This window comes from Candoia aspera, chromosome 2 (assembly GCF_035149785.1).
Source record: "Candoia aspera isolate rCanAsp1 chromosome 2, rCanAsp1.hap2, whole genome shotgun sequence".
Taxonomy (NCBI): domain Eukaryota; kingdom Metazoa; phylum Chordata; class Lepidosauria; order Squamata; family Boidae; genus Candoia; species Candoia aspera.
The window spans coordinates 201,894,979-202,021,230 of record NC_086154.1 but is presented as its reverse complement, the minus strand read 5'-3'; the positions used below and the strand labels follow the sequence as shown (position 1 = coordinate 202,021,230).

The 126,252-nt window shown below is 37.3% G+C and overlaps 1 protein-coding gene across 2 annotated transcripts; it reads left to right on the top strand.

Moving 5' to 3' along the window:
* The first annotated feature begins 5,083 nt into the window (after positions 1-5,083).
* On the top strand, positions 5,084-68,956 carry AGTPBP1 (ATP/GTP binding carboxypeptidase 1). Of its 2 annotated transcripts, XM_063295187.1 has the most exons (26): positions 5,084-5,170; positions 17,606-17,733; positions 19,714-19,781; positions 20,413-20,480; positions 20,718-20,860; positions 22,061-22,192; positions 23,933-24,026; positions 27,351-27,388; positions 28,102-28,310; positions 30,717-30,894; positions 33,160-33,257; positions 41,164-41,280; positions 46,243-46,949; positions 47,740-47,778; positions 50,233-50,316; positions 51,683-51,769; positions 51,853-52,001; positions 52,893-52,980; positions 53,545-53,689; positions 55,666-55,819; positions 56,691-56,871; positions 60,030-60,159; positions 61,322-61,453; positions 62,653-62,829; positions 64,536-64,696; positions 66,123-68,956. In XM_063295187.1, the coding sequence occupies exons 1-26, from the start codon at positions 5,139-5,141 to the stop codon at positions 66,298-66,300; spliced, it is 3,717 nt and encodes a 1,238-aa protein (XP_063151257.1). In that variant the 5' UTR covers positions 5,084-5,138; the 3' UTR covers positions 66,301-68,956. The 2 variants fall into 2 exon arrangements, with proteins under 2 accessions (XP_063151257.1, XP_063151258.1); XM_063295188.1 differs by lacking the exon at positions 47,740-47,778.
* The last annotated feature ends 57,296 nt before the right edge of the window (positions 68,957-126,252 follow it).

The window sequence follows — 126,252 nt, the reverse complement described above, 5'->3', positions numbered from 1 at the left end:
GCATTTATTTACTAATAAAGTGTTTGCATTTAAGATTTATATTGCTTGATAATCACAATGAGGAGGGGTGCAGATCAGAGATCTAGGGAAGCTTTGGTGAACCAATGGTTTACATAGGGTCTTTATCTTCTATTTGACTAATTGACTATTATCTCCAGCAGCTGCATGCTTAAATGTTTATGGAAGGCAAATATTCCTTGTAATAAATCATATGCAGCCTATGAACGTTGTGACTTCAACATATTTAGAATATATTTGATTTCAAAATGTTATTCTCATGAATGTAAATTTATATAATAAAACTCTATAACCATCGGTGCTCTTGGCTATACTTGGGAGAGGGGGAACTCTTGGGAACTGCAGGAGGAAGAAGTAATCAACTAAAATCATTTTTGTTCCCTCCATTTATGGAAGTCTTAGTTGGATCAGAAAGCCTTCCATGAGTGAGAAGACAAATTGATATAACCCATAAGATTAATTGGTAAAGTTCATCTTTTGGATCACATGAACTCCCCTGCAATTCTTTGCATGTGTAACATTAAGAAAAACAGAGAATTACATTACGAAATATACATTTATGAGCACTGCAAAGATGGCATAATCGATATAATATGTCTGAAGTAGAGATTTGTGTCTGAATTTGAGTCAGTGTTCACTCCTGATGATTTCCTGGACATGTCCCTGCTGTTTTCTTGGCAACCTTTTTAAAAGTGGTTTGCCATGGTCTTCTTCCTGTAGCTGAGAGAGAGTGACTGACCCAAAGTCACCCAGCTGGCTTCATGCCTAAGTTAGGACTAGAACTCACAGTCTCCCAGTGTCTAGCCTGGTTCCTTTTAACTACTACACTGAAATGGCTCTCAAGGAACTAATGTACAAATGAAATATTTAAAATTCTATCCACAGTCTATTTTATCCTTGAGAAAAATAAACCCATGATAACGAGTGAATGCCTGTTACAAGTTGTAGATCATCTCTTCCCTCTGTTGGACAAAGGGATGAGCTTATACAATAGCTTTAGAACTATTTTAGCAGTGAAGTTTGTCTGGAGTAATTGTTGAAGAATATATTAATCTTTATTCTTCAAATAGTTTTCAATTCTTTAAAAGAGTAGGAGAGAAAATGCAGAGTCTGAGGCTGTAATCCAATATCCAGATGTACATCTTGCTCTCCTTAGTGGGGCTCACTTCTGAAGAGACACATACACAATTCTGCTGTATGAATTTGATCATAATGCTGACAGCTTGCTGGCTTTACCCTAGTATAGGAATGTTTGGCTGAGATTTTAATAATGCTTTCTAGGAAATATTTACAGCCTTCATTTTTTTCGTCGTCTGTGAGCTAACTAGAAATAGAAAATCACTTTTCCAGGTCGATACTGATTTTCTATGGCTTAATTCATTTATGCTGCTGAAACTTCATCCCTAGTCATATAATTAAAGACTTTAATTTCATGAGTTTTCTCATGCAGTAATTACACTGAGGGCCATGGCATGGGGATGCACATCTGGTTCTATACATTCAAGTATAGCAATATTTATAAAGTTGTGGGAAAGCATTTCCCATAGAACAAAACAGGATTGACTTTTCTAACAATATATTGTTAGTAAAAGGATAGCCGTCTGTACTGACATCTGTATTAGGTATATGGAGAGCCAGTTTGGTATAGTGGTTAAAGCATCAGGCTAGAAAACAGGAGACCCTGAATTTTAGTTCTGCTTTAGGCTCAAAGCCAGTTGGGTAACTTTGGACTAGTCACTCTTTCTCAATCCTAAGAAGAAGGCAGTGGCAAACCACTTCCAAAAACGTTGCCAAGAAAACTGAATGGACTTGTCCAGGCAGTCTCCAGGAGTAGAGACTGAATCAAGGTGCAAAAACAAATAGGTGTGTGATTATGGAAGGGATACACTTTTCAAAAGTAGCAGAGAAATCTCTTGGACATAAGAAGTTGCAGTATTATCAAAACTGTATTTTCAGTAATTCTGTCAAGTATAACATCTGTGGTATTATAGTGCAAGAAGAATATGGAGCATTGTAAGATGCTTCTAGAGGGGAGTGGCTATTATAAGAATTTTTGAAAAGATACAGGATGGTTGTAAGAAGAAAATCCTTTTGTCTGGACTACCTCACTTCCTAAATATGTGATCAGAACTGGGTAATTGCACAATAAAAGTTTTGTCCAGAAGTACTCTTAAGGCAGAAAAGTCTGAATAGATGGACTGGTATCTGTTGAAATATTCATTCATATGTTTTGAACTAGAAATGCCTAAGAAGAGAAGGAATGAGAATAACTGGATGTCTAACAAAGGAGAACATTCCCATTGTACTGTTCAAAAAAGTAGGGGTTGAAGGTATTTAGGAGTGCCATAGTAGGGCATAGTTGCATTTCATATACTGATGTCATCTAAAATCACAAGACCCTGGTGCTTTGTGAGCATGCAAGATTTTCATCCTGGTAGGAAATGATTAGGCCACATATTGAAGTGGGAAAAAAATTAGGCTAATTGTTCTTACTGAACAAAAACTTAAAAGTACCATTTTTATTACTATGAACATGTTTATCCAAAATTCTAATTCTAATTCTTAGAATAATCTTTTATTAGTTAATAGATACAACTTTTTAAGGAAAATCCCTAGCTGAAAATAACATCTTAGCATTTTGATTTTGAGTCAGTATGGTAATATTGAGTGAGACGGGCTGTGAAAAAATTTGAAGTATAAATAAAATAAATAGTTTTAATATTTGAGCCTGAAATTTCTGTGCATTAAAAAACTGTATTGAAGTTATATAGTGGTAATAGTGAATTGCCATGTTCTTAGGAGTATATCAGTGGTCCATGTTGTATGTATGATCCTGGTTACATTGGTCACTTTTGTCCTGTAAGATATTTCCACAAAGGCTGTTTAGGTAGTCCTCACTTACTGACCACTTGTTCAGAGATTGTTTGAAGTTATGACAGTACTGAAAAATGAGTCTTAAACTGGTTCTCAAAGTTGTGGCCATCACAGCATTCCGAAGTCACATGATTGCCAATTGCAACCTTCACAGCTGGCTTCTGACAAGCAAAGCCAATGCGGAAGCCAGCAGGATGTCGCAAGTCACCATCATGTGACATTGTGCTTAATGACTGCACCGCTTAGCAATGGAGTTGCTGGTCCCTATTGCCGGTAAGTAAGGAGTACCTGTCATGAGTAAGGATGGTGAGCAGGGGGCTCCCATCCAGGCTGTAAAGCGCAAGCGTAGTACTGAGGAATTAGGTATCCATTCAAAGAGACACAGATTGGGCCCACCTTAGCCTTTGGGGTTTATATGTCTGGGTTTTTCCCACGCTTCTTCTGTTTGTTAGGATTTTCTGTTATGTAGCAGTTATAAAACACTAGAGACCTATTCCTTGTCTCAGCGTGGTTCCTGGCGGTTAGGACAGTACCTGTAATGGAAACAAGAAGCTGATGTGCCTGGAAAAATTCTAGTGTATTGAAAATAGCCCCCATTAGGGCAATTTTATTTTAATGAGATGGAATATTTAAAAAGATTGCTGCCTGTATGCTTTACTGTTCCTAAACTCTTTACCAGCAGAACAGCCTGATCCTGAACCACTCAGACCATCAATACAACTAGTGTAGTGTTATGTATTGGCAATAAATCTTGAAAGTCTATTCTACTCCAAGTAAATTTACTATAAGTAGAGATGCCAATATTTCAGTATCCTCTTCAGCAGATAAATATGTTTGGTAGTTGGCAGAACCATTTTACTTTTAGCTTCTACACTCCAGTTTTATTGACAGAAGGAAGCTGTCTAGAATAGCTAAAAAAGATTATTATTATTATCATTATTATTATTAAACTTGTATGCCACCCAACTCTCAATGTCTCTGGATGGCTTACAACAATCAAAGAAATTATAATAAAATCAATAATAGCGAATTGAAAAAATCATTTCAATTATTCTGTTCCAAGAAGTCATTTTCAGTCAGCCATTTCTCCAGTCACATGATAACATGGTACATAAGGAAGACAGTTCCTTGATTGTTCTAATTTGTTATGGAAACCCTAGTGAAATTTCAGAAATGGCATATGTACAGTTTGATCTTTGACCTGAAATAATTTTCAAAATATTTTTGAATCAGAGTTACAAGCAAATATTTTGTTGAGTAAAAATACAGAGGTGATTGTGAAAGGAAAGCATAATGTTCTTGTAAAACTAACTTTTTAAGATTATACTGGCATCTTTTAGCATATGAAGAAAATACGCATGATTACAAAGATTTAGTCTCCTTCAGAAATGTTCTGAAGACATAGAATTTGGCAGTTCTAGAACTGTAACTTTTTATATACAGAACTATTGGTACTTTATTTTGATTGGGTTAAGTTAGCATCCAGTAATTTCTTTAAGGCTAGCCGGGTTCATGTGACATTTTCCTAATGAAAAGTTTTTGTCAGTTACGAAATTCTGTTTAAAAATAAGTTTTGTGAAATTTTAAAGCTAAACCAAATTTTTTCTTAGGGATTTTGTATGTATTTACAGGCTGCTCAAACTTTTATATTTGCAAGAGAGCCAGTAATCTTTTTTCATTTATTTATTTTACATTGTGCTTTGGTGACTATTTCTGCACAAGTCACGGATAAGCAATCTGTGGCTTTGAGCTACAAACAGCTCTTGGCTGCAAAGGATACAAACCACAGAGTAGAAAGGAGCGTAATCAGCCAACTAGTGAGGCCAGATTGCTAGTTTCCTGCCAATAGAGAATGGATGTATGTGCGTGTTATATGAAGAAATGAGTGCTCATATGCAGTTCCCAGTTTGGGAACTTTTTGCATCCTTTCTGCTTTTTTCCTAACCAGCTATAATAATTGTAGCCAAACTACTAACTAAGCATATTTGAAATTACAACCCTAATCTGTATTTTTTGAGCCATTTAACCCAGTTGACAATTTTTAGAGATTTGTCTGCAAATTATGTGACATCTACCATATTTCCTTAGCCCAATTTTCACATTACTTATTAATAAGTTATACTTATTACATCAATTTCATATGCCAAATAGTCTTTGTGAATATGCTTGTATTCTCTTCCTTCTTTTTCAGATATGTTGATATGAGCAACTGATCTTTTTTGAGATAAAGCAAAAACCTCTTCAGAATGAATAAATTAAAAATGGCATCAGAAAAAAGGTAATCCGTCAGAAAACAATTTCAGTGATTATTCTGATTTGTAAGAATTGGATTTCACTTTCATTTTCATTTTCTTTCTTTTTTTTATATACTTTGATTTTAGTCCTTGAAGTTTATGTGTGAAGTGTACTCAGAAGGATAATGTTCCATATTATGAAAACTGAAATATGTGTATTTGAAAAACTGGTATTCATAAATCATGACTTTCCCTCGAAGATTTAACCTAGAGGGCTTTCTTGCAAAAAAAAAAAAAAAAAGCTAATCTTTTGACATGAAATTCCAATATCTTCTAACAAAAAGAATCACAGACTCAAAATTACAATATCTTCTAACAATAAGAATCACAGACAAGCCAATAAAAATTATCCTTAATTTGTATTTGTTTCTTTTTGAAGTTACTTTTGTTTATGACAATGATATATATATTCATAACCCCAAATCTGATTCATAAAATTTAACATATTACCTTTCTCTTTAGGTGCAACTGATAGTTTTTATGTATTACTTTTAATTTATTTTAATATTCTTTTTATGTAGTAATCTTCAAAATCATTAGCATTTTTAATTTATAAATTTAAGTTTAATTGGAAAATAAACATTGAGAAGAATTCTCTGATAGAGGGACCTATGTTCAGTAGGTTTCCTGTGAAATTAAAGTTATCCCTAGCTTTTATATATAATTTTGAGAATATTTTTTATTCACAGTATGTAAACATACTGTTTGGATTAAATAACTGAAGTAAAAGAAATTTGATAATACTGTATAATGTATGTGGAATCTCTGATGCATTTGAACTTGTTAGATGTGCAAGCTATTAGAAGAATGTAAGTCATGAAGCAAAATGTTACTGTGTTGAGGGCTTACCTTTAGGGTATCAGCCAAGCAGCCATGAATCTTTCCAGGTCATATTATTGCATGCCTGTCCATTTTAGATTTTCTTCCTATTTGTTTTTGTTGAGATTTTTTTGTGCTTCTGCATATGTTTGAGTTTTCTTAGGATTATTCATCCTTTCATCTTCTGGGTCGGTATTTGCACTATACAAATAATGGTATAAATAATGAATTTGCTCAGGTTCTATGCAATATGTATTCCAAAATAATGTAGATGTATTTCTATTTTATATTATTTTTTACACTTCTGGTCTGAGAATCTCTTTCAGTTATGCCAGTGATAAAGGTACTGTGTCAGTAATTATCACTTTTGAACAAGGCCTGACTTTTGCTAGCATAGATATTTTTGAGAAATAGCGTGGAATAGGATACATATACTTAACGGAGTTTCACAATAGGGAAATATTCAGTAAATTTTATATAATACTAATGTTTGCAAAATAAGGAAGTTAGTTTAAATGTTCCCATTCTCGGAATCAAATATGCTCCAGAAGTGATTGTACCACTTTTTTCCTTGCATTTGATTAATCTGCAACATACTCAGTTCAAAATATTTTCCCTCTTATTTTCCTCCACCTCATATGAATTAGTTATGTCTGCATGTTTGCCAGATTTTAATTTTTGTGTTAAGCTATCTACAAACCTTTTACACTAAACATTTTTGTAATTTTATCATCTTGTGGAGATACTATGTGGGACATAGTAAGTGTCAGTAAGAGTACTATAGTATTTGTGCATATTTTGTGACAAACCCTCAATATAGCGTCTGTAAATTTAAGAAAGATCATTTTAAAATAAAACACTTGAATTAAAACAAACTAGACTTGCACAAATTGTTTGAAATAGAAAAGCTAGTTAATGAAATACTAACAGAGGTCCCAAAAATGGAAATGGAATTCTCCTGCAAATTACCCATACAATTACAGAAATATTTCACGAACTCTGAAAAATAATTTATTTTTGTCCTTGCTGAGCTCACTGGATTGGATCCATAGGCTGTGCTAGTTGAAAACTGCTCTTTTTATTTGTTCCTTTTCCCAGCTGGTTTATGTACTATGGAAGTTATAAGTACCAGGAAATATTGGGTGGAAATAATTATAGTTGAATGTGTAACTTGCATACAAAATAATTACATTTATGTAAAGATAAATATGGGCTGGAAATTTTGTCTAATCATGGCTTTCTGGTAATGTAAAATATGTATGCTTACATGAAGGTATGCTGTATTTGTGAAATAACCCTTTTATTGTTTTGAAGGAAACTTACTTCTAGATAAGTATTATTATTACATTCGTTCCAGAATCATTCCTCTGAACTTTGTAAAACAATCTCAAGGCTTCTGGGTTTAGTCTTGAAGGAACTGTGGCCTTATGACATGAAGTGGTTGCCCTGGTAACATACAAGATAGCAGTTGTGTCTAGATCTGGCTCTAGAATTAGATCACTGTGTAAGGAATGATTAAGCTATAGGTTACACTTAGTTTTCAGCTTCAATGAAGGCGTTTTTAGAAGAAATAATGCAGAAATGAGGCGTGGTCATCGATTCCATATCACAGTCAGGATGTTTAAGCCACTTGGAAAGTGGGTAGGTCTGGACAATTCCACTCACTCTTGGCAAGAGGGAAACATTTCTCGGTAAGTTGAAAAGCCTGGGAAAGGATGATAGTATTGAAAGAAAGAAATGTTACTCAAATACTCAAGCAGGATTTATTCAAATTATCAAATGCTCAATTAATTCACATCAACACTGATAATAATGGCCAGGATTTTCCTAATATTGTTTTTAAACCATGGAAGAGAAACATGCTTATATTTTATTGACATTTTAAATCATTAAAGCAAATTTTCTGAATTGAAATGTTTTTATTTGTTAAATGGCCAGTCTCACAATGTAGTTTCACAGGGAAAATATACAATGAAAAATATTTCTGAAATATACTTTCAAAATTTTCCAATTAAATGAAATTAAATTTGTTAGATTTGTAAGGCTGTACAACTCAAAATGATTCTGGGTGGTGTAATGAATTGTTTTACTTAAATAAGTAAAAAACAAAAATAGTTATCAACAGATGAAGCAACACAGAGGAATTTATATACAACTCAAGCATCCTCAGGACCGCATTGTTCAAATTAGCTCAGGGCCTGGGAGGAAAAAATAGGTTTTAAGCATTTTTTAAAAAGGGTGGTAGCCATACAAATCTCAGGAGGAATGCTGTTCTAGAGGGCAGAAGCAGTGGCAGAGAAGGCATATTTCCTGTCTTGTCTTATCAGGTGACATTGTTTTGTTGATGGGGCCCAGAGCATACCAACTGTGTCCAAACAAACAGGACAAGCAGACACTATGAGAGATAGCTAGCCCTCCAGGTAGCTAGGCCCTGTGCCATTCAGGGCTTTAAGGGTGATATCCAGCACCTCACTTAGCAACTTCATGTAGGGTTAACCCTAACCCTAAACAAAAGGAGTAAGAGTGTCAAACGTTGTAGCTCCCTATGTCAGAGGCACCTGGCTCAATCTCATCCCCTCATCAATACTGACTAGAACTGACCATAGAGAGCCAGTTTGGTCTAGTGGTTAAGGCTCCAGGCTAGAAACCCAGAGACTGAGAGTTCTAGTCCCACCTTAAGCATGGAAGCCAGCTGGGAGACCTTGGTCCAGTCACTCTCTCTCAGCCCTACTCACCTCACAGGGTTGTTGTGGGGAAAATAGGAGGAGGAAGGAGTTACGTTCGCCACCTTGAGTTATTTATAAAAAAAATAAAGGTGGGATAGAAAATAAATAAATAAATATCACAGAAGTACCATGTTCCCTAAATCTAATCATAGGTGTTCTAGAAGGATACCATGGTTGATGATATCAAGGGATGCTAAGAGATCAAGAAGAACCAGGATAGTTGCATCACCCCTATTCGGGCTCTGCCAGAGGTCATTGAAAAGTGACCAAGGCCATCTCAGTGCTATGTCTATCTGACTGAAAGGGATCTAGAAAATGTGTTTTCTCCAGGACCCTTTGAAGCTGCAGCCTGACCACTTTCTCAGCAATTTTTCCTAAAAAGGGAAGGTTGGAGATACAGTAACAGCTTCCATGTATTTATTTATTTGAAGATTTTAATTACAATAATAAAAACTAGCACAAACTAAACTTAGAGAAAGGAAAAAGAGAGTAAAAAGTGCAAAGGAAAAGGTAAAAAGAAAAAAGAAAGGACAGAGTAAAGTAAGGAAAAAGAAAAGAAAAATAAGGAAGTGACTTCCAATCTTTATCACAAGTATAAAGAAATTTGATAGCTCTTCACCCCCTATAAGTTTACAAACAGATATCTCGTCTTTCCATAACCCATCCCTTATCTATAAGCAAATCCATAAGACATCAAGTTTTCAATCCTGGTGTCAGCAAAAGGAACATTAAAAAACATGTATTATTTTAACCTTGATCAAATAAATCAACTTTGTATTCCTTCCTGTTACTTCTGAAAATCTTTTTAATTGATTCAAATATTGTCGTAAGACTTGATCTCTCTTCAGTTCTTCTTTGTCCTATTGCCAAGGCTTCTTCAAGGCTTTAACAAGCCTCTTTTGTAAATCCAATAAAAAGATATTGTCCAGCTTATTCTCTTGGTTTATCATTTGTATTTCCCCTTTAATTTTTAAAACTTCAGCCAGCTTCTTTTGTATATCCAGTAAAGATTCCTTATGCGGGTGATTCTCTTGGCCTGTCACTTGTGTTATCATTTTAAATGCCTTCTCTGTCACACTTCTTTTTAATCCAATATTTCTGATTCTCTAGTATTTCTGCATCAAGCAAATTTGTTTCATGTCCGTCATTCCTTCATTAACATCTTTTGAACATAGTCTTTCCATAGAAGCAGACATTGTTACAGATATTGTTGATACTGTGGCTACTAATTTCTGGACCCATTTTTGAAAATCTCCTTTAGTGTTTCAAATGTTATAACATTTTGTGTCATTTTGTAAATCCCAATACTGATCAAAACCAAAAGCAGGTTTACACTTCTTTTTCTTTTTGCCTGGAATCTTTAGTCCCCTCTAGTGTCCAATTTAAATCATAAATTCTCTAATCTCTGTTATGACCTACAGTAGATAAAATAATTTTGGTTCCCATGAAAAGTTGTTTATTTTATATGGTTAGTTCCAAAACCTTATAGTGCAAGTTTCAATATTCCAGATTTGTCTGGACCCTTAATTCATTTATAACTTCCTTCATTCAAAATCTTATTTAGCTTTTTGCCATTTATTTCAAATTCTTTTAAGTTCTTAAATTTATAGTTAAATTTTCTTTTGTTCAGAAATGAAGATAGACACACCAGGTAGCTTTTCAAACTTGTCATTCTGAAGATCTCTAATAGCTTTAAGATGGTTAAATAAGCAATTTCTGAAAGTGATTAGAAACAAGGTTAGCAAACTTAGTTCCTCTAAAAGGTTGTGAGCTTGGTGTCTGATCCCTTCATCCCCCAGTGCTCAAACTCACTGGAGACCACTGTCCTGCAGTCTCCTCGTGAGGAGCAGCCATCCAGAGCACATGTGGGCAATCTCCTGGTCTATTCACCAGTTCTTCAGTCTTTGCCATGCTTGTCATCTCCGCTCTCTCTGAGATGTGTTTAGCTCGCCATGCCTTCCCTGGAAGTTGGCATCTTCAGGTCCAGTAACAGCTTCTTGAGGAGGAGGCATAACACCATCTTCAATCCAGTGGGACTACCCTCCCCCACTCAGCAAAGTCAAAAATACAGCATGGACCTAACTATATATCCCTTCCTGGGAGGGGCATGGATCTAATAGACAAGTGATTAGATTAGCAGTCCTGGGAATCTGTCCAAGTTAAAGGCAAAACCTTTTGCCAGTTAACCAAGCCAGACTGTTTTTGTCATCAGACTAGCCCAGTCAGAATCCATCTCTGAGTGAATCCAAGCCACTTCATCTGCCAGATTCTTTGCTTTCTATAATATATTTTTTTTAAAACTTTTACTACATGACCTGTATGGTAGGCAGAGAGACCTAGGTTGGTATAGTGGTTAAAGGCATCAGGCTAGAAATAGGAGACTGTTGAGTTCTAGTCCACTTTAGGCACAAAGCCAGCTGGGTGACCTTGGGCCAGTCACACACTCTCAGCCCTAGGAAGCAGGCAGTGGCAAACCACTTTTGAAATCTTGCCAAGAAAATCGGTGCCTGGAGTAAACACTGACTCAAAGTCACAATTAAAAAAAGGTAGGTAGATACAGGTAAATGCTGTGCTCTGTTACAGTATGTTAGTAATCATGCTTCAAATTTTTAAGTATGTATCAGGTTTCCCTCCCTGTTTTTAGACTAGGTGATATATCAAAGTACTTAAACTCAGTAAGATATACATTTTTTAGACAATTGCATTTTCAAAGCAAATCTAGGCTTAATTTTCAACATAGTATTGCCATTTTAAGATTACAGCCATTCTTAGTGAATATGTGTAGATCTCTTCAATACCACAGAAATTATCCATTCTGGAATGTAGTCTATTCAAGCCCAATGTGCATCTGAAATGGTATTTTCAGATTATTTGCATTCTATTTACACTGCTGTAGGAATAACTTGCGCTTTTTGGGATCTGGCGTATAAAATCATGTGTAATTCCAATGACCTGTTTTTCTTTTTTTAGAATTATTGTTTAGATTAGGAATTGGATGTGGGGAAAGATACTAAAAAGTCACATCTCACAAGAAGTTCGTATTGGTGATTTTTAGTATAAAAACAATTTCTCATAGGGCAGTTTAAAAGAAGGATGTGCTAGGTTAAATTTTCTGTTAGTATTTCAGTTACTTTCTGAGCAAGAAGACATATTATTTTACTGTGCTGGTTCAGGCAGTAAAAGTCAAGTGTACAAACGATGAGTGTATAGTTTCATGTAGTCCCATTGTTTCTGCTTGGCTCCTCTATTTGCATGAATAAGGAAACAAGTCAAGATATGATACTTAATCATCACATTCCTTTATCTGGAAATGGCTCATGACTTTTGATAATAAAGACTTGGATTAAAGATTATTTATACATTCTTACTTATTGAGAAGCCATTGGCTAGATTCAATCATTTTGATAAGCCATGCTTTATTTTAATCCAGGACTGTTGAAAAAAGCATAGTAACTTGCTTTATACAATACTGAGTCAAAGTGTTACAAAGCACGTTAAGGTTTAATATGACACAGTATGTGAGTCTGTAGTTCAGGCGTGTACAACTTCTATATATTTGAGAGTTACAGTGAATTTTGAATGGCATGCCAAGGGCCAACCCCAGAAGTTTAATTTTAAAATGCTCTATTGTATCATTTCATTTTTAAATACTATTTTCTTATTTTTATGGGGAGGGGGTGTAATAGCAAAAACCCCTTCTCCCCAAGGGTCATTGACACAGAGGTACTTTTCAGTGTTATAGTTCTTTCTGCTGGTAAAAAGAAAAAAACAAACCCCGCAGCCTTATTTTAACAGAAGGAACAGCAAGTAAATAATTGGTCAGTAAAACGGATAAGGCTGAAAGCCTTTGTGCCTTTGTTTGTGTGTTTATGTTTTGGGACATTTTGGAGTTTAAATAGCAATGTGTGTACCTTAAGCCTAGGTTGTTGTTTTGGCCTTTAAAATACAGGGGTGGGGGGAAAACCGGATTTTTCCTATTTTGGGGGAAATCTGGTTTTTCAAATGGTACAGTGGATGTCCTAAACTTTTGAAAGGTACAAGGAACCTGCCTGATTTAGATGTGATGGGAAGTAGGAGTGTATAAAATACTTAATTTCAAACTATATCAACTCAAAATTTCACAAAACACCAAAGTTCAGGTGGCACTGTGTTTTGAATTTAAGACCTCCCTTGGTCCTTGACTACATCCTTTGCAGCCAAAGGTGGGGGACATCTGTACAGTCAGTAAGAACAAGACCTGGAGCTGACTGTAGTTCAGATCATGAACTTCTTATTGCACAATTTAGGATCAGACTAAAGAAATTAGGGAAGACCCACAGATTAAATATGAGCTCACTAATATTCCTAAGGAATATGCAGTGGAGGTGAAGAATAGATTTAAGGGACTGGACTTAGTAGATAGGGTCCCAGAAGAACTATGGACAGAAGTTTGCAACATTGTTCAGGAGGCGGCAACAAAATACATCCCAAAGAAAGAGAAAACCAAGAAGGCAAAATGGCTGCCTGCTTAGACACTAGAAGTAGCCCAAGAAAGAAGGAAAGCAAAAGGCAACAGTGATAGGGGGAGATATGCCCAATTAAATGCAAAATTCCAGAGGTTAGCCAGAAGAGATAAGGAATTATTTTTAAACAAGCAATGTGCAGAAGTGGAAGAAGACAATAGAATAGGAAGGACAAGAAACCTCTTCCAGAAAATTAGAACCATCAGAGGTAAATTCCAGGCAAAAATGAGTATGATCAAAAACAAAGATGGCAAGGACCTAACAGAAGAAGAAGAGATCAAGAAAAGGTGGCAAGAATATACAGAAGACCTGTATAGGAAGGATAACAATATCGGGGATAGCTTTGACGGTGTGGTCAGTGAGCTAGAGCCAGACATCCTGAAGAGTGAGGTTGAATGGGCCTTGAGAAGCTTTGCTAATAACAAGGCAGCAGGAGACGATGGTATCCCAGCTGAATTGTTCAAAATCTTGCGAGATGATGCTGTCAAGGTAATACATGCTATATGCCAGCAAATTTGGAAAACACAAGAATGGCCATCAGATTGGAAAAAATCAGCTTATATCCCCATACAAAAAAAGGGAAACACTAAAGAATGTTCAAACTATCGAACAGTGGCACTCATTTCACATGCCAGTAAGGTAATGCTCAAGATCCTGCAAGGTAGACTTCAGCAATTCATGGAGTGAGAATTGCCATATGTACAGGCTGGGTTTAGAAAAGGCAGAGGAACTAGGGACTGAATTGCTGATATCCGCTGGATAATGGAAAAAGCCAGGGAGTTTCAGAAAAACATCTATTTCTGTTTTATTGACTATTCTAACGCCTTTGACTGTGTGGAGCATAACAAATTGTGGCAAGTTCTTAGTGGTATGGGGATACCAAGTCATCTTGTCTGCCTCCTGAAGAATCTGTATAACGACCAAGTAGCAACAGTAAGAACAGACCACGGAACAACGGACTGGTTTAAGATTGGGAAAGGAGTACGGCGGGGCTGTATACTCTCACCCTACCTATTCAACTTGTACGCAGAACACATCATGCGACATGCTGGGCTTGAGGAATCCAAGGCTGGAGTTAAAATTGCTGGAAGAAACATTAACAATCTTAGATATGCAAATGATACCACTTTGATGGCTGAAAGCGAAGAGGAACTGAGGAGCCTTATGATGAAGGTGAAAGAAGAAAGTGCAAAAGCTGACTTGCAGCTAAACCTCAAAAAAACCAAGATTGTGGCAACCAGCTTGATTGATAACTGACAAATAGAGGGAGAAAACATAGAAGCAGTGAAAGACTTTGTATGTTTAGGTGCAAAGATTACTGCAGATGCTGACTGCAGTCAGGAAATCAAGATGTTTAATACTTGGGAGAAGAGCAATGACAAATCTCAATAAAATAGCAGAGATATCACGCTGACAACAAAGGTCCGCATAGTTAAAGCAATGGTATTCCCCGTAGTAACATATTGCTGCAAGAGCTGGACCATAAGGCTGAGAGAAGGAAGATAGATGCCTTGGAACTGTGGTGTTGGAGGAAAATTCTGAGAGTGCCTTGGACTGCCAGAAGATCAAACCAGTCCATACTCCAGGAAATAAAGCCAGACTGCTCACTTGAGGGAAGGATATTAAAAGCAAAACTGAAATAATTTGGCCACATAATGAGAAGACAGGACACCCTGGAGAAGATGCTGATGCTAGGGAGAGTGGAAGGCAAAAGGAAGAGGGGCTGACCAAGGGCAAGATGGATAGATGATATTCTGGAGGTGGTGGACTCGTCCCTGGGGGAGCTGGGGGTGTGGACGACCAACAGGAAGCTCTGGCGTGGGCTGGTCTATGAAGTCACGAAGGGTCGGAAGCGACTGAACGAATAAACAACAACAACTTAGTCCTTGTGGAATCTGGAGCTTGAAATATTTCAGAACTTACCATTTTGCATATCGCTAATTGGAAACTCATTAACCATTGGCTTTTACCTGCTTAGAGCAAAGGAGCTGCTTACTCACAAAGTTTATGCATATGCTGGTTTATCAAAGTAACATCATATAATTGCAACTAAGTATGGAAATTAGAATCTACATGGCATTTGCCTATATTCCTTTTAAATTTTGTGTTTTGTTTTGATGTGAGATTCTGATACTAATCAATATCTCTTTGTCTCTTTCTGTAAGTGTATAAAAGTGATGTACATAAATTAACCAAGGAATTAATAGTGAGTTAAACAAGAGATATGTATGTGATAGATACTATAATAACTGTAAAATAAATTATTTTAAATATAGTTAGATTCTAATATGTTCATTTTAACCCACTGTGTTCCTGAATTGAGAGTGATGATTGTGTAACAAGTTACAAATTTAGGCCATTTTCTAATGTGCAGTAGAACTGGTTTGTAATAATTGGCCAATGAATAGTAACTCATCACAGCTTTAATAAATGAACACTGACAGTATTAAACAATTCATTCAGGCTAGCCATATTTCAGTATATGTATATGTACAATAAATTATCATGTGCTGTATATATGCGGTACATTACAAGATGACAAGCAGAATGTCTTACAGTGCCAGTTCTTAAGAAGAAGTAGCTGTTTCTTTGTACTTCTACACATTGTACAACTCACTCCCCAACTTTATTTAAATGTATTTTATGTTCTCGGTGGTTCTCCAGGCTGCTGCTTATAAAGTGATACATAACAATTGGCTATCATCAACTTTGGGGAAATCCACATTTGTACAAGTAAAAAAAAATTACTAAGAAAAAACTTGGATGGCTAATAACGAGTAGATGAGATATAAGTACTGGTCGAAAGTTCAGTGAAAAGAGACTTACTGGATAGAGAGAAGAGTTGTAATAGAATATGGGCAGGGCTGGCTGACATCCTGAAGATGTATATTCCATACTGCATCATTTTGGATCCAGCTTTGATAGTTATCTCCAAAAATAGTGGCTGGCCTTTTATTAGTCATCTTGCATTTTGGATTTTATTACAGAAATTTAAGCCTAAACCAAGACAACTGATAACAGTAAAAAATAGTTAATGCCACAATATATGTTAACATATGCTGTGATTTGTGTAAACGCTGATGATACCCAACTGACTTATTACAAAGTATAAAGAACAACTTGGATTAATTTTGAAAATGTTAATATAGAGGCGTCATATTCTTTTCATTAGAATATATATTCATAGTATTAATTATCCTGAATGTCCTGTATCCAGAGGACATTCAGGGTACCCTAGTCATTTTTACCTTCATTCTGAATGGACATAAAATACAGGTGGTCCTTGCTTAGTGACCACTCATTCAGTGACCATTTGAACTTACACTGAACAAGTGTTACTTACAACCGGTCCTCAAAGTTCCAGCCTTCTTTGCCAGCTTCTTACAAGCAAAGTCAATGGGGAAGCCAGCAGGAGATCACAAATGGTGACCATGTGATATCCTCACTTAACAATGGCAAAGGGAGTACCGGAATTTCTGTTGCTAAGTGGCATGGCATGTGACATTGCATTTTACAACCGTGTTGTTTAGTGATGGAAATTCCAGTTCCAATTGCCATTGTTAACCAAGGACTAGATTTCACAGTCTCATTCTCAAGTAGTCATTATTACTTTACCGCTTTCTTTCCCCTGAATTTAATAACAGTTTGGACAAGCAGAATCTGCAGCAAAATGTTGAAGTACCTTCTGTTCATTATTCTAGTCTATTCTAGTTCATTATTCTTCTTTGTATATTTTCTTGCTATTTCTGCACTTAATTAGTTTGTTTTTTTCTTTAACTTGGTATTCAAGCTTTTCTATACTCTGTATTTTGTATTTTAACTTTATTTTGAAATTCTAATGAAGTTCTTATTAAAAAAAATAGAGGGAGAAACACTGCCTTAATATGTAAAGTTCCTGCAGGGAAGAATGTATGTGTGGAAATTGATGTTAATCTTTTTCTTACCAGTTGTCCGTGCTTTTAGTTAATTTTTAATCTTCCTGAAAAGTGAAGAGGAAGTAAGCACATCTGTATTCTGTACAGGTATAGAAGAATTTGAAAGCATAGGAGGGGGTTTGGGAAAAGGGGTCATTTAGATTCACCAGTTCTCCTCTCTAGTTTCCTATATGCATTCTTCTGAATATCTGCTGAGAAACTGCCAAGATTGATTTTATATATTCTGTTCAATGTTAAACGTGTTCATTTCTCTTTCTTTTTTCCTGCTCCCTTTTTTCTCGTTACTACTGAAAAGCAAAGACCTGTCAACTGCATGTTATTTTTCTCTATATGACATTTAGGGTCATAGTCCTAATTTTAAATTTGCTTAACATTTCTTTCCATACTCTGAAAAATACCTGTCCATATCACAGCATAAATACATTTCTTTTCCCCAGTGTAACTAACAACTCTCGGATTTTGAGTCTGCTGGCACAACTGGAGAAGATCAATGCAGAATGTTTGGTAGAAGCAGACACTGCCAGATATGTTACAGCAAAAATTCTTCACCTGGCTCAAAGTCAAGGTAAATAAATATACATTATAAATGCCCATTAACTTAGGTGTGTGCATGCATGTGTGTTATAAGTTCTCATATACATTATGTATGACATTTAAGCAGTTATATTTTTACAATGTTGATATAGATAGGTGGGAAATGTAATATAGTTAAGGGAATCCATTTTCATGGGCTAGGACAAGCATCTGGCAGTTTTGCAGCATGGCTGATTAAATCTCAAAGAAGGAACATCATTAAAAACAAATTCTTAAATTACACTTATTATTTTAAGCAAGTGAGAGCTAGCCTAGCCTGCCTTGTTTAGTATTTCTTTTGCTTTTCTCCTGTTTTGTGATCTGTTTTGACTAGTACATTTATTCCATTATTTTCTACCCCTATAGTTTCTAGGTCAAAACCAAAAGTGAATTCTAGGCTTTCATTTTTCAGCTTCCAGTATTTTTTTTTAACATCTCAGCTCTTTTCCTGTCCATATTTTATTCTGGGCAGAAGTGACAGATGATCCTTGTCCTTATTCCACCCTAGTATGTCCTGAAACCTATTCATCATGATTTCAGATCCCTGGCTTTTAACTTGCTCATAATCATTAGTGATTTTTATTAGTTCACTCTTTATCCTCTTTTCATCTCCCCCTCAAAGATCTATTGAAAAAAAAATCAGGTTTTAATTGCATGCAGTTTTATGTATTATCAAGAATAGAAAAAATCCTTTAAAAATTCATTTTAATACTAATTCTGTATTGTGCATGTGTATTAAGAAGAAACCTCAAGGCAATAGCCAGAGAAGTGTATTTTTTGCTTTTGTTGCATTGATCATACAGTATGTTTAAGGGAAAGCATTGCTGTCACTTGGGATCAATCACTAGCTGCCAAAGGTATGCTTAATTATTACTACCACTTTTTACATGTTTAAACTTTTTTTAAAAAATCATCCCCTTGGACACTTTTTACTGTTAGTATCCTGGTACTAACAGCCTCATGTGGCACAGAGTGGTAGGTGGCAGTATTGCAACCGAAACTCTCCCCACGACCCGAGTTCGATCCCAGTGGAAGCTGGATTCTCGGGTAGCCGGCTCAGGTCGACTCAGCCTTCCATCCTTCTGAGATCAGTAAATGAGTACCCAGCTTGCTGCGGAAGGTGACGACTGGGGAAGGCAATGGCAAACCACCCCGCCCTAGTCTGCCAAGAAAACTTCGGGAAAGCAGCGTCCGCCCAAAGGGTCAGTCATGACTCGGTACTTGCACAGGGGACCTTTCACCTTTCACACAACCTGGTACTTAGCAATCACCCCAGTCCTTCTTATTGCCTTAGGATGAAAAACAAAAGAGCGAGGATTTTGTTTCAAATCCCCACTGCTCTCTGTAGTGGAATATTCAAACCATTTCAGGTTTTGTTCTCTTTGAATCATGACATGAATCAAGTAGGGATGTTTTATATCTAGCCTAGAACAAATCCTTTTTGTTTCTTCCTTTGGTGCGTACTATTAATCTTGAGCAAACCAAATGTTTTTCTTACGGGATATAAGCAGGAATCTGTAACAAACTGTTATGATCTGTAAATGTTCTTGTTACTGCCCTTTCCAGCTTATTCCATTCTCCGTTCTATTCCTGATTTTTCCTTTTTTTCCCTTTTTTCCTTTTTTCTCCCTCCTTTTCGATGGTCAGCCAGCATTCTGCAGTCTTTAAGCATTCAGGATTGACTCTGGGCTGTTTTACTCTTTGTAGGATTTTTTCTTGTTGTAGATGGAACTTTTCCGGTTACAAAAAGACTGATACCTAGAGAATGCTATACAAGATTGGCTAGTGTAGTATTTTATATTTAAGAAGCTCAGACGTAAAACTTTCTAGAACATGATCTCTGACCTCTAATATTAACTTGTATGTTTTGCTTTTGTGTGGTTATCTTTTCTACACCTTGTTAAAGTAATCTACATTTAAATATCAATTTACTCATTTATTTAATAGAAGAGTATACAACTTTTAATTTCAGAAAAAATCAGGAAAGAAATGACTTCCAAAGGTTCAACAGGGATAGAAGTTATTCTCTCGACTTTAGAGGTAACAGTATAAAAATTTCACATTTTCTTGCAGAGTTGGGTCAAAGTAGTAATTTTATTTATTTGATTTTTTTATGGGGTTGCTACTGTATGGTATGAAAGATTAGAGTTTTACCATACTAATATAAAAGCTAATAGTGTATTAGATGCAATTAAAACAAATGATAGCTTTTGTTGTTTGGCCAGTGCTGTTTAACATGGGAAAGTCAAGGGCATGTCACAGCAGGAATTAATAGGGGTGTGCCACACTTCAGATTCAGGTGCAAAAAAGTATTCATACCACCTGTCTGTAGTTGTTTAAAAATCCTCTGCCATCCTGGGAAAAGGCCCTGGTGCTTTAAAGACTTGTAGATAGGTAAAATGTGATCAGCCCCACATGCTCCAAAGCACATTTGCACATTGCAGAACCCTAAAAGTATGATATGAGACTTACTGCATATAACACATGTATTTATTTAATTGATTTTTTATAGCCACACATCTTGCATGCCTTAAGATTCTGTATGATAAAGAGAGGAAACTTTTGCAGACTGTAATTCTTATTTAAGAATGTAGAATGATCATTTTTGAGTTTATATAAATTATGGAGGATATGACATAAATACTCTTGACATTCTTCCTGTTCATTTCAGAACACAAGAGATTTTCAGACTACATTAAATATCTTAAACATCTTAATTGAATTGGTGGCAGCAGGCAAGTTTTTATTTCAAATGATAATTTGTAGTGTCTTTCTCACACCTCAGAACTTTTTGCCTAATATATATGAATTATTACATTCCTAGATAATTTTAAAATACATAGTTTAGTATTTTAATGTCAAGAGAGTAAATAATTCCAAAGCAATTTGCAGTGATAATGTAAAGCAGTTGTGCCCTTAATAAAATCGGTTTATTTTAAGATTGCAGCTAATGGCTTATATATTATTTCTAGGCAGCAGCCGAAGAGCAAGTTTTCTTGTTTCTCGAGGAGGGACACAGATTTTGTTGCAATTACTTGTGAATGCGAGCAAAGAATCCCCACCAAATGAAGAATTAATGGTGCTATTACATTCTCTTCTTGCTAAAATTGGCCCAAAAGGTAGGTTGAGCCCAAGTGAATTCCCATCACAGTTTTTTAGTGTGATGAGTATTGCTGGAATAAAAGGATGACTTTGCACAAGTGTGGTCCTTCCTTGAATTGTGGCAACTGAGAAGAATAGGATCTCCGCTAAATATTACTAGCAAAAGGTATGGAATGAACAAGTTTGGAATGGTAATGTGGGCCTTTATTAGAATTATGAAGGTTAGACTCCCACTGTTGCTGACATAACCTTATGTCTTTGGAAGAGGTGTTTTTATTTAAAATGCTTATGTTGAATTAAAAGAATAACAGGTTATTTAAGGACACCTTAAAATTATTTTCCCCCACACTAGCAAGCCCAAATGTTCTGCTCTATGTCCTGTTAGAGGGGATGTGTGTGAAAATGGGAGATGACTTAATATGATTGTAATGCCAAGTTCTAGGATTTTTTTCCTGGAAAGTATTGCCTGACACTATGGTTTTTTTCCCCTTTCTGTTTCTCTCCTAGACTTTTTTCTTTATTTTTCTCATTTAATTCAATAGATATTTTATTCTGCTTTGACTCTTACTTTATGTTGTCCTGCTGAGCATTTTTTATTGTTTCATTGTTTACAAGCTTTCTATTCTTCGCAAGATGCTTTGAGAAAAGTGAAATGGAAGAATAGAAAAACAGATTATGGGAATAAGTTTCCTGCAGCATTAAAATTAACCGGGGGACACTTTTTCTATTTCGTTGTGGGTTTGTATGTACCTCTAACTGCTTGTATCCAACATCAAAAAATAGACATTTGGAGAAGCAGTGGAAACCATTACAAACTTAGAATAAATTCTAAGAAAACTAAAAGTGCTTTCTCCAATGGAATAACAAAGAAGCATGTATCACACAGAGAACAATTGCTTATTACAATTTCTACTATTAAAGTGAGCAGGAAGGTACCATTTCTTTTTCAGTAAATACTAAACATAGCCTGAGGATGGCTTGGTATTTAAGACACATGGATATTTAGAGTTATTTGTAGCTGTGAAATAGTTGTGTATATAGTATAGTCAGTAGTAAATAGTAACAGTTATTTAAGGTCCTGATCTAAAGACTTCTATTTCATTACAATGGAGTCACTGAAACATACTGTAGTAATTTAAATTAGTTTCTATATTGCCGTATCTCAGTAAATTTGAATTTGATAGGTGCTCATTTTTCTGTCCCTTTTGGATTTTCAGATAGAAAATTTGGAATAAAAGCCAGAATTAGTGGTGCTTTAAATATAACTCTGAACATAGTGAAACAGAACTTGCAGCATCAGAGGTTAATACTGCCTTGTCTTCAAGTGTTAAGAGTATACTCAACTAATTGTGAGTATTGTTGCATTTTTCCAACAACATATCTCCATTTATATAGATATTTACATACAAGATATATATTTCATTAGTGCTGAAAACCAATAAAAATGTGTAAATGTGTATGTAGTAGGAAGTCATACTTCGTTGCTTTTTTAAGCAAGAGTGTTTGAAATTACAGTTTCCTAAAATTATTCATGTGAAGTCTCTGTTCTTATTTTTCATTGCCAGTACATGGCACTTAGGTTCGCAGGAATCCATTAGATTTTTGTCCATTGTAATTCAGTATGTCCTTGAGCATTGTACAGCTGCATGCAGATATTTAAGTACCTTTGGTCAATTTGCCAAATTGCTTTAATGAATCCTGAAGTAACAGAAGCTGACAATCTCTATGAAGTAGAAAATTAAATGTGGCATTTTTATGCAAATTCGAATGCATGCTTACTAATTTTTGTGCAGTTGTTTACAGATTCAAAATATGGCAAGTATAGAGATTTGGATATCCTATCAGTTGGATATCCTATTTGTAACATGTCCTTGGCAGAAATAATAGCTTCTGAATATTCCCTGTAGCCATCTAGGAATCTTCCTATACTTGTCTTTAAATATTTCAGAAATATTCTTAGGTTTCCTTGCATGCACTGCATTTTTGAGATCTCTCCACAGATTTTCAGTAATATTCACATCTGGGGACTGTAAAGGCCATTCCAATACCTTTTTCTTTCTTTTCTGTAAGTACTTCATGGTTATTTGACAGGTATCTTCAGACTGTTGTCTTGCTGAAATATCCAACCTCTTTTCATCTTCAGTTTCTTTACTGATGGAAGAATATTAACTTCTGTGATAAGTTGATATTTAGTTTAATCCATCGTTCTTTCCACCTGCACATTATGTTCTGGGCCACATAATCCCAAAGCATAACAGAGCCACCCCCATACTTAATGGTTGTCATGGTTTTCTTTTCTTCAAGTGCTTCACCCTTTTTTCTTTTTTCTCTGAATGTTTCTTGTAATCAAACAGTACAATTTTTGTTTCATCAGTCAAAAACACTTCATTCCAAAATGTTTTGGACTTCCCAAGGCTTTTTTTTGCATATTTTAGAAGTTTACTTTTATCATACAATTTGATTATGTTTTCATGCAACTATATGTTAAGCCATAGTTGAACTGGTAGTATGAATAGATAGAGGAAAAAGTTTTCTTAAGTGTTGCATTACCAACTTAATTCCACAGAAGATGGTTACCAAAATCTTTAGTATTTATCACTGTTAACATACTGCTAATATAATGTCTATTAGTTGGGATTCATTCATCAGAGATAAAGGAGCTTGGAACGAAGACGCTTAAATTTGGTTATGAGAGTGTTAGAATTACCTTTGCAAAATAAGTATTACTAAATATTGACTGTGTAATAAAACTTACTTGGCATTTGATTGGTTTATCAATTCTAAAAATCATACAAATATGCTATATGAAAGTATGAGAGAAATACTGAGGTTAACTAGTGAACAAATGCAGTAATGTAGAATTTTTCCAAAACTCTTCATATATGATAATTTACCCAATATATATGTATAATATCTTCAATTGAAAATTACTATATATAGTAATATATCAAGTAATTATATTTGATATCTGAAATCACATTATTCATTTAAATAGAGTAATTGAAGAAGAAAATATTTTGGGGGTTTTGTGAATAGTGACCGCAGTATTTTTATACACTGATGTAAAATGTTGTGGTTTTTATTTTTAGCTGTAAATGCTGTTTCCTTGGGTAAGAATGGAGTTGTGGAATTGATATTTAAGATAATTGGTCCTTACAGTAAGAAAAATACTGGTCTTATGAAGTAAGTAGAACACCTGGATATATTGCATAGCTTTTATAATGTTGAAAATAATATTTAAAATATAATCATATCTAGCAGTTAAAATGGGAAATGAGCTGAAATTATTTTAATACCTCTTTGAGAATTCCTCTTTTAAAAAGTTATATTTGAGCTTAAATGTTTAAAATCATATATGTACTTTTTTTCTAAATAAGCCACAATTGTTATGCTCAAAGTGGCTTTTGATTTCTTTGATCCCATAGCAATAGTCACATTTATACTACACTACATTTATAATACTACATTTATAATACCTCGATTTGAAATAAATTAATTAATATGTTGTCTTCTGCAGCTCATAGCTGAATCTACTCAAACATATTACCAGTGGTCCTGGATATTGACACTTCCCTTTCAAAGGTGTTGAGCCACCTAAAAATCGGCAATGACACACCACCGCACAAAGATACAGACACAAGAACTATACCCTGTGGCAGATCAAGATGCCAACATGGTCCTTATATCTATTCTGACAACAAGATCAAAGGATTTAACAACACCCTGCATAAGATCCATGGGAATATTCTCTTGCTCATTCTCTAATTCGATATTTGTCAGCAATGCCCCAACACATTTTATATTGGACAAACCAGGCAGTCTGCCACAGAGGATGAATGGATACACTATATACAGGTATACTTGCAGATAAGCCGAGAATTTTAGTTTCCAAAATAACCCCCAAAATTGGGTTCAGCTTATCTGTGGATGGGCTTATCTGCAAGCATATATGGAGTGCTTTTTTAAAGTACTTGTACACACTCGTGGATAAGCTGACCCTCGACTTTTTAACCAACTACCATGAAAAATGTGCTACCCATGGATATGCCAATTGTGCAGATTTAAAACAGAAGCTGTCCTGGAAAACAATGTTTATTGATACAAAATATGAGAACAAATGAAATCCTTCAGAATATATTGAAAAAACATACCAAAGTTTCAAGAGTAGGTTTATCTGAGGGTAGCGCATTTTTCATGGTATTTTGGTTAAAAATTTGAAGGTCGATAGAAGAGAAACAGCAGATAGAGAGAAATGGCTAACATAATTGATACAGGAGGATGGAGAATTTAAGATGAAGTCAAAACAATTTACTGTGGAAGGATACAGTTTTCAACTGTCTTCATATGGTCAAAAGAAAGGTTTAATATGGATAAAAAGATAATTGGAATAGAAAAACAGAATTTGAAATTGAACTATATACAAATGAACATGTAATAGCAAAAACGTATAAACTTTTGTTAAGATTTGAAAGAGAGGAAGAACAAGTTAAAGACTGCATGACAAAATGGGCTATTAATTTTGGATATAATATACAGATGGACACTTGGGAAAGAATGTGGGTACTGGTATTAAATGTATATTGTGTCATAGCTTAAGAGAAAACTTTTATAAAATGATGTATCATTGGTATATGACACCAGAGAAATTATCAAAAATGTAGAAAGGTATTTCAAACCAGTGTTGGAGATGTGAAAAACATGAGGGGACATTTTATCATTCATGGTGGACTTGTGAGAAAGCTAAGAAATTTTGGATACAATTTCATTCTTTATGCAAAGGATTTTAAAGATAAATATTGTGAAGAAACCAGAGCTTTTTTTATTCGGACTTAGAGATAATGAATTAGAAAAGACTCATGGCAGATTGATTTTGTATATGGTAATTACAGCAAGATTATTGTATGCTCAATGATAAAAGAATAATGAAATTCCCACAGTGGAGAAATGGATTGTGAACATGTCAGAATTTGTGGAGAGGCAAAGCTGAACTGTTTGGTCAGAGGAAAACAACAACTTTTCTGAAAGACTAAAAACCTTATATGGAGTTTCTGCTGCAAGAAGAAAAAATATGATTTACGGGTTTGAGGACTAAAAAAATATGGATTAAGTGAGGTGCTGAAGGGACTTGCATAACATCTAAGAGGGAGGGGGAATTATTTAAGATTGTAACAGTATCTATTGAAAAGAAGGTCAGAAGTCATATTTCATAAATTTAGTTTTTTTCTTTCTTTTCTTTTCTTTTCTTTTCTTGCACTTTTTTCTTTTTTCTTTAGATTTGTCTTTTACTTTATGTAAAATTCTCAATAAGTATGAATTTTTTTAAAAATTGAGGATCATCTTATCCATGGATGGGCTTATCTGCGAGTATATACAGTATAGCTATCATCAGAAAAAAATGTGGAGGAGCATTTCATTTTCCCAGGGCATACTATTTTTCACCTCAAGCTAGTAGTACTTAAGAAAGGAATGTTTTAGGCAGGAGCTTCTTGTCACATTAAATTGTGAAATAATTATCCAGTGGAAAAATTCTGTGTTATGTAAGACCTTTACATTATGCATCTCATTTGTCCTCCCTCATTGGCCACACCTTTCTAAAACCAGCTTTATTTATTTATTTATTTGAATTTGTTAGCTGCCCAACTCCAAGGGACTTCATCTGTATTTAAACACATTTCTTTATTAGGACAGAAAACTCACATGATAAAACATTGACTGCTCTTGGAAATAATACTGGATTCAGTAGTCTATTTAAATCACCAACCAGTAGTTCTGGCCATCTCCTGACCCCAATAGGAATCCTGTCTATTCCCTTCCACTTTTGCACATCCTACTACAATGTATGCAGTTTAAAATCTCTTACACAGGACTCTGCTCATTTATCAGATAAAGAGGCCCCAATCCATTACAGGTAGTCCTCATTTAAGCAACCACAATTGGGACTGGCAACTTGCTCATTAAGCGAAGTGGTCGCTAAGTGAAATCAGGACTATGCTTTTGATCTTAGTTCAGCTTTCCTTTGCTTTACAGACCTGAGAAGGCAGTAAATGCAAGGACTGGTCATAAAGTTACTTTTTCATCACAATTGTAATTGTGAATAGTCACTAATTGAGGCAGTCGCTAAATGAGGACTACCTGTAATGCTTATGTTACAATAAGTTGTAATTGTTAAAGTTTAGAGTACCTTATGATTTTGTTGTTGTAGCAAAGGATTAGCATAGTTAACCTCTGGAAATATGTAATTATGTTGAAAATGTACTGTTTATCAATCTGGAGAAATAATATTTTTAAAGATTCATACAAAGCTAATATTTCTTTTTTCTTTATATCTGCTAAAGTAGTATGAGGAATATTACGGTACATGAAACAGAAAATGTTCTTAAATAAATGAATGCTGATATTTATTTTTCAAGGACTTAACAGGAGTCCTGTTTATAATTAGGCACCTTTACTATAAGCAAGAATATCCCCTAAACATTTAACTCACATTTTTCTTTGTTCTATGTATAGGGTTGCTTTAGATACCCTCAGTGCACTTCTAAAATCGAGTAAGTATATTAATAAAATTATATATTTTAATAAAATTATATATAGAACATACATGTGACCTGATTAATATTTGATTCTGCAGACAAAGTAACTGAAAATTAGTATTCTATAAAATATAAATTGATTCATCTTATATATTGAAATCATGAAAATAAGGGGAGGTTTGAGACTTCAGAAGTATTGGTGGTAGTACAAATCTATTATCCATGTTTTGAAAGAGTAACTTGGGGGGGGGCTTGTTTGTTGGGATTGCTTCTAGTATCTTAATTGGATATCCCCCCCCCCAAATCCTTTTCCTGAAATCTCAGATTTTAATTTATCCCACAACAAATCTGTAGGATATATTAAGATGAAATGGTGTGTGATTAACCCATAGATATACCCTACATATTTGATTTTGAATGGGATTTGAGATATGTCACTCTTATAAGTCTTGGATTTTTGCACTGTGTTGAGTGTATATACATTAGTGATTATTCATAATGGTTATTTTGTACTAGTCTGTCAGCTGATCCTTAAAGCTATTTCACATGTTTCTTTCTTAATATTTTACCAAAAACGTAATAAAAGAACAAGAGAAGAAATTTCCATTTGCTTTCATAGTTGCCAGAAGAAAGATCAGGTTTATTACAATTATTATTACTATTATTATTATTATTATTATTATTATTATTATTATTATTATTGAACTCTAAATTTTTCTTTCTTCAAGAAACAAATGCACGGAGAGCTGTGGATAGAGGCTGTGTTCAAATGCTTTTAACAATTTATGTAGATTGGCACCGTCATGATAGTCGGCATAGGCATATGTTAATCCGCAAGGGAATCTTGCAATCTATTAAAAGTATTACAAATATCAAGCTGGGAAGAAAAGCATTTCTAGATGTTGACGGGATGAAAATTCTGTACAACACTTCACAGGTAAATTTTAAGGTTTTATGCTATTATGAATGCTAAGTGAACCCTCTTTATATACAGTTAAAATGGCAATATAAATAGGCTTTGTAGATAAAAATGTGGAATCTACTGTATATACATTTTAATTCTTCATTAGCTGAAAAATCGTTATGGGTCACAGGAAAATATATTCAGTGTGGGCTAGTATATTTGATATTCAGAAGTTATACAGGTAGTCCTTGTTTAGCAACTGTCTCAGATAGCTACTATTTGCAAATAAGACTGTAAAAATGGTAATTAAAAATCCATTTTCCAACCAACAGAAGCCTTCACTGTGAAACTGATTAAGGTTTGATCAGTTTCAGGCTTGTTTAAGCAGTCTCTCAGCCCTGCCAGGAAGAAGAAAAAAAAAGGGGGGGGTCAGGCACAGGTCACTATATGAGAGAACTTTTTCTGTATGAGACAGCAGCAAGCAGTGATCTTTGCAGCATCTCTTTTTCTCCCTCTCTCTCTGTCACATGTTTACTTAGCAGCCATTTTGCTTAACAACCGAGTCGTTGGAACTAATTGCAGTCACTAAACAAGGACTACCTGTATGGCTAATCAGTAGTATCTTTTATTACCCATAGCTCTTTCTGACCAAAGAATGTTTCATTTCTGTCAAAAAGGCACTCTGAATGGTTTGTTTACTTATTTATTCAACAATACTATACTGACACGTCTGATAGGATTTCCAGCAGTTAACAATGCTGCATACATAAATTATCCATAATAAACAGTATAACATCCCTAATAAAGATTTATACATCCATAAAACATCCATGGTAATGTAAAACAACCAGAGTAAGAAATGTATAAAAAAAAAATTAAATAACAAACAGTCCAAACAAAAACTGCATCCCACAAATACATGCAAACTCAGCGGTATTTGGTCACTCAACAGATGCTGTATGGGTTATCTCAATTTTGAACATTTTCTCAAATTAGAACAACGTGGGGATAAGTCTGATTACAATCCAGACTCTATTCCAAAGGATAGATACAACTGCTGACAAGGAGTATCTTCTTGCCTCTGCCCCCCTCACTTCATGGAAATGGAATACTCCAGCAGCTTTTCCCAGGTTAATTGTAGTTAGAGAATGTGATCCTGTAGGTGTCTATGCAAGATCAAAACCACTGCTTTAGAATTGCACCCAGAAGCCTTTTGGACATATTGAAGGGCCTGAAGCATAAATGTAATGTCAACTGAGTGTGGCCTGTTAGCAAATTGGACATTGTAGTTTTCACCAACTGCAACGTCCTGGTGGTAATCAGACACTGACTTGAAAGAGCAAAAAAAGGCAGGAAAAGAGTCAACCAATCAGGACTGGACAAACAAAGAGGGAAAAAGGAGAAATTGTCCTTTTTGCATTGTCTCCTATAAAGGCTGCTGAAGCTGTTCCTTATCACAAGATCGAACTCTGCTCCCTTGTTGATGCTGACTTGTTTCTTATTTCTTAATTCACTGTGTTTTAAATTGATACAAACCCCTGCCTCTTGGTCAAGGTGGAGCTGAGAGGAAAGAGAAGCCCTCCTTCTTTTCTAGAAAGCATGACTGATTGGAAAGGGCTTCCTCCTCAGGATGCAGAGATCTTAGCACTGCCTTCTGATCCAAGGAAGTGGAGTTAACCCTTTAATGTCACCTCCATCTTCTGATGACCAGAATGGCGCTTCACAGTAAATCCAACTGCTGCTCATATCATATGGGCCTAACTTTGTTCCAGTGTGAGGACATTAATTTCTCTGCTTGTTTGATTATTCCCTCTAGAAGACCCTGAGAATTAATGAGAGCTGCTTGATGAAAGAAGGATATTAGTGCATAAGAACGAAAGCTGTTTGAAGTTGTTTTCATGTTTGTTGCATCTGTGCCATGAAATCTGTTACTCTGTTTATTTACTCTGAAACAAATACCACCAAATACCTATTTTCAGTCAGTTGCACAGAAAGTGCTCCAGTGTGACGCTTGTTTTGTTTGTGGCTTATCTGTTCTTAGGACTTCTAAACAATGAGATGGTGTTGGACTGCAATAGATAATCAGGCTGCTACTATAGGTTGTCTTCAGAAGAGACAAGCTCTATGTTATCATTCAACATTTTAGATTTTCTAGTGTAGAAACTATGCATGAGAGTTTCTGCACTTTGAAATAATTGCAAGATTTTTGTTGCTGTTCCTTGTTTACTGTTGCAGCATCTTAATGTGCATGTTAGGAGAGAGAGAGAGAGAGAGAGAGAGAGAGAGAGATTTGAAAAGTATGCGTAAGTACATAAATGAGATAAGAATTCTATTCTAAGTGAATGAAGGTATACTTCCTTTGTAATCTCAACAGAACAGTGGTAGTCCATAAAATACTTTGTTCTGTAATTTAATATATAAGTTTATTTTCTGTGACAGGAATGCCTTGCAGTAAGAACCCTTGATCCACTTGTCAACACTTCCAGTCTGATAATGAGGAAATGCTATCCTAAAAATCGGCTTCCACTACCAACCATTAAAAGTGCTTTCCATTTCCAATTACCTGTTATTCCTGTTAATGGACCAGTGTATCAGCTGTATAGTTTGCCTCCTGAAGGTACGAGCAATTTTGAAACATTGTGGTCCTGTCTAAATTTGTCCTAATTGGGTATTTTATGTTTGTTTCTGAAATCCTGATACCTCAATAAAAGTTCTCTCTTCTAAAATAATAGTTCACTGTAAGAAACAAATATGCAGTCCTGCACTGTATGATTGCTACATGACTAAAATTTATATCTGTATGTAGAATAGATTAAAATGACACCTCAATTTTAATATTGTCCTACTGAGCAAAATCAAATTATTAAACTCAAATCATTTTCAGTGATTTTGTCTTCTGTCAGCATGTTTTATCTATTGGTTTTGTCAACTGAAATAGCTCACACAAATTTCCCCTCCTTGTCGCAGCCCCATTTATCACCCCACCCCCTGATCTTTTCTTGATAGTGGGATGAGGATACTCCTCAACCGTGAGAGCCATGCCATATGGCATTGCAGTGGGAGACGCAAAATTACCCAAAATTAGTTAAAGAGATTGGTTAGTGAATATCTCTCACTTATGCAACCATTAGAGCAGTGTTTCTCAACCTTGGCAAATTTAAGATCTGTAGACTTCAATTCCCAGAATTCCCCAGCCAGTTATAAAACATTATTTTAATATATTTGTCAGACCTAAAGAATCAGATAAAATAGTTGTATGACAAATTTAAAAATGGAAGCACCACCATCTTTGATGATCTGTGCAGTTGTTTTGAAAGCATATAGTCCCATCATATTTTTGCCCTCCATTCATAGAGGGCAGCTGTCTGCAATGAGGAGAAAGATGTCTTGCTCCTCAGATATAGAGACTACATGCTTTTGGAATCATTCTATAACTCTTCAAGCTTGAAGTTAACCATAGATAGGTGTGTAAATTGGAAGGCAACATGCGTGCTGTCTTAACTAAAAAAAATGAGCTATGTTTCTATTCCTCTTTTATAGAAAATATGCTTTTTCTGTGGAATAAAATGATACTGAGAAAACAATCATTCATAAGCGTGTATTGTGGGTGTATTGTGGGTAGATTAGATACCAGACAACACAATTGGTAGGTATCAAACAACAAAAGACAATAATTAGCAGAGGATAGAGACCTACATATAGTAAACTAAATTATTACTATGCCTGGTTGAAGAGGAATGTCTGCCTGGTTCTAAAACGTTAAGGGTGTTGGCCGTAGGTGAGCCTCTTTGCAGAAAGCCTCTGACAGTATTGTGGAGACTACAGGCATGTTTGTCTCTTTCCTGCTTGTAGCAGCCTATTGTCACTGGAAAAACTTGACACTTGGTATGGGACAAATGGCCACGTAGATTGGAGCTGAAAATCATCCTCTTGAAGAGAGGCCTCCTAGAGGGGAAGTACTCCCATCCCCATCCTTAAAATCACCAACCTTGGCCTGAATGAGCTGCTTTTTGTCCTTTTGGGGGAGTGCTAAATATGGGAATGTAGCAAAAGGTCCCAGAGGGAAATTGCTCCTTCCATAGAATCACACTTTCCACAACAGAATGGGCTGAAATGGTATAGCCAACATTTGGCCATTTTGCTGCCAACATTTAGCCCATAAAATATTGGGTGTTGTAGGGCTGCTGTTTACCCATTTATACTACTATCATGTGGTATAAATGCTCACATTCAAGAATTTTTTTAAAGGGAAGGTCTGTAGTAAAATACTGTTAAGTGTCAAGATATGTAGACAAAGAATTTTTAATAGCTGAATTCTATACATTCTGCTAATTTTGGCTTAGATTGAGAGAAGCACCAGTTGTGGGGGGGACAGGGTCAGCCCAGTATTACTTTCCCACCCATAAAAATGTTTCCTGAGAATTGTGGGACCCTCCTGAACGTGGCAGGGCATAGTGCAGGGAGATCGAGTAGAACTGCTGGATGTTAACTATGTGTCTTTAGTGAGCAGGACACGAAAGGCACTGCAACCCAGTTTTTCTCAACTTCTGTCTCAAGCTCATCCAGTTTAGGACTCCTCCCAGACCCTCCAAAAAAGTTTTCCAAAGAGTGAACTACTAACGAAGAATTTAATATAAATGCTGTCATTCTGTAGCCTACCTAATGAACTTTCTGGGAAAATATTTAATAAACTTGTTTCTGTTACATGGAGAATCTAGGTAATTAAATATACAGCACATGGTGTCATGGAAAGTTAAGTTTTTATGTAGTATTAGGTTCCAGTTGATGAGTGAAAAGTTTCACATGCATCATTTCTTTTCTGGGATATACATATTGTAGAAAACGTACATCTGCCCTACTGATAGAGCATTTTATATCACAGTGGATGACGTAGTAGATGAAAGTGATGACAATGATGACACCGAAACAGAATCTGAGGTTGAAAATGATAATGAAGATGACATAGATCAACATTTTAAGGTTAGTAATAGTACTGAGGAAATAGCATATATTTGTAATTCTAAAAATATTATTTTTACCTTTCTGAAAAGTTGCTTATTTGGACACCATGTTTTCCAAATAATGAATAAAATATATTACACTGCTGGAAAACGTATGGTCAGAACATTTAAAGGAAATGGTGCTGAAACTTACATTGATTTTTAACAAATACATTTGAGATTACAGTGTTTCTGAATTCATTTGTGCCACAGATTATTATGTAGCTCTATCCAAATTTCCCTTAAGGTTTAACTAGAAACATCAATCTCTCAAATCTACATCCCCTTAGAAGCAATTTTGTATACCTAGTTCCTTGCTTCTCATCTTGAAAATATTTCAGCAAACTCTCATGCCAGGTATCTATGCAGTATTTCAAGCAGTTCATCTGTAGAAAAGCCGGTCATGTGGCTGCTAAAGAGGTCACCCAGAACTGAAATAATTGAATTTTCCTTGCTCATAATCAGTTGCCTAGGAAGGATCTATTGAGGGTATTTCCTTTATTCTCCCCTGACTATTCCCTGGACTAGGTGGTCCTCTTGGGGAAGTGGTTTGGACACTTGCTGAATTATACAATCCTACAAAATTTCTCAGCTTCTGTATCAGCATGTGTTAATTTCTTACTCTATTTTATCAAAATCTGTAAATTATTTCAAAACAAAAGAATCTGCATGAATAGTCACATGAAATAAGCCAGACTTTTGTTCATAGTTGCCCTAAATAAATAACAGCTTTTGATCAAAGACAAATAGAGATATTGTCAGGCTGCATTTAAAAGTGCTGTCCATGTTATGAAGGGATCTGTTCTGATGAATCATGCTTTATCTCTAAAAGCAAATGGATCACACAATCTCAAAAAATCAGTATTAACCATCTCTGTAGAGGGGAATATCTTGATAAACAAACTTGATGGGCAGTCTGTTATATACAGGTAGTCCTTGAGTTACAATGGCAATTGGGACCAGAATTTCTATCCCTATGCGACATCGTGTGACCATATCAGTTAGCGACAGCAGTCCTGGCATTCCTTGTTGCTGTCATTATCCCCCCTGAAATTAGATTTGCCCCATCCCTTTTGGCCTTTCATAAGGCCTTAAAAACTTGGCCTTATGCCCAAGCCTGGTGTGGAATACAGCCCGTCTTCTGGCTGTGTGGATGATTGGTTAAATTATACCCAGTTGCTATGTGTTTTATTTTTATTTTCTATGTTTCTATTGTGTATTTTATGTGCTTTATTGTAAGCCACCTAGAGTCATGTAGAAGTGGGATGGGCAGATAAATAAATAAATAAAATCAGTAATTTGAGAAAATAAAACTGTATACTGATTTGGAACGTAAAAATAGTCCAAGGGCAAACTTAATCCAATATTCTGTTCCAATAATTGCTAATTCAGTGCCTCTAGGAAACCCATAGGATGTTCCCATTATATTCCCCAGCAAGCCCATATTGTGTGACCAGTGTTAAAGATCGCATGATAGGCTATCTTTAATATTGGGGGGGGGTGCAAATTGGAGGAGAGAGTGCTACAAGAAACATACATAACTGCCCATGCCGCCGCATTCTTCACCAGCTGAAATTTCCGGATACTCTTTAAGGGCAGCCCCATGTAGAGCCCATTGCAGTAGTCTGACTGGCAGATGACCAGGTCATGAGTTACCATGAGTAAGGTCTCCGGTCCAGGAATGGGCTCAACTGGCACACAATATCAGGTTGTGCAAAGGCCCTCCTAGCCATGACTGCCACCTGCTCATCAAGTAGGAGTCATAAGTCCAGGAGGACCCCCAGATTACACACAGGGTCTGTTTGGAGCAGTGCAACCCCATCCAGCATCAACAATGGTATTGTCCCAGAGCTGGAGGGCCTCAAAACCCAAAGCCACTCAGTCTTTCCAGGATTCAGTTGAAGCCTGTTGTTCCCCATCCAAACCTTCATAGCCTCCAGACACCGGGATAAAACATCCACAGCATTGTTTAATTTGCCAGGAGCAAAGATGTACAATTGGATATTGTACATGGTGATAGATGAGCTCACCCAGTGGTCTCATGCAGATGTTGAATAGGAGAGGAGAGAGCACCAACCCCTGCGGCACCCCACACAGTAGGGGCGGAGGGTGGGATCTCTCCTCCCTGACCACCACCAACTGGAATCAACCCTGAAGAAAGGACGTGAACCAGCACAACACTGTGCTGCCCACCCCCAATCTGCTGAGCCAGTCCAGAAGGATAACATCGATGTTATTCAAAGCCGCTAAGAGGTCAAGTAAGGCAAGGATGGATGCACTGCCACCAGCCTGCCTGTGCCAGAGATCACTCAAAAACACAATCAATGCCATTTCCATTCTATACCCAGGTCTGAATCCTACTAAAAAGGATCCAGATAATCCGCTTCATCCAAGGTCCTCTGAAGCTCTTGCACAACCACCTTCTCAATCACCTTCCCTAAAAAGGGGGGGTTAGATACTGGGTGAAAATTGTCCAGCATGGTGGGGTCCAGCGATGGCTTCTTGAGGAGGGGGTGAACCAAAGCCTCCTTAGGAGGTGAAGGAACAACCCCCTCACTCAAAGAAGAATTAACCATCACTAGAACCCACTCATAGGACACCCCCCGGGCCACTTTAACCAGCCAGGAGGGGCATGGATCTAAAAGCAGGTGGCTGAGCTCACAGTCCTAAGGACCCTGTCCACTTCCTCAGGTCCAACAGGTTCAAACCGTTTCCAGATAACCGGCAAGACTCCACCCTAGGCATCTCCTTCAGACCTGCAGCAAGGCTAGCATCCAATTGTGAGCGAATCCGAGTGATTTTGTTAGACAGATGCTGAGCAGATTCCTCCTCACATCCCTACAAAAGGTCTCCCGGGCCCCCTTTATCCAAGAGGGCTCGTGTCACCTGAAACAGGACTGCAGGGCAGCAACCTGCAGACACAATAAGGGTGGAGTAGTACTGACGCTTCACCACCCTTACCGCCACAAGGTAGGCCTTAATAGTGGCTCTGACACGTGTTTGGTCAAGTTTGTACTTAGTTGAGCACCAACGGCACTCTAGATTCTCTTCTCTCATTTCATCTCCCTCAGCTCCTCTGTAAACCATAGGGAGTGGAAGGATCCCTGGGAGGGGAGAGGTCGCACAGGCACAATCCAATCCAATGCCTCAGTCACCCCTTTATTCCAAGCAGCAACCAAGGCTTTGGATGGACCATGCAGTAGACCAACAGGAACACGCCCCAGCTCCCTCTGAAACCCCTCCAGGTCCATCAGTCACTGTGGGTGGAACAATTTAATAGGTCCAGCCTCCTTGCAGTGGATAGCAGTGCCAGAGAATCCCATGGTAATCAGGGCGTGATCTGACCCTGATAAGGAGGACACCAGAAGCTCCCCCAATTTCAGATCACATAGCCACTGCACCGACAGGGACATCAGATTTGGTGTGTGACCACTGTCCCGTGTTGGGCTCTGAATGACCTTGGATAGGCCCATGGCCATCATGGTAGCCATGAACTCCTGACCCTCTTCAGATCCCATTCCCAAGGAAGGCAGATTAAAGTCTCCCAAGACCATAAGTCTGGAGAACTCTACTGCCAACCCGGAGATGGAGTCAAGGGCTCAGGCAGGGAGTTTGCTATGCAGCAGGGAGGCAGATACAACAGCAACACGGTAGTGCCCCTGAAAGCCGTAAGCAGCCTTTCTCAACATTTTCATCCTGGAGGAACCACTGAAATATTTTTCAGGTCTCGGGGAACCCTTGCACATTCAGGCTCAAATATAGGCCAGAAGTTACAAAATTAGTATATTCGTTTCATGTGTAGGTCTGTATATACAGTATGTATTAACAGTGTTCTTAAACTAAAAATAAAGAATGAAACATTTCTTTAATGTGAAGTAGCCCAAATTTGAAATAATTTTTTAAAGAAATCATGATCTCCCAGGGAACCCCTAGTGACCTCTTGTGGAATCCTAGGGTTCCACTGAACCCTGTTTGAGAAACCCTGGCTGTAAGTGATTCTTGGATGACAATTACCACCCTACCATCCCTGCCCCAGATTCATGGCTGGTGCCACACCCGAAACCCGGCTGGGCATATCTCCAAAAGGGCCACCTTCCCTTTCGGACCCAGCTAGATCTCGATAATACATGCTAGGTAGACCCTCTCATCCATGATCAAATCACAGATGAGGGGGGCCTTATTACATACCGACCTGGCATTTAAGAGCAGTAGTTGGAAGCCAGGGCCTCTGAAGATCTGTCTGGGTACAGGGGCTGAGACCAAAGAGCTGGGAAGTGAGACCAATATAAAACATTTGTCCCATCTTCTCTGGGAATGGCCCGCTCCTTGTCTCCTACCATATCTCCCCATGCCCATCACTACCCTAATACTGTGGCTCGCCCCCTTCCCCCCCTGGCTGCATCATCTTCCCCTCCAGACCCCCTAATTCCCAAGGCCCAGGACTTCCCATAGCAATCAATTACATCCTTTCCAGGGAGGGGAAGCCAGGCATCCCAAGGCAATTCAGCTCCATTGGCCATCAGTGCCATCAGGGTATCCAGCATCCCACCTCCCTCCCTCACCCCACAAACATACACTCACACTAGCACCCATAGGGAGCCCCTCGCAGCTGCTCTCACCCACTGGTTAGGGTTTCCTTCACATTCACCCAACCCATCCAACCTTTTCAGGTTCTTACCCTGAGAACAAACAAACAAAGGCATCTAATTGACATCCAGAATTGGGAAGCCAGAAATGACAAAGGGATAGTCCCAGCAGGGGGAAGAGTCCACAGCAGATTGTGACTGCTGCTACCCCCACTTCCAGCCACCACCAATACCCCAGATGGCTTCTTCATCTGGAAAATCCCATGTAAGCAACAGTCTGCAGAGTGAAGGAAATGCAGCAAAATAAGGAAATGTGGCATTTAATTTAATTTAATTTAATTTAATTTAATTTAATTTAATTTAACTTAACTTGTTTTGGTCCTTTCATTCCTCTTCTGAAGCCAGTCCAGAAGAATAACATGGTCAGTGGTATCAAAAGCCACCAAGAGATCCAGTATGGATACTCCATGAGCTCTCCAGAGGTCATCTGCAGGAGCAACCAATTCACCACCACCACCACCCCCATATTAGAGAGAAAGCCATTGAGAGATTCAGTATGGATATACCCCGAGCCCTCCAGAAATCACCTACAAGTGCAACCAGTGCCATCTCAGTACTGTAACCTGGCTTGAACCCTGACTGGAAAGGGGCCAAATAATCTACTTCATCCAAGGCCCCTTGAAGCCGAGCGCCTACCACTCTTCTCTAAAGAGCGCCTACCATCTTCTCTAAAAAGGGAAGAGTGGACAAAAATTATCCAGCACTATCAAGTTCAAGGATGGCCTCTTGAGGAAGGGATGTACCACCGCATCATTCATCTATCTATCTATCTATCTATCTATCTATCTATCTATCTATCTATCTATCTATCTATCTAATTTTACTACCGCCCATCTCCCCCCCAAAGGAGGGACTCTGGGCAGCTTACAATAAAACCAAAATACAATATAATATAGACAGACAGTAAAAAATATAAAACATAATGAAAATCCAGATGGCTAAAGGTTATATCTCAATCAGTGAGTATAAAGGCCCTTCTAGGACATTAGCCATCCCCACGTGTGACTGTCCCCCTTCCTGCTCCAGGCATGATGACAGAACCAGGTTTTTAGTTGTTTACAGAAGTCCAGTAAAGAGGGGAAGCATGTTCCAGAGAGCGGGAGCTACCGCAGAGAAGGCCCATTTCCTGGACCCTGCCAGATGGAGTTCTTTTACAGATGGGGCCCATAACATGCCCTCTCTGCATGACTGGGTGGGGCGGGCTGATGTAATGGGGAAGAGGCGGTCCCTCAGGTAACCTGGCCCCATGCCATGTAGGGCTTTAAAGGTGAAACCAACACCTTGAATTGGACCCGGAAGCAAACTGGGAGCCAGTGCAGCTCACGTAGCAATGGTGTTACATGTCCCCGCCTTGGGGCACCTAAAATTGCCTGCACGGCTGCATTCTGGACCAGTTGTAGCTTCCAGATATTCTTCAAGGGTAGCCCCATGTAGAGCGCATTACAGTAGTCATGGCAGGTGCCACCACCCCTTCCCTTAAGTGAGACATTAATCACTGCTTAGACCACATGCCACCTCCTGGGAGGCCTTAACCAGAACACAGATGGCAGAGCTCACAGCAGTGAGGACCCTGTCCACTTTCTCATGGTCAGTTCAGACTCTTCCCTGATAATCAAACTCAGACATGTCTCAGTCACTTCTGTAGGATTCCTTCCTCCCCGCCCTCAGCTGGAGTCCAAGTTTATCTGACAGATGCTGAGAATATTCCTCACAGCAACCCTGCAAGGGCTCCCCCAGTCCCTTCTTACCCAAAAGGGACCTGCTCATGCAAAAGAGGGCTGCCAGCTGGCTGGCTGCAGATGCAATAAGAGTGGAGAAGTGAGCTCACTTCGCTGCTCCTATAGCCACAAGTTAAGTCCTAATAAAGGCCTTACATGTGCCTGGTTCATCTCACTCTTTGTCTTTCGCCAAGTAGTGCTGTAGATATCCCTTGTGTTACTTCATCTTACAAAGCTGCTTAATAAACCAGTGAGTTATATAGGATTCACTAGCACAGAGAACCTGAAGAGGTTCCTTGTCTCCTGCTTATTCCAAGCACAACCAAACCATCAGCTTTAACTGTGCACTAGAGCTTTGGGAAATTCCCCAACTTCACTCTGAAACCCAACTGGGTCCTTCAGTCACCTGGGGTGATCTGATTGAATGGGATGGGGGGGTTGTCACCATTAGGGAGCAGTGAGGGCAGTCATCAAGAACTCCAGGGCCAAAAGGGCATGATGTGTCTATGACAAGGGATTGATGTTAACACCCCCCAACCGCAGTTCACAATCCCACTGCCCTAAGACAAAAATATGATCTAATGTGTCACCTCAGTTGTGAATTGGATCCTCAATAAGTTGGATCAGGTCCATGGTTGCCATGAACTCCTGAGCCACATCTGATTCTGGGCCCAGAAAAGGCAGGTTCTTTGGGCCCAGAACCATAAGCACAGGGAACTCCACTGCCAACTTGGCCACAGAGTTGAGGAGTTTGGGCAGGGACACTGCTACATTGCAGGAAGGAAGGTAACCAAGCAGCATCCCAATTGATTCCTACTACTCAACCTCCTAAACAAGTTCTCACATCTGGCTATGCTTCAGAAACTCCCACATGACAACAGCCACTCCCCCACCACTGTCCTGGAGTCATGATTTGGTGCCACACCTGAAACCTGTGAAGACCCATTTCCAGGAGGGCCCCCTCCACATGTATGACATAACCATAGCTCAAACAAGCCTTGCAATTTTGTTTTGTTTTTTGCTATCTCCATGAGGTTACCTTCACTTTTCCCAGCGTGAGTGAGCTAGCTTCAGTCATTCTCAACTATATTGGTGCTAAAATATGTTTTCCCCCTTATTCTACTCCCTAGCTTAAATTTTGTTATAGCCAAAGATCAGCATATTCTGACATCAGCCAAGGGTGGCCTTAAGGTGTATGATATTGTAAGAATTTGTCACCCATGGAGGAAAGTCAAGTGAAATGGGCTGATAGAGGCAGAATGGGGATCAGTAATGGGGAAGAGCCAATTTTATACTGGTAAGGTTTTCTGCTGGCTCAGGGACAGAGAAACTCAGCAGTAGGGAAAAGCCTACAGTGGTGTAATGTAACCAGTATCCATCAGTCAATCAGAGGCTTTGATGTTTTTCCTCTGTAAGTGTGGAAGAACCTTATTTTCAAGAATTATTCAGTATTTTAGTAATTTTACCTAAAACATATAATTTCCAAAAGATTTTTAATTAGTTTATGGACTTTCTTCTTTAGAACGATGACATAGAGACAGATATCAATAAACTGAAACCAAAGCAGGAATTGGGACGACCAATGGAAGATTTGAAAATGTATGAACATTTTTTCCCAGAACTCATGGAAGATTTTCAGGTAAAAATGTTGCTATTTTTAAAACAAATTCATGGCTTGTTAATAGTTTGGTAACTGATAACTGTTGAAATTCAAATGATCATTCAAAACTTCTTAGTGTCTTTGGTTAAACAAAAATCACTGAGAAGAGGTATAGTGAGTTGCCATAGCAAGTTAATAAAAGCAGCTAATCTGCAAATATATCTGAATTCTAGCTATTGAAATGGATCTTTTGACATGCTCCTTTCCTTTTCATCCATAACGTTTATCTGCTAATATAATCCCTTCTACTTTCAGGGTTATTCAGTTTTTGTGATACTAAAAGATAAACTTCTAACTAGATCACCTATTTTTTTTCTTTAGTTAGTGAGTTCACTTAATAGAAACCAATATAACCAAGCTAAGTCTAGCCAATTTTTTCTTTTCAGCTATTCATCTTGAAATTTCTGCTGTTTTTATGTTGTCTATCTTAGTTTCTGTGATTCTCTTTCTGCTTTTTCTTGATTCCTTTCTGAGCACCCATTTTCGTGATAATTTCTGTTCTTTATAACTACTTTGGTGTGTTGTTTCTCTTTTATTCCTGGTCTTCTTACAGCCTCAGTTAGCACCTTTATATTTCTACCTATCTGTCTGTCATGCACATGCGTGCTCTCTCTTTGTCTTCTCAATTTCTTCTCTGCATGAGAATTTCCTCTGAATAGATTTCTGAATCTAAAGATGCAAAACTGATCTTGCCAAAGATTAAGCTTTTAGAACGTCCAGCCAAAATCCAGTTTTATCCCTTGCTACCTGAGGTATTATTGTCTACTGTGTTTTCACTTGTTTGGAATTCAAGGTTTTGCCAAGATCTGCTTCTGCCTTTTGAAAATTGCTAAGTTCAAGGGTAGGTTGTTTTATTGATTATGTGTCATTAAGTTGGTGTTGATTCTTAGCAACCTCATAGATTGTCATATCTGACTCCAACCTTGTTCTTCAGGTCAGTGGTGCACCCATTGCCGATGTAATTGAGTCCATCCACCTTGCTACTGGTTGTCCTCTTCTCTCTTTCCTTCCACCTTTCCCAGCATTATAGAATTCTCCAGAGATCTAGGTCTTTACATAATATCTCCAAAGTATGATAAACTGAACCTGGCCATTTGTGACTTGAGTGAGAACTTTGGATTGATTTGTTTGATGATCCGTTTGTTTGTTTTCTTGGCTATCCATTGTGTTCACAGGAGTCTTCTCCAACACCAATTTTCACAAGCATCAATACTTTCTCTATCCTGCTTCTTCAGAATCCAACTTTCGCTTTCATAGAGTGTCACAGGGTCAAGCATAGGTACTAAGTACTAAATTGTTGTTTACATGTTCATAGATTTTTTTTTTTTTAAGTGTGGACGTAGGCCAGAAAGAACAAAAGATCTTAACTAATTGTTGGCTAGGCACTAGCAGAAAGTTTTGCTATACATAATCTACCCTTCTCAGTCTGGCTTTATCAGAAAATGACAAACATCAGATCATTAACTGTACCTTTACTAATTGACATACTGGATACAGTAAAAGATAGAATGGAGTCTGCAAATTCTTAAAGCAAGTGATGATTAGTTTCCCAGTGTATTTGGTCCATTGGATTGAGATCTATTATTTCTGAGTGAGAGTTAAAACAAATTGAATGATTTCAGGTTCTTTTGAGCCACAGTGTGGCACTCACCAGGGTTACCCACTTTTGTCCTTGCTTTTTTATTTAATTCTTGAACCTTTAGCTATTATATTAGGCAATCTTTGGATATTATGGGTATTACTTTGGTTGTTGTGTATTTAAATTATATTTATGTGCTAATGATATTATGGTAATTTTAGATAAGCATGCCACTTCTCTGCTTAATTTTATATGGATAATAAAGTATTTTGGAATGTATTCTGGCTATAAGACCAACTGGAATAAATCTTGCCTACTTTCTTTGGGCTCTTAATATATCAACCTAGTTTTGCAAAGAGTTGGGTTTTGTGATCTCTGCTGATTATTTTAAATACTTGGGACTTTATATTCCCCAAAACTTTTCTAAATACTGTATGTGGAAATAAATATGTTGAAATTTTTAGAAAAGACTGAACTGGATGTTAATAAATGGACTAAAATACCATTAAGTCTACAGGGCAGAATTAATCTTATTAATCTTATTAAAATGAATATTCTTCCTAGTCTGATTGTCTTGAGACATATTCCAATGTTAATTCCAAATATTTTATTCAGATCAGTTAAGTTAATTAATTTAATTTATTTTATATCCCGCCTTTATTATTTTTACAAATAACTCAAGGCAGTGAACTGGCCCAAGGTCACTTTCCTATTTAGGAAATTTATTTGGAAAAAAGACCTCCAAGGAGTTCATTAGCTAAATTGAGCTTAACATTTGTTGAAGTAGTGTTAATATACCAGACTTGCACAAATATAAGTGGATTATATTTTATCAACCATAAATAATGTGGAATGAAAATTTAGTAGAGTATCATCCTCTATGGGCCTTGCTGGAAAGTTCTTATGTATCTCCACTTAGGTCATGGCAGATTCTTGGATAATATTTATTTATTTATTTTCTATCCCACATTTATTATTTTTATAAATAACTCAAGGCAATGAATACACCTAATACTCCTTCCTCCTCCTCTTTTCCCCACAACAACAACTCTTTGAGGTGAGTTGGGCTGAGAGAGAGTGACTGGCCCAAGGTCTCCCAGCTGGCTTTCATACCTAGGGTGGGACTAGAACTCATGGTCTCCTGGTGGAAATCTTTGGACTCTATTGGAGTGTAAATTGGACTTTGATACTGAGACATGAATTTTGAGCTCTTGGGAAGCTCTTGGGAAGAATTCTACTTTGAAAATAGGTGACAAATGTTTTATTGGAAACTATGGGCAAAAGCCAGAATACTTACTTCAAGTCAATTATTATGTAATGACTATTTGAAAGATTTTTCTCAGCTTTAAACTGAATTTGGTCTTCCTAGTTCACAACAGTGGCAGTATCTCCAACTTGAACATGTTTTGATAGCTCAAAATTGATCAGACGCCATGGCTGCGTCAAAGATACCTGAAGTATTTTTTTATTTGATGGAATTCATGACTGAATTTAAGCCAAAAGCATATCTTTACCAAAAGTTAAATAACCGTTTTAAAGTGGATACCACTCGGATTTATCAACTATGGACTAAAGAACTAGAATATCCAATAATGCCTCATCAATGGTCACAAAGTCCTTAAGGACATAGGTAAATAGGTATCAACAGATTTGAGATTAAAATTAATTGATCAAAATACTGTATTTCAACTTTATTAGACTGCCCAAACAATGTATTTGAAACAATGGACATCAGATTTCCTTTGATAGAGATGTAAAAAAATTGAGGGTTCATTGGCTCATGTGATCAGGTCTTGTGAATTACTTGCATTCTTTTGGAATAACATTTTAATCTATATTAGTTGATTTATTGGGAAATCCCTAAATAGTAAAGAGGCTAATGTTATATTGAATTATATGCCAAAACTTTGGAATTTTATTATTCTTGAGGAATTATGGCTGTATTGGCATGAGGATTGCCAAAAGAATTATAATAAGAAATTGGAAAAGTAATGTTATTCCAAAGATTAAGGACTGGCTTTTGGAAATGTGTGATTTATCTGTTTTAGAAAAGACAGTATTTTCTACTAATCAGGAAATGAAACAATATGTTCTTCTTTGGTATAGATTTTATGATGTTTTATAATAATAGAGTAGTAGTATTAGGTAATTTTTCTCATTCTCTATTTGATAGTAATAAAGTATTATAAGATATTTTTCATAAACCAGTGATTTCTCCATGTTAAGATATATATATTTAGATGTTTAATACTGTTTTTTTCAAATTTTCTCTGGATTTCTCTGTTTTGTTTTTTCCCCTTTTTCTATTGTTTGTTCTGTTTAGGTTTTTTGTACTTCATTAATTGTGTTTCATTGTTTAACTATTGCATTTTTGTATTCTGTTTATTTTTGTAATCTTGCTATATAATGTAATAAAATGGATAAAAAAAGAGAAGAGGTGGAACAGACTAGACATTTTACTCAAAGGTATAGCCATCAGCTACCTTTTTGAGGGTGAAGAGCTTTGGGCCTAGTTGATGTTTTGCTGGGAGACCATTTGGGAGAATGGTCTATCATTAACATTTGTGCCTGGGAATCACGAAATAAAGATAATTAAGCTTGAAACAGAAAAAAAAATAGTTAAATATTATCTACCACAAGAAGTGGCTTTGGTTTTGCCCCTTTTTTAAAGAGCTACTTAAATTCATGGAGGTCTGTCAATGGTTGTGCACTTTTTCCCCATCAAGGTTCACATTACCTTAATTGAAACTTACTCAAGCACCCATGTGAGTGTAATAGAACCAAATCTGGGTGGAACCAGAATTAATAGTGAGCAGGTTTATGTATGTTATTGCTACTTTATTCATACAGAGTATCAAAATATATTTGCATAAAGGTAATCTCTGTCAACTTTGTTGAAGGACAAAATCAAAATCCATAATTATTAGTAATCAACAGCAGGAATAATAAGGGGAATAGTGTGTGAAAATCAGATTTGGACAAGTAAACTTTGCTTGTTTGTATTGAGAGGACTTGAAATCCCTACCTGGCCAGTTGTCAGAAATTTCCATATCTGACTTGATAATATCTGATAAATCTGAATTAGAATTTGTATGTCAGATTGGGTAGCTTTTGATTTGATCCAGTAAATCATATGAAGTGAACCATATCACTTTCTATATTAGCATGTAAATTCATCATTCTGACATAGTAATTCTCTTTTTTTCCACATTTAGCTTCTTCAGAAGGAGATTATCTTCTCCATGGTTTGCTCCTTCTGCCTGGATCTGATCCTTCTTTCTGATTCATCGATCTTTCTTCAACATTTAAGATTAGAACCCTCTAACAAATATCCCCCATTTTTTTCTTTCTTTAATATTAAGGAATATGACCTCATTTCAAAGGAACCGAAGTCTTTTTCAAACAGCATGGCTCCAGGAGGACCTATTGTTGTTCCCACTGCTGGAGAGGAACTGTCTTTAGCAAACCAGATGATACAAATTCCTGTGAAGGAGAGTAATCTTCTGCAAAGTGAGGACTTCAATAAAAGACCAATCTTCTTGGGATTGGTAAAAAATGATGGTATCATGGATAATAGTTTGCAGCATCCAGGTGATCAAATGAAATTGCTTCCATCATGCCAGTGCCTAAATCATGAAATAGTAAAAGACTTTGACCGAATTTCACTACAAAATACCTCCAAAAGTAAACAGTCTAATATTACTAAGACTGTGACAAAAACTGAATGTAAAACTAGCATTACTGAAATTACCTGTAATAAACCTTTTCAACATGTTCCATCATGTGGAAGTGTTTTGTTTGAGGGACGGTCTGTCCAGCTGGGAAAACTATGCTGTTCTGGACCTGATCCTGAAGAAGAAGAAGTTTCTTGTTCAGTGTCCATAGGAGATCAAGCAACACTTGAAGTGCCTGATGCAATACAACTCCATGATCCAGAACTCTATATTGAAATGGTGAAAAATACTAGATCTGTTCCTGAATATTCAGAAGTTGCTTATCCTGATTATTTTGGACATATTCCACCTTCATTTAAAGAACCTATCCTTGACAGACCATATGGTGTACAGAGGTGAGTTCATCTCCCCCCCCCCCAAACATGTTTAAAGAATGATTTAATACAGTGATTGTATGTCAAAAGTTCACAGTAAAATTAATATTGCTGGATTCAGATAGGTAATTTATGAATGGAATATATTTGGATCCAAGATGGATTCTGTAAATAAAGGAGAGGCAGGCAGTTTTCACCCATTCAGCCCTGTAGTCCCTCTCACCATATCCCTTCAGATGAACTGCAAATCACCTGAGCAAAAAATGCTGCAAGTGGAAGGGAAAATTAAAGGTACCACTTAATTATGGAATTCCGCACAGGAATTTTGGATCCAACCTCTTTGATTTGCCTGTCTGTAAAGAAAACTACTGTATTATTAGGTAATATATGAGAATGTTTGTGAATACAGAATTCTATATATTATGAAACTTTTTGCTATTTTATGGATCTTAAAGTATTAGTCTAAAGTATTAGTCATTTTATTATACATAATATGACACAAATGGGAGAGACTATGTGTCTAAAAGTGATCTGAGTAGTCCCTAGACATAGGCAATATATTACCTTTATTTTTAGTGTGAGATTATAGTAGTAACCTTTTTATATGGATGTTGTTCAGTTTACTGAAGTACATGTATCAGTTTCAAAACTCTTAAGATTATAGTAACCTTTTTATATGGATGTTGTACAAAACTCTAAAATGCTTTATGTTATTGCTGAAAATTATTATCGTCTGCATCACAAGAATATAGAACTTTTAGAATTCACAGATATTGTATAATCTCATATTTTATTCCTTTTCTTCCACAAGGAAGAAGAGAATGGCTGCCAGTCACATGCGAACTCTGATGTATGTGAAAGAAATACTGGATATTTCTCCATAACATCGGGGTCTCTTAAACTCCTTTTTGGGCAATAGTTGGCAGTGAATGGGTGTGTGCATTTTCCTTGAACCTTGCTTTCTAAATTGATAGGGGTGGGGGAGTTCATCCAGATATTCATAATCATTATTCCTTTCTCAATCAAAATGACTCCTAAAAACAATGGAATTGGTTTAACATATGTAAATTATCATTAAAGCTAATGCTATAGTAATACATAAAACCAACAGTCATTTCAGAGTGGCACTTGTGGTTAAATCATAACCTAAACTGATATATTTGTAACCGTCATTATAAAGAAACATAATTGCAGCATGGCTACATAGAAATAATAGCATTGAAGTTCATATCATATTTCAGATCCTGTCAAAATTTAATGATACTAGTTTTGAAAAATGAGGGGAAAACAGAATTAGCTATAGAATAAAATCAGGTGGAAAGCTGCTTACTAAAAGCTATGGATTTCTTGCTTTGTTTTTGAAATGATTTTATTTTGCTGAGTAAGCAGGCAGATAGAATTCCTGGAAATGTCACTGATTGATAACTCTTAGGTGAAGGAAGATTTTAACATTCATTTAATTTATAAGTACTGAATCAAAATATTTCTAGAACTATTTACTTAGGTCTTGAAATAAGGAGAAATAAGACATGTTTTTCATAATCGTATCCTGAAAATATCAGTGGCTGTATTTTAAATTCTGAACGGGCCTTTTGCATGAATTTGCTTAAAGAAATAAAATATCTCTTGATTTTATTACTAAAAAAATTAACTTTCTTGTGGGGCATGTTAAACCCTGTACTTGCTGCAGAGTCTGAATCTGAGCAAGTGAGAAGTGAAATGCTTTCCAATTTTTTTATCGTGGACAAGTCCCAAGATAAACAGGGGTGAACAAGTAAACTTATTTTTTACATCTTGATCTCTATTTCTGTTAATTCTTTTGATAATAGTTTACAGCTGGGATAGCACTGTGTTCTTATTGCCAGTTTATCATTCTATATCTGCTTTGGGATAATTTCTTTATCCCATGACTGAAGCAAAATTAATTATGTAATTTAGATACATAAGTAATTAAAATATTTTCCTTTGCTGAAGTGTGGTTCTCTGCTTATTGATAATTATGTATGGTCATGGACATTTGCCATATAAAATAAATAATTCTAGCAGTGAAAGATGGTGTTGGTGGAAACTTAAGGACTTGCATATTAGTTGTAGCATTAATATTCCTAGGCTAGAAAACAAGCTTTGGTTTTGAATATCCTTGAAATCTCTAGGGCTTAATTCTTGGAAATCTGAAAATATTATGGATTATATATTTCTGAGGTAGCAGTGGCTCCCAGACACTTTTTTCTATGAAGGTTTTGAAATTATATTTAGAAATAATTTACTTTAACAAGAGATAATCTATGGTCAGTCATTCCAGGTTTACATTTGAGAAGACTTCAGACATCACAAATGTGCCTTATGCTAGCTTGAAGAGTTGCCTCTGTGCTTTCAAATATAGTCTATTATACGTACAAGTGGAACTTAACTTTTTAATTGAGATGCAGAAATATATTCCGTACATCTCAAAATAAGTATCTCTTAGCAAATATTGAAATATGAGTCAGATTCCCTAAGTCCCAGTGATAGAAATAATTATGTGTAGAGTACTATGTATTTCTATCAAAAACTTCATACATACTATACAGTTTTATTGCTTTGTGGTATGCATAGTATATCCTATATAGCTCCTGAAAGAGCTGGAAATTGGTTCTATTCAACTTTTTGGTGCAAGAATTTCAGCTTGTTAGTGATCTTCAGGAAAATTTCTACATGGATAACATGTTTTGTAGGAAATTGGGTCCATGGATGCATACATGCATGCATATACACAAACACATACACACCCACCGACCCACAAATTGTTTCTCTCTCATGTGTATTCAGATATTTAGTACAGTAGTTCCTGTAGCATGGTTACATAACTGAATAAAGCACCCCTCTTTTATATTTAAAAGCTCATCATATTTAATTAGAAATTTCCAGAGGTGAGAGGCTTGCACTCTAACCCAATCACTGCAATGTATGATCTATTCAAACTGTAATCGCATGAATTGTTAATATAACTCATTTTCAAATCTGAACTAGCTTTAATTACTAATACTAATTGAAATAATAATAGAATGCTAATATATACTGGGCATGTTTCCTGTAATAAGGAAACCAAACATTGGGTCTGGAAGCCTCAATGTGTTGTTTACAAGCCATTTCCTTTCCATCCAGAAAATAATTGTGGTGTATTCCACAAATAATATTGCATATAAGAGTAGAAACTTGTTTTAAACTCAAACTCCTCTTTCTTTTCTTATGAACTAATTCTACATGTGGCACTGTACTATATAAGAGTTTTGAAATATGGCATCTTACCTCCTTTTTTAAATAGGACAAAAATTGCCCAGGATATTGAAAGGCTTATTCATCCTAATGACATTATAGATAGAGTTATATACGATATTGATAATCTCAGGTAAGTTTTATATTAAGGTCTTTATTTTAACTCTCACCCATTCCATACTGATTTCTTTCCTATTTTAGCTTCAATAATTTAGGAAGAATAAATTATGAATTAATGGGGGTGTGATAGTTTCCTTGGCTATTTATAAAGTTGTAAAAGCCTAAAAACTTAATAGGTAAAGGTTTCCCTTGACATTAAGTCCAGTCATGTCCGACTCTAGGGGGCGGTGCTCATCTTCATTTCAAAGCCGAAGAGTTGGCGTTTGTCCGTAGACACTTCCGTGGTCATGTGGCAGCAGCCGTTACTTACTAGAAGTAGAATAATATATATTTAAAATGAATTACTTTTAAAATTTGTATATAGTAACAATTAAAAACTAAATATAACTTTATTAATTAAAAAGTCTTGATTCACTGTACTGTAAAACATGCATTTTAGTGTTTTTTAGTTTTAGGGAACTCTTTCTTGTATCCTATGAATTATAAATCCCTTGAAAATGAAAAAAAAATCACTTTTCTAACTAATAGACAAATAGGTTACAAACCTTCACAAGCACTATTGAACACCACTGTGAAGAACATTTGTGCTGTCTTTTAACTGGGGAATGAGAAATTCAGTTCTTTTAACATGGTTTCTCTGGATTAAAATTGGAAATGTTAAAAAAATTAGGAGATAGGCAGTGTTTTCTTTTGTGTCTCCATGTGCTTTCACGCTTATAGTCAAGAACATTTAACACTGTAGAACAGATTGGAAGAGCAGAGCTGGAAGCAAGAATCTGTTCTACTCACAGTAGTGGATGTAATATATTGCTTGTTTTAACAGACTAATTGGAGGAAAGGAGGAAAAATGGAAGGGGGATTTATGCCATTTTTGTAATGAAGCCAATAAGCATATGATGCCATTTGCACAATGACATCAGAAGATGGCATAAGTTGATGAAAATGATGTAAATAGCAATAAATATTTGATTTGCTACACGCAGTCTTTTATGTCAAAGACCTTTATAATGAGGTTTCACTGAATTAAAAATACTTAACATTTTATCCTCCTAATGCAAACATTAACAAGGTTTGAACATAGGAAGAAATAAGAAAATTCAAGGAGAATTTTTTTTTTAAAATGCCCATACTATATTTGCTGAGAATTATGTTGATGATTCAGCTACAAATATGAAATTGTTTAAATGGAGAAGTCTCACTGCTCTGCAACATAGAAAGCATGCTTGTAATCTATATTTTCATTAACTCATATTAACTATGTTGGGGAACCCTTGGTATAATTTAAACTAATTTAATATGCAGGACTTGTAACTGTCAGGTTTAATTGTATTTTTCCCCAATCAGGATTACAATCCTTGTAATTTTATTTTATTTTCCAGTTATCTAGTGCCTGATGAAGGAGATGTCTTGAAGTTTAACTCCAAATTTGAATCAGGAAATTTACGGAAAGTTATTCAGATCAGAAAGTAAGATATCATTATTATTTTATTTAATCATTATAGATCAGTTATCTGAATTTTGTGACTTACTTATTTCTGCTCATTTTTAGAAATGAGTATGATCTCATTCTGAATTCTGATATAAACAGCAATCATTATCACCAGTGGTTTTATTTTGAAGTCAGTGGAATGCGAACAGGCAATGCCTACCGATTTAATATAATCAACTGTGAAAAGACAAACAGTCAGTTTAATTATGGTAAGACTTATTTACTTTTCTATTGGAAAAAAAAAAGACACACATACAACAAACACATGCGCCAGGGAAGTGTTTTTGGCAATTGCAGATAATTACAGTACATCAGCTTACCACTACAGATAACTGCAATATGTCATTAGTAGCACAGAGAAGTGATATAGCAAATGTTTGGGATTAAAATGAAGTAACCAAGTTGAGATGGACAAATTATTTACATATTTCTAAGGAGCAGATAGGATGATAGAGAACCTAGCATGGGAACACAAGCTGCATTGAAATGTCAAGTATGCGAAACTATGATTTAAAGGACAAAAACTTAATTTTGTATACACATGCTCTCTTTTCCTTTCTCCCAAACTAATTAATCAAATAGAAATTTGATCGAACCAGCTTGTCCTTATATCAAGGCTCCAAGCAAGGATTGCAAATTGTGGCTTGGATTTGACTTGCAACCTGAATGGTAGCTTGCTTAAATTATAGTCTGCTGCTCCAGATAATAATTGCTAACTGGTTTTATGTAGTTCAGTTCAGAAGAGGAAGCAAAAGAAATTATTCCAAGTTTGTCTTTGAGCTCCAAATCATATTATGCTAGCACTATCGCTACCGATTGGTAATTGCATATTGTCCCCATGGTTTTCAAGAGCCAGAAGCATGACATCTGACTTCCACTGTTGATTTTAACAGCTCATGATGTATACCAGCCATAAGAACCTTCAAATATTGAATTTACGGTTATTACTACAAAAAATCGATTTCTAGTAATATATTTGTTTTCTCATCTAATTCAAAAGTTATCTTCCCATAGGATACTGAGAACAATGTTTATAGATAGGTATATTTGTTTGCTGAATATGTGCAGTTCTGTTTTCTAACAGTATATTTTTCTTGAAGGTATGCAGCCTCTTATGTACTCTGTTCAAGAAGCACTAAGTGGCCGACCTTCATGGATTCGTACAGGAGCAGATATTTGTTACTACAAGTAAGCCTAAGGTCAATCTATCACACTCAGGCTGTATGTACTCCTGAACCCATTTTGCAGCCACTCAGTTTTTAATGGCAGTATTGTGTGGCTTCTTTTACCCTTAGTAGGTACAAGATAGAGGTGATAAGCTGGCATGAGATTTCATTGCAGCTGTTTTGTACTTGTAAACCTTTGCTCCCTTCCTCCCAAAAGAAAAGAACAGTTAGAAGTTTTCCCGTTACATATACTTCCTCAGTGACACCACATCACAGGGCACATCACTTGTAACCTGTGAAGGCCCAAAGTGCAACCTCTTGATGGAAAAGTTGATAAAATAGTAGATGGATAAAATAAGATATTGAAAAGAAAAGAAAAAAGAATAGAATAGAATAGAATAGAATAGAATAGAATAGAATACTCTTTAATGTATTAACTGCATTAGTAATGAACATTTGAAAAACATAAATGAGAATTGGAGTAAACATTATTATTTGGCCCAAAAATAACAAATACCTGCAATTTATTTACATAAAATGGTACGCTTTGCATATCTTTACGATAACGTAAATATTTTGTTCTTAGGAACCATTTTTCAAGAAGTTCGATTGCAGCAGGAGGTCAAAAAGGAAAATCATATTATACAATCACCTTCACAGTCACCTTCCATCATAAGGATGATGTTTGCTACTTTGCTTACCATTATCCTTATACTTACTCAGCTTTAATGGTAAATTATTTTAATATGGATACGTTCATAATAACTTGATTTATAATTTTATTATTTGATAATACCTTCAACTGATTATATTGCTCAGTATTTATCACAACATTTAAACACTAAAGTACTGTCTGTTATAAAATAAGTAAAAGTTGAGGTTAAAAAATCCTACAGAAGTAATGCCTTTGTTTAACAAATACTGTAAAAAGTTTAGTATTTCACAATGAGATCTCATAATAAGAATTTCAGAGCAAGAAGTAGATAATGTTTTTGTTTGCTTGCTTGAGCTATAGGAAGAACAGTGTACAGGTAATCCTTGATTAACTACCACAATTGGGACTGGAATCTCAGTCATTAAGTAAATTGGTTGCTAAACGAGACGCCCACGTGACTACTTCGCTCAATGACCACAATCCCAGCACTCCTGGTTGTGGTCATTAAGCAATCTCCTGGGTCATTAAGCGGTCAGAGCGAAAGAGCTACCTGCTGAAGGGTTTCTTCTCTCCCCCGTGCATGGAGGGGAAATCCTTGGTGGGGCTGGAGGAATGAAGCAGAAATCTTCAGGATTTGATCTTCTTTCCTGTGGTTTTACAAAGAGTTTCCCCTCCCCTCCATCCCCTTCACCTGCAACCTCACCTGCCGGCTTCCCCATTAATTTTCTGGGGAAGCCAGCAGAGAAGAATGCCAGCGGCTATCACATGATTGTGGGGCACTTGGCAATCAGTTGTAAATGCGAGGCAGTTGCTGGCGGTTGCTGGCCAAGCACATGCAGTCATGTGACCACGGTGGGGTGGCGCAATGTTTCATGATAACTGGAAGTGCTTTACGGGCCCTAAAGCACCCTTTCCAAGGCTGTGGTAACTTTGAACAGTCGTAAAGTGACTGATCGTTAAGCAAGGAGTACCTGTGTACAGTAAAGACGAATCTGATAAACTAGTATCAGCATAGGAATAATAAATGTAAAATTGCATACAATCTAGTAAGTAGACTTCTATGTGAGTATCAAAATACCCAGATACTGATCCCAGATGGCTATTTCCAGTGTAACCTCATTTTCGTTAGGAAGTAGTAACCTTTTTGTAAATGCACACAGTGGTTATTTCTTCAGGAGAATAAGTTTTTGTCTTCAGAAATTTGCAGGGAAACAGCATGGGAAGTGATTCCACTTTCTCCTTCAGCCAGATGTCAGCTATGCCATCTAAAACTAATGCCATGAGCCAGGGAATCTTCTGAACATAGGGGAGCCTCTACTTGATTTTAGTCCCTTCTGTAAATGAGAAGATCCTGCCTATTTGCAAAATGGGAAATCTGTATTTAACTCTTCCCACATAATATCCAACGAAATGGTTTTTACAGTGCAGAGTGAAAACTTAACTTTCAGAAAGACAGGATTTACCAACATTTAATCTTTTTAATGCTGATAAGGAACACTTGTATTAAAATTGGAAGAAATGAATTGGCAAGTCTTGGGAATAGATAAGAATTCTGAAAAGTTCCTTCAGGTGGACCGATCATACTTTTCCAGTTTGCAAATGTAATAGCAATTATAGTAACACTCACGTTAAATGCACAGAGAATTTCACTGATGGTTTTCTGAAGTGCAAAAGGATTTACTTGTGATAGTATGGTATTTTTATACACTGTTGCTAATGATATTACAAGTTCCAGTATGATTCATGAGTCACCTGTTGCCTATACCTTAAATGAATGTATTTTTACATCTTGTACAATTCATAAACTCTTTCTTCATATTAAGAGTGCAATTTGATAAATGCAAGCTTCATTATTTTATGTAAGGTTTTGGTACTATAATGATTTTTATACATAACATGCATTAGGACTCTAAACAATAAATAAAACATTACATGCAATATTAGAATGAGTGAATTTAGAAATTCCATTCAATACTTTAGCTAGGTTTTTAAAATGCTTTATTAAAAGATAAAATTGGCTCTGAATTTATGTACTTATTTTGCATGATGAAGATGCATCTCCAAAAATTAGAATCCACAAACAATTCTCAGCAGATATATTTTCGGCAACATGTCTTATGTGAGACTCTCTCTGGGAATAACTGTCCTATAGTAACAATAACAGCCATGCCAGAATCAAATTACTATGAACATATTTGTCAGTTCAGTAAGTATAGCCTTTTTCTTTTGATTATATTCAAATAGTTTCAAATCAAATAAAACCTTTGTTTCCTTTGATTTTGCATTGTTTAGTTATAATTATTCATAGGCACCCAACAGAATATATTGGCCATAGCCCTTCTGGATTAATTTGGTGGATGCAAGTTTGAGATACGCTTCACCCTCCTCGCAGCAGTGGGATTAGGTGGCGTTTTTGTGATCCTTGTGAAAGAATAGTAAAAGCAAGTGCACACTTCACTCTGTGTGGATGAGCCTCTTTCAGAGTAGAGAGGGAGATCTGTCATTGGAGATCGCCATGCTGTAGCAGCAGGATGATTGCTCTTGCTAGTTAGCTGGCTGTGGCTATTCAGCAGTTGGGCTGGAACTGGGAATGTTGAGTGTATTACAGGCATAGCCAAACATTTGCTGGATCTTAAGTGTTCCAAAATCCTTGTTTTACTTCAAAGCAGTCCAGAAACTCTACTAGCCCTGGAGCAAAAGTGTCATGATAGTAGGTAGTATCAAAGTTAGCAATTTTCCTCCCTGGTCACAGTGAGATGAAGATAACTGCAGTAACCTTGCCACCGATTCTTCCCTCTGTCTGCAGGAACATTGTTATTTTAAAATTCCACTGAATCAGTTCAAGTAATATTATACTGATTATAATATAATATTATGCTGATTATATCTTGTGCTTCCATAAACTGTCTTTTATACTGTATAAAAGACTAAATGTATTTCATCTTTATGAATTTATAACAAGCAGGTGTAATGTAATTAATATGGTGGTCATCTGCCAGGGATGTTCTAGTGCATTTTTAAGCTCCCTTCCAACTCTATGAACGCTGTATCATGCTATTGATTTGTGCTGTTTTTAGGAAATCGTCCTTATATTTTCCTATCTGCTCGTGTACATCCTGGAGAGACCAATGCAAGTTGGGTTATGAAGGGAACTTTGGAGTATCTTATGAGTAATACTCCTGCTGCCCAGAGTTTACGAGAATCCTATATTTTTAAAATTGTACCGATGCTTAATCCTGATGGGGTCATCAATGGAAAGTAAGTATTTGACTGCATTTAGCAACAGAGTTCATTCTGCTGAAGCACTTCCCAGGGTAGCTTTGTTTGGAATATAGATTCTCTAGATCAGAACTTTTCTGCAAAATGTTGTATCTACTAGAATTTTCACTAGGTAATACAGTTATGTTAATTTAAGTGAATAGTTACTTTTGTTAACTTATTTATGTGCATTTATACTTTTTCATAAGTCCAATTTTGTTTAAAAATAATATTTTTAAATACATGCACAGAATCTACTGTCCTTAATAGTTTCTCCTTTTCAAGTATTGAATCAAAGGCAGTAGCACTGTATGGCACTTTGCGGTGTAATTAGATCAAATATAATGTTAACTCATCTGAAATGAGGGTATACCTATTATTAAGTGCAGTGTTGTCACTGTTCCTCCCTCTGACAACCTGCATTCAGACATGGCTTCCTTCATGTACCAACACAGAAAGTGAAAAAATGTTTTTTACTACTTAGCCAATAAGAAAAGCTAAGATTAGGAATTCATTTCTATAGGAGGAAGAAGTGCTGTTAGGTTGGCATCAGAAGGGGAGCCTTAAAATTACCAAAGGGTTCTGTAAAGTGTACATCCTGGAGAGACCAATGCAGGTTGGGTTATGAAGGGAACTTTGGAGTATCTTATGAGTAATACTCCTGTCCAGAGTTTACAAGGAGAAATTTCAAGGAGATGTGTAATGGCTGGCAACTAAGATGAATCTAGACAGTGGTGGCTGTTGAAGACTGGCTTGGTTTTGGGAAAGTGTAGAGAGTAAGGAAGATGACCTTGACAGAGATAGGCCAGGGCAAAACATAGCTTAAGTCCCAAACAAGCAGGAGATGTGTGAAAATGGCTCAAGCAGAACCTCCCTAATTTACATGAGTATGGAGGTGGGTGGGAAATAAAGCAGTTAGACTTGCAATATTATGTTACTATCGCCAATATTAATATGTTTTAGCCTTCCTGTGGAGTTGATTTCTTGATTCAGTCTGTGTAGTCAGGCTGACAGAAAGCCTGTAAATGGCTGGTAGTCCTGTAATGGATAGGGCAGTGTTACACTGCTGAAGCTTTTTTTTGTTCCTGGGATGGTGGAAGGCATCTGAAGCAGAGGTGGGTATGACCCAGAAAAGTGTACCAAAAACAAAGAGAAGGTATCATAGGACCTGGCCCATCTTTTGCAGATGACCTCTGGTGAGGATTGAAGGTGATAGAAGATAAGAGGCTTTACCAGCCAGAGAAAAGTCAGCTGCTAAACTGACAGAGAGAAATTGCTGGCCAGTATCTTTAAACCCTTTCTTAATTCTAGATAGCAAGTTTTTAGAAATATAGAGGGATACATATACATTAACCTAAAAGTATCTCTTTTGTGGCTGCCTGTGGAATTCTGGCAGTTGAAGTCCACCCATCTTAAAGTTGCTGAGGTTGAGAAACACAGGAATAGATAGACAAAACTTTAGTTCCATTGCAGAAAACCTCAAGCTGCTCTGCTTATCTTCAGATGGGCAGAGAGAGGAGGGAGCAGTGGAATGCAGCATTCTGGTTATAAATTACTGTATGCTTACAAAACTTGGCTAGAAAAGCTAAACTAGATGCTGCCTATTTGTTTAATAAAAAACTCTGAAATCCTGTTTTGCACTGAGTTTTCTTTTAAATCCCAAGAACACACAGAAAGCTCCAATCACATTTTCAGTAAGGGAAATATTTGCCTGACTTCAGTAGGCAAAATGTACTAAGGTCCCCCAGAAAAATTCCTTAGTACAACCTTCTTTCTATTTCAATGGCAGGCAGTCCAGAGAAGTTCATTTTCCTATCCTTGTGTAAGGATTACAACATTAAAAAGAATTTCAGCTAAGTCTGAGAGTTTCAGTAAGAGATAATGTCTGTCTAGGCAAATAATTTTAACATGAAGTACATTTTCACTCCTGAATCTGTGGAACTTGCTTCCATGGATCTTGCTCCTATACTGTATTAGATTTTTGTCTTAAGTGTAATCCTTTGTGCATGAAATTCTGCTCAGTTCAATGAGATTTATTCTCTGCATAATTTCTCCCCTGGGGTTAATGCAGCCAAGGTTTCTGTCCCTAATGCTACTAGATGGATTGCAGCCAGGTCTTCTATACTTAACACAGCTGTCTTTGATTTAGAAGTAATAATGAACTGTTCAGTTCTAAGGAAAAAGCCCCATCTGCAGGGCCTTGACAAGGTCCAGCAGTTTCTCTTATCCTGAAATGGCCTAACGGCATTTTTAATGCTGAGGAAAACTACCTCCTTGTTTGTTTTCTACAGAATTGGAGGACTACTGTTTCTTTCATTTCCATGATGTAAATACCTCTTCTTCTCTCTATGTCAAATGTTATGCTTTGGACTCTCACAGAATCAAAGAACATTTGTCCCTCTGATTTATACTTCATGGAAAGCTAAAATGACACAATTCATTTGGCTCAATAATATTTAAAGCCTTTATTCAGAATCTGAATCCCTGGGAGAATTAAAGAGTTGACTCGATTTTCAGTGTTACATAATTGGGAACTTCAGCTAACCTTTTGAAGTAGATCAAACATCTTCAGAATGATGCAATTCATAATATTAAAAACGATGGAGTAAATCCAGATTTAGTAATGCTTAGAGTATACCTAGTGAGATCAAGTAGACATTATAAAGGTTAACTTGGTCCTTTTGATTTCAGTGTTTCTATTCTAAGCTTCAGTAAGTCTGAATATAACCCACTAACAGAGATAGTAGATAACATTTTCTGCATGTGAGCATTTTCTGAAATGTTACTCCAGCTATAATACAAGAATACAGGGAAAAAAACATAAAATTGGTAGAAACCTAGAAAGAAAATTAATGACACTTCTGAAAAACTATTTTCGCCCATTCACAGGGGAGAGGGGAATTGAGTTTAGACTCTGCTATTGGAGCCATTTGTCAAGGCTGGATTGACTTAAGAATATGGAGCACTGGCATGTTAACTTGTCCTTTCCTTCTACCAACTTAATTCAGTTTAGCTGACTTGAAACAAGGCTTTAGAAGAATTTCTTTTATCTTAATATACTTGCAGTGAAATTTTTAACATCCACAAAAATTCTTACATTAATGTTCCTGGAGAAAGAAATATTTTTAATAGAAGACTTTTTAATTTCTGTTCTATAGTCATCGCTGTTCTTTAAGTGGGGAAGACTTGAACAGACAGTGGCAAAACCCAAACCCAGATCTGCACCCCACAATTTATCACGCCAAAGGTCTGCTTCAGTATCTGGCAGCTATAAAACGTTTGCCATTGGTAAGTATGTGCTTTCTTATCTAACAAAAACCACTTAAAATGTGACATTTACATTGAAAGGATATGCAGGTAATGGTAGTTGAAACTCCCTCAACTTTAATTCTTTGCAAATACGTTGCTTGAGGAATTGTCTTCTTGCCCACATCCCTAGTGATACTAGAACTGTGTTGGAGAAAAGTTACAGTGAAATATGGTGGGAACTGTTTAGCTCCTTTCATAGGAGCATTCAAATAAAAGAGACTGTAATGTATTTATCATACCAAAAATGTAAAAGAGGCATATATATGAACAACTTAATGACTTAACATTTGCTGTGCCTAGATTTGCACCATTATATGGTTTGTTTGTTTTTGGCATAATGTAAACCCAGCCAGAGCAAATGTGACAGAAGTAATCATTTATGTGTAGTCTGGGTCTGAACATTAAAACTTGCTCAGTAATCCATAACTTTAAAAATTCTGTTTTGGAATCCTGTGTTAGAAACTTTGCCATTTTATGAACTCTGCATAGACTAACTCACTTCTTGAAATTTCTGATTTTCAATTTTGCATATGTGACTTTGGCCATAGAAACACAGAATAAACACAAAACACAGAAACACAAGATAAACAAAATAAATATGATGGTAGTTCTGTTCAAGTGACAAGGCAGAGGAGTTTGTTAAGGCAGATAATACAGTAAATAGCTAATGTGCAAATGAACCAGCAAAGAATAGTGGAATGGTTATTCTCAGTGAACTAATACTGAATTTGCAGTTTGTTAGATGCAATCAGTAATACTATGTACTACTTCCTGACTTGATTTTTAAATTAATTTTCTTTAAAATTATACAGAACATGCCTTCATTAATGGTGTAGAATACTTTATTGAGTTGTAAATTCACACATTAACACATCAATTTGTGAAGAACTATAACTGACAAGCATGATCTAAATTGTTTATGAAAATTCTTTTTAAAATGTTAATAAAATTAATTTAAATCAATGTATCCACAGGAGGTTTTTATTCAAGGGTTCCCTCCATGCATCCAGGTTTTCTAAGGATCATGTTACTTGTTTCTAGATACATAAATGATTATTTATCAGATCGGGATTGTTATATCTGAATTGCATTTTATATTAAAGGTGCATCTTTGATTTTTGAAAAATACTATTTCTTACAGGTTTTTTGTGACTATCATGGTCATTCTCGCAAGAAAAATGTGTTTATGTATGGATGTAGCATCAAGGAAACAATATGGCATACTAATGTTAGTGCCGCCTCTTGTGATCTGATTGAAGACCTTGGTTATAGGGTAGGTAGATGTGTGTGAATATGCATGCAGATATATGCATAGGATTTATACTTTGAGTTCCTTTTATTGGTACTATATTCATTGGGTAATAGGTTGCTAGTACTGTTGTAGACAGAGATCAAATCCTGCCATATTCTTTCAACTATTTTCAGTGGTTTAAGCAGTGGGATGTTTCTTTAAAGATGAGTAGTACCTAAAGAAAATAAACTTGGAGTTACTAAAACTCAGCTCAGAGTAATTGTTTTATATGCCAGAGTTTTTTGATTAAAACCACAATATCTTCAGTATCTTGAATAATAGGATTAGGATAACCAAGAAAAGACACCCTAAAGCAGTGTTCCTCAGACTTGGTGATTTTAAGCAAGTGGACTTCAATTCCCAGAATTCCCCAACCAGCATGCTAGCTGGGGAATTCTGGGAGTTGAAGTCCACTCATTTTAAAGTTGCCAGGGTTGAGAAACACTGCCCTAAAGGCTAATAAATTTGTAATGACATGATGAAATCAATGTCATATAGCTGGGAGAGCTTGGATAGTCAGTGAGGAAATGACTGGGATAGATGGACTAAAGTCTGATTCGGTGTGCATCAACTTCACGTGGAGGCAAAAGAAGAATGCAATGGAGAAGAACAAAAATCAGTTTAAAATACTGTAAAAATATTTTTTAAAAACTCAACATTTTGTAAGTCATTAATTGGATAGTGTTCATCTAGTATGGGGGACAAAAGTAAGGAACTTTAAAATAGCACAGCTAAATCCAGCCAAAACTCATTTTGGTCCAGCACTTTGTTTCTCAGTATGGCCAACTATATGCTTATAAGCAGGAGATAGATTCATATTTGTTTCTCCACAAATGGCATTTGGATGACCTCTCCCTCCAACCCAGAACTGTGTGAAGAAAGTCATCTTCAAAAATATTTTGCAACAAAGTCCATAGGTTTTCCAGTATCTAGACAGATTTCACTTGGAAGCCTTCTGATACCAGGGATATTTCATCTTTGGCTCTAGACAGGGTTGCACTGCCCCATGCAGAACTGGTTTGTAATTTGGAGTTCCTGTTGCACTTAGAATTCATTCCCTCAACATTCAGAGGGAGATGTCTGTAGTATCCTGCAGACCTGTGACACCCAAACACATACTTTAAGGGATGCATAAGCAGCAGAGTTTTTCTATAATTTTTGTTATTGCTTATTTCTGGTAGACTCTGCCTAAGATTCTGAGTCAGTCAGCCCCAGCATTTTGTATGAGCAGCTGCAGTTTTGTTGTGGAAAAATCAAAGGAATCTACAGCACGCGTTGTAGTGTGGAGAGAGATTGGTGTTCAAAGAAGTTACACCATGGAAAGCACATTATGTGGATGTGATCAGGGGAAATATAAGGTAAAAAGTATGGTGGATAGCAAAACAGCATTTTATATTAGTGCATCTGAAGAAATAAGTTTGTATTGTGCTTGAATTCATTTCAAATATGAAATATGTCTGGCCCTTACATATCACATAATTTGATGAACAGACTCCTTAATAGATAGCATTCTTCTAATGAAGAAAAAGCATTCAGGTAGTCCTTGGGTTACAACGGCAATTGGGACCAGGATTGCTGTCACCAAGCAATGCGTTAGTAAAGGGTGATGTCACTTAGTGATGGCAATCCTGGGCAGTCCTGGTTGCTGTTGTAACCCAAAGATGCATGGGTTGTTTAGCAGGAAGAGGTGGGGATCCCAGTTAAGGAGCACAGGGATGCCATGAGGGGTTGGTGCAGGAGGCTGGGGGAGGCCAAGAGAGGGCCTGGGGGGGGCCAATGCAGGCCTCATGGGAGGCTGGTGGAGGGAGTGGGAGGGCTGGTGCATGCTGCGTGTGAGACATGGGAGGCTGGGGGAGGGTTTGGGAGGGCCTGCACAGGCCACACGTGAGTTGGGGGCGGGCCAGTGGAGGGTGTGCGTGGGCAGGGGTGCTGTGGGCGAGAGAAAAAGCAGGAGCGACGTATGGAGCAAGTTGTGACCTCTGCTGGCTTCCCCACTGCATTTACTTGTGGGAAGTCAGCAGGGAAGGTCTCAAATGGCGATCACATAACTGTGGCTCCCTGTGGCCAGAACTTCAAGGACCAGTTGTACTTCTATTTTTTCAGCCCCTGTAACTTTGAATGGTCACTGGACTAATAGACATAAACTGAGGACTAGATGTAAACAGCACTTTCAGGGCCAAATGCCACCCTGGAAAGTGAGTTTGCAATAGAAGAGTGGTACAGGGCCTCAGACTGGAATATGTTTGGGTCCTTTTAACTTCTTTTGCTTTGTATAAGAAGTGACCTCTTTAAGTATTTTAAAGCAACCTGTTGCTTGTCAAACAAGAGTAGTATCATGCAGTATCTTTTTTAAAAAATATTTTACTAGAATTTTTCAATACAATAAAAGTACTAAAAAAAGTGAAAAAGAAAGAAAAAAGAAAAGTGAAAAAAGAAAGAAATCATAGAATTATGACTTCCGTCATTCTTTCTATTGAGGAATTGCCATCTTACTCTTTCCCCTTCCTCTTTAATCCTTTTTAATTCCCAAATCCAGAAGTCATGAGTTCAGTCTTTTCTGTTTTCAACATAAAGTCCATATAAGGCCCCCAGTCTTTTAAAAAAGTCTCTTTTTTTTCCCCCTGACCAAACTAGTTAGCTTTGCCATTTCTGCAAGCTCCATCAATTTTATAATTCAGTCTTCTACTGTGGGGTATTTCATTATTCTTCCATCTTTGTATGTACAATAACCTTGCCGCAGATACTAGAAGTAGTATCATGCAGAGTCACTCATTCAGAGTGCGCATTGCAGAGGATCAGGGATTCATACGCCATTCCTCCATCTCTCTCTACAATGTTTTTGTGTTGGAGACGATTTTAAGTGCATCCAGTTAAACTCACAAAGAGTCCCCCTTCAGATGTTCCCATTTTATGCAGGAAGTTGAACGTGTGAAAATATTGGGGAAGGGCAGCATTTGCCACCTTCCCTTCTCTTTCACTTATGAGTTTTGAGTAAATAGGGTACTGTATACTTGCAGAAAGCAAATTGCGCTAAACCACTTAACACTATATGTTTTCTTATTAGGGCTTACAAATCGGGACACGTGAACTGGAAGAGATGGGAGCCAAATTCTGTACTGGTTTATTGCGTTTGAAAAAATTGACATCACCGCTGGAATATAATCTGCCATCTACTCTCTTGGACATTGAAAATGAATTGATTGAATCTAGTTGTAAAGTGACAAGGTAGAAAAAATATTTTTTTTCATTTTTTATCAGGCGTTTATTTGGGTTTTTTTAAAAAAGACCCATAGTGTCAGGCAGCTTTTATTGTAAATTAATACCAAACAAATTGATAAAATAAGTATTTGGATCTTGAAATCAAGATATTGCTTGCAAAATTTAGCTGAGAGATTACATTGTTTATGTGCATGCATACCTGTGAGGAATGGTCAGCATTTACTACCTGTGTTGCAGTAAACACACTGTTTTGATCTAGATAGCTGGGTGCAGTCAACTATTTAAATTTTAAAACATAAAGTTTGTGTGTGCATGACACACACACACACACACACACATTTACATGAACACAAACACAATTTTTTCTCTTCTTTAATCTCTCTTAATACCTAACATTAAAGCTTTTGGGATTAAGCTTTACAGGTAAATTTTGGTGAAATGTAATGTTACGTTTTACTAAGTCAGTGGTGCCAAAAATGCTTTGAAAGTAATGGTGCTATCTTGCTCTAAGTTTTGCTTCCAACAAAGAGTTGGAAGAGTTATTTTCTAAGTAATGGGATGGTTCATTCACTTGAGATATTTTAAAGCTTTTTGTTTTGAAGGGACAGCGATATGAAGTGAGGTGTTTTTGCTTTTGTGTGTCTATGTGCGCCTTGTAGTCAGTGTTGATTCCTGGAGACTGCCTGGACTAGTCCCTCAAGTTTTGTTGGCAAGGTTTTTCAGAAGTGGTTTGCCATTGTCTGCTTCCTAGGGCTGAGAGAGAGAGATTGGTCCAAGATCACCAGCTGGGTTTGTGCCTCAGGCAGGACTAGAACTCACGGTCTCATGGTTTCTAGCCTGATGGCTTAACCACTACACCAAACTGCCTCTCTGTAGTACATTTATTTTCTCCTAATGACCAAACTTTGGGGAGGGGTAGACTTTGTAATATGCTAACTCAGTTTTACAATAATTCATCTGTTCTACAAAATCTGTTTTCTACGAAAATTGTCTCATATATCATGGAGAAAAAGCATAATTCTGGGAAAGAAATTGGTGCAATTGGAAGATTGTTTTGAATAGCTTTTTAAAATTCCATTGTGCTTAGTAAGTCCCAGTATCAATCACCTGTTCTTTACTTATTTCATTAAGATCAAATGCCATTCTGCTGTGTTGCTAAGATCATTCTTTATTGATTATCTTTTAATTTACTAAGTTTTAAAAACTAGTTGGTGCAATTCAGCATAAAATATTCAGTTGGGCGTTGGACAGTTCTTTAGTATACAAGTATATGAATTTTATTTTGCCAAACTTGACATTCCTACCTGAGGAGAAAAAAATTAAGGTTCGGAATAATTTGTAAATACTGAATGAGATCTATATTCAATGGTTGCATTTCCTGTGAACTACATGACATTTTACTTAACCCTACTGTTTAATATGTTTGCTGTAGCCCCACTACTTACGTTCTAGAAGAAGATGAACCTCGCTTCCTCGAAGAAGTGGACTATAGTGCTGAGAGCAATGATGAGCCAGATACTGACCTGGCAAATAATGCTGGAGACTATGAGCCCTGTCTTCAGGAAGATGGACTCTCTGACTCTGAAATTACGAGGACACATTTGCCTTGAGACATTCTTGGTCCATGAAGAAACAAACTACTGTTGCTTACTTAAAAGAAACATGGTGGGTTATTTCATCTTGGGGTTTTGCTAAAGCCAATAAACTGCAGTCAGCCCAGTTCAAAAACAATAAATGCTTCTGACTTTTAAAATAATTGGCATTTGTTTTATTTAAGTAATTGAATTTTTATTTTAGCATTGAAATTACTTTACCCCTGGATGCCTGCTAATTACTGATGCATGGCTTTTTGCATTCATCCCTATAATCACCAAAATAGAAGAAGTAATTTCTGAGATGTAATTGGCAAATCAGAGAGCAGAAGTCAACCTTATTCTTGTCACACAAGCTGTTGGGCTAGTTACTAAAATTCACATACAATTTTATTGGAAATGTTTTACATCTGTGTGCTGGTATTTTTTTTTATTCTGTTTTTTGTTTGATGTAATGCAGGGATTGCTGTGAATTAATTTATTTTGCATTTAATGGATGTTCTCACATATATTTTAAGCCTTAAATTGTATTGACATGGTTTTGCTACAGCCTTAATTTAAAATTGGCAATATCCACATTTGTAGTTGAGAAATGATCAGTACCTGCAGAAAGATTTCATTTACCAGGTGAGCATTTTGAGAGTGGAGAGTCTTATATTCAGCTGTACCTGCAACTTTTCCTCTTCAGTCTCCTAGTACAGCCTTACATGTCATAGTATTTCTCCATGTGAAAACACTCCACAGAAAATATAGGGGAGAGAATTAGGCATGGATCTTTCCTTCCTGAAATGCAGGACTTTTTTTTTTCCCTGAGTGAAGGAGATTCAGTAATGTAACCCTCAACCTACATTTTAAAGTGATATCATCCATCTGCTTTTCGTGAAAAAATAAGCCTCATGTACCCATGCTGACTATAAAGTATATATTTATGTAAACACTTATTACCTAAAACTGATAACCAATTTCTTTCTGAGGTTCGTATAAAGCCTGGAGAAAATGTGTGTTCTTTGTAAGCATAACAATTTAATTGTATGTATATTTCGTGATACAAACTGTAGTTCCTTTTCCATATTTAATATGCACATAGCCAATATGATCTCAAAGTGCTCTGGATATAAAGCATACACTTTTCTATATATTATTGTGGAAAAATAATGGTGTCTATTTGGGTGGAAATTGCTTTATAGTCTCTTGAACTAACTGTGTAATCCAGAGAACAGTTAAGCATGCTGAATTCTGATTTTAAAATATCTAAGCACATAGATCCTGTGAATATTAAATTTTTCAAATGAAGTTAAATATCCCTAACATTGTCTGATGTCTGCTTTATCTCCCCACCCCCTGTTCCCTTGTCTTTTACTGAAATAATTATAAATCAAAGGTGATATGACATTGGAACTAATATCAGAGTACTGAAGGCCAGATCTTTGTCTGTAGTATTAGCCAATTTATTTCTTGGAAGAAATCCACAGCCCCCTTTTTGTTTTCTTTTGATGGAGCTTATACAAGAGGGGATGGTCTGGATTATTCTTAAAATAAAACAATTTGCTACATGTAAGGGGAGATTATTTTGTCACTGTTCTTTATTGCCAAAGGAAGCATTTAAAAAACAGAATCATATCAGTTTTAAGAGATGTATGTTTGATCTTCTGCATTCCCATCTCCCACCCAAACTAGACTTATTTCATAGAGTTAGGTAACATTAATAAATTAAGTATACAAATGTTTGGGGGGAATCATATTCATTGATTTAAAAAATTCTTTTAATCCAATCTACAACTTTGCTACTCATATAGGACTGCTGAGTGTTGTGCCTACAAGCAAAATGCAGTCATGCTCCAAATGGGACAAAAGAGTTTACGGCTCTGGCCTTCTGGAGTGAAAATGAAGGAACTCCTTCTAGCCATAGTAGCATTTTAGAAACATCAGATATTCTAGACTGGAAGTTAAATTGTAGATTAGATTATAAAGGGATGTGCTTTATCAAATCAAGGAAGGTTGAACAGATGTACTCAAGAACTAATCCTATATGTTTTTGTTCTATACTTTGTTGTAAAGAACCTAGTGTGTGGTATGGAAATGAGTGGATAATCAGATGATATTGATATAACAAGTTGTATTAATTTATCCTCTTAACTGAAGCAAATTTAAGAGTCTTGTAGTTAATCTTTTGAATTTTATGAATATTTTCCTATATTTTTAAAACTTTCAATGTATTTTCATATAATTTTGTTTTTACAAGATGATTTTTGATGCAAATGTGATATGAAACACCACAAATATTAAAAATATATACATTTGAGTTGTACTTTGTCAGCTTCTGAGACTTTCATAGATGGACAAAAGAAAATTATGTATCAGTAATGCTTATTTCTTTTAATGAAATCTTCCTTTTTAAATATTGTACTGTACCTCACAGGCAAAAGTTTGTGCCAACTATCAGATGTCAGTTGTATGTGGAATATTATTTTAGTCATAACTGAATACTTACAACAAATGCTCAAATTAGGCTGGCAAATATAAAATAGTTTGTACAAATGCCAGAAAGCCCAGGTTTTAATATAAGAATTCATTGTAATGCTGTAATTATAAATTGTGGCAATATTATTGTGTATGACCTACTTCCCAGATAGATAATTTATCAAGTAAATGTATAATAAAATAATTATCATTATCTGATTTCTCTGCATATTGGAGGATGGGATTGGGGAGGGAAAATTGGAAATCTTCAATATGCAATGTCATGTCACAGTTTAAGAATAAGTGTTGATAAATTATCAACAGAAGCTATGCTTGTTTTTGTTGTTTTTAAAAAAACAGTAGCAAATTTAAGGAAGTTTAGACATCTATGTTTTAAAAATCATATTCAGCGTATTTTAGGACTTATACTCTATTTGAGGTTTCCTGCCTCAAAGTTGCAGAAAACCATGACACCAGTTTCTGGCATCTTTGATCAGTGGTAGCTCTGGGGACCACAAGAAAGGGTCCTGTGGGACCCTTTATAAATAGATTTCTTGCCAAATGTATAGATAAAGAACAGAAACATCAAATTCAATTCCCATTATGGCTACCATTTGGTATATGCAACTGCAGATAACAGGCATAGAAAAGAATAAGCTGAAATGCCAGAATACTTCAAAATTTAAAGGCAGCATAATTTTAATTACATTTCAGACTGTTTTCCTCCTTTAGTTTATACATCATACTATACTACTAACATTCTGAAACATTAGTCTTCTTTATCTTAACAATTCTGTTCCAGTTTGTTAGCAGATTGCTAGGAAAGCCTTTGGCCCAGGAGAGATCAGAAAAGACACACACCAGGCATTTCTATAAAAATAATTTTATTTACAGAAAGCAAACATATTTACAGGCTTAACTCTCTATATGCCTACACAGAAGGGAAACTGAAACTAAAACAAGTCCAGGCAAGTTCTTCTCCCCAGGTGCAAAAATTAACATCCGAAAAGAAGACAATTAAATTCAACCTCTTCACCCAGCCAAAATGATTAGTTACCATAGTAACTTTAATCTGTAGTAGAAAACATATTAACACTCCCCTTTTTATACTACAGAATGAGATGCAAACCAATTTGCTTTGTTAACTGTGTCTTGGTACAGCAAGAGCTTTGGTTAAAATATCAGCAATCATGTGTTTTGATTCACAATATTTCACCATTATTTCTCCTTTGCTTATCATATCTTTGATATATTGATATCTAATATCGATATGTTTTGTCCTATTTTTGCAGGCTTCAGATTTTGCCATAGCAATGCAAGCTTGATTATCCTCATAAACAGTTATAGGCTGGTTCACTTCCATGCCTATGTCTTTTAACAAATGTTTAAACCATATAACCTCATTACAGGTTTGTGTTAGAGAATAAAACTCTGCTTCTGCAGTGGAAAGAGCAAGTGTTTGCTTTCTAGAATGCCAGCCTAAGCTAGACCCAGCAAATTGAATTAAAATCCCAGAAGTGGATTTCCTGTCACTGACATCTGTTCCCCAGTCAGAATGGGCAAAAGCCTGCAATTTCTCGGTTCCAGAGGCATTTAGGTTCAGGCAATAATTCTTTGTTCCTTGCAAATACCTCATTAACCTCTTCAGTGCTGCTTTTCCAGTAGATATAGGTTTCTCTACCTGTCTATTTAAAATGGCCACAGAATTTGAGATATCTGGGCAAGAGTGATATGCAATGTACAGTAAACTTCCAATTGCAGATCTATATTTCTCTGCCTCAGTTGAGTTTCTCCTATATCTTTCTGAAAATCTGTTATCATCGGAGTAGAGACTGGTTTACAGTCTTGCATATTAAAATCCCCTAGGAGCTTTTGAATTTTACTACGTTGGTTTAACAGAAAGCTACCATCCTTCTCCCTGTGTATTTCCAAACCTAGGTAATTTGTTACAGTTCCAAGGCTTTTTAATATGAAATGGCTTTTCATGCAGGCTTCAAAATCAAGCCTTTGTTTTTCTGTTGGTGTGAACAGCAGCAAATCATCAACATAAATGCACAGATACATACAGCCTTGTTTGTCTTTCTTCATATATACACATGGATCTGCTTTTCTTTTTTCAAAATCAAAATTCTGCATTTTTCATCTAATTTTTGGTTCCAGGATCTAGCAGCTTGTTTTAACCCATAGATTGACTTCTGCAGTTCACAGACTAGATTCTCCCCTTTTTCATAGCCAGGGGGTTGCTGCATTTATAATTTGTGGTCTAAATCACCATAGAGAAATGCAGTTTGAATGTCATAGTGGTGAACTGACATTCCTTTGAGTGCAGCAATTTTTAACAGCAATCTAATTGATTCACCTTTAGTAACTGGTGCAAAAGTCTTGTCAAAGTCTAAATCTTTCCTTTGAACCCTTTTGCAGCTAACCTTGCTTTATATTTTTGGATTTTGCCATCAGCATCCCTTTTCAGTTTGAAAACCCACCTGCAACCTAGAGAGCGTTCACTGGGAGGTAGATTTACCAGTTTCCATGTTTTATTTTCTTTCAAGGATGCTCACTCCTGTTGCATGGTAGAATGCCAATTTTGTGCAATCTCAGGTGGTAAAGCATTCACTTGTTCTAAAGACTCAGGTTCTGTGAATATGTGAAAAGCCTTTACTGTTTCAGCCTGAAAACGTGATGGAGGAATGTCTTTATTACTCCTCTGAGATCTGCGAGGTAATACAGGGCTTAAATTTTGACTCCTATCACTTTCCTGAGAAGCATCTGTCTCATCAGACAGATCTTCAGTTTGCTTTTCTGGTTTAATGTCCTCATCAGGCAAAAGATCACCATCAGCAAGTCCTTGCTGTTCTCTTGTGGTGGTCAGATCAACTGGAAAGCTAAAGTTTAATCTCCCCGTTTTGTTCAGCAAAAGAAGCGCTTTTGCTAATTATTAATTTCTCTCCCATTATGAACCTGTAGCTCCTTTAGCTTTGTTCATAGCCAACAAAGATGGCTTTCTTTGTTGTGGGGCCTCCTTTCCTTCTCTGTTGTTTTGGAATATGAACCCAAGCAGTGCTACCAAACACTCTAAGGTGATTTACCTTTGGTTTCACACCATAAAACAAATGGAACGGAGTGTCCTGAATCACAGAGTTATACAATCTGTTTTGTACATAACAGGCAGTAGATATTGCCTCTCCCCAATGCTTAAAAGATAAATGTGAATCTTTAAGCATGCATTCCATCGCATTTTGCAAGGTTCTGCCCTTTCTTTCAGCAACACCATTTTGCTGAGGGGTGTAAGGGTTAAAAAGAATTTGTTCTATCCCCTTTTCCACTAGGAACCTTCTGAATTTGTGAGAAAGGTACTCTCCTCCTCTATCACATTGGAGTGCAGATACAGGCCTAGGGAATTTTCCATTTGCCCATGTCACACAACCTTTAATTTTCTCAAATGCCTCATCTTTGTTTTAAGAAGTAGATAAATGTGTATCTTGAGAAATCATCAATGATGGTCATTGCATACCTTGCTTGTCCAAGACTTGGAGCAAAAGGACCAATAATGTCAGAGTGTACAATTTCCAAAGGTCTAGTTGTAACTCTGTCACTGTGCTTACTCACAGGAGCTTTTAGTGTTTTGCATTCTTTGCAAACTATACAATCTAAGTATTTATCACAGGGCTTTATCTTTAGGTCAGCACACAGCTGTGGCATTTGTGCTATATACTTGAAATTAGCATGACCAAATCTCCTGTGCATCAGGTGTACACATTGGTCATGATATGGCGTGTTGCCAACTGCAGCCTTGCAGCTTGGCTTCCTTGCATTTTGCACAATGTACAAGGAGTCTTTTAACATACCAGTAGCACACAATTTCCCATTTTTACGTATCTCACAACCATTTTTCTTAAATGTTATGATATACCCTGTTGCAGCCAATTGTGCCACAGATAAAAGGTTTGATTGTAAATTTGGCACATAGAACACACCTTTTACAGTTTCTCCCAAGCAGGATAAATACAAGTGACCTTGTCCCATAATTTTGGTCACAGACCCATCAGCCAAAGATACACTTTGTCTTTCAGTTTTAGACAGTGATACAAAAGAGCTTTTACAATTACATAAATGACACTTGGCCCCAGAATCTAACACCCATATATCAGAATTACCCTTCTCGGCAACCTGTGCAATTTGGGTTGTCTGAAGAGCCTTCTTCTGTGTTGCCCTTGTGTTCTTCTCTGTCTTTCTACTCTTGGGTCTCAAGGCACAGTCTTTCTGCAAATGTCCAGCTGAACCACAAGTGAAGCATTGCTGGCTGGCTAGTGCTGTGGCCTCAGCTTCCTTTCCCTTCTTTTCCCTTGTTTTCTGGTACTGCAGCTTTCCAGAAGAGATGGGGGGGATCTTTCCTTTCTCTTCTTCCATTCAGCGAGTAAGCGCTGTGTAACATACGATGGGGTGAGGTCTGCTTCAGGCATAGCCTCCAGGGTACAAATCAGCGTGCCCACATTTCATTCAGTGAGGACAGGAGGATTTTGTGAGAGGTGTAAATTCCATTACTCTCCCCTGCAACTCAACAAACAGCTGCTGAATATAATGCAGGTGCTCAGGAAGGCTATCTCCTTCTGCAAAGTAGGCTTTGTACAGCTTTTTTGTCAGGGTAACTTTACTCCCTGCTGTTGCCTTTACATACAAGTCTCTCAAAGCATCCCAAAGTTGCTTTGCAGACTGCATACCTCGCACGTGGACTAGCTGATTGTCCTCAACTCCCAGGACAATGGTGGCTCTAGCCCGCTCATCCTGTCTCAGCCATTCAGCACTGGGATTTTGGTGGGGTTGCTCACCAATTGGCAGCCAAAGATTCTCTCTGCAAAGATACATCTCCATCTTCAGGGCCCAATTCAAATAGTTGGTCTCTGATAGGTGCTCCAGAGGCATCGCTGAGGGCTGGGAGGTAGCCATGGCTTCTTCCTTCTTTTGCAAGTCACCTCAGCTGGCTTCTTTGTCCTGTAGACCGGCAGTTGCTGGAAAATCTCCAGGTGGCTCCAAAGAAAATCTTCACAGGTCTTTGCTACCTGCCTTTAAATTGTGCATGAGGTGTGGAGCTGATCTCTCTATTCTCTCTGGGGTTTTACTGGGCTGCTTACTGGGCCCATAACCTGTTAGCAGATTGCTAGGAAAGCCTTTGGCCCAGGAGAGATCAGAAAAGTCACACACCAGGCATTTCTATAAAAATAATTTTATTTACAGAAAGCAAACATATTTACAGGCTCTCAGTGAGAGCTGCTTAACTCTCTACATGCCTACACAGAAGGGAAACTGACACTAAAACAAGTCCAGGCAAGTTCTTCTCTCCAGGTGCAAAAATTAACATCCGAAAAGAGGACAATTAAATTCAACCTCTTCACCCAGCCAAAATGGTTAATTACCATAGTAACCTTAATCTGTAGTAGAAAACATATTAACACAGTTGGACAGGTCAGTAGTTTGTATTATTATTATTATTATTATTATTCTGCTCAATCATGTCCAATTCTTGGAGACTGCCTGGACAAGTCTCTGCAGTTTCTTGGCAAGTTTTTTCAAAATTGGTTTGCCATTGCCTCCTTCCTAGGGCTGAGAGAGAGTGACTGGCCCAAGGTCACCCAGCTGGGTTTGTGCCTCGGACGGGACTAGAGCTCACGGTCTCCTGGTTTCTAGCCTGATGTCTTAACCACTACACCAAACTAGCTCTCTAATATGTATTATTAGTCCTTTCAAATTCAGAGAGGACCAGAAATTTAAATCAGGATTGGAAAATTACACCACTTAGATGTAGCATTATTTTCTAGAATTCTGGTGGCTTCATTTTGTGCAACACATAAAGCTTATATGTCAGTAAAAATGGCAAAGCAGACATTAGGAACTTTGGATCATGTATAGTGAAGCCTCCACACACATAAAAAATGGAGAAAATTCCCCAAATCTGAGATGACCCTAGCATGTTAGAGTGTAAGTTGTCTACCAATAGTGAAGGAAGTTTCCTTGTGTGTGAATATCGAATGGCTGGCACAGCAGAATCTTAGTACCAACATTCATTAAAACAAATTCTTGGAGGGATGTTCAATTTCTATCAAAGCTTTCTTGAAATGCCTCTTTGAAGTGGTGTTGCAAAGTGAAGCAGTGTCCCACTTCTAAAGATCAAAGCAGAGTATTGTTTTGCTTTAAGCTAATAATGGACGAAAGCACCAGTCAACAATATAGCATTGCTGGGTACATTAAATTATAAGTTTATATAAAATAGAGCAATGCCAGTTATTTTAGTTTTTACTTTGCTCATTTTTAAGAGAGATTTCCTTTTACATAAGTAGCAAACATCTACAGATATCTTTGGAACTGCATACACATCAAATTTGTCTTTGTCTGCCAGCTTGCATGCCATGGTTGGTTTGCAAATTCATTGCTCTTTACAGGCATCTCCTTATCTTACAGTCACCTGTCAATAAGTCTGATTAGCTTTTTTGTTTCCTTTTGATTTAGAATGTTCTATCCCCCTTAAGTTCTCACTCTAACTCAGTTTTCTTCACAGTAGGAATTCTTTGTAAGAACTTCTGCATCCATGGTTCTAATTTTAAAAAACTAATCAAATGAATGCTCAATATTTTATCTGTATTCATCCTTATTTATTAAATTGGTTTCTCCCTACCATGATCCTCAGTGCAATAATACATTTTAAGACTAATGAATGTGCAGGCTGCCAGCATTTGAGTTTCAATACACATCTTCACATGGGAGAGATATTTGCTAGCCTAGGAAGAATATATTCCCCCAGAGTTGCCTCCTTTAGGGTGAAAAAGAGTTTGTTCTTTAGAACTACAGGGCAACAAAGCAAGAAGCTTCCTGAGCTGGAAACAGGGTGTACCATCTCTCAACAGCTCTGATGAACAGCTGGAATTATACCAATAAGCCAGGGAAATAAGCAAACAACTTCTTCATCAAGAGGATTCTGTTTAGGAAGAAATTAGTAACCAATGTCAGCTAGGATCCTGCATTCAAATTTTGTACTCTCTTTCTGTTAATTTTTTTTCTTATTTTTATTTCTCTGCACACGTAAGGTGTGATGTGTAGTATCTGGCTTTCATTTCTTGTGGACTGTATTCAAATTTTGAAGCAGATATCCTGCCTTCATTCATTCATCGGGTCAGCACCATCCTGTAATCTACAGAGAACACTCTATTTTTGTAAATTGGGTTTCAAAACTATATTTTAGTTACTTTTTAAAAAATAAAGTTAGATTTTATTTATCTCTTGTGAGATTGATTTATCTCCCAAAGAAGGGAAGGAAGGGCTGAAACCTTGGATCACATACTGTATTCTAGAGGACCAGGAGATTGTATTGTAACATTTTTTAAAGTTACTTGTTACCTGTTATACCCCAAAAGGGAAGCACTGGTTGTGGAAGCCGTATTTCTTACAGACCAGGATCCATTGTATGATGACATGTGAAGCACCCCCAGAAAGATAGGTGATGGCAGCAGGAACTATCCAACAGCTACTTCAGGCCATGAGGCAGGGCCAGATGTGCAAAACCAGTGGGCTGCTGGGAGAGGATATTTGAAACTCCAGCCTTTCACCTTATAAGCTCAGCCATGCTGCTACAAAGGCATAATGAAATAAAATCACAACAATACAGGACTAACAAGCCAAAATATTAAAAGCCATCAGATGGGAATGAAGACAATCTGATTTCTCATAGTGATTGAGTTCACCATCAGGGAAAAGACCCTTTCTTGTTTATCCATCATGCTAGCTGATTGATTGGTTGATTGATTGATTATGTGCCATCAAGTGAGTAGAAATTATTATCAGATTTATACTTAGGCTTATAGAACAGAAGTAGCTTCTTGAAGTGAACTTGGAGCATATATACCTAGTTCATGATTAGTGATTGTCTTCAAACACACACCAGGAAACAGTTGCTGGAATTTTTGCAGTAGACTAGTTTCCAAACACTTCAAAAATGGCCAATGCAGAGTATTTTATGGTAGACTAAGAAACCGAGGGTTACTATGGCAGGATCTGTCTCCTTATATGGTGTGCACTGGTCAAACTTAGACAAGGCACCACTGGGCATAATAATCCTTTGGTTTTCCAAGACCAATGTATTAGAACACAAAGGGCACATCAAGACATTCTCAGAGATTCTCCTCTAAATTTGAAATTCCTTCTCTGATACTGAATTGTGAACATTTTCTCTGTTCTACATATGACTTCTGCTCAGTATTTTATAGCCAGACTTTTGAAAAATGCAGCATTAGATTGTTGTGTGATGTTAAGTAATGGTTGTCTATCCCACTATCTTGAGTTTTTATCTTTTTTTGTTTTTCTGTTTTGACGTAGTGTTTTATGATGTTTATTGTTTTTATGTATTGTACACCACCCAGAGTCACATTTGTGAGATGGGTGGCTATATAAATTTGTTTAATAAAATAAAGAAATAAATAAATAACTTGTTTAATGTATGTGTTTTAAATTTCCTCTTAATTGACCTCAATTTGTTCTTGCTTATCTATTTTCATTCTATTACCAGCCTATTCCAAATGTTTCCTTTCCTCAAATGAAAGGACTCTTCATTACAAGCAATAAATGTTTGGACCCAAATTTCTGAATAGCATACAAATGTAAATAACCAGCAATTTTTATAATGAAAAGTAAATGCAGTATACATTAGGAATTCACTGTTGAAAACTATAAAGAGATTATCTTTCAATCTTTGAAAAGTCCATTTCTAGAGTCAGCTTAATTTCAGTACTTGCATTCAAGACTGTTTCTGTAAGTAAATAAAATAATGGAAAATAATAATGTACAGTATATGATCATATATGATCAAAAGTACCCTTAGCAGCCAACAGAAATGGACTTAAAACCTTGAAGTTTCTTATGTAAATGCATGACATTGATACATTCTGCCATATTGTGTATATTGAAATTGTAGATAACATAAAAACATATGCTTGCTTTGATGAGTTAGTTATGCTAATTTATAATTTAATAAATTCATATTGTCTTGCACTTTTTCTATTTTTATTCTACTTTTTTTGTATTGTTTTGGCTTTCACTTCAAAATGGGTCTTTGCATAGTAATCAACAGATGGAGTGAGATGAGAAGATAACTACAGATTTATTTTGTTATGGTTTCAGTTTACCAATTATGTTTTTTTTAATTAAATGTCAGAGTTCTTTGTGCACTAGACATCAACTTCTAGCTCTTTCTCATTTTAGTACCTCTTCATTCTTAAAGCTCTGGACTCATAAAACTGAATCATAAAAATTCAGTGTCATAGTTGATTGCAAATTATTACTTTAAAAAGCCTTAAAGCTGCTCATCAAACATTGGCACTTAGTTCCATTCTTCCCCATATGGTACAATATATTATTTCTACTTAAAGTTTAGTATTTCCGTCCAAATGTGCTGCTCATAATAAAGAGTCCTTGTGACGGGTCGGTATACGAATTTGTGTAACAAAGAAATGAATTAAAATAAATAAAAATATGCTAGGTTTTGCCCTGTTTGGTGGTAAGTGTCCATTCTAATTATACCCTGCTGGTGCCAATGGGCATACTCCTGACTAAGCCTGTAAAGAATTACATGTGGTTGTCATCTTCCAGATGTGTTCTCAGAATTCTCAACCATGAGTTGAGATATAAAGTCATTAGATAAGGGAGGGCTTGTCTAAGGAATCAAAGATTCTTATCTTCACATGCCACTCCAAACTCTCATTTCAGAGTTAATTTTTACTGTTTTAAATTCACTTGTAAACCGCCCAGAGTCATTGCTGAGATGGGCAGTGGAAAAATGTAATAAATAAATAAAATTGAAGTAGTTTATCCCATTTTGCTGTAATGATGATAATCTCAATCATTCAGTATTAGTAGACAGTGTCACTGTCCTACTTGACCAAAACATAGACAGGTAGACCTTAGAATTGGGGCCATAATAAGACTTTGAAAGGTTCAGAGGCTGAATATAAATTTCAGAGTTCCGTGTGTGTGTGTGTGTGTGTGTTTAAACATTTGCAGTGTGCCATTTGTCATTCATATGGCTTCTTCCATGTTGGTACTGTACAGTTGTTTAACAATGCATAAATTAGGTTTAATTAGGTTTAATTAATTGGATTCCATTAAATCCAATGTCCATTCACTCCAAAACAAATGTTATGAACAGCAAATAAGTATATTCTTATTATTCACATTTTGGGGTGCTTGTTTACCTGCCAGCTTTGATGACCAACTTGATCACTCCAGTCTGCTGCTGGTTTATTTACCCAGAATGAATTGGAGATGTATTATTGGGAAGATGCTGTGATATTTTTTTCATTGAGGGAGGGAGTGCCATTTATGCTTCCTTGAGCTCCTGCAGGAAATGTGACACACAAATGTAATTAAGAAATAAATTGCCCATAACAATGCAGTATCTTTGGAATTGGGACAGAAGAAATGCTATCCAAAGTTGGCCACCAACATTTGGTATATAAACACCAAAATCTAATAATAATTTAAAACATACAGAACATATAAAACGTATAAAGTATAAAAGATTGATTGATTGATCAAATTTATATACTGCCCATCTCACTAAGTGACTCAGAGCGGCTTACAAGTAAAAAAGAAAACCATTAAGAATCCTTACGAAAAACATACAACATTTAAAAAGACAGAGACAGCATCCTCAAGCCACCAACTGTCATGAGCACAGATGGTGAGCAGGAGGGGGCCCCTTTCCAGGGGGGAAAATGCATGCATAGTAGTGAGGAGTTGAGCAGCCATTCAAAGAGACACAGATCAGACACACCTTGACTTTTGGGGTTTACCTGTCTGGGTTTTTCCCATGCTTCTTCAGTTTGTTAGGATTTTCTGTCTTATGTAGCAGTAATAAAACACTAGAGACCTATTCCTCGTCTCAGCGTGGTTCCTGAGTAGGACACCAACTACCTGCAGGGCTGCCTACCACTACTGGATCCCCATGCTAGTTGGCAGAGCCAGGTCTTAATGCTCTTCCAGAAGGCCAGAAGAGTGGGGGCCAACCTCACCTCAGGGGGCAAGATATTCCACAGGGCAGGGCAATGGCAGAAAAGGCTCTCCTAGACCCCACCAGTCAAAATTCTTTATACAATGGGCTCCATAGCATGCCTTTCCTGCCAGAGCAGGTGGGACAGGTTGATGTAATTGGGATGAGATAGTTCCTCAAGTAATCTGGGCCCATGCCATGAAGGGCTTTAAAGGTCCTAACCAACACTTTGAATTGGACCCGGAAGCACACCGGCACCCAATGCAGCTCATGCAGCAGAGGGATTACATGCACAGCCCTGGAGGTGCCCATAACTGCCCACGCTGCCGCATTTTGCACCAGCTGCAGCTTCTGGATACTTTTCAAGGGTAGCCCCATGTAGAGTGCATTGCAGTAATCCATATGGGAGTTGACCAGGGCATGAGTGACTGAGAGAAGGGCTTCCAGATCCAGAAAAAGATGCAACTGGCATACAATACGGAGTTCAGCAAAAATATATTAAAACAGAATTAAACTAACGATCTGGTAAAGGATGATTATTTTAAAAAATAATCTCCCTTTTCTCAAATTTCAACAACTTTGGAAGGTGCTTTCGAGGAGGGTTACACATAGCTCTTTCCCCCAATGAATTACATAAATCCTCATGTGGTTAAGCAAGGAGATTAATGCATTCAGTTGGTTGTGTTAAAAGATCCACCGAAAACTGTTTCAAATCTAAGACATTGAGAAAAGAGGATTGATTTTTTGCAAGAAAAACAATTGTCCAATAGCTCCCAGTGATAGCATCGCTGCCTGAGATACTGAGCAGGACAGGGCAGGTTTTAGATTATAGTTCTGAAGTTCCAGTACATTATGGAACCTGGAAACAATCAAATGTAGTCATTCTACAGCAAGGTCTTACACTGGATAAGGACATTATATCCTGGGACTAATCCTTGAAGCCCCATTCTTTCGCATCACTATGAAACCCTACTTAGTGGGCTTTGATTGATTTTTGTTACCAGTATAACAGCAGCCAAAATCACATCCATCTTTGTTAAGATTGTCTAGCTAACTTTGCTTCTGTTTTCCACCAACTGATTGATTTATATGTCTCTTTCTGATCAAAACAGCTAAAATTTGTACGTGTAAAAATTTGTTTACTACTTCTTCCTAGCAAACTTTGGGAAAGTTCTTATCATAACTATCGCCACTCTTTATCTCATCATACCCAATTTGCACATCTGAAGATTCTCTACCTAACTTTCTAAACTACAGTAGCGGAGAAATAGTTCCCAAATAAACCAAACTTTAGAAAGTTAGCCACATTTTTCTTAATTCCCAAATTAGCCACATTTTTCTTCCTCTTCCCCACTTTTCCTTGAAGACTTGCCACATAAAGAGCTCTTGAAACCTGAAAGCCTGTAATGACTTTTTAAAAATTTTCTATATTGCCCAATCAAAATAGTTCTATGGATACCGGCTTTTTTTCATACTACTAATATGGCTTTTTAAAAGCATTATACTCCATACTATATAGCCCACTTTGCCAACAAAACAATTGCAAAAAATAGAAAATATAAACCAACCCCTCGGTAGGAAGGTACCTAATCCTCATTAGAATATAACTGTAGTGTTACATCTCTGAGATATTTTGTAAGCCTAATCTTGCTCCTCTTCCAGAATTATGCACTGGTCTATTATCTACTCTAGATGGCAGTCTTGTCCTATTTCCTCCTTCTCGTCAGCCAGCTCAGATTTTCTTTGAGGACAATGGGATAATGGTGCCTACAAGCACTACAGCATTTAAAGCAACCTTCCCCAACCTGGGTTCCCTTCAGTTATGTGGATGCTAGCTCCCAGGATTATCAGAGTTATGGTGTCAGGAGAATTTTAGAAGATGAATTGGGTAAATCTATATGAGCTTGAGATGTAGGTTACCTATACAGGATCCTGAAAAGGATGAGAAAATATTCTAGTCTTTGAGAGGTTGAAGCAAGGAGATGTCTGCACTCTACACTGTTCAAATCCAAAGATAGAACATGTATTGTTCTGTTTATTACAGTCTAAAAGGCAAGAGAGAGAGAGAGAGAGAGAAATTAAAGCAATCATACTTGAACTTTCTGAAATAAGGGTAATCTGGAAAGGCTTTTTTTAACCAATTGTAATATTTTGCATATGGCATTTCATTAATTCATTAATTCAACTTTTTATGGGTGTCTCCCCCTGCATTTTGTACCCAAATCAGTGGAGTAGGCTGAGTTGAGAGAGAAAGATTGGCCTAGAGCTTCAGTGAGCTCTGTAATCAAGTGGGAACTTGCAAACTGAGCCTCCTTGGTCAAAGTCCAACACATTTATATACCCACACAAACACACACAGACACATTGAATATGTGTAATACACAAATATGCACCTTAGCCATCACACACATTTTTTACTCCATACTGTGCTCCTCTGGAACTCAGATTATTTTACAGACTGAGCCTCATAGTAACAAAACAAAAGAAAGCTAGATCCTGTGTGGGAAAGACTAGACCCTAGATTGGAGGAGAGGAAGTGAGGAGAAGAGCCACATTTGGAGCTGCAGAGAGCTGGATCCAGGGCTGGAGACACTGAAGAGGAGAGTAAGGCTGAATCCTGAGCTGTGCGTCAAGAATGGTGATAGGGAAAGAGGCAGGAAAGTGAGAAAACAGTATCAAAGGGAGCAGAGTTGGGACCAGTGAATGTCTAGATGGTAAGAAAAAGCAGAGAAGAGCTAATGCATAGGAAGAGAAGGAAGTGCAGAACCAAGCAAGAGAGCAGCAAGTTGGTGTGAGGACACAAAAAGAGGAAGAAAGTTGGGGGAAGGGGTTAGAAAGAAGATGAGGGTGCTAAGAGGGCTTCTCTAAAAACAAAAGCATAACTCCAAATATTTTAGCTCTTCTTACATTCTTGGCTGAACAGGGCATTTAGAGTCTACAAACAGAAGTGTCTGAGAAGTATCAGATCAATGGTCACCCTAAAAGAGATGAGGTGGCAAGAACCAAGCTGCTTCAGAGATGCAGAAAACCAAGAGCTACATCCATGATAAAGCCCCTAGCTCTAATAAAACCAGAGAGGATAACAGGTGAAAATAAAATACAAGAGAAAGAGAGAGAATTTGAACACTGAGAGAAACAGATTGAAGAGGGGGGGGGGGAGCAGGAGTCTGTTTGAACCTGAGGTGTTGTTCATAATTAAAGAGAGATGATTGTACCAGTTAAAACATGCATAATGTGATATATTTATCTTTATTGGTCTTAATTCATAAGAATTAAGAAATAGTTACTGAAAAAAAATTGTTTCCACACAGAACCTAATAGATACATGCTGAGCTACCAGCTTTTTGATTATCACTAAATAACTGCTAATTGTTAATGGTTTTGCATAGTATACTAATTATTATTAGCAACAGTCCAAGTTTTTCCAAGTGAGTAATCAAAAGGTTTTCTCAATAACTACAGGGGGCTGGTGGATATGACACAAGAGAATGCATTCGAGCTCTCTCTCCTCAATCTTCCTCAGCCTGCTTACTTCAGATGAGCTGGACTACAGCTCACCTGGATGGGAATGCTGGAATTTTAACCCAATACAGCTCCAGAGAACTGGATTTTGGAAGTCTGATCCAGTCAGTTCTTTATTTGAAAAAGTGAAAGGGAGGAATACATTTAGAGATTTTCAGAGCATCAGAAGTTCTGGAAATTTGAGGGTTGGGTGGAAGTTCAAAGAATGGAAGTTCTTATGGGATAAATGTTAACAATAGTAAGTCCTTTGCCCTCATTTTTTAAAATACATGCTATCATGCTCTTCCACAAGACCTCATTTAGAAAAAAAAAACATCATGGAGGAATAATGACTATTTTTTTCTTAGAAAAAGTACCAAATGGAAAACCACCACCACTTAAACAGAACATTTTATTTTCTTCCTGGAAAAAATACTGAATTTTCATTCCACATTTGTAACATATGAATGAGAATGGGGAAGTGTGACAGTATTGGATTCACACCACACCCAGACAAAATCAAAATCATTGTTCTGCTGAGTTCCAAGATGCAGCTGAATGTGGATGGTATAGATCAGAGTTTCTCAAACTTGGCAACTTTACTGGCTGGTGAATTATGGGAATTGAATTCCACATATATTAAAGTTACCAAGGTTGAGAAACACTGGTATAAATGATACAGTGATTTTGTGACCTATTGGTATACAAAGTTCTCCCATGAAGGTCTTTGCTGGGACCATTTGATCTCTTTTTTATGACGTGTGTGATTCTCCTTCAAATGTCTAATAATACCTTGTCATCTGGAAGAGGGACATCTAGCTCTTGTCTGTGGTTAGGGACATTTACAATTCACTAAAGCAAATGTGTGAATACATATAAGAGCAGCTGCATGTGATTACCATCTCCAAATTCTGCTGCTTAGGCAGCACAGAAAAAGGCAAGCACAGAGTGAACAACATTTTCTGTGGTGGCGTCATAAAGCATTTTGTGTCTATTTTATTTTAAAAAACCAACTACATGGCAAGTGAAAAAACAACTTTGGAGAAAAATATTTTTTGAAGATGGATAAGGAACCAGTAGAACAAAATATGGTAACCTTCAGCTGTGTCCTACTTGCAGTGGTTTCTATAGTTACTTCAGATGAATTGCTTTCTACTGCTGGTTAGGAGTCTGCTTCAAAATTGATAGGTTTAAATGGCTGCTACCAAGGTTCTGAGATGAGAAAACAGCATGGAAGTAGTCTTTGTGTTATATTAGCAAATCAAAAACCCATAGGTTTACTTGCTTCCCTGGCTCTATATACTGGCAGGTTGCAGATTGCAGGTAAAATGAAGTATTGATTATGTTGTGTGAGAATTACAGAGAGTCTTGATAATTGAAACTAGGGGAGTGCACCAATTGCAAGATATGGATTATCAACCAATATGGTGATTTGGAAAATAGTCTGATTTAGATAGGACAAATTCAGAAGCTGCTCAGGTCAGTGCAAATTTATGTAAGAATTTATGAAAGGCATTTTTTTCCTCCCAGTCCTTTAATAGGATTGGATTCACTCAGTGAACCTAGCTGACTTTTTAAAGAGAAAGTAGCAGGTAAAATTAAGGAAGGATGTTGTGCTTCTGATGCTAGAAAAAATATTTTAAAACAAATTAAAATGCTTATACTTATATTTGAACTTATACTTATTATTAGCATTTTGACCAGACTGGATGAAGTGTGCTTGAGGGGATAAAATTTGTCTCTGGATTTTTCATATACCATGTTTATTTTAACTGAGGCATTAAAATGAAATATGTTGGTCTAAAATAAATAATCTTATCTCCCTGTCCGCTTGTCTCTAATCTTATGCAAACAGTAATGATGCCAAATGCCAGCGGGTTACTTTTAGGTTTATTAAAATGACAATAGGTGAGAAATTAATTAATAATCCTTCCACTCAAGTCAAATTATAGACAAAAATTCTGGTGGTCACTACCACTGCTGGATAGCAATGATAAGATTCAGTAAGGCCCTTCCTATGCCTTTCTGCTTTATCCAATATCAGGCCAAGAGATAAGCAGGGAGAGAGAAGCGGAATAAGGAACTAATGAAGGGAAACATCCTTGCAAGGCATACATGGGCTCAGTATTGGCCCAGGTGCTCTACATAAAAAAAATTAAAAATAAAAAGATTTGTTGGGGATGCAGCAAAAGATTAGGAGAACAAAACCAGTTACTTAAGGGGCTGGACAAACAGTTAATATTAAGTCAAAATGAAAAGTTAAACAAAATATGGCAGGAAATGCAACTGCACCATGTGGCAATAGAGTAAAAACAAGGCTCCCTGGAAGTGTTCTGCATCTGAAGAAAAAGTTGACTTTCATGAACATCTTGTCTAGGTGCTTGTGAGGAAGTGTAATCATGTTGCCTACCACTGAAACCCTTCCCTCCTTGGAAGGTTGGTGGGGCAAGAGAGCAGCTCAAAGTGAACCATGCCAGGTCCTCCTGTAGATGCTCAGAACTTGAAAGAGTCCTGTGAAGAGGAGAGGTTCACTTCCCCATCCCTTCCTATACCCACTCTTCTGTCAAATTCCATATCAACATCTGAGTTTTCACTTTATTAATTTAATAACCTGACATTGAGTCATGTTGTTGTATGTATTCCATCAATGTTATTAAAGATACTCTAAGTTGAGTATTTGTTAGTACAATATCATCAGCAAATAATTTCAATTTGTACTTTTGTGCAGGTAGTATAACTCCTAGAATTCTCTTTTCTTGACCTGTTCGGATTGCCAAGGTTCTAATGGTAATATAAATAAAGAAGGAGAGAGAGGACATCATTTTCTTGTTCTCTTCAATATAGTGCATTGCTGTGAAATAATTTTAGCTTTTTGTTCTTTATAAATACTCTGTATCCATGTAAAAAGTTTAGCCATTTTTTAAAAGAACTACATATAAAAAAAGCCCATTCTAGATTGTCAAATGCTTTCTCAGCATTGAGAAAATCATAGATAATCCTTGGTCACTTGATTTATCTTATCAATAGCCTTTAAAATATATCTGATATTATCTGTCATCCAGTATATCTCTTTGGGACAAAGTCTGTCTGGTCAGGATGTATTATCTCAGTTAAAAAACCATTTATCTTCTTAGCAACAATTACTGTGAAGAGTTTATCATCCGCATTCAGTAATGAAATAGCTCTATATGCTTCAGGAAGAGTTGAATCTTTTCCTTCTTTATAAATCAAAGAAATTAAGGCCTCTTTTCATGATGAAGGAGTTCTTTGCATACCCGAATCTAGTTATTACTTGAATTAAAGGTTTAATCAGAATTTCTCGAAAAGCCTTATACTGAAGAAACACTGTCTGGTCCTGGAGTTCTGTTCATTTTTTTTTATTACTTATTTTGTTTCATCTTCTGTTATGGATCAATTAACTTTTTTCAGTTTTTTATAAATGATCTGACCATTTACAAATGATCTGAGCATTTGTACAATATTTATGTATTTAACAACATTTATATACAGCCCCAATCTGATAGTGCCTGGGTATTGTACCAAGTCAGTACAACATTAAAATGCATGAAAATCAAACAAAAACTAAATGGTAGTTCCCAAATTCCTCATTAAGTGGCCAAGGCCTACTGTGTCAAAATGGTTTTAGTGGCCTTCAAAATGTCAGAAGACAAAGGGACAGGCATGCCTCTGTGGGCAGTATATTCCATAATGGGGGAAAGATCTGAAATGTCTTGCTTCTGGCCCACTCCTATCATAATTCCCATGAGAATATTAGTTTTATGTAGTTCTGATTTAACTGGAGAGGTGATATTTGCTATAATACATTTTGAGTATATAATAACAAATGTTAGTGAATTTTAATATGGAAAGGAAGGATTTTGATCCTAACTTTATATATCTCAATTTATTGCTGGTTAGAGTTGATTCTTGCTCTCTCTCCTCTCTCCCAACTTTTTTTTTGCTGCAGGCAATGTTTTTACTGTTTACTGCTGATGTTTTTATTGTAGACCACTGACAGATGTTGATAGTCAATGGCATAGCAAGTTCAATAAAATAAATAAACATTGGAGAATGTGTGGCAATTCAGATTTCTCCACAGCTCCAGGCAGGATGAGTTGATAAGGATTATTGGGGGTTGTACTATAGATCAGTATCATTGGAAAAGCCGCAGGTTAAGGCATCTTTATCCTCTGCCCTCTCCCTTTAACTTTCTCACACAAGTAAAAAAACAAAGTTATTTCATACACAACTACCATAATCACGTGCAAATATACAACAATACCCTAACCAACCAGATCTATGAAATAGTGGAAGCTGCTTATGTCTCACACTGTATTATGTGGCTTGAGAGGGTTTTTCCCCATTCTAAAACAATCGCTCATAAACCCTTGAAAATGCTGCCTGGGAATGATGGGAGTGGAGTTCTCACACTTATGGAATGCCAATTTGGAGGAGTTTTATCTAATGCGGTCTGTTTATGTTTAGTGGATGTGAAATGTATGCCACTTACTGGAAACATAGGAGAAGACAGAAAAATGCACAAGAAGCATGATCCAGAATTGATGGGAAAACTGGAGCGTCCCAAGAAGGAAGTATCAGAAATATGGAAGTATCTAAGAGAATGGCTTCTTTTTTGTAAACTAAATTGTTTGTTACAACTTATAGAAGATCTGTAATATAAAAAATATCTGGATGAGACCCAAGAGAGTAAGCTGATCAACACTAAGGAAGTCTTTTGAGACTGTGGATACACTGATAAAGTTCTGTCTGCCAGAGTGATCCGTTGTTCCCTCCTCTGCCATATGAGAGTATGGGTGTATCAATACAGAACATTGCTAATAACTAATACCTTAAATAAAATTGAGTAGTAAACATTGGTGCTGGTCCCATGCTTGGGTTGTTCAGGATCACACTTGAATGATCACGCAGAGCAGGACTGATTACTCTGGCCTGAAGGCAGGGGCTGAATAAAGTTCCTTAAACAGAATTGTACCTTAAATTTGCTCATAACAATTCTGTATACAACACTGCCTAAATTTCTTTGTAAAGCACCAGGAAGGTTGATGCTTCTGCCTAGACAGGTACATAAATCTGCAGGTAAAGGAGTGGCATTATCTTAACTACTCTAAAATTTGGAAGAAGAAGTTCACATAGTCGCTAGTTTTATCATGTCTTCCAATCCAGAATGCCTATGATTTTATGAGTTAACGTTTGTGTCTCAGTTTTAGTCTTAAGCACTAATGGAAAAGTCAGGATAAAACTGTTTCGCCCAGCACATTATATATTATTGAATTCATTACCAAACAATAAACTGCTGACAGTCATTTTATTGGGGGTAGAAATATAATAAATCAAATCAGGAAACAAACCTTAAAAGGGGAATAAACAACGATAATGACAATACGCTCTGGATGGCCACCAGTCTTCATGATTCTAAATTACCTCCAGCATTAGAGGCAGTAATGCCTTTCAGTGGACTTACCTGGGAACATCAACAAAGAAGTTGTTGCTGTCATGTTCTGCTTAGAAGCTTTCCAGAGACAAATGGCTGGCCTTCGTAAGGATCAGAGGTTAGAGCTGATAGCTATGCTTTTGGTCTGCTCCAGCATCTTTTGTTCATATCTTCCTAATTTGTCCGACAGTACTAATGTTAACTGGTTATCGTCATAGTTCAATTAATTGGGAACTGTCATACTTTTTCAAATGGTTGGCTACCTAATATCATAAAAACAATAACATGAAAGTACTATTAATGGTTTGAAGTACTCATTATCACTTCTTCTAATAGCCGACTCAAGTGGCAGCATGCCAACAAATCAGAACCAGCATGGCTGCTGTGGAATAGAAGTGGGTATTAGCATGCTATGAAGAAAATAGATGTTTGTAGAAGAACAAAGCAAAATAAACAAATACAAAATAAACACCAGACATAAAAATACCAATGGGGACAACTTCTGGGGACTGGGTTGCTTCAGGAACTGTGGAATATTAAGACCTGAAACAAAAAAACAAAAATTTGGGCAGGGAGGTATGCATGTACAGAAATAGAAGTTCAAGGGGCACAAAGCAGGCAGAATTAATTCCTCCTTTGCTTTGCTTTCCAGTTGATCTTAAATTCTGGGACCTTGTGTGTTGACTCTTGCAATGTGTCATACATGGGGTTGTCCTTGAAGATTACTGGGAAGATACAGGTGTCCAGAATGCAGTGGTGCAAGCAGTGGTGTGCCCATGTAACACCACTGCTCTGTGAATTGTACAGCCTGCCAGTTAGCTTCTGGGTACAATTCAAGGTGCTGATTACCACCTATAAAGCCCTTCATGGCACAGATAGGGACTGCCCCTCTCTGAAAGTTTTCTGCCTGCTCTGTATGATTGGACAGAGCGGGCATGTTCCAGGTCCCATTGATTAAACAATGTGGCCCAGGAAGTGCATCTTCTCTGTCATGGCTCCTGCCCTCTGGAATAGTACCTCCCCAGAGATCCATATAACCCCGCCAATTGAAAATCTGGCTTTCACCCCAGGCCTTGAGTTTGGGTGGGTGGTGAGCCTCTTTTAGTATTTTTATGTGTTATTTGATTATTTTCTTCTGAGATATACGTTGTTCTTTTTTCATTATTTTGGTTTCTATGTTTTTAGTGTTGTATGTTGCCCTAACTCTTATGGAATTGAGCAGCTCTCTAAATGTAACAAACGAACAAACCTTTGAAGAGTGGAGAGCAGCCCCCATCTCACTTCTCTCAGCCATGCTGGTGACATCGTTGCAGTCTCCTTGGGTATGGTGTGTTTGTCTGCAGTGGAGAGCCCTATGATCAGGCAGTTTAAGGCAGCTACTTCAGGTAACAAATATTTAGGAACAGTGAGTAATGAAAAGATTGGTAGGGAGATGTAGTTTACCCAGCATGCTTGGTTCCTCCTAAGCCCCCACCTTATTACTCTCATCTTTTTGCATGTAAGCTAATGGAGGATAATAATGATCTACTCTGTGTGCCATTAAGATTCAATTGCCAGTCCAGTGAGCTTTTGTTCATGGCATGAGGACAAGTTGGGGATAGGGAGAGAGTCACTATCTTGTCCTTCAGTTCAGGCAGAAAAATGTGGTAGGTTGAGTCTGCCTCCTAAACTTTTTGTTTTTGAAATGAACATGCAGGTAAAAGAGGGTGATGGAAGTTTATTTAAGACTGAATAAATAGTGTTGGTTTAAACACAGTGTGAGATTTGCTGAAATTTGTTCTTTCAAGGCAAGAAAGTCAACATGAAAAATTCCAACTGTGACTTCACATAGCAGTTAATCACAGCAGTCAAGAGCTCATTAAGAGATATTTCCACTAGGCGCTGAATTTTTTAACTTAAGTTTCTGAATTCTTGATTAGCAATTGCTTTCAGAACTGGCAGCAAATTATACAGCAAATTATCAGCAGCCCCTGGAGAGATTAATCTTACTTTGTCCATGCATATGTGGGATGATGGATGCTAACTGGGTACCAGAGATAATAACAGAGATTTATAGGCATCAGGCCACCTGGGAAGCAGCGTCTGGATCCATTCATCATGCTGAGTTATGGTTCATATTGTCCTCTAAACAATAAACAAGGTTTTTAAACTGTAACGTTTGGGGGTGACACTATACCTACATAAAAACAAAATGAACTACAGCATGTGATGACCTAGTGTGATGTATGGACTTCATAGATTTTGGTTCACATGCACACTTCTTCAGCCCCCATTTTAAATTTTAAATTTAAATTTTAAATTTGAGTCATTGGGGGTCTGGTTGCCATTCTTGTGAGTTTGTATACAAGCAGAATTAAAGCACATCTACAGCACCAAAAAACTGTGAGAACTGTTTGCTAAAAATATGCATGTCATCCACTTAAGAAGAGCCATGTTGTGGGGTTGCAAGATGTACCTAGCTGAGGTTGAATGAACAATTTACAGCTGACATCAAATTTTATTTGGAAACATTTCCAATGTCTTTGATCTACAGCATCAAATACTTTTCACAGATCTCTTTGAACTGTGTATTTTCCCCATTACGTTATTCCTTTGAATTGTTTCTGAATTCCATGATCATCTCCATCTTCAACTATCAAATACTGTGGTACATAAAACAAATACCTTTTGGACTGTGGCGTCTATACATTATTTTCTCCACAATATAAACTTAAGACTATCACATGAAAATTCCCCAATAGGTGATATATCCATACGAAGAAGAATTGAATAGGCTATGACCTTTCTAAACCAGTACTATCTATTATTTCTCTCTCTTTCTCTCATTCTCTCTCAGTTTAGAGCAGTGTTTCTCAACCTTGGCAACTTTAAGATGTGTGGACTTCAACTCCCAGAATTCCCCAGCCAGCATACTGTAAAGTTGCCAAGGTTGAGAAACACTGGTTTAGAAAGTTAGAATCATCTTGAGAAAGACACAGGGTCGAATGAATCACAGGTTGTCTCACTAAAAAGAATTCAGTCAATATGCCATTCTGTGCCTTGACGGCTTGATGCTATAACTTTTCCTCAATGTCAGCTTCACAAGTTCTCCTCTCCTTCAGACATACTTGAACATGAGATTACAGAAATCTCATGCCATACAGAAGTGGTGGGGCCACAAAAGGCCAGGCTGTGCCAGCCTACTTAAAACTTCAATTGCCTGCAGACTTTGCCAGAATGACCGGTTTCAGAATGAAGCGATGTGCCAGCTAGTGCTCTATGCTGTCCAAGGTCCTGACATTTTGCTGCCTTGTAGTTGTCCTGACCTTCTGTGATGTGACACATAATATCTTGCAGCTTATTCACATCTTATGTTAAGCTATGGTTTCTCTCAACCATGATCAAAATGTAATACATAATACTAAGCTGTATGTAATAATTTCCACTTCAATGGCTGAGCTACCATATTGCTCAAAGTCAAAAACCAAGTAACTTTATAGCTTAATGTGTTGTGTGAAGGCGGTCTCCAAGTGCCTGTGCTTTGGTTGCTTTCTCTGGTTCTTCACATCCTCCATGAAAACCAGGACACTACTCCAGGAGGAAACAGCTTTGTAATGCCCCAAACAAAAGTAGTTTCTTACTTTGTGAGTTCACTTCAACTGATATAAGAGATTGAACTTGGAATCATTTGCATAGAGACATATACTTTAGCGAAGAGTATATGACTTTTCCTAGCCCCATGCTACAATTTAATTTGGCCTCCCAAAAATGTTTACCTTATACACCAGTAGTTGTAGATAAGGTGAGACAGTTCTATGAATGATCTGATCGGGAGCAAAAATAAAATTTTCTGGATACCTCTCTTCAGAGACTTCAGTTAATGTTAAATGAAATTATATTGTTAATTAATCGTTGGAAGGAGGAAACAAGTCATGAATGGAGGGAGTGGCAAGTCTATCATTTCCTTCATCATATTAAAACCACATGAAAACTGATCTGTGGTTAGACTCAACATTCTCCACTTTACTTGTGGGCAGAGAAATTGGAAGAACATTTTTATGAGTATACTCGAGTCTGTGTAGACCTTAAATCTCCAATAGTTTAGGAGAAATGGGGGAAAGAAGTCCCTAACCTTGATAGAGATCTGCTTTTAAGATGCTATACAGTTAAATGGTCCTGATTCTTTTACCTAAAAAGAAGTAGCTTTATATATATCTAACACTTAAAGGTAAACTATGTGATGACTCCTGTAACGCTACTCCTGTTACTTAAGTATTCCCATTCTCTGCCACATTCATCTACATCGTGTGTTTTCCAACCATTTTCCAATCATTTTCAGAAGAAACATCATTACAATCTTTTTGAAGTTTTTAGACTATGGGACTCAACATATTTTCTATATCCACATCACCTAACACTCCACTTAAATGCATCGGCTGCCACCACAGATCTGGGATTAGCAACATGAACAAGTGAAACATTACAGTATTGGGGTGGAGGGTATACCCCATTCAAGTTTTTGTTTCACAACAGGACACCTAGACCCATGTAGAAGTTACAGCACTATTTATTACATTGTTCAAGTTCTTGTCATCTTAAGCAGCAAGGTTTGATGCATGTAGAAGCCTGCTTTGTCATATGAATTCTCTGTGTTCTTCATGCAATCAAACAAATATGAAGAGGCGCTTGCTTCAGGCTGTTGCCGTGTTGAGAACAGAGCAGAAAAGTTTAATGCACAAAATATGATGGGGCTGAGGTGAAACATGTGACATCAGATAGGGTCAGATTTTGTTCAGACATAATATTGTTAAAGACAGTGCAGTTTTGTTCAAGGAGATGGATGTCAAGTCTTTGCACAGACCTCACCACCCCCATTCCTATATATAACTCATGCAGTAATATGAAATGCAGTAATAAGAAAGTATATTTATTTATTTATTTATTCAATTTCTATAGCCACCCATCTCAGTAAATGACTCACTCTTTGTGACCTGTTTTACTATGTTTTCCCACATATTGCACAATCTTCTTTTAAAGACCTTAAGACTAATTTTAGATTATATAATGGTGTGCTTATTCACATTGATCAGGAGGATCTGTATGCAAACAGATTTTTTAAAACACTTCTGAAATTCATCAGACTTTACACTCCTCTACAACTTCTAGAATGGAAAAGTGGGAATTTACCAACCCAACTTTGCTATACTGAGGAATCTATCCTCACAGCTTCTAAGGGTCTAATTAAGATTGAGGTATTTGGAGAATTTGGCAGTCAAAAACAGGAGCAACCAAAGAGCATTTGACCAGCCAAATGCAGTATGTTATCAGCTGAAACTGGTCTGCTGGTAAGGACCCATTCTTAACAAGCAGCATATACTATGAATTCACAGATTAGCAAATGAGATACAGAAAGACTGGAAAAGTGTAATTTTTAAAAATTGATTGATTGTGTGCCATCAAGTTAGCATCCACTCCTAATGACCATATAGATAGATTTTTTTTCATGATGATCTGTTCCTAGCATGATGCTTCAGATCTTCCAACAGATGCGCTCATCGCCACTGTTACTGAATCCATCCACCTTGGTGCTGGTCATCCTCTTCTTCTCTTTCTTTCCACCTTTCCCAGCATTAGAACCTTTTCCAGAGATAATGATAATGTGGTTGGAATGGCAATATTCATCTTAAGTTAGAACTGCAGAACTGCAACCTTCAACAACTCTCTTTGCAGCCCTGACTATGAAAGTGAAAGGTGAAAGGTCCCCTGTGCAAGCACCGACCTGACTATACACAGCTGAAAACAGACCACACTATTTGAGTTGGGAATCAAATGAAAACTGCAATGGAACTCCTACAGTTTTAACTTAAGGGACACCCAAGCTCTTTTCCCAAACACAGCTTCCACCCACAAGTGTGATATGACCCTACCAACTTTGCATCTTCAGCCCACTAAAATTATTTAGTGTAGCTATCGCCCACTAAAAGGTTGCCCAAGAAATAAGTATTCCTGTGCTGCTAGTATTGGGTGCTATTTATTTTCATGCTTGAATTGGATTTTCGTAAAAGGAAAGAATGTGCATCCTTTTAATCCTACCCTGTTCCCTTCCTCTCTTCACACACACTTGTGGCCTTTACCAATTCTGTGTTCTGTTGGGTGCATTTTTGAGACTTTTGCTGTCATCTGTCAGACAGAAGTTGAGCTTTGCAGCAATAAAAGCTTCTTGTGCTTGTTAAATTCCAATATGATTTGCTAGCTGCTGATGACAGTAGATTTTTTATGCTCTAACCAATAGCTTCAGAAAATTTCCAGTAAAAGCCACAATTCCACTTTTAGAACAATCCATAAGTTTCCTTCATGGAGACAGACGCCACATAAATGTTTGGTGATGCCACTCATTTTCTGGTTCTGCTCCAAGCCAAGGACTAAAAGACAGAAAAATAACATTGCAAATAAACAAAGCTTTCAAGGTTCTTTGAAATCCTCCCAATTGCAAGGTCGGTGCAGAAGCAGCAAGAAATAAGAAGTCTGGGCTGAGGGCATGAGTAAGGCATATGACACAAGGAATATAATTTCTTCAGGTATTTCAAAATAGTTTGTTTTGGTGATGAGTGCTCAAGCAGCAGCAGAGAACACCAGCCAGCTTTCCCTTATCTTTAAGATGTTCTCATTGTCATCTTGACTATTTTACTTTTTACAGCAAAGTGCCACTATGGACTGGTGAGTACAATGTGCATCATGTCTGAATCCAATGTCTGCACTTCTATTAAATCATGAAGTTAGAGACATTTAGAATGCTTGTTTCTGGAGTCCTTCACATGGATTTTAATTGCCTAGTTTGAAGAGCCATTAGAGAATAATGAGAGTTGAGTCTACCACCGGGTGTAATGAATGCCTATTCTAAAACACTCTCAGACTCATGAGCAGGAATGCAAAGATATCTGATTTATTAAAGAATAGTATGCAGGATCACAAAGAAATCTGAGAATGAAAAAAGCACGCCAAATGCAAACTAAAAACCCTCGGTACAAATGAGATCCCTCCCCCCGTAGAACCTTCCCAAGCTCACAATCCCAGGTGCTCCTAACGGCTTCTGATGGTCTGCGGGAAAAGACCTTGAGCAGAGCACATAACCCAAACACATTCCATTGAAATGAACATAGATACAGAGCTTGGTACAAGGTTTCACAGCAGCTCCCTCCCAAACAGAAACACATGTCAGCACCATAGCATGTGAAATGTTACGATGTACAGTGCACATTGAAACAGTGAACATGACATACTGCTCCCCCAAAAGAAAGAAAACACTAAGCAGCAGGCTTTAAAGGGTATGCCAAGTGGAAACGGCGAATTACATCAGGGGCATTAATGTGGCGAGCAGACACCCATTCAGGATGAGGAAAGTGTTTCCATCAGACCAGATACTGGAGGGTGCCACAAACCTTGCGAGAATCAATGACCTCCTTGACCTCAAAGTGCTGTTGGCTGTCAATCATGATCGGAGCAGGAGGAGGAGGTTGGGGATGCCAGCAGGAAGAGTGGTGGACAGGCTTGAGCAAGCTGCAATGGAAAACAGGGTGCAAGCGTTTCAAATTGTGAGGCAGGTCCAACTTAACAGTAACTGGATTGATAAGACCAACAATAGGGAAAGGACCAATGAACTTGGGAGCAAGTTTTTTAGAGGGGGTACTTGATGAATTTGGTAGATAGATACACTTGTTCCACAATCTTGAAATTGTGTTGCAAAGAATGATGCTTATTGGCTTGAAACTTGTAAGCAGCCTGGGCATCAGCCAAAGCCTGTTGAATCACCGGCCAGGAATCAGCAAGCTTAACAGCCCAGTCAATTTTAAAAATGATTTCCAAAACTGGGAAGTAAACTGTGTCCCGCGGTCACTGACCAAATGGGAGGGGCTACCGTGGAGACGGTAGATGTGGATGAGAAATAGGTGCACCAATTGTGGGGCCGGCGGGATGGATGCACATGGAATGAAATGGGCTTGTTTGGAAAAAAAATCGTTTACAACCCAAATGACAGTTTTCTTCTGACTGGGAGGAAGATCCACAATAAAATCCATAGAAATCTCATCCCAGGGATGGGACGGGCTGGCCACAGGCTGCAGAAGCCCCTGCGGTTTCCCCCCTTTTCACTTTGACATTGCACAAACAGGACAGAAAGCCACATAGTCTTTTACATCGCGTCTCAAGGTGGGCCACCAGAATTGACGATGAACCAAATGCAATGTTTTAACAAAACCAAAATGCCCAGCAAGTTTATCATCATGGGAACACTGTAAAATGTCAGGTCGTAAAGTTTCGGGTACATAAAGGCGGTGTTGCACCCATGCCAGACCGTTTTCAAAAGAAACAGTGTCTTTATTAGCTAGCAACCAAGTGTCAGATTTCAGTGCCTGGAGAAAGTCTTTCTGTAATTGGCAAGGAACTTGCACTTTCCGCTTCCCAGACTGGGCTGGGGGCGGGGATGCCTGCGCACGGATCTGGTTCCGGGTGACAGCAACTTAGCCCAGTTGTGGTTCAGTGAGAACAGTCCCAACCACATCTGCCACATGGTCAAGGTCCTGAGGTAAATGTGACAAAGCATCAGCCAGAAAGTTTTTCTTTCCCGGAATAAATTTTAACTGGAAGTTAAAGCGACTGAAAAATTGAGCCCAGCGAATTAGTTTAGGACTGAGATTCCGGGGTGTGTGGAGGGCTTCCAAATTCCTGTGATCGGTCCAAACTTTGAAAGGGCATTTAGCACCTTCCAGGAGGTGACACCAGGCTTCCAAAGTGGCTTTTACAGCAAAAGCCTCCTTTTCCCAAACATGCCACTGGTGTTCAGTTTCAGAAAACTTTCTGGACAAACAAGCACAGGGTTTTAAGTGATTTTCAGAATCTCTCTGTAACAATATAGCCCCAACTGAGGAGTCAGAAGCATCAACTTGGACCACAAAGGGGCATTCAGGATCGGGGTGCTGTAGAATAGGCTCAGCAGTGAAGAGGGTTCTTAACTTCTCAAATGCTGCCTGGCATTCAGGCGTCCAATTCAGCACTGCCCCAGGGTTTTTTACTTTGTGTGTCTCCCCCAAGCCCTTGGTTCAGAGTAAATCAGTGAGGGGCAAAGCAATCTCAGCGAACCCCTGGATAAATTGGCGATAGTAATTACTGAACCCGAGGAAACTTTGCAATTGCCTCCGGGTGCAGGGACATTCCCAACTTAAAATCGCCTGAATTTTTGCAGGGTCCATTTTAATGCCCTTGTCAGACACCCTATAGCCCAGATAGTCATGTTGGGTCTTGTGAAACTCACATTTGGAAAGCTTGGCATAAAGTCTGGCATCTCTAAGCTTGCTTAACACCTGTTTGAGGAGGCGTTCATGTTCCTCCTCGGTTTCAGTGTAAATGAGAACATCGTCTAAATAAACCAGGACCCCTTTAAACAAATGATCATATAATACTTCATACTGTGGGGTGAAGAGCTTGGCTTAATCCATATCTCTCATAGAATGCATAAATACATATTTGTTAATCTTGAAAGCATGTTCAAGAGAAGTCCATTCAAGAAAATTGTGCATGTGTGTGTACTCTGAAAACTATGGACAAAATGTCCTTAATTGCATATACCTATGACTCAAAATTAGGTTTATTGACTTCAATGGGACTTCTTACAAAGTAAGTACATAAAACCAGTTTTCTTCTTCATAAATACTTCAACCAGAGACCAACCTAGAGTTTTTTGCTCAAGAGCCTTCCCATTACTTTGGCTATGAAAGGTCTTACTCCCTACTTCCTTGCACTTCCAGAAAACCATTTACTCTTAAGTGCCTCCCTCTTCATTTTGCACATCTGGAAAACTGCTAAAACCACTAAATCATTTCCTCCACATTCTCTGCAATATTTTATTAACTAAATACCTTCTATTATGCTACAAAACCTAATCAACCAAATCCTTTCTTCTCTCTTCACTTCTGGACTGTGGTATCCAGAACTTTCCACATACCCCTCTGCTGCCATCTCCTTCTTCCTCCAGTTCCATTTTCTGCTGCTAAATACCTACAGTAAACAAAGCAACGAACTTCAGATAACGTTATTACTTCTAAGGGTTTGCTGGTCTCAGGATATATAAGTGGCAGAACTGTAATATTTTCAAGAGTTGTTGTCTTTTCTGTCATCATGTAATGTGTATCCTTTATTGAAACAGGGAGAGTTTGCTCCTGAAAATAATTTGAATCTCATAGCAGTTACTACATTCAAGTCCTATCCATTAGTAAGGTTGTACACACTTCAGAAGTAATTCAATGTTGCTTCAGACTTTGCATGAACATAATATTTCTCTGCTATTCCTTAAAGTACAGTAGCTGACTTTTTTCATGAGCTTGAAAAAAAAAGTGTTGCTTTTTAAAGAGTCACATTAAATAATCACTGGATTCCTTTAAGTAGTAGCAGTATTTTTTCAGACTGAGGTGGACACCTGAAAAAAGTCAGGTTAATGAATAGAAAAGTTATGCTTGGGCTCACATGAAGTCTGGAGTCCTTTTTCCAAATCACGTTTGACTGTTCACAGCCCTATTTGCACATATGATGCTTTTGCCTTGCCTAATGTGGCCTTTGAAGACCCCCAAAATAGATTCAGATTCACCCATATGACTCCAAGTTACTAAAAGCTCACACCCTTGTCATAAAGCCTTCAACTATTCTTTTTCATTTAAGGGAACCACTACTTTGGTGGTGGTTCTTAAATGAAGATTTATAGCAGAAATAAATAAATTGTTTTCAAGGGGCACAGCTGTTTTAAGCTGTAATCATGGGAATTAAAATTCCCCCTTTTAGTAACATTTGTACTGCTTTTTCTGACATCTTACATTTGAGTTTTCCATGAAAAACTAAATTGAAGAGCAAAGGACTTCTGTTACCAAATGCAGTTTTTATGCAAAGTTTCTCAAGTCCTTTAAGCTTTTATGGATCCTGGGGGGCCAAAAGCAGTTTGACTGGTTTTTTAAAAGTTTTTTAAGATTCATTTTTGTTTAAGGAGTGATTCATTTTGTGTTAGACACAGTTTATGATTTCCAGTTGGCCAAACTTTGCCATAGCCAAAGACTGTGATATACAGTATATATACACACACATTGTTTGTCATTTTCATCTTGTCCCATCTTTGAAATCCCCTGTTCCTCAGGCAGACCAATGCGAAAAGGATGGAATTGGAGGATTTAATTTAATAGTACTATATGACATGTCTATATATCTAGTAAAAGTTATTTAAAAGGGGAATAACATGGCATGAACTAGAACAACCAACAGTCATATTATGGTGAAATCTGTCTTCTGTTTTCCCAAAGGTTTTTTCTTTTGTGAAAGAGGTATCTCTTTTTTTGATGCATTCTCAGGCTGTGCAATCAATGTCCATAGACAATACTTCTGAAGTTCATTCATTACTACAAAATGCAGAAGATGCTTCCATCATTTCTGTCTAATATATAACTGCCCATCACTCTGCAGCCCCCCTGGCTTCTCATGCTTCCTAATCTGAAGAATCTTAAATTTTAATTGAATTATGGGCCTTCTGATGTGCATCTCTGCAGGGGTGACAGGACAATAAAAGTCAGGAGGTGCATGGATATACACACTTCACTCAACTTCCTTGTAACTAAAAGAAGTGCTGGAGTTGAATTTCCTACCCATGATAATTTCACTCAACTTTCTTTGTCCTTGGGGGAAAAATGTTTGCAATTTTTTTTTTTCATCTAATTGAAAGAGAATGGTTGGAACCATGAAAGATATAAGGCAAGTGCTCAGTGCTGTTCTTTCAAAGTGGCCAAATGGCATACTGCATACAAAGTGACAACTTTTGTAGTCAATGCTAACACTACATGGGGAGAAAGGTGCTTTCACTAGAACTGATAGGATAATAGGATGAGTCCTGAGTAAGACCAAAAATCCATACATCCAGTTATTCTGTCACCTGATATTCTACTTGTGTGTATGTATGTGTGTGCCTATGAGTCCCTCTTGACTCCTGGTGACTGCCTGGGCAAGTCCCTGAATTTTTTTTGGCAAAATGTGCCATTGCCTTCTTCCTAGATCTGAGGGAGAATGACTGGCCCAAGGTCACCCAGCTAGCTTTGTGCCAAAGGCAGGGTTAGAACTCCCGGTCTTCCAGTTTCTAGCCTGGTGCCTTAACCACCACACTGAACTAGTCCTCTAATGCTCTACTACACTCAGCTATTTGCCCATGACCTCTGTGTTTCCTGGCCACTTGCCTGTCACTTTTCCATCTGTTTCATTGTGGCTTCCTGGATAAGGTAAAAAGAGAAATGGAAGGGACAGATGGTAAATGTTTCTGGAAGTTATAAGTTGAAGTTGCTGCAATACCCATCATGTGAAAATATACTGGAATTCAGTAGGGATTTGGCCCAGAGCAACGTTACTGAAAAACATATTCCTCTGACTAATGCTATTCCTGGTCATGGCCCTTTGGCAATTGTATCTTGGTAGTAGTTGCATTGTGGCTGGAACCACAGCTTGAAACTTACCACTTCACTTAAGCCAATGTTTTATTACACTTTTAGTTTTCAGTTCTTGGACTGCACAATATTTGCTGCTTTTTCATATCGTCTTAATGCCTTGAAAGCTGTCTAGTTGTTTCTGAAAGAATACTATTATTTACAGAATAAGATGATCACATGTACTGCACTCATGGAGTAAACTACTATGCAGTAAGAAAAGGGCACCCCAAGAATTCTTATAACACCATAGGATTCTTTGAAGCGCTTCAGATAGAACGACATGATGAATGGCATAAAAGAACATAATTCCAGAGAAGAGGAAGAACATCCATAAGAATTTTTATGCTATATCAATAGAGTGTGCAATAGAGTTACTGCACACACAAGAGTATTTCTGACAGGGGCTTGAAGTAAACTCTTACACAATGGGCTCCTTGGAAGAAGAACAACAAATAGAAGTGATAGCTGACCCAACAAATGAATATTCATGAGACTGATTAAAATCTGATGTTCTCATAAATATCTGTCTTTATAGCTCATTTACTGCCATTGTATAGGCAACAACAAAGTCAATAGACTCATTTTTGTTTACTGACCCAAACCCATAGCTGTTTTTAAGTTCCCACTTGGGAAAGCTAATCAGTGAGAAATGGGAGTATGCTGCTGTTCTACCCCAAAATGTTCTTACATTCCTGGCCTCCAAGTTCAGTAGGATGTTGAAAGGGGTGCTCACATGAATACAGGATTCCTGAGAGCATAGCAAGCTTCTGGGCACAGAATGTTATGCGAATAAGCTCCATTTCAGATGTTCTTCATGCTATCACTGCTGAGGTTAGGAGTTTGCCAACATTGGCACTGAGGCATGGTGTTGCTTCACCTTCCCAGGTTAGTCTATATCAGAGTTGGGTACAGCCCCTATGTGTATCTTTGTATCAGTGGCAGGAAGATCTCCACTTCCTTTTTATTCACGGAAATTTATTCATCACCTACCATTTGAAGAACCAGTATGTAAAAGATATGCTTACGAAGTTAAGGCTGAAACAAAAGGAGAAAGCTTTAGATCTGGTCCACATATCTTACTAAGCTGTAGGCTGTCTACATATGATTGATTGAATCTGGATTCACATAACATGCTAAGATAAAATTAAACAAACCATATTATGGCTTAGCTTATTGCATGAAATCAGTCTTTATGAGTCCTAATTTTAAATAGCTCAAGACTTCTTATGATGGAAAGCAGAAGGAGTGTGGTTATATTCAGATCTTTCATTAACCACACATTAACCACAATATGGTTAATCTTTCATTAACCATTACATTAACCACAATATGAACAAATATACAACTTCTTCAGTCATGCTGTGGCCCTCCCATGAGCAGGTAAAGGGAGGAGTTTTACTTTAAATCTGTACTTGCAGTTCTGTTTAAAGTATTTCCAAATAAACCAGCTTGTACAGAATTGTACTTTCAGACTTGCAAGGTTCTGTTAATGTAGCTTTACAATAAAGTAGAATTAGCTTATCTCATCATGTTTCCTGCCTGGTCTACCTGGGAAAGCTGATAATTGTGGATTATGGGCTTTCCATAAAGATCTGGCTGGCTACAGTGTAAGCAGGATATCACCCTAGCTAGTTCTCTGATTTGATTCAACAGGATCTATCAAACGGTCATATGTTTATGATCTGACATTCTGCATTGCTCAGAATGCCCGAAATAACATGCATTACATAAAGGTGATATCTTTATGCAGCATACAGAACTGGCCTAAGACATTTTATTGCCTAAAACAAAGGACAAGATGTTACTTCTCCCTATTTACATAGAGAAGCTGACAAGACTACCAAGCACATCTACTAGCAATGGTATGACACAAAGTTTGCTATTCCCAGAAGTGGGATTGGGAGGAATAGCTGAACAACAGCTGCTTTGCATCCCCCGCCCACTAATTTGCACCTGCTGCTTGAGGGGTACTGTACATTGCTCTGTCTAATGATAGAGCCCTGATTGGAGTTCTTGAATGGTGGGGCAGATGAATGTTCCTTTGGAGATCAGATTGAATTCTTTTCATTTCTATGATTGCGTTAATATCTTTTACAATCTCCTAAGCAGCTGCTATGTGTAATTTTTGGTTACTGATTTTGATCTCATTTTTAAAGAACAAGGCTGCCTTTCCTCCTCAACTGTACTGATATAGCTGATCCTTCCTATTCTATAGAGGACACTTCCATTTTAGTCCCTTTTAAACAAATGAAATCTATAGCATCTACATTAAGATCTATGCTTTTCCTTTCAATATTCTATAGACTGCCTTAGTTCTTGGTTACATAAATGGTAAGTGCTGATAATGCTTCCATCTCACATATTTGCTCAGCACAATTGGCACAGTTTGATGCATTCTCTATAGCTGTGTAGTCCTCTTGCTTTCTGAGTTTACTTGATCGTTCTCAGAGGCTTTATTCTCAGTTCTACTACTTTCATTGGATATGGCTTTTCAAAACATGTTGCATGCTCCATTCTCCCTCCCTCTCTCCTGTTTGTTTACACACTATATTTAGAGTGTACTGTGCAGCAGTAGAGAAGCATTATGTTCTCTATTCCTGGTATTTCAGAACTTCATTTGAATGTTGATTTAAAAAAAAAAAAAAAAAGGAGCTGTGAACATGTCAAAAATGATTTGGAAAAAATGCTTCAGAACTTGTGTGAGCATAAACATAGCAGTTTTCCACATGGGCAGCAGGGTAGGTAAAAAAAACCTTAAGATGGCAGTTGCAACTGCACAGTTGAAATCCTGCCCCTCTTTTTACATGCATTGCATGCACAACACATGCAAAAAAGAAAAAAAGGCAGGGCTTTGATCAAACAATCATGGACATCACCATAACTTTTTTGACCTCCTTCATAGCCATCATTGTTTCTGTTTTTTATTGAAGTAGCTTGATTCCATGGGAACCTGACAAAAAGCTGACACAATTTTAAAATTCTCTTTAACTTTAATGAATGGCTTCCTTAAAGCAATGGCATCTTTTTTTCAGACTTGTGTGGAAGGTTGGGACAAAGTTGGTCTGCTTTGATGAGCAGGTGCCATTCTTGCAGTTGTATGAAGTCCAAAGCTGTTCTTCTGAATCACTTTCAAGGCATGCATAGTCATACTTTTAAAAATATCTATGTATCTGTATCTGGAAAATGTAAGTATCCTAAAATAATGGTATTTGGGCTTTCTTTTTATAATATAGGGAACATGGCCACATCACTGAAGTGTATTCTTTTTTTAAGGGACATTGTTTAACTAGCTCCAGTGTCAACAAAAAGATAAAGGCTTTGGGCTTAATTCCAACACAAAGTAAGCCTAGTGAAACCAGTCCTTTTAATGTATGTTATTCTTACTTTATTCTGTGTTAGATCTCTGTGCTCTCTCTTGCTTTCTCTATTAATGGCCATTCTTCTACCCATTATTTCTTGTGATCTTTTAAAAATTGATTTAATAATTTTTTTAAAAAATAGACAAGCGAAAAAAAGAAAAAAAAATACAAAGATCAAATATCAGTAAGTGGATAGAGAAATTGCCAAAAGTTGTACAGTTGGTGAAGTATATCTTTGGTGACTGATTAACCATAAAAAGCAGAATATACTGAGTTATTTAAACAAAAGGGAAAAGGATTTTAAAGGTCTTTTTAAATCTCTGAGCTGAATGCCAATTATTATTTTATTTTATTAACTATTTTATTATTTATAGATAAACCATCTGACAGAAAAAAGGGGGGAGAAAAAAAAGGAAAATCTATAAAAACATTACGTAAAATTTAGTTTCTAAGTTTCCCTTGGTTGTGTTCCAGCTGAAATACAGTATTTATTTAGTCTTGTGATCTTTTTGTTTCTTAAGATGAATTCATGCACCAAGTCGTTTAGACAGTTTTAATTTTCATGGCTAATTTCTTTTAATAGCAGCATCTGACTGTTTTTCAAGATTCTGTCTCTTATTTGCATTCTTTTATTCTTCAGCACACTGGATCAAATATGGGCTTAATGGACTAAGTATTAATGTGAGTAGGAGCAAGTATGTATGTTTGTTCTGGAATACGTGAAATGAGAAAGGGTTGCATGGCCGCAGGTTTTCTGTGCTTTGAAAGAAAATGAATTTTGCTCCAGAACATCCATGTCTTTCTTGAATATGGTATTATATGTGAGTGGTTAACACAGACTGATATCTGAAATCCTGGATGGAGCTAAATCAGAATAAAGACATTCAAATTGAAATTTAAACAGAATCATAGGAAGAGGAAGTGATTAATATTCATACCATATTTGCAGAGATACTTCTTGCTTGCTTTTTTTTAAAAAAATTGGTTGGTAAATACTGTTAGCATTAGAATTTTTAGCAGATCTGCATAGCTTGTGGGAATGAAAGCCTCTCAAACAGCCGCAGCCTTCCTCCAGCAGATGGGAGTTAATAACAGCCTTTGTTTTGCAGATTCTCTCATTTGTAAATTGCAGAGAAAGGCAGTCCTTAATTTTATCAAAACTCTCTTGAGCAAAAGTGCAAGGTCATCATCCCATGTGAGGCTGGAGAGTTTTCTAATTTATAACAAAGTGTTGCACTCCCATCATCCCTCATGCCTTCTCACCCCCACCCAATCTGCTACTCTCTTTTGAACAATATTTTATAGCTATTTAGTTGTTGGATCATTTATTCTCTGGAACTATTGTAGATGATGGAATCCCAAAATCTCTTGTTTCTGTTTTCCCAGCCAGTGTGTGCAGTTTTACTAAAGGGGCCCCTTTGATGTTGGACAAGATGTTCTAAGAAAGTCTCATGGGGATTTGGTTCAAACAGCTTTGGTTCAAAAAGACCAGTGCTGCCAATTGAATGCAGCGTATTTTAAGGGTCAGGAAACTCCTGCAGGCACACTTTGTCCTTTTTTCCAAAGGAAAGGGAATGGTTTTTCTTTTGTTGTTTATCGTCTGGCATTCACTGAAGATAAGGTTTTAGGGAATTCAGTGGCAGGAGCTCTTAGAAAGAATTAACATTTGCCTCTTTACTGCCCTCTAGTGTTTCTGATGCAAATGTTTTTTTGAAACAGCCTTCATTTTGACAAATAGCCGCTATTACTTTGGCAGGAAGGGGGTGCAATGGCTCAGTGGTTAAGACGCCAGGCTTGCCGATCAGAAGGTTGCAAGTTCAGCGGTTTGAGACCAGAGTGCCGTGTGATGGAGTGAGCTCCCACGCTCGCCCCAGCTCTTGCCGACCTAGCAATTTGAAAGCATGCAAATGCGAGTAGATAAATAGGTACCACTTCCATGGGATGGTAACAGCGTTCCGTGCTTGTCATGCTGGCCACATGGCCGTGGAAGCGTCTTCAGACAGCGCTGGATCTTCGGCTAAGAAACGGAGTTGAGCACTGTCCCCTAGAGTCGGACACAACTGTGCAGGGGAATCTTTACCTTTACTTTGGCAGGATGGGTCTGGGGGTTGGGGTGAGATTCAAACTCAGTCACTTGCTTGTTTATTTATGCGGGCATTTATGGATTGCCTTGTTTTGACATACTCAGAGTGCTTTACAATATAATGCAATGTTTAAGAGCAAAGAATTATAAGAAAAAAGGACTTAGCAAAAAAGCTGTTAGATCTGAATTGTCCATCCCAATCAATCTGGGCAACTCTAACTGGTGGCAACTCTCCAAGAATTTAGACCAGTGTTTCTCAAACTTGGCAATTTTAAGACATGTGGACTTCAACTCTCAGAATTTCCCATGCTTTAAAGTAAATTGTTGTTTGATTGATTACTGATTACTTGTTTCATTGTTGTTTTAATTGATTACTGTAAACTGCCCAGAGTCCCCCAAAGGGAGGAGATGGGTGGGGACAAATTGGATAAATAAATAAATAAATTCAATTTAGCCCGTGCCTTCCATAATATACTGCAAATGTCTAATGTAGATTCAAGGTAATAGTCACCAATCCTCATGTTTTTGTAACGAACTATTTGCATGGCATCCAAAATGGCCAATATCCACTGCTTCCTATCACCATCATAGTAAATTTTATTAGGAAAAAACACAAGTTTCTCTACTCTGAAAGCATATAGTGGGAGAAATAGAAGAAGAGAAAGAAGAGGCTAGAGTGATCTTATCCAACATTGATCCCTCCAAATATTTTCTGACTGGGTAACAGGAATTGTACACTAACATTTTAGGCATGTCCTAAATCCCTTTGATAAGATTTGGATTTTATTTGGTATCTCTCAAAATACTTTTTACAACTTTTTGGTAGAATAAAGTACAATATGGGCTATATTATTGCATGATATATTTTGCTCTGTATGGATATTTTGAAGAGAGACAAAAAGCCCATTTTAAAGCCTTTTTAGGTTTCAGGAACCATTTTATCCATATGCTGCAAGTGACATTATAGACAGCCAGTTTGGTCTAGTGTTTAAGTTTCTGGGCCAGAAACCAGGAGTCTGTGAGTTCTAGTCCCGCCTTAGGCATGAAAGCCGGCTGGGTGACCTTGGGCCACTCACTCTCTCTCAGCCCAACTTGGTGCAATGTAGACTAGCCTCCTTGTGGTGCACCCTGGGCAACGTGACTTATCATGGCTAAATAGTCTACACATCTAGCTGCTGGCCCTCACAAGGATTTACCTGCAAGAAAAAGCAGCATGAACACCAAACTGCTATGCCATGTGATTAAAAAAAAAAAGTGACATCATAATAGGATTAAAAACAAAATCATTAACTACTGTTATAATTCAATCAGACAAATGCACTATTTGGATGCACAAACTTCACTTGTCCCAAAGTGCCTCCCTGAAGAGCCATGGCTTCATGACTGTTTGAAAATACAGTAAGGAGGGTACCTGTTCCCATCACCAAAAATGTTTGCTTCTGGAACTGTAAAGATGGCATTCCATCTTTAACCATAACCTCCCAGCATCCCCCATTGGGGGAGAGGGGTGGTAATATAAATCTAATAAATAAACAAATAAATAAATTCCAGAGGTGGTGGGACCCTCAGCTGGCTTTTCTCCCAGATCTTACTAAACAAGGAGAGTCAACTCAGAGAAGATAGTCTCAGAGTATCCAGACCCTAAGCCATGTAGGGCTTTAAAAGGGATGACCAAGAACTTGAATTGTATCCAGAAGATGACCAACAGCCCATGCAGTACCCATAGGATTAATATTACATGGGTGAACCCTTGTTTTACTTATAACTATTCAGGCCATTGCCTGCTGAACCAGCTGAAGTTTCTGGATGATTCTCAAGGGCAGCCCCATGTAGAGCACATTGCCACAGTCTAGTTTTGAGGTGACAAGGGCCTGAGTGACTAGGAACAAACCCTCCTGAGTCAATATGTTGTAAACCAACTCTATCCAAAGGAGCCCTACACCTTCAAGAGTCACAAATGGACAATCTCTGTACTCAGGTTTTCAATCCACAGCTACTTCATCTTGGTGGGATTCCATCTTAGCCTTTTTTCCTCCATCCAGCAGTCTCCAGGTACTGGGTCAAGATCTCTACTGCGTTTCTGGTCTGGCCCCTCATGGGGATAGCCCACGGGTGTGATCTGCATATTCATGATATGTCATACTGTGGCAGCAGGTGACTTTTTCCAGTGGTTTCATGTGGATGTTTAAGAATCTCCAATAACTCTGATATGAAAAATTAAGCAATCTAACCAATACATGGAGGGCAAAAAAGGGTAAATCTTGAGTGGCTTTTATCATTAGAAGATAAGTCGGATAAATACAGTTCTGAAAGCTTGTGGGATATTTACTGCATATGGAGTTTTTGGATGAGTGGCTCTTCCTATTCATTTTAATGCATGACACAACCATGGATATATCTCTTTTTGTGTATGCAGATGCCTTCTTCACTGAGGAAAGTGAAATTGGCCCCAGATAGAAATTCAAGATGAGCACAGAAGCAAAAATACATGGCCCTGTAAAGCAAGGAAAGGAGGACTATGAGTCAGGAAGAGGGAAGAAGTATCCCTATTTTCAAGGCATGGCGTCAAACTAGCAATATAAAAGAAATGTTCCATCTCTTAGTACCCCCCCACCAAAAGGGGTAGGAAATGTGAAAAAATGGAGCTCATTTACTATTTTTAATGTACACAAAATGTATTCTGCTTTCTAAAGAGCATTGGTGGGTGTTGAGATCAATCTGTACAATGCTAAAAATTCAAGAGGATAAAGAACAAAGGAAGCAATCTGTAGGAATTATACCAAATAATAGGGTAATATTAATTGTGGTAATTTTCACTATTTTAAAAGAGAGCTGGAATTTAGTGGAAATGAAAATATACTCAACATAACTTTATTAAAGGGTTTCATAAACAAAATCTCATTAGATGAGAACTCTGCCGCAGTCCAACACTGTGCAAATAATTGATACTGTGAGGCCAGTAATCATTCACACTTGGAACAATATTTAAGCAAGTTGTCAGGCCAGATTTCTTGATATAGAGTAGATGCAATGGAAAACTCAGGAGTGTTATTGTGAGTTTGATTTATCAACACATGCACAAACATACACACATAAAATCCCTTTTAAATTAGAAATGCATAATGAAACTAAGATCATCTAAAAATACCTCTACAACAGCTAAATATGATTGGATAATCTAGCTAGTTGTATTATGCATTTTTTACTTAAAAGGGAGTGTGTGTGGGTGTATGTGTTGGGATCCCAAGTGCTGATGTGAGGTGTATCTTGTCTTGCTGCTTATGTCATGTTTTAGACAAAGATGAAATCCATATACCATATATATATGGAACATTAATTTTAGTACCTCTGAAACAGAAAAATGATTTTACTTTTGAGGAAGATAAATTAATGAAGGGGAAACAATTTTCATGCTAATGAATTACTAAATCATTAACTGGAACTACTTTATACCATCCTTCATCTTATGTTATCATGGCATATTTTAATATAACGAAAATATAATTCTCGTTTTCATTTCTTATCCTTTTCTTATTTGTTGGTTTGTTTGTTTTAGATGCTTTACTAGATTTTTTCCTTCTTCTTTTCTTCCTTTTTTGCATTTGATTACTATATTCAGTGTCTGCCAGTACATTTTGTTTTTGTTTTTCATTTTCCATATCATTACCTCATAACTTTTTTGCTTCCTTTTGTGGCTATTTTAACTTTACACAGATGTAAAAAAAGTTTCAAAATTATCACATTAAAAGACTTTAAAAATCAAATCCACTTGTCTAAGTATGATTGGTGACAGATGAAAAATGTGGGTTAATTAGACAAGAAACAAATTGTAATAAATCATAATTGTTTCTATAGAAAGCAAGGATATATGTTATGGATATATTTCTAAATTAAGCCACAGATCTAAGGTCTGTGCTTAGCTTCTTCAATTATCTTAGGGACTAATTACATACTATACTACAACATTTGTAGAAGCTCAGTGTCTCTGTAAAGCTATTAGTTAGTATAGTCTTTTCTAACCTGGGGTTCTGCAGGTGCATACAGCTTTTGGAGCTGATAGGCAGCATGGCCAAAGACCATGGAAAATCCCCAAACTTTCTTGTGGTGGGAAAGTCCAGCATATCTGGGGGATATTAGGTTGGGCAAAGCTGATACAGTGCCATGAAATTCTCCTTAAGGGAATTATTTCTCTTTTTAGAGAAGAGGATTGATGTATACAACTGTAACTCCTGAAGAGGTGGACAGGATCCTTGCGTTTTCTAACCTGCCTACCTCTGAGTTGGTGAAGACCACCTGGGAGGTGACATGATGTAGTATCCACTTTGCTGATGGTGCATCCCCTCCTGAGAAGCCTTCACTGGACCTAACTGTACTGAACAATTTTCATCCAGTCTCCAACCTCCCCTTATGTCTATAGGTGGCCCTGGATGAAACTGATTACCTTAGACCCCTTTCAGTCAGATTTCAGACCAGAACATAATTGTACTTGATGTCGACCTCTGGTAGAGCCTGAATTGGGGTAAAACCATCCTCGTTTTTCTTGATCTTTCAACATCTTTTGATACCATCAACCATGGTGTCCTTCTGGCCTGCCTGCAGGGATTAGGAATGGGGGCATAATGTTGCAGTGGTTGTTCTCCTTTCTCTGTGGTTGGGTCCCATCAATATTGACTGAAGTGGGGAAAGAGAGAGATCACAGCCCAAATCCCATACTCTTTTTCAAATTAGTTTCTGACATGGGTATGGAATTCATATAACCCAATAAATTATTTTAGGGGTAGATAATTTATGTCTGATAATTAGTAGCTTTCGAGTAGCACATACCAATTTCTTTTGGACTGACTTAAACATTTAAGCTGATGGATACTTGAGTAAGTAGCATTCCACTTGCTTAAATCATTTCTGTTTGACCATTTTTAGGATGTAGTTATAGGAAAGATGATTCAGTGTCACAAATATTCCAGCCATGTCCTAAATCTAAGTACAAGTCCTGACAAAATACATTAAGTTAAACAAACTGAAGTTGAATTCAGACATAAGGGATTCTGGTAAGCACTCCCTATTCTCTCAAGGAGGGTGTTATGCTGGCTTTAGATGAGATAGTGCTCATTCCATCTTAAAAAATAAATAAATAAGGGGCAACAACTTTGTGTTGATTGTTATCTGTACTTGTGAGTTCCTGATTGTTTTTGAATTCTTTACTGATGTGTTTGGAACCTTGAAGTCTGTCATGGCTGTTTTGTGTGAATTCTCATAGGAAGAAAAGGAATAGAATAAGGAACCATGAAGTCCAGGAGGGCCTTTTACCAGAGGTATAAGACATGATCAGAGACATAAATATGTTCTCTCATCTCTTTGGAACATGCAGTTTTAAAACTCATAACCTGATCCTGAAGATATCCTTGCACCTAGAGCCTGCAGAAATGAGATTGCTGCCGAGTGGTAGAACAACAAACAGAATGGTGCTTGGGACTGTGTGGCCTCTTTGATAATCATGGGTCTTTCTCGATTCCTAACTAGCCCAACACAATGCTGGAAAGGTTGCTGCATTCAAAACTTAATACCACAGTCGTAACAGTATCTGAAGAGATATCTAGAGAACAGATATGGTCATGTTTGTGGAATTAGGTTCAGGATATGAGGCCTGAGATTATGGACAAGATACTTGCATTTGTGCACCTTACCACATGTAATTCCCCCCTTCTTTTGTATGAAGTTCTACAGAGGATCCTCCTTCATCCTACGGCTGAGAGAGGCATGTTATGTAGGACAGGGGAGTGGTTCTTCACCACTGCCCTTTGCCTGTAGCCAGGCTGGCATCAACCTTATCTGTTTTTGGCATCATCTGACTTTTTACACAGACATTCAGGGATAGTGTCACTGAGACATTGTTGAAGTATTTTAAAGTCTGCCTTCATTACTATTATCTTAGCATAATGATGGATGGATGATTCTAGAGGATGCTAAAAGTTTTTAGGGGGAAAATTATCTAAATGTTCACCATCTGGCCATGATGGATTTGTCTCCTAAGTACTCCTCTGTCAGTCTAATTATGATTATTATTGTGTGTTCTAAATTTATTTTTTAAAATTTTGCTTAGTTTTATTATTTTATCTTACTTTTGAAAGAATTGTAACCCACCATACAACTCCCTGGAAAGTGCTGGGGAGGGGAAGGATATTCTCATAACATTAGCTGTGATGAGGTAACTGTTGGTTTTAAATGTATCCAATGAATGTATTCTTGCATACAAATGCATGAATGAATGAATGAATGAATGAATGAATGAATGAATGAATGAATGGGACTTGCTAAACTCATGTGCTTCCACATATACTCACAGTTCTCGAGAATGTATTGCTACCCTGTCATTGTATGAATCCCTTCTGTTATAAATTAGTTTTAGGAAGCCAGATCTTTGTAGAAATAGACCTTCTTTGGAAAAAATCTTGCCTCTTCAGGTTAGGTTGGAATGACTCTTATCTGAACCTCTGAACAGTCACTGCTGACCAAATCAGAAAGAAAGAAATAATTTATATTGCCCATTTGAGGTCGGTTGTGCTCCTGCCACATCCCCTTAATCCCCAGCCTCCCTGCATGAACGAATAGGCCTTCAAGGAAACTCTAACCATGTTAGCTAAATGGTGTTACAGTATCTGAAGTGACCAGCAATGTTGCAGAGCCAGGCCATTTAAACAAAAGACTTGTACAGTCCTCATTTAACAATGGTAACTGGGACCCGAATTTCCATTGCTAAGCAATGTGGTTGTAAAGTGTGACATCACATGACCATGCTGCTTAGTGACAGCAGTTCTGGAAGTTCCCAGTTACTGTTAATCAAGGACCATGCAGGTCATTAAATGAGGACCTCACATGATTGCAACTTAGAACTTCCTGCTGGCTTCCCCATTGACTCTGCTTGTGGGAAGCTGGCAGGGAAGGTCACAGATTGCGATCAGGTGATCATGGGGCACTGCAACAGTCAGAAATCTGGGCCTGTTGCCAACACACGGATCACAATCAAGTGACCGTGGGACACTGCAACAGCCAGAACTTCGAGGACCAGTCATAAATACCACTTGTTTTGCACTGTCACAAGTTTGATTGGTTGTTGAATGAGTGGTCGTTAACCAAAGACCACCTGTAATAATATTTAGCTGAATACAGTTATACCTTCTTGCAAACTTCCCCATCAACACAGTAAGTTGAGGATGGCAGAGGAAGGCACAAAGTGCACACCCCCAACTCCCCTTGAATTGTTCAAGTTTTCAGAGGTTGATGGACATCCTGTCATCCAGACTTCTAAGGTAGATAAAACATGGAGTACTGCAGTGTAAAAAGAAAACAAAACACAAGTGCTTATCCTAAGAGTAACAATATTATTAAGAAATCTAAAAAGTTAACCCAAAGTAAATTGTTTTTTCAATCATTAGTCTCTTTATTTATTTATTTATTTATCAGATTTTTATCACTGCCCATCTCCCTCACACGGGGGACCCTGGGCAGTTCACAATAAAAACAATTTAAAATTCTATAAAGTCATAAATACTACCAATAATCAATCAGTATAAAATGCAACAAAGTCCAAGCCACGGCAGATCTAAAAGAACTAACTTGATCTTCTTACGATAAGAAGATCAAGTTAGTTCTTTTAACTGGTGCTCTCCATATTAGCTGTTTTCTGAATTAAGATGTCTCTGAGTATTACCATATATTCATATGGATGGTTATGTATGTATGTATGTATTTATGGGATTTCTATTTTACCTTTCTGCCAACAGATGGCACTCAAGGCAGCTCTCAAGGCAACTCAACATTATTCAAAGATTAGCTGCCCTGAGTTAACTCCAGTACACCAGCAGAGATTGCAAGTGAATCTATGGCATTGCAGGAGAGCAGAAAATTCCACAGGGAAAGCAGTGGTATGGCATGCTCCATTTCCTGTCTTTGGAATGAAATAAAGAGGGAAATGTCTAGTGAGAAATCTGCAAGAGAAACGGTTATCCACTGGAACTTAGGGTGGTGCAACTATATTATTGCTGACACTGTATCAGTTAAAACCAAACTGGCTCAAAATAAGTGATCATTCAGAGTAAGCCATCTACCCCTTAGAAAGGAAATGTGTCTGGAACAAAACGTGCATGGATTCAAGCATCAGAGCTGGCTGAAACCTGGATCACAGAGCAAAATAGGCTAACTTCAAGTGGATCTGCATTTGATGCATTTGATGCGGGCAGATGGGTGGATCTGAAGCTGTCCTGCTCCAAATCTCCATAAATCTCTCTCCCGGGTGTTACGCTTGAGTTCCACTGTGTTGCAAAGGGCAGCCTTCGGTACCTAAAAGAGAAAGAGAGAAAGAAACACCATGGTGAGGAGAGGAGGGAGAAGAGTGACCACTGCAATCAGATCACCAGTCATAGCGTTTGGAGTGGTGGAAAAATTGGGGAGATGGGAAGAGAACCTTAGTTTTACTGTGGCCTTTATGTGCTGCCTCCAAGGTCTTGTCTTGAGCTGGTATTGTGAACTGCATTAGAAGAGGCTTAGCAACTGACTGATGTTATGTGAAAGAGCACTAACTCCTTACACTTTTGCCTCAAGTCTTCAAATCAGTTCATCCATTTCAGAAAAGGGCATCATAATTCCATAGGAATAATTTTGCTTTTTCGCCCACCTCCTCAAGCTATCTGTACAAAATTTGGCACGAACATTCCCCATCCCAGGAACTGTTACTGTTGTGAGTTATAAACAACAAAGTTATGGGCATTTTTTAATACAGATTTTAAAATAGTATAGCTCAAAAGCCCTTTTATCACTTTCTCTTAAATCTTATCACTTTTGCTGAGACTTGTTTATAGTTTCAGCCATTTTTTTCTGTGTTAGACTGCGAAGAGTGAACATCCATTTTTCTAACACACGCTCTTGATTCACCCATCAAGCCAGAGCAAGTAGAGCAGAGCAGGCTTTTCAGAGCTCTGAAACAGATCAGGGAATGTTTGCATCCTAAGTATGTATGTGTACCAAAGATTAGCAAATCTTTTGATTGCACCCATGCCTAGACATCTCACCTCAGAAAATAGGAGCATGCACTGAATCAGCTGTGGAATTAATCAATTGCCAAGATGAGTAAGAATTGCCTCCATGTGTCCAGGAAGATAGGCTTTTGCTCTTTCTACTCTGTTGCTGCATCTTTTTTCATTTTATCATTCCTCATTTTACCTTTCTCAATCTTTGTGGCCATAAAGCTTGATAGCTGCAAAATACAGGGCAGGGCTGTGATGTCCCCTCCAATTTTAATAATGTAGGTGTGAAAAGCCATAGAAGCAGTTCTGAGCTTTTCCCGACTTAAATGGAAGAGAAGCAGAAATGGAAAAAGGCAAGGGGGCGGAGAGAAATTCAGAGTGGGCAAAACAGGACACTTTCTACAGCAGGCTTTCTCAACCTTGGCAACTTTGAGATGTGTGGACTTCAACTCCCAGAACTCCCCAACCAGCAAGCTAGGTCCACACATCTCAAAGTTGCCAAGGTTGAGAAACCTGTTCTACAGTATTTAAATTGCATATCTCCTGGAAAGGAGTGGGGGTTTGATGTTTCTCCCCACCCAAAACAAATTATCAAAGTGCTATGAAAAGATAAAATTGGACCCTGCATAGTCAAGACAAACCCCTTAAAAACACCCAGCCTATATTGCCACAGATGTTTCTTGAAATGGCTAGATTGCCCCTGCTTCTGTTGTATTTTTCCTCTAAGGAGTCTGGATCACTTCTAGATTTTTCTTTCTTCTGCTCTGGTTTTTTCCACTGGGTTTCTCGCTTCCTTCATTCTCCTGGAAGTGCCTTTTCCTGCACCCCCCCAGCTTGACAGGAAGTGTCACCCACTCTGCTTATTCTTGTCTCAGATCTGTGGGCAGGTTTACCTGCCTGGGGTGATTTCAATAGCTCAGCACTGCATCACTCAGTGATCACTTTTGTATGGGGTTCTTTTTAAAGCTGCTTAAAAAAGACAGAGAGGGAGAGCAAAACACATGCTGAATTCCAAATAGCAGCGTATCTATCATCTGTTGTCATGACACACAGATGACGTGGGAACATTCCTCAGCAACAAGGCTGGATTGTTGTTAGACGAGGTTAATTTTGGTGCAGAATTCTAATAAGAAAAGATGTCAAAAATATAGCCGGGTGGGAGAAAAACAAGTGGGCCCCCAGCTCCAGATACAAAGGAAACGGAAGTAGTTGGTAACTGGCCAAGATTGCCCATGAATAATTGCATATTCATTAATCCCTGAGTGCCCTCTAGACTTTGTAGGAATGGAGAAGTTAATCAGGCCCCTTCTGAGCCTTTTCTTGTGTGAAGTAGTTGCTAACACATCTCCTAAAGGGGAAATGAAATAAAAGAAGATACATTGGAATAAAACACACATATATTAATTTAAATATTTAGGTTTACATTTACAAACAATGACTACAGTTTAAATAGAAATGCAGAATGTGGAAGCCATTCTCTTTGCTATCCAGCTGGAAATAACTGACATGTTTTATTATAAAAGAGTCCTGGTTGGTGAGGCAGGACCTATGCCTCCATTTCTCATGGTTTTCCTCCCTTCACTGCTCCTTAGGGATGCTCCTAACATTTTATGTACACTGGTGACAATGAGTTGGACTGGAACATGAAGACCCAAATTCAAATTCCCATTTAATCACAGCACTTCCTGGGTGACTATGGTTTTTTGTTGTTCAGTCATTAAGTTGTGTCCGACTCTTCATGACCCCATCGACCATAGCATGCCAGGCCTTCCTGTCCTCCACTGTCTCCGGAGTTTACTCAAATTCATGTTCATTGCATCAGTGATGCTATCTAACATCTCATTCTCTGCCGTCCCCTTCTCCTTTTGCCTTCAGTCTTTCCTAGCATCAGGGTATTTTCCACTGAGTCCTCTCTTTGCGTTAGGTAGCCAAAGTATTTGAGCTTCAGCTTCAGTATCTGTTCTTCCAATGAACAGTCAGGATTGATTTCCTGTAGGATTGACTGATTGACTTCCTTGCAGTCCAAGGGACTTTTAAGATTCTTCTCCAGCAACACAGTTTGAAAGCATCAATTCTTCGGCACTCAGCTTTCCTTATGGTCCAACTCTCACAGCCATACATTACTACGGGGAAAACCATACGGACCTTCGTCGGCAAGGTGATGTCTCTGCTTTTTAATATGCTGTCTAGGTTTGCCATAGCTTTCCTCCCAAGGAGCAAACGTCTTTTAATTTCATGGCTGCAATCACTGTCTGTGGTGATCTTGGAACCCAAGAAAATAAAATCTGTCACTGCTTCCATTTCTTCCCTTTCTATTTGCCAGGAAGTGATGGGACCATGATCTTAGTTTTTTTAATGTTGAGTTTCAAGCCAGCTTTTGCACTCTCCTCTTTCACCCTCATCAAGAGGCTCTTTAGTTCCTCTTCACTTTCTGCCGTTAGGGTGGTATTGTCTGCATATCTGAGGTTGTTGATATTTCTCCTGGCAATCTTAATTGTGACTTGTGATTCATCCAGCCTGGCATTTCTCATGATGTACTCTGCGTATAAGTTAAATAAGCAGGGTGACAAAATACAGCCTTGTTCTACTCCTTTCCCAATTTTGAACCAATCGGTTGTTCCATGTCCAGTTCTAACTGTTGCTTCCTGACCCACATACAGATTTCTCAGGAGACAGGTAAGGTGGTCCAGTACTCCCATCTCTTTAAGAATTTGCCACAGTTTGTTGTGATCCACACAATCAAAGGCTTTAGCATAGTCAATGAAGCAGAAATAGATGTTTTTCTGGAACTCTCTTGCTTTCTCCATGATCCAGCAAGTGTTGGCAATTTGATCTCTAGTTCCTCTGCCTCTTCGAAACCCAGCATGTACTTCTGGTAGTTCTTAGTTCATATATTGTGTGACTGTGGACCAGACTGGGGAAGGCACCCTGCTATAGTCTGCCAAGAAAACGTTGCGAAAGCTGCGTCCCCCCAAAGGCTCAGACATGACTCGGTGCTTGCCCAGGGGACCTTTCACCTTTCACATGGACCAGACACTAAATCTTAGCCTTGCCTACCTCATATGTTTTTGTGAGGACTAAAACTTGTTATTCTCCTTGAATTCCTATGGATGGACTATAAATCATTGAATAAATACATACATGAATTTGCTGCTATAATGTTTATTAAGGTAATTCAATTATTTTTATCTTGCAAGCAGTGACTGAAAAGCAGAATAAATCTCCCATTTCTTTCTCTGTCAACATGAAGGATGGGAAGTAACATGTCCTGAACCAATCACAGGGGCTTAAGTACTTTGCACCAATAATTGCCACACTAGTAAAGATATCATAGGATTTCCAAACACAGTGACTGAAAGTCCCATCAGAAATCATCCCAACTTCTCTTGATTTGCTATTACAAATCTAAATACCCTACTTTGCAATCATTAGAGGCTACACTATAATCTACCAAGTTTCTATTTCTATTTTTATTAATCTTGGAATTGATTATGGGTGATAGTGAATGGCTCCAAGTTACTAGAATCATGAACAGATAAAATTAAGTTTTATCCCAAGTCTTTTCAATTTTACCCCAGTAACTCTGTACCGGACTCCAACATCTGATAGTCTGTCAGAGTTATAAAAGTTGCCTTTTTGTGCAATAAATGAATAAACACAATATACAAATAATGTTGTCACATCAGTAAAAGGCAACGTCAACCTGATTTCTGCATAAATATAATAAATATTTCCTGGCTAAAATATTCATCTTTTTTTTCTTTTTACGGCAGTAAAATATGTATATATAAATCTAAAGTACTGTACTCATTTGTAGCATTTGGAATCTATTGTTTATTGAATGCCCAATTCCATCAGCCCATCTTTTTGCTGTTCTTTTGAAACTTTTATTTTTAAAAAAAATTAAATTAAGCAGTTTTAAGAAACTGTTTAACACATGTACCGTTTTTGTTTTTCTTATATTGTTTATTTATTTATTGTCTCCAGTATCATCTCCAAATCTTTGTCTCTTTGAAGGAAGAAGAGGTTGGTGATCTCAAGTGATCATAAACTGGACTTAATGATTCTTCAGTTTAATTATAATCTGAGATATCAGCTACTATTTCTTCCCTCTTGTTGCACACACAAACAGACAGGTAAGGAACTAATAGGTTGATCTGAAAGGTTCCCAGAGAAAACAACTTTGGAGATGTTTCCATGGAAGTAATTTTTGGGAATGGAGGATCTTTGGATGCCTGGTGGAGCTAGGAAGGTGAAGGTCTGTTAAAAGTAGGATGCAAGAACAGAGAGGAAAGAAGGACATGTCCATGGAAAAGGAAGAACAAGATTATTAACAAAACTACAAGGAAACCAATAAAGAATTTCAGGAATGGAGGCAATTGGTCAAATAATGATGGATGAATCTTGGCAGTAGAATGAAAGTAAATGGATGTGAGTCTGTGAAGGGGGACAAATGACAACCAAGAAAAAAAATCAAGGTGACCAAAGCACAGGATGTGTTTGTGTTAGAAAGAATTGCATTCTTGTAATCTTTCAAAAAAGAAAGAAGCAACAAGCTTCAGCGAAGGACTGATTTAGAAAGCAAAGGAGAGGAAAGTGGGAGAGTGTTTGATCATAAAGTAGCCTTGTCAATGGATAAAGAGAATGAGCGAGATGAAGACTGGAGAAAATTACAAGAAGTTCAGTTTGGGGTAGACTGAGCTGGAACTGATGAAGAAGCATCCAATCAAAACAACATCCATGTTGTTGTTGTTGTTGCTGCTGCTGCTGCTGCTGCTGATATTATTTTTACACTGTGAGAAAAAAAGCAAAGCAAAGTATGAGAAATAGGGAATAGGAATTTCTGTGATTCAGTTAAGAAAAGAAACTGTACAACAATGTATTCTGAGCTTACAGGATGGGACTTGCTAAGTACAGTTAAATAACTCAGGAAGGAAAGTGTAGTAAGCAAAAATCACGACAGTCATCCCTTTCACAGCCTATTGTAATACGACATACTTCCATTTAATATGCCAGATACTTAGATCAGTTAATCACTTGGTGGCAGTGCTCTATAGCTGTAGTGACAACTCCATCCCTCAGCCGGCTCATCTACAAAACAGAGACAGTATTTTGGTTTAGATGCAAAAAAGATCAAGGCAGAAAAATAAATATAGTGAATCCATTATACATTTACTTTGATCCAGAGGGAACGTGCATATGTGCCATCAGGCTTCTGCATGTGTATCTAAAAATGAGCTGATTGTGTAAGAGGGATGAAATGCAATTTTATGAAACACAAATGTCATATTAATGCTCTAAACATATTTTTTTTCTTGAAAGTCATTGATGGGGTTACTTTTCTAGTAAGCATATTTAGGACTCCAACCTTATTTTAATGCTTAAAGTCTAATTCAGTTCAAACTTCTTTGTGAAACATGCCTTCCAGTCAAGAAATCAGAGGTCCACTACTAAGGAGAAGGTTGATCTAATTGAACTGAAGGGTGTTATTCCTTTGCATCTCTTCTCTGGTACCACTAGGGGACAGGCACAAATTAATTAATGTTCCCTGAGTAGTACTAGGTGTGGTGTGGTACAACATGTTTACGGTGTTGGGCTAAAAGTAGAAAGACCCAGATACTTAGTCTGCCTCAGCCATGGAAATTTACTCTGGCTTTGATCCAGTCACAATCTCTCAATTCAACTTACTTCACAGTATTGCTGCTGTGGGGATAAAATTGAGATCTCCAGGCAAACCATGTTGCACTCTTGGAGAAAAGATGGAATATACTGTAAATCTAACAAATATATAAATAGTTATTAAAGGAAATGAATGAATTGCCCATCAGACCACTGCTGATCTTCTCTTACACCTATCTATATGTGGGGATCAGAAAATTTGGTCTTCCAATGATGAGAAGCTATGTGGGTGTTCTTTTGACTTTGAACTGTACCTGTACAGTTCTGGTCATGCTATAATCTCTAAAACTTTTTTTCACCTCGTCCTGTCTTATATTTTCAATGCACTACAGTAAAAATAAATTATGTTCTGCTATGCTTTGGAGTCCTTGGTGCTTTCTGAGCCTTGTTGTTTTCTTGCAGACATTTCATTGCCAGACTAGGCAACATCTTCAGTGCAAAGAGGGAGTGGGCCTTGCTCTCAGTTTATATACTGTGGCTTGCCCTGCTTGTGTTGGTAGGGGTGTTGTTCTCTTCTTGGGAGTTCTTTGATTGGGCTGTTGTTTGCTGCTTGGTTGATTGCCTGAGTTAATAGTTCCTTGATTAGGGTGTATTGTGCTGTTTGATGGTTCATCTGGTATTAATCCTAGTGTTGATTTTTGCATATCTGGGTGTTGATTGCTGGCAAGGGAGTGTGCTGGTCTTTTGGCTTTTCTACTGTCCCTTTTGAATGGTATGTAAATGTTGTTTACCTCTATGTGTCTGTTGATGGCTGCTTTTTCTGAGTGCCAGGCTTCCAGGAATTCTCTGGTGTTTTTGGATTTGGCTTGGTTTAGGATGCTCACTGTTTCCCAGTTGAAACTATGGTTGAGTCTGTCCATGTGTTGTGAGTTTAAGGAGTTCTCATCGTGTCTTCTGACTGCTAGTTGGTGTTCGTGGATGCACTCTGCTAGTCTTCTGCCTGTCTGTCCTACATAGTGGCTGTTACAGTCTTTGCATTGTATGTTGTAAATAACTCCTGTTTTTTTTTCTTGGGCTATTGAGTCTTTTGGCTTGCTTAATATGTTTTGAAGAGTTTTAGTTGGTTTATGTGCTACAGTGATGCCATGTGGTTGTAACAGTCTGTTGGTGGTTTCTGAGATGTTTCTGATGTATGGCAGTTATCCGTTTCATAGTTTCCATTGGTTGGGTTGTAGTGGGTTGGGTGGCGAGGCACTTTTTGATAAAGTTGAGCGGGTATCCATTTTGTTGGAAGATGCTGTGCAGATGTTTTTTCTTTTTTCTGGAGTTCTGGGTTGCTGCAGTGTGTAAGTGCTCGTCTGAATAATGTTCTTACACAGCTTCTCTTGTGGGAGGTTGGATTGTTACTTTGGTAATGGAGCACTTGGTTGGTCTGGGTAGCTTTCCTATAGACTTGTGTTTCTAACTTACCATCATTTCCTCTACTGATGAGAATATCCAGGAATGGTAGTGAGTCGTTGTTTTCTTCCTCCCTTGTGAATTTTATTCCATTCCATCTGCTATGCTTGCTAACAAATGAAGCCAAAGAGGGAGGTAGACCCCATCTCAACAGGCTGATGTGGCCGTTTCAATGCACGTATCTGACATGCATTGAAATGGCCACATGCCTAAGCTTGATTGTTGTTGATGGAGTACAGAAAGCAAAGGAGATCTATTTTCAATTTAAATGATATTCTTGCTAATATAACTTTTTAAAAAATGCAATTTGCTTCAGAGGAATATGTGAACACCAGCTTAAAGATTCCTTGTTTCTGTGACCCTACAAAAATTAAAATGGCACCTTGGGTTGTTTTATGATTAGTCCAACTTTTCACATGTTATAAATAAAGAGAAATATAGTATGTTAGGAACCTATGATGCATACTTATTAAAAGTGTAATATTTGGAAGTGCAGATAAATCTTTTTCCTCACTGGATGTATGCCAAGTAAATAGACTGCAATTGCTTTTGACTGGTTAGCTTAAATGTATACATGATTTTCAAAAGAACACTTTGCTTCAGATCAGATGGTTTTCATGGCTGCACAATGCCCATTAGATGTAGGAAATGGCCCAGTAGAAAGTGATGCACATGAATATTTGAAAGTTGAACCATAAAAGCTGAGGAAGCTAATTCTTTGAATCTGAGGACACTGATGTAGGATCCACTTAGATATCCTTGCTCCTCTTGTACTTTAAAGATGCAGAAAAGCTCCCCTACAGCATTGCTTACAAGCAGGTTATTGCATACTACCAATTATTGTCTGGAATATGTGTGTGGGTGAGGAACATTAGAAAAGCTTGATAAAACTCTGGAAGTAGAATTAGTGATTAATTACCCTACTGGTTGTACATCTAGCCATCATGTTGGTTTCAGTTTATTGAATCTTCTGGATTTTGGTGGCATCCGCTCCCATGGGTTTTTTTTAGCAAGGAAAAAACTGTATATACATCTAATTTGTTACTAAGAATGAAGAATGGACATTTAACATTCAACTCTAAATGTGAATCCTCTAATGTAATCTCTGCTTCATATTATTACCTGTAATCTGTAATTCTGTAGTGTTACCTAGCCCATACCTGAGATCTGGAGATGCCCCTGCCAAGTGAAGTCTGCTGAGTAGCTATATAGATGAAATGCTAGCGTGCTCCTCAGAGTGATTCACTTAGTAATTACTTTATGCCTTTGTTAGAATCAGGAGAACTTTTCTTGTTTCTCCAATGCTCTTTGTAATGGAATCCTACTCACATTGATTCAAATGAAAGCAACTCAGGTAGAGCTTACACCAAAATAAGGTATATGGGACTGCAAACTTAGGATGCAATTTTATGTCCAGTTTATTAATTTTCATACTTTGGGAAATTAATTGTTCCTGAAATACAAAGAAATATATGATGCAGGTGTAAGTGCATATATGTTTACATACTGGTACATATCTGCATATTTCCTTCATCACCCATTACTTTGCACACCTGGTGAAAAGCTGATTCGTCTTAAAAGCTTTCAACCTATTTTCACCTTCCTTGCATACTGTCCATGTTTCACAGTTATAGAGGAGAGTTGAACAGATGTAGCATTTACATTATCTTAGCTTTAAATCCATTTCCCTTGAGATTCTTCATGTCTAAAAAGATTTTCCTGGCAATTTCTATTCACCATTTTATTTTAACAGCTGTTTTCTCATCTTCTGTGATTAAATGTCCAAGATAGACAAAATCCTTGACTTTCTGAGGTGGAGGGGGGGGGATCACTGACCATTGTTTTTAGTTTGGGACAGTCTTTTTTTCTTTGAGATTACCATCATCTTGTTTTTTTATTATTATTAAAATGTAACCTGTACCTTTCACTTTTTTTTTCTAACCTAAAAAAATACAACTAATTTAACTGATGCAATTAAACCACTTATATAGAAAAAGGATGCATAGCCTTCATCATACTCCTAGATAATTATACATGTTTAGATGGTGCGATTGCTAAATGCTGTTTTTTCTTAATTCAGCCCTTGCTTGCTAATAGATAAAATATATAATTGTTTACAATTGGAGCCTATCAGTAACCAGTGGCATCATCAAAGCAAATGATCAAAACCTATGTAGCGCAAAGGTCATGAGGTTTCAAACCCTACTGGACATGACATGTTATCTAATCCCATCAAGAAAGATGTCTCCAGGTCATGAAACCCCCTACTGAATATGACCTGTTACTTAATCACATCAAGCTTCTCATTGAAGACATTGTAGGAGGACAGCCATATTAGTCTATTGTGGCAAAAAATCAAGAGGAATTTGGTAGTACCTTTTCTAACAAATTTTATTCAAAGGTATAAATTTCTGTAAGCTGCAGTTTTCTTCATCAGATGCATAGAGTGGCTAGACTAATGGAGGATTTAAATTGGTATGAGGCTGAGGGGCCAGGGAGGGGAAGACTGTTGGGTGTGCAGATGCAGGTTACATGTGAAACAGATTACAAGTACAATTGTAATTTGTTAAAAACCCATTGTGTTTGCTGAGATGTTCTGATGTTGCCTGAAAACTCAAGTCCATGAGTTCAGTAATCTCCTGCTCAATGGTGCTATTAACGTCGCATTAAACAGTCCCTTTGAAGTCTGCTATACAGTGCCCTGGGAGTTTGGAATGCTGTTTTTTTAATAATAATTTTATTAAAGATTACATTGTATAGATAAAACTAATACAAAGTATAAAAAGTAAAAAAAAGAAAGTTTGTTTTAATAAAAGACAGAAAGAAAAGAAGTAACTTCCCACTTCACCCCAGCAAGTATAAACAACTTTAACAAGTATTATTATGAATTTGTCCTACTGTTTTTTTTTTAACTTGTATACTTGCATTGATTTTATACTTTTTATATGGTCAAATGACTAAATCAATAAAGTTTCTATTGTATTTCTAACAACTTTAATAACTTATCACCATCTCTTAAAAATCAACTCGGACTTACCCTGAAACATAAACTGAAGATATTGTACACATACTATAAAATACATATTAGTACATGGACATTTTGTCCAATGGTCTTTGGGACTACAGCAGCATCTCCCATCATAGTATCTGGGCCACCCCTGACAATGTAAACCTAACTAAAGAATGGGAGGTGTGGGTAAGACTCTATGGGAAAATTTTAGAAGGCACAAGGAAGGAGAAAGATCTTAAGATGTGGGTTCATGTCAGAGTACCCAGCTTGAAGGAGAGCTTTGAAGGGCTATCAGCAAACATGGAAGAAATATTCATCTTCAAATAATTGTGGACAAGGGGCCGAAGAGTGGCATACAGATTAAAAGACTATGCAGATGAAACTGTAAAGGGTTCTTTTTAGCCTGAAGAACTCCTAAATGTTCCAACATCATATGGAGCTTGTCATAAGTTACCATGATAAAATAATTGTCTTGCCCTCACACAGGTACACAGCAC

What these genes read in the sequence shown, in the direction of transcription:
- AGTPBP1 (XM_063295187.1), top strand. Translation starts at nt 5,139, where the DNA reads ATGAATAAATTAAAAATGGCATCAGAAAAAAG. An exon ending in AAAAATACTGGTCTTATGAA is followed by an intron (nt 24,027 to 27,350) that starts GTAAGTAGAACA and finishes TTCTATGTATAG; the next exon opens with GGTTGCTTTAGATACCCTCA. An exon ending in GTATAGTTTGCCTCCTGAAG is followed by an intron (nt 30,895 to 33,159) that starts GTACGAGCAATT and finishes TTTATATCACAG; the next exon opens with TGGATGACGTAGTAGATGAA.